This window comes from Numenius arquata, chromosome 7, assembly GCF_964106895.1.
Source record: "Numenius arquata chromosome 7, bNumArq3.hap1.1, whole genome shotgun sequence".
Taxonomy (NCBI): domain Eukaryota; kingdom Metazoa; phylum Chordata; class Aves; order Charadriiformes; family Scolopacidae; genus Numenius; species Numenius arquata.
Window position 1 is genome coordinate 25,255,561 of NC_133582.1, and position 142,842 is coordinate 25,398,402.

A 142,842-nucleotide genomic window follows, 5' to 3' on the forward strand; every position below is an offset into this window, starting at 1 on the left:
TCTCTGGCAGAGCTTGTTGCAGGTGAGGAGTCACCATGCAGCCCGAAACCTGGGAGCACTTACCTGGCACTGGTGTTTAACTGAAGCCATGGTCCAGCAACTCCTCTGTAATTCAGAGTCTCATAGGATTGGTCCAAAACCCCCAAAACCTCAGGATCCTTTCCCTTGGCCTTGGTTTTGCACCAGGCCTCTGCTGAGAGCGAGTTTGGGGAAACTGCCATCCACACTGCTCTGCCTTTCTGAACAAGGGCAGCAGTTTGACAGCGCACTCTTTTGGTTTTGTTTGGTGATACCCATTGCGCAAACTTCCTTTGTCTGTGGCTGCTTGGCAGGCAGTATAATTTATCCTACTTTAATGTGAGGTATTAAGCCTTTTGTGCAAATCTGACTGTTCCCTTTTAGATAGGACCAATGTTTTGTAAGAAGAAAGGCAACAAAGTAAAGGTCATTACATATGTTGTCCTTCCTGCTGTGTTTTAACTAAACACCATCTGCTGAAAGGCTGAATCCTCTTTGGAGGAACATCATTCTCATGTTGTCAACTGAAGCACTTGTGAAAAACATTTTTTTACTTTAAAGCAGAAAGTTGCATTTCGACAGTCTTTAAAGTAGTTTTGAGTAGTTAAAATGACACTTGTTTTGTGAAATACTTTATACTGTCAGTTTTTATTAGAGTTTCTGGTGTAATAGTATAGAATAGAGGAGCAGAGTAATAGTATTTTGAAAATCCAACAGTAAGGATACTAAATAGCTCTGTGAGCATGTGCTGGTCCTTTACATCCAAAATTTCAGAGGTATCCCCTCACTTTGAACACCTAAATTTACATGGCTAATCTTTTTTGCATACATGTCACTTCTGTTTAAGTGTCTAGAACAAGTAACAACAATGGATTGTAAAAGCTGGAGGGAAAAAATGCACGAAAAAAAAGCTGCTTCTTAAAGTGTTGGCATTAACTGCTTGGAAATAATAGAAAAGTATCATGCTGGGTTGTTAGGCTTCATCGATTATTTGTAAACAAATTAAGCACCTGGTGCTGAGGAATCAAAGTATTTTTCTTTTACTGCTGCTTTTAAACACAAAAGAGACCTCTCGATCTAGCTAGCAAAATAATTTCAAGCTTCCACCAGGTGTGTTAGAAGAAAAAACGTATCACTTATGCCACTGCTGCCTGTATACTAATGAGTAACAGGTTATTTCAGTAACATGCATGTTAAATTCATATTCTGTATTTGTTGTTGATGGACTAGAAGTAATAATTTTGAGTTCTTTTGTAAGTGGACTGATACGTTCTTCAGGTCAGTTCTGTCCATTGACTGCCTTAATAGCTGAGCGGAATTGCTAATTTCACAAACTTTTCAGGTTGCCAACAAAATGATCAGCACAAGTAGTCTGTGAGGCAGGCCAGGACCTTTAGGAGAATTGTCTTGCTGATCAGAGAGTACCTGCAGGTTACAGTGAATCTCTTTCTATTAGAAAGGTGCAAAACCTCTTTGAACTCTTGTGCCTCTAAATAAATCCCCCAGCCTCAGCGGGGATGTCTGTGAGAGTAAAGACTGGGTAGAACTGGAGTGCCTGGGGACAAGATGTGATTCACTGTATCACAGTTGGGGTCAGCAAAGTCAAATAAGGAAATGAGAGAGAGTGAGAAATGTCTGATACGCCAGGCATGCTGGCTGCCAACATTAAGCAGAGCAGTCCTGCAGAAGTAGTTAGTAATTTACTTTGCTGGATTTGAGATCCAGTATTTTGTAGCACTGGAAATTTGAGTGTTTAGTGCCTGAAGCAGGATATTTTTTGGAGGAAAGATGAACCTCCTGTACCCACTGAAGACATTCAATGGGACTTTTTTTATAATGACTATAATGAGGCTAAGATTTGACTGCACGTCTTCTAGTTCCAAATTTCTGGGCTAGTTCTTGGCTGCATTTATTCTTGTTTGACCTTCTGAAGCCTAGAGGAGGCAACTGTGGCTTTTTGCCTTTGTCAGCATTAGTAAATACAACATCTCTAAAACTTCTTTAATTCTGGGTAGTTCAACAGAATATTTTAAGTACAAGAAATTAGAAAATCACTCATGCTCCTAAATCACTCTGTCATTAAAAAAAAAAAATCTGTACTTTGAAACCATTTTGGTGCATTTTGTTTAGCTTGAAAGATGACACTAAGAACTTCCTAGTACTTGATACAGTTTGGGGGGGAAAAAGACTAGAAGACAGGTTGCATTCCAGAAGACTGTGGAAACAATTACATAATTGGGTTGTGTTTAATAATCGTTTACAAATAGACATTGTCTCAGTTCCAAAACTTGCTTCAAAATTCTTAGTTTGCAGCATTGTCGTACCTAATAGTAAAATAAGTGGAGCTGAGCTTGATTTTGATTTGGTAATTTATTGTTCTATAATAGATGACATGCCTGTTCCTGAAATGTGAAGCAAGAAGATTTTTGAGGCCTTTGAAAATAAAACTGTAAAGGAGGGTTTTTTAAGAAAAACTGTGTAAATGACCTATATTCACTGTTGACACCTGGGAAAACTTTTTTTTCCTAGTAGTCTTTTATAGTATTTATATTCTGAACTATTCAGTACTATTCTGTTATATGAAAATGACACCTTTATGGTAAAGATCTTTCATATTGCAGTAGGCAATCATTTGCCCTTTCCCACATTTCTTTTTTCAACCGGGAGCCTTTCACTGCTTATTGCTATCTGTAAGCCTTTTGAACAGTGTAACAAATTCAATAGCACATATGAAGCACACTTAAATATTTTCCACACTAGTGTTCTTTGTAGCACACACCAAGGCAGGACAAAAGTAAGACGCGCATGAGAGAATGCATAAGGTGACTGTGTCTAGTGTATTGCTTTTTGAAGATGGTAGATGACCCTCTAAAGGGCGGTCCAAGGTATGAGTGCTTCCACATTATGAGATGAAATTTTGCATTAAAGCTATATATAGATATGTGGATGACTAACTGCCCCTGAGTGAGCTTATCCCCTGGCTTGTGCTAGCTCTGGAGTGGGACAGTTTAGCAAGCTAACTGGCAGAAAAGTTCTTGTGGGACTTGTTTCTGACCCACAGTTTCCTGAACTGTCTCCCTGAAGGGATATCAAGTGAGCAGAACAGCCAACACAAAGGCTGGCATAAAAGGACTGGATTACATCTTGCTATAGCACAGAGTGCTTCCTGTCTGAGAAAGATGAATGGCATGGGGAGTTACCAGTCAAGAGAGCATCAGTTGGAAGTGGAGAGGTTTAAACATGGCTTGTCGAGCTACAGCTTTGCAGCACTGTAAATAGTGAGTTGCAGGGGTATCTGATCAAAGACAGTGGATATGCCAGAAATCCTGTCAGGATTGAAACAGATAGGGTTCCCAGTTTGTGCACCTGCTACTGATGGAACTTGCATACCCACCAAATGGGCAGCACTTATATATAAAACTGGATCCTGTCTCTTAATTAAAAGAGGAGGGTGCATCCCTATCTTATGTCAAAAGCTTGTTTGCTTCTACGTAGAAGAAACATGTTCCCCAGTACTTCTGCTGTTCAAGAGAAAAAGCCAATGGATGTGTAAAACTAAATGCAAAGCAGATTAATCTTTAGACTAACTTTGGTTGAATTGGAAATAGGTTCAACAGGGTCAATCAACTACCACATTAATGTGTTGAATTCAATAATATGCAAAAATTCTTGTGCTGGAAAATTGAAAGCTGATCTCCAAATAACTTATGTATTCAGCATCAGGCAAGAGGAAAAAAATCCAAATTAAACAGTAATACGTTTCTCATCCAGAAAAGTTATTCCATGATGTTTTAGAGTATAAACACTATAAACTGGTTTTTGGAATCCACACACAGTCAAAATACAGGGCTACGTATGCTTGTGTCTGGTCCCAACTCCAAATTTCAGTAAATCACAGATTAAATTGAGGTATGTTTTCTCTGAATTTATTTCCGCTTATTGAATTTATGCTGTCTTTATATTCCCTGTCTTCAACTGGGAATTCTGTGACAGCAAGAAGTGGGTGAAAGTGGGAAGCCTGGGGACAGTGTGCAACTAAGGAGGCATGGACACCTTCCTGGCCCTCTTCAGAAAGCTCAGTCTCATCTGGTATAATTCGGCCTTTGAAGCTGAATCAAAAACATTTTCAAGTACTCACAAGGTGAAACGGATTTTGATTGCCATATCTGGAAAACACTGGGATGAATTTACAGACTTCAGGTGCCAGTGTGAAACGGTGATAGTTTGCTTTTGAGTAGTAGGTCCGTCATGGGAACTCTTAGTCTCTGCTATGCTATGTCATACCAAAAAAAGCTTATGGCATTCCTCCTGGCTGGCTCTGTCTCCCTTCAGGCAGTGATTAAAGCAGTAGCTTTCGAAGATCTTGTAGCAAAGGCCTAGTGCTTGCCTCAGCAAAGGAATTAAGGTCCTGACTTCTAGACTTGGGAGAAATTAGAAGCCTAAATTCTCTCTCTGATTTAAATCTAGGTTGTTCATCTGACAGGAGCCTGGTGGATTTGGGAGTGAAAAATTCTGGCTGGCTTAGCAAGCAGGCTCAGAAATTACACTTCCGCTTACTAGCTTGGCCAAACTCGTTTACAATAGGCTGTTTACTATAGTTCTCAAAAGCCGTACAACAGAAATACTCTGAAAAGTCCCTCTAAGCCCTTTGCAAGTAAAGTTTTTCTTTGTCTTATCATCAGAAAATGCTGCGTAAGAGAATACTTGCACCTGCTGTACCTCCCATAGTTATCCTGAACTCAGCACTGGATTTTGTGTTCCTATTTTTAAAAGCCATCTTGCTAAATAGATGTAGAGAATGTTCCCTTTGGAAGAGTAAGTGAACAGCAGTGCAGCATTAGGGAAGCATGGTGAACTTGGCATGCCTTGTATCAGCTGAGAGAGTGAAAGGAGGAAGATAAGGGAACTGAATAAATTAATATGGTTTTTGTGTGCAGAATACTGACTTGCAAATCTGGCAATGACAGAAAGAAAAACTCTCATTTTAATTCTCTTTCATGTAGTACAAATCACCTGAGGGATAACTGGAATCTTTTCTGAAGAAATTTATCTTATATACCATTTAAGATGGAATAGTTAACCAAAGGAAAATACCCTTGGATTGCAAACATTTGAAATGTGTCTACAAAAATAGACAGCAAAGCAGGGATATTGCAACCAGAATTCTGCATACTGATTGCCAGGTTTTGAGTCTGTTTATAGAAGCTGGCAGCCTTGTGTGAAAAAAGAGCCAAGTAGTTGGTTACAGCTTTTGAGAAAGCAGAAAAAACAAAGAGAAGAAAAAGATATACAGAGCTCCTGTTTGGATATACTAGGTATGATTAGACTGAGGTTTACAGACCCTGGGGCCACATCCTACACTTTGCATGGCTTCTGCTTGGCAGAGTTATGCTCAGAACATAAGGGGAGGGCTGTGAAAGGCTGTCAGTCGTTTGCCCACTGTATCAGTTCTGGAGCCAGCTGGGAATTGCTTCAGGCTACAGTTCAATTTAGTACAGGCTTAGCCCAGCCTGTAGTTAAAGCCCCTGCTGGCTGTCAAAGCAAGAGGACTGTGAATAGTAGCAAAGGCTGTACTGGCTACGTGTAGGAAGATACTACATCTCATAGGAAAATGTCTACAGTAAACCCACCCAACACCTACTTTGCAATATCTGAATAGATCAGCACAAAATATGCACACCATCTGAGCAGCAGGATGAGTATGTTTGGACAGTGAAGGGGGAAAAAATAGTTAAAACTTAGTGGTTCCCCTCTCCCCCTCTGGTCTTTTTTTAATATGTATTCAGAGGAAATACACTGCAGGGCTTGTCTATGCTTAAACTTGCCTGGTTTAATTAAACTGATCATTTAAATTTGTGTTAATACCTGAGTGTGTGCGTGTATCATTTTGTACTTCAATTGACAAGTATTGCCAAATGCATTTGGAGAGTCGAAATTATGATTGCCAGCAACCAGTCTTTCACATTCTTTTACTCAGTGTGTGTGTAAATGTTCTATTTTGGGAAGACGTATTGTGCTGACAGTTCATTTGGGATTATTCATGGCTGTGTAGAGGTTCAGTCTGAAACTGTGGAAGTAGTGGGATATCTTTTTCTGTCTTGATCCTTGAGCCTTTCCTTGGTTTACATGTGGCCTTTGGGATCCAGCCAAAGATACTAGACTGGAATTCCTGGGAGAAGGAATTGCTTGCTTATGTTCACTTGCCTTTCTGTAGTTTGCATGCATATAAAGCAAAGTAATCTAGAATATGTTATTGATTTCTCCTCCAGCATGGGTCTGGTGCAAGATTGCAGATATTGGCTGCTGCTTGGCAAAATGTGGATGATGATGTCAGAACAGGACACACACTCCCATTTATGTATTTTAAAAAATTAAGGAAGGGGCAGCTATATTAAATTAAGTGGATTCTCTCTTAAAAGAGAAAAGCATTAATGAATCTAAATAAATGATGTAAAACTCCTCTAAAAGGATATTAACTTAAAGATATAAAATGACAGAAATGTGTACTATCTCAATGCTAAGGTTTAGGACTGTGAATTCTTAATAGAATAAATGTTTAGACAGAGCAAGAAACTTCTAAGTTGTAATGAATATTATCACTTCAGAACAAATAAAGACAACAGGAAAAAGTATTTAAAACAGCCTTCATCACTTGCGGATCTGTGAAAAGGAGGTACTTGTATATGCAACAATATGTGGGGTTTACCTGTTTGTACTAATGTACATTCATGTACCCAATGTTGACTAAGAAAAGTACATAATACTTTAATTCAAAGTGTCAGATGCGCAGCAGGATGTACTGCATGTAGCAATGTAGTAGGATAGATGAAAGTGAGCAGTAGCAGAAAATTACTGCATCTGGGTACGAGTGATATGAGCAGAATCATTTCAGTGTGTAGATGAGGAACATATCTTCATCTTATCTAGACGAATGGGCTAATTTAGCTGGAGGCTATTATTTGCTTTTGCTTGTTATATACTTAAAGAGCATTTCAGGAGGGAAATTGAGAGGAAAGCAGCTGTGAAAGGTGTCTCTCTACTTTGTTTTCTAAAATGAACGGACCCAAGTTCCAGAGCTAGTCTACCACCACCATCAAAAATTATCACTTTTCTTGTGATTAAAGAAAATCACCAGTAAAGGTATGTTCCGTAGGAGGTGTCAGCATACAGTGGAAGAGACACCATTCACTGCTTCAGAAGGGAGCTCCACATTTTGCTTCCACACGAGGTAACTCTGTACCCAGGCTGTCTCGGTACATGCAGGATTTGGAACAGACCTCAGCCTAGGTCAAGGAATGCAGGAAACAGCTGTTTTGTCTATAAATAAGCCAAGAGGCGCTTCACATATGAGACTTTTTTAACAGATATGCTACAGAAATGAATTGTCACTTTAATTATTGGTGTTTCAAGTTAGAGTATGTGGTAGTAACACGATTCACATTCTAATGTATGAAAGTCACACTGTAGTCAGGTTTCAGCCTTATCATATTGGTATAATGTTGTAGTGAAACCACTTGTGCTGCAAGAGTTAAATCACTCAGCCTTACTGTTTCTAACCCCCAGTGTGCCAGAGGTTTATATCTTGGGTAGAAAACAAAACTCCACCGGATTTAGTCAAAAACATCTCCATGCACCAGTGATTATTTTGTCGTTTCAATCTCTTGCTTAAAAATGCCTAAATCTTTTTTTTATATATATATAATTTAACAAAGACTTTTACTGTGGGGGAAAAAAATGCCTGTTTGATCTCCAGGACTGTTTGGTTGCTGTTTTTTTTTTTGCTTTGGTTTGTTGTTTGTTTTTGAATTTTTGTTTTGGGTTTTTTTTTCCTTTTTCATGTGAATCCACAGGGAAGCAGCAGTAGCAATTCCACTGATCTTGTCAGCTGGCTCAGGCCCTGGTGACAGCTTCTTGGTGACCAGCTAGTTTGGGTTCTGCTCAGCCCTTGGCCACTTGCAGATAGTATTGCCAGGTAACTATGTGCAGTTGTGGTAACAACTAAGTAATGTGAGTATTTGTCATACAGTGGGTTACTGTGGCAGTAAAGGAACAAAAACCACTGGGCATGCAACTAGCACTCAGAAGTTCTATCACCTATTTAATGGACATAAATCAAGCATTTAATTAGCCCTGAAACAAAAAGCTTCCACTTTCCATTACACTCAACACTAATCACTCATCGGTCAGATAGCAGCCCACGCTTGGCTGTACTCATGCTAGTTGGAAAACTAACAGTTTTCCTCATCTCAGAACAAAAGCAGAGGCTCTGAATTTCTACGGTATTTGCTCAACTGTGAATCCAGCTCTGTACCAGTCTTACTGAACATGAGCAAGCTGGGACAAGAAAAGAACCAGCAAAATTACTGATAGAGAGTGTTAGATCCGCCCAGTATGAGAGCAGCCGACACTCCTTTTCCCCTGCAGTGCAGAGTGGTTTCTACAGCCCTGGGATTGCAGCGACTGCTGTCGGGAGAGACACGGGCAGCAGCCAGATCCTAGCACCAGCGACCTTCCTAAAACACTTCTGTTTTCCTTTTAAGGGGCTGGCTTGGGGCCATAGTTTGAGTTTATGTCGTCTCATCTCCTGACTGCCTGGGTTGGAGGGAGGGGAGAAGCTTTTAACCCTGAGCATTTCAGTCTGTTTCCTGAGTGGCAGCTGGGCAATTGGAGACTAAGGAGAGCACAGCTCCCTTTAAAGGAGCCTGTTACCCAGTTTTGGAGATAAGGCACAGCTCCTTTCTTCAAAGGATCTCTGTACCCATTCAGTCTTTCTTTCTCTGTCTTCACTCTGAGGTGTAAATGCTTATCTTCTGAACAAGACTGCAAATCCTGAAAATAAAAGGAAAAATGTTTGAATTATGTTTAATAGCCTTTGGCGTCCTTGTACTTGCTTTGTGGTTTCTGAGATTTGGCATTCACTTGGAGGAAAACTTTGGGACTATAATCCAATTCTTCCTTCTCTGTCTTTAAATAGAATTAAAAAAAAAAAAAAGGAAGAAAGAAAAAAAATCCCCAGTTGATGTTTTTCTCAAATTAAAAACAAACAAAGTAATTTAACTGAACAAAGTTGGCAGTGAGAGTCATGTGGCAACCCTCTGCTGTAAGTAGCCCCTCTTGTTACCCCCAATAATGAAGCAGCAGGCACGTCTGAGTCACATGCAATGCAGGCAGTACTAGTCAGGTATTAGTTGAGTTTTACGCTAATAGCTTTAAAATGTTTCTTTAAGCTTTTCTTCTCAGTTTAAGCAACTAGTTAGTTCTCAGAAAGCAGCTTGCATGCTAGCAGTCCTGTCTTCAGGGTTGTGATTTCTGTTTGTTAACAGAATATTTAGTTTGTTATTTCTCTGACAAAAGAACTTCCACTTCTCTGGTATGACCTCTCTGTGTCAGAGATATTAATGAAACTACTTTTCTGATTACAGTTCTTCTGCTTTGGTTAAAAGGGATTTTCATATAGTACAATAAGGTTTTTTTTAAAATAGTATAATTTCCTTCCAATAAGGAGAGGACAAAATGGGCCAAATTTCTCATAGCACGTTTTGCCATGCAGAGGGGAAATTGCTTAGTTCTCTGCAGCTGGGTCCAGCCAGACTTCTCTCTGGGACAGGTTCCCTGAGCAGACCCTCTGCTGAGGCCAGCAGCTGTTGCCTTTCTTGTTTGTTGGTGAGAGGATATTAAATGTTCTCCCTGCTGGTCCCTGAACAGAACATATGCATAGTCAAACAGTTAGTAACTGAGGATGGTAGCTAAGGGGGTGAAAGGATGCTCTATTGATAAGGGTAATAAGCATCTGCAGGCCCTTAGGGAAACTTGCCAAAACCTTTTTCTAGTAACTGCGGGGATTATCTAGAAATCAATAATAAAGGCGGTAACTAGGGGAAGGAAAAATACATCTTCAAGGGAAGCCAAATTCTGTAAGTGCTCTATGAGAGCAATCGTGGCAGGATTTAGTGTAATTGCAAAGCAAATCAGATTGAGGAAAATTGTTTTAAAAGGCACCCTTAGCTGGCAACAAGGACCATATGTTCTTTCTTATCTCTGCAGAAATATCCTACTTTTTTTAGCATATTAACTTATGTGAATAGCTGTCCCAGTCTTGATTGTAAGCATCCACAAATATATTTGTAACAAAAAGAATAAATTGCCTTGAGTATACTATATCAATCTTTGTGGGTTTAACCTTGTTTCACCTCTACTAGTCTGTAGTGTGTGTCATCTTATTCATTTGTAACCTACAAGAACATTGGGATAAATTTCCTGAAGTCAGTGGAAGTCTTTTATGCCAGAAGTGATTTTTGGTTCATCATCCATTGGTCTGTATTCTTTCTAGCAGATGGTCTGTAGTAATGATGTAATCTCTTCTCATGGCACTTCAAGGTGCTAGTTTGGTTTGTGTGTGTTTTAACAATTCAATTGTTCCAGAAAAGCAGTAATTGCTATTAATACTGAAATCTTATTTTGTCTGTGATGCTGTTTAAAACAGGAATATCGGCTGTTGAACAGACCTCTTCAATTATGTAATTTAACACTGCCTATAAATTGAATCTGGGTAGGACTTCAGAAACATTGATTTCTATTTAATTTCTAGGGGCAGGAACACTGTCTAGGAACACTGGCCTTCAGACTCCCAGATGTTTAGATTCAATACATGAAAAATACAGGAAATACTTCTACCTCCTTTTAAATGTCTGCTTCCATAGAATAAATGGGAGTGTTGGTCCCATAGGTGCTTTGTAAAAGGTCAGACTTTGTGTTGAGGGGGTGGAAGTTAAATGTCTACATGCTGTTAAAAAATCTGTCAATCTCACTTAGAAGACAGGGAATTCTGTTAAGTGTTTTCCTTTTTTTTTTTTTTTTTTTTTTTATTCCTGACTTTGCGCTTAAAGGGTTGTGTGATGCTGGGCAACTCTATATCAAACAGAAAAAATTTAGCAACTAGAAGTTTGAAGACAAACTGCTATCTTATAGCTCTGGAGTCTTCCCAGACCTATGCCTTTAGCACTCTTCTCTCTTTCCTGCCTCTCTCCACTATTTATTTGAAAGGCTATTAAATGAAAGAAATTTCAACCTTCCCTTAGCCTAATGCTTCCCACTTTTCATTTTCCCTGGCTTGCTGTGTCCTATCCTACAATAGTATTCTTATCTCCATTTTAACTTCTCATATGAAGTGCTTTTCTGAAGTCCAGACTGATAAGAAAAGTCATTCTTCTAAATACAGGTAATAAAGTAGATCTAATCTAAGGCAAATGCCTGGTGAGCAGAGAACTGGTCTTTTACAAATCTGTGTTGCATTATATCTCATTTTTCATACTAAACTTTGTGTCTTTGTTTTTACAAAAGTATATGTCTTTCAACTTTGAATGTCATCAAGGCTAGGTTAAGAGATCCACAGTAGACTGTTGTGTTTTCCTTCACTTCTTAAATGTAGATGCGATATTTGCAACTCTCATAGTGTGATACTGCAAATTACTGCTGGATCTGTAACTTCATGTGGCAGTTCTTCTAGAAGTCTGGGATGGAGATTGCCTAGCACTTCCTTTTAAAAGCATTAAGATCTTTGGGTTTTGCTCCTACCTGGGAAAGTGGTAATGTCTGTGTATGTTCCCACTCTGGCTTTTGTCACGCTTCCTGCCACTATTGATATAGATGGTCACGTGGGATTTCAAGGTTTTATCTTAGTTTTGAAACCTGTTTATCATTATTTTCATTGTTTATCTTTGATCTCTACCTAGCTTTTTTCCCCCCACCCTGGTTTTAATTCTGCTTTCCTGAGTTGGTCTATTAAAAGTGTGAATATCTTAGTTCTGTCGTCTTTTTAGTGTATTTTGCAAGATCTAATCCATCTTTCCTGCTGGGACGTCTTTTATTCTCAGGCTTCCTTATCACTTAAAAAGCAACCTAAACTGATCAATTTATGGTCAGTATGTCTTTGTGCCTTCTGAATACCTAGTATTTATTATTTTTAACATGGTTATTTATTCCATTTGATCTGAATACGTTCCTACATTTTTGTTCTCTTCTTGTTGAAGATACAAGCTTGAGATAGGTAGGAATTTTCATTCAAGGTAATTCCAAGCTTTTCACTTGTGACTGTAGAAATTCTTTAGCTTATATTATAAACATTAGGTGCATTGATTTCCTCCTTGATTGCAGAACTGTACGTAATGTATCCTAAATCTATTCAGATTCTTTAATTTCACATTTACGGCCTAAGTTGCACATGGTTCTTTGGAGTCAGGCAGCTGGACAGAAAATCACTAATGCAGTTTTGCAAGCATAGAAGTGTACCTCTCAGTGTTTGATATAGGATACTGCTGGCCTAAAGGATGTATTTTTTTAATATATTAAAAGAAGCCTTAAAAATGCATGTTTGTTTACTAAAAACCATATTGCAATAAGGAGACATGCAGGTATGTTTTGAATCTGAACTTTGACTTTTCCCTAGTAGCAGGAATTTTAATAAAACACTAAAGCATTGATTAAGAGGTATCGTTCCTATTAAGAGGTACTGTTCTTAATTCTTTTTCTTTTTTCCTGGGAGGAATCAGTCACACTGTAGCATTTTTCTGAATTAGAAGGTAAAAACACTGATAAAATCAGTGGATAAAATAAGTTTGGAATCATACATAAGTTCTTATTAAAATGTATTATACTGTGCCTGTAAGGCTTATTTGTAATAGGAATGTTGCTTTTTCTGCATTAATTGCTTAGATTATAAACTCTTCGTTACCATTTTTACACTGTGGAGTTCCTAGCATAGCTTCAGGCTCAGTGGGCATGAGGTACTTCTGCTATGTAGATGCAGTTAATCATGATAATTTCCTTTGTCATATGCAAACCTGTCCCATACAGTAATGATAATTTGGATTAAGATTCCAGAAATATCATTTCATTTGGCATCTTTTCTGGACAGAAGTGAACATGAGCCCAGTCCCACTCAGGAGCAGTCCCACAGAAATACAAGACCCTTTTGGGCTAACTTATTTAAGGAAGCAGAACTTGTTTCTTGGATGATGATCTACTGAAGACCATGGCAAAACACTAATTTTCTTGTCTGCAGAAGTGCTCCTTTCCTTGTGCTGCTAATACTCTTCTAGTCAATGCTGTAGAAATAATAAGACAATTTATACTTCTTTACTTCAGCATTCTCAACTCCTAAAAGGTTTCCTTAGTGTGCTAATCCTGATATCTGTTGTGAGCATTACTGCTGCTATTGCTTTATTTTTTTAATATGGGTAAGCCTATAACACAAACCCTTGGAAGGGATGTGAAAAGAGTGCAAATGTCTTGTTCTGTATTCCCTGAAATGATGTTGAACAGTCTTTGTCAGTATCAAAACTTACACACATCTTTTATTTTTTCAGCTCCCCTGGAAACTGCTTTTTACCACTTATTTTGAGTATGAAGCTGTGTCTGTAAAGTGAGATAGATCAAAAATCAAACTATGAAGACTTCCCTAATTCAAGATAGTACTTGTCAGGTATAATGTAGATATTTTTTCCCTGTTCCTGGCAATGTTTTTGTGACAAATCATGAAAATTCATATATTTGTGGTATATAGGTGTCTTTTCCAGGTGGGTTCACCAAACTTCTGTGGAACCTAAAACATTTGATTTTTTTTACAAGTAGATCTATTTGAGTAGATTTAAATGAATACTCCTCCCAACTATCTCTAACGCCTGCTGCTTTTGTTTCTAATTGTAAAATATTACAAGTGAAAAGTGAGTTAGGTATACATTTGTCATGCTTATAAATGTAGGCAGAATGGAAGCATATGATGTAGTTTCTTCCTGGGTCGGCAAAAGGGCAGCCTTAGAGTCTCTGCTGTTGATTAGAGATTTCACATGATGCCACACAGTTAAAGCTACTTTTTTTTTTTTGCTTGTATTAAGCATAGGCAACTGCGAAGGTGGCAAAAATCAGAGGCTTCTCACCCTGCTCATTGGGAAATTATGAATTGAACCAGCCATCAGCATTGTTAACTTCCGCGGCCAATTACTCAAATTCTCCGTTCCAGAGTACAGACTACAACTACATTCCAGACTACAACTAGTAAATCACTGTTGATTTAAAAAATTGATGTAATCACCAGCAAGGCAAAAAATGATGGGCCAGAAGGACTCCTAGCATCCTTCCTTTTCTTTATAGCTATGTGAAGTTCGATCTTTCACCTAAGCACTCTTTTGAGACAATGCTTTTTCATGTCCCAGTCTCATCTCTTAGTTGGTCTATAGCTAATAAGCAATAGTTTGCCATTTAAGGGTTTGGAGATGAGAGAAAGGTTATTGTAATTGCATAACATTGAACTGGGTATAACATGCTGTCCTTCCCCTGTATGTCGCAACAAGTGTGACTAGACTGAAGACGTAGACTGGAAGTAATGTTGGGTATTTCTTGCACTGGGTTGGAGACTGAAGGTTAAATATCAGTTAAAGCTCTTAAATGGTGATTGCAAAACGGTGATGCAATGCTGTGGTGTTACTCTAGTGACTCTGATTCTGATAATCCTATGACAATGTGTATGGAAATAATAGTAGGACACTTTTTATTTAGGTTAAATTCATTGTGGTTCTGTAGCAGATGTGAAGCTTTCTGAGAACAACTTGCTGTTTAGTGAGTAATAGTTTTGTAGCGTCATTCAGTCTGTATAATGTGGCCAATTCTAGAGACAGATGCTTTCATGAGGCTGTATTTTAATTTGTAACTGGAAGTTACTTATGAAGAAAGTCTTTTACTGACTTGACCAGTAGGAAACCACTGCTGTGGAAAGTATAAATTATGGTTCCATGAGAAACATTGGATTTTATTATTATTATGATGAAAATATTTATTGATACTCTGCTATTTCTGTTTTAATCAAGGACTTGTGCACTTTCTGCTCAAAGAAATCCAAGGAAAAAAAAGGAGTTACTTGAAAATTCAAATGCAAGAAAGGTAAAGGCAAAGTTTTTGCTATTATACTAATTGTAATCAAACTGTGGTTGGTAAATACACTTCATGTTCTTCTGAGAAACAGCAAGCAGGGACGTGCACTGACATGCTGCTTGTGCTACATTTGAAGAGTGTAATTCTGTTCATTTCAAACGCTATTTCTGAGTTTTAGTGGTACAAACTGAAATTTATAAAAGCTCCAAGGTAAATTTGAGGGTGTTTGTTAGTCATGAGGAACAAGACCGTATAAAAAAATACCAACTTAATTCTGTTGGTGCTTCTGTCCTGGATTGAGAGACACAGGACTAACTTTTCTTCTAATGCTGGGGAAAATTGCACTTTTAGAAGACTCTAGTGTCTGAATTTGTGAAAATATTTACTTTATAGCCAGCCAGGCTCTGTGGAATTCAAGGTTTTAGTGTTTTCGAGCCTTGCCAGGTGCAGGGACAAGGAGGAGCAAGGCCTGGGCATTTGACCCAGGCTGGCCAACAGGATTATTTCATACCATGAACGTCACATTCAATATAAATTAGAAAAGTTTGCTGCATAGCGCTCTCTCCCTTGATGGCGGCGGTCCAGACTACTCCTTGCCCCGGTGCCGGAACCCTGAGGCCTTCCCTTCCTCCTGAAGCCATTGCACTCGCAGTGTTCGATATTTGCTGTCCACTGCTGGGAGTGCACAGCTTCCTACTGATAGAATTGGCTGAGTATAATTCCTGTATATCTTATATCAGTATTGGGATTAATACTGGTTCTTTAGTATTATTGTTAATTATTTAGTCTTAGTCTATTAAATCTATTTATATTTCAACCCTTGTGTTTCTTTGTGTTCCCTGATTCCCCCTTCCGGGTGGGGAGGAGTCATCAGGTGAGAGAATAATTGTCCAAACGACAATAGATTGTTATGGGTTCTCTCAAACCATAACAGCTTCTTAATTTTATTTTGTTTTGCTTCTACAGGCCATCTTCATCTGTTACAAAACTCCTAGTGCTTCCCTCATCTTCTCTTCAAAAATGAGTTATTTTTCCTTTTTTGCTTTTATACTTGTCATCTGTTGATGTGGAAAATACTGATTTTTTTCTGGAAATGAGAACAGGATAGAGGAACTAGCAGGCAGAGAAAGGAGAAGGAAAGAAGGAGGACTGTACTTTGAACTCTATTTTATGTGTGGACTAGTTTCAGGAGACCTTTGGCCATGTTCTCTAATGCTTTTTGAGATATATAGGCGTTGTCACTTATGCAGCTGTAGGTAATGTCCAGTCATATGGGAGGCATTTTGAAGATTTGTGTTGCCCAGAGGGGATAATTCACTCCCTGCCTTGTGGACTTTTCTTGTCTATCAGGGTATAATATTTTTTCTTGGTTTTTTCAAGAATTCAGAAGGGATACTCATAGTGCAATGGTTCAGGGATTGTGTTGAGGGTGTGCTGAAATGAGTAAATTTGCTCACATACTTTTGTCTGAGTGAACAGGTGTTAGTGGAAGGTTAGGAAGGCTGAAAAGGTATTTTTAAAAGCATACAGGTGACTGTAGACTACCAGCCTTCTAAATGCTTTAAAAACTCTGCCCCTGACTCTTGTTCCTGATTGAGCTATGGATTTGGTGTATAGATTGTGAATCTGCACACCACTGAAACCATGCAGCTTCCAAATCTGTTTCTCTCTGTATAATAGGAAAAAAAGATTGCTCTTTTTTCTCTGTTACTCTGTGAATGCTTTTTAGAGAAACAGGTTACCACCTAGGGGAATATCTGTAAAATTGAGTGTTTAGAAGTTTTACTTTTGGTAATATTGGAGAGAGTAAACTGGAAAACAAATCCAAGTTAGTTGCCCACTCCAAAGATCCCCTCAGACCCACAGGTGAAGCACTTCAAGGTTCACAGTGTCCAACCTGAAAAAAGGATAGAAGGATCCAGAACAAGTATGAGAGATTTGTTTTGCAGACCGGAAGAGACAAAGAGGCCTAGCAGAAAAGGGTTGTGGAACTGGAAGCTGAACTGAAAAGATGCAAACATGAGACACCTCCAGACCAAGAGAATGAAGGGGTCTGCTTTCCTAAGGTAAGTCTTTTGCCTTTCAGCTGTAGAAGGTTGTGCCTTTTCTTTTAAATTTCTTGGGCTTGTTGCCAGTGTACATTAGAATGTCTTTCATGACAGGGAATTCTACACAGAAATGGCTATATTTGGTTCATATGGAGTCATTCCCTCTGTATGGAGTTACGTCTTGCTCCTGCCTGTGACAACTGCATCTTTTTCTAATTATTTTTGAGACAAGGTGAAGGCCTAAGAATTTATGGTATTGGTACTATGGATTATTTCTGTGTAAATTTGGTTTACTTTTTAATGGATACTGTCCGAGAATTAAATACAGCTCTTTGTCAACGTTTTCACTTCTTGATGACAGTGGTAACAAGAATCATAGTTCATTATTTGTTTGATTTGCTGATGAAGCTGATTATGTGGATTAATACCACCAGGCTCGTGTCATGCTGTAAAACCCATCTTAATAAAACATTTTTCAAGGAATAGGTGAAATGCAAAGTAGTTGTTCCTTCATGGAATGATTGTGTGCTTTTACACTGTTAAGAAAATATCTTATCCATAAGACCAAGTAATTCTTTCTGCCCAGTTGGTGCCAGCTTTGTTTGAACTTCTCAAAAAGAGAAAAATAAGTAGATAATGCTCAAGAAATTTTTTTTTCTTATTTTGCACAATCGTCGTCTTTCCACATTCTTGTCCTTGAGCCTTTTGCCAGAAGTGGGACCTCCTGCTCACTCTTTGCTGTCACTGCTATCAACAGATTGCCACCTGCTGGGTGCCCTCCAGAGTGTCCTTGGTCTGTACTTGGAGACTTTACCTCCATCCCCATTAGCAGGTGTAGAAAACTGGAGAGGGGAACTTTCAGTGCAGCAACCTGATGCTTGATCTGCATGTGTTTCAAAGGTTTTACTTTTGACTAGCTCTTCAGTCCTTGGGACCAGCCTCCCAGAAGTGGCTGGGATGCATCTTTTGGTTGATTTGATCCAAAAATAATCCAATTTGCATTTTTTTGAGATTACTCGGTGATATGAACCACAGTGCAAGATGCATGCACAATTAGAAGATTTGCATCAAGTGCACTCTGCATCCAAACTGAGATGATGATGTAGAAGGACCTTTTGATTTGTTTCACTTCTTTTATACACTCCACAAACTTGAAGATTGGTGTAGTTTTCCTGAAGCATGCCTGCTGTCCATCATTCAGCGGATGGACTGCAAGTATGGAACAGGCTCTGGCAGGAGAGCCTGTGCTGCCAGCATGTTCCAGGCCTGTCTTGTGAAGACTGCCCCGGGCTCTGAAGGCAGCCTGTCTTCCAGCCCAGTGAGACTCTGCTAACGCTGCCCAGAAGATCTAATACGGACAATCCTGCCTGTGAATATGTGAGTTCTTGCCTCACTGCCTGTCCTGGGCAGAAGCTAGATTTCTGGAAAACAATGAAAATCACCCTGTCTGTCCCCCAGAATGTCCTAGTTAGTACTTCTGCATGTGTGAGACCTTTTGGCCCAGTGATTTCTTTGAGTATGGGGAATGTAGATGTTTATTATTTGCACTCTATGGATGGAGAAGCCAGAAAGCCACTGTCCTGCCACCCACCAGTGGGTCAGAAAGAGAAGACTGAATCCTGTTTTCCTGCTTAATAGATTCTGTGAGTGAGTCATTTGTGTATTCACTACTCTAAGGTTTGCATACTAGTCCCCTGCTCGTTATACAGGAAGTTCTTAACTCTTTTACATGTCTTTTCTTTTCCCCATAGCTGTTAGATGCACTCTCAAGAAGGAAAGAACAAAAGAAGAGAACATTTAAAATCCTAAAACACTTTTAATGTCTGGCAGTTAGACAATATTAATTATACATGTATCTGTGTATTTAGAAACTCAATAAAACTCTTTATTTCTCAGTGATCCAGAAGAACAGCCTGTTCTGTAAAAGGTGTTTTCTAACTATAGACAGATATCAATTCCTTTATTGACTGAATCGATTCCTTCCTTGGATAATGCATCTACTATCCTGCACCTCCTGATTAGGTGACTGACATATAACTTTACATCTTTGATAGAGGGGATGAAGAAAACTGTTTTGTTCACAGCGCTGTCAGTGTACAGCAGCTGCACGTTTGTGCTTTGAAACAACTGGTTGTTCTCATCATCCTAAAAGTTCCCTGATATCTGTTCAATTAAATATCACACCACTTCATATTCTGTTTTTTCCATGGGCCAAATATATTATGAGAATAAAGGCAGTCGTTTGGATATTGGATATTCACCAGTGTTATTTTTGTCTCTGACCACATATTTAATTTGTTCAAAAGCTGATGAGCTTTATGTTTTTGTGGTGACCCACACACTAGAACGAACTCCAGGCTCTCCTTGCCTAGGAAGTGTTTGCCAGAACTGATAATGCCATTAAGCGGCTGGGAGGAATTCAAGTGCAGGTGAACTCTAGTCTTTATGTTGCTGTTGCTCCTTAAGGAAATGGTTTGCGCAAGTGTAAAGTCAGTCTTGGATTTTTAAATATAGGCTTACAACTTTTTATTTTAAAGGAATTCAGAGGTTTGAAGATGCTTTTAATTCATCACAGTAGGAAGATCCAGCATCATAGTCTTAAAATGATACAGGAAATGAGTATACCTCTTGGCCAGAGTATTACCCTGCAGCACTGGGGAACAGGGAAGTTGGGAAGGAATCCTAATGGAGAGACAGTACGAGAGCTAGTGAGCTACAGTCTCCAGTGGCCGGCAGTTGAGAGATGTAGAGGACCCTGGGCATGAAACATTCCTGTGTAACTGGAGAAAGATAGGTCTCTCTTGTATTGTGCACAGCTGGAAAAGAGGGGAAGCACTCAGCCTTATGGCATGATGCATGCTGTGTCTGCCAACAGCTTCCTCCTTCAGAATTTAATTAGCATTGGACTTGGACACATCCTGGAATGGGGAAATGTATACATGATTTCATGAATATTAATGGACTTGCTAAAGAAGAGTTCTACATGATGACAAGATAATGCACAGCTTTAATATAGCTAATTTCTAGAGCTGGCCAGGATTCTGGTGTCTTCCTTGTGGAAAATGCCCAGCCGTAACATTTATTTTCACTGTTTAAAATGACTCCTGAGGGAGATGTGGGTAAAATCCTGGTCCCTGTTTCACTGAAAGCACCCCTTTCTCTTACTAGGACCCATCCTTTCACCTCAATTTTATCAAATAAGTGCTCAGACTCTTGAGGCTGAGCAGAGAACATTTAAGCTGTTGTTCAAAACTAACACGGAGCACATGGTGTCTTTTCCCTCTATCCAGGGCAGCTTATTAATTAAAATGAAGGACTCAAGAGCCTGTCTAGAAGGAACTCAGAATGGAGAGGCAGAGCAGACCCAGAGGACCAACATGAAGCACAGCAAGCTGTTTTTTGCAGTGGGAGAGTTAAAGTCCAAGCTCGAAAGGACGAAGAAAGGGGAAAAGGAAAAATTTTGATTCTGGAAAATGAGAAGGTGCTGATCAGGAAATGTGGATGTGTTGATGTATGTATGCCAGTGTAGAGCAGTTTTCTTTTCAAGTTCCTATGCTTACTGTGAAGTGTTTTAACTTTTGAAATATGTGAAAGAAAGGTGGCTTGTTGCTTGTTTCCTATACTAGGAGAGGTGAAAAAAGAAGAGGGGCCAGGTTTTGCACCACTGAAGTTGCCGGGGACACGGGGTTTCCATTAATGTCCATTGGTAATGAACAGAGAAAGAAACAGATTTTTAGCTTTGTACAGTGAAAAATAACTAATGTGATCTTTTGCTGTTTCTGTTACGAAGAAGCATACACCCTCAATGTGAACTTTGTATTTGATACAGTGTAAAGAGAAACACTATGTTGTTGTTGGTAATGAAGGTGTATTTTTCCTGGCAAAGCTCTGCGGGAAGCAGTTAAGGCATCTTAACACTTCCATGCTCTCCAGGGCTGTGAGTTTGCAGGTCACAGTGCTGCTCTGTGACTAAGGGGAGTGGGGATACACTTTTTTCCTCTAGCAAGTAAAATCCGGAGAACTGAATTCTTATAGTTCCTATAAAGTCAGAGGTAGGGGTCTTACTGGGAATAAGAGTGCTTGGAAATGTGCTGCTGAGTGCTTTTCTGCTATGTATCCCTCCTTTATCAAGCTGGGATCTGGGCCTGATCAGCAGTTAGTCGCTGAACCTGCCCCATTGCAAAATGGATGACTTAATCTGGAGAGTTGAAGTGTTCCAACTAGTCACCTTCACTTTCATAACTTGCAGAGCTCTCCAGTGCTACAGGTTGTGCTCTAGGGAAACGTATCCCTGAAACAGCTATGCTAACCTTTAGCAAATCCCTTGAAATCTGTGGTGCTGTCCCAGACGTTAAAGAAGTTTCTTCACCTTAGGTTTCCCATAGCAAAGTCTTAGGTAAAAAAAAAAATCCCCAAAATTAGTTTATTTGAGTAGTACAGCAGTAAGAACAACTTGAGCTGGGGGCCTCTGGGGAAGGACCCAGTACAGAGAAATTCCTGGGCAATTATACCCTTACAATCTATGCACCTGCCCTTCACACACCTTGCACATGCCCCTTGGTCCAATGGTAATTTCTGGTCTGGGGTTGTCTTGTTCCTCATGGATTCCTTCTTGGACTGCAGCTGGGCCTTCTTATCTTGATGGGTGTAAGCTTCTGCTGACCGTTGTAGCTTATCTCCTGGTTTGGAAAGGTTCAGGGCCTTCCTTTATGTGACTAAGAAGTTCAAAATAAGTTCAACTTATCTAGTTGAAAATTTGCAGCTTGCAACTTTAACTACTAATTTGAAGCAAGTAAGTTTGCTTCAGCAACTTCAGCTACTAATGCCAGACAAGTTCTGTATTAGCAGTATACCAGTACAGCCTAACGCTAAGTGATTAATTCTAAGTGATAAAATTTATTTAAACTGAACAACTAATATTCCATATTCTTTTTCACCAGACATACAGTGCAAAGCACGAGTTGCTGTAGTATATTTGTACCGGGTTTCCTGATTCGAAGTGCAGTGAGATACGGCCTAAAATGAACCATTGTTATAACAATGACAAAAGACGCTGGGGTAAAAAACACGTTACTTCCTTTGGAAAGAAAAGAGTCCTATTTTTAATTATTTTTTCCTTTATCTTTCTATTTCATTCTGCCAGTGTTTATAGTACAAAGTACAATACTTCTTGTTATGATTACTCTTTGTGTGACTGGGACATAAAGTAGACATTCTGCAGCAAAATGTCTGGGATACGGAGTCCAAAAGAGCAGCAGGAAGTTCTAAAAAAACCCCACACATCGCCCTCCCATACTCCAGAAAAACCACCCAAACAAAACACAGAAGCAAAAAAAAAAAAACCCTAAAAGACTGTCATAGTTCCCATGTGGAAAATTATTATATATTTTGGAATGTAAGTTGCATATATATTCTGTTAGAATTCTTTTTTTTAAAAGGGGTACTTTCTTCTTAGAAAATCAGATTTGCTCCAGAATTAATGGTCTTGATTTCAATTTTGAAAAGGCATAAAAGAAAGTCTGCCACTGGCAATGTTTTTTGCTTTTTTTGGTGGTGAGTGTTTGGCAGGGGTTCTGTTTTAGTTCTGCTCTCCTGTCCAGCGAGTGAACCTAAACAGACTTCTGTGACTGTGGAGCATCCTAGTGTTCAGGGAGGCTTTCACGTACACCTTAAGCTGGTATTACTGGTGAAGAAGGTTGGTTTTTCCCTCTTTACCATTATTCTAATTTCTCCCTTGAAATGGCACAAGCAGCACGTCTGGCAAGGGAACAAACCAGAAAACTAAACTGAGTGAAAATTTGTAGAAATTTGGAAGGCTTAAACCGATTTGAGGAGTAGGGGCAGATTAAAAAAAGCTCTCATTATCTGTCCATTTTCTCTTCCCCACCTTTGTGTGGAGTGAGGGTTCGTTTTTTGGGGCGTTATTTTCTCTTTCTCTCTAAATTTTAAAGGGTTTTGACCAGTGTTAGAGGAGAGATTGGACTGCTTTCTTGCACCTCAAAAAATCACTTCATCCAAGGTGTTGCGGCAGGATGATGTGAAAAGTTTGCAGTCCTACTGTAGATGTTGCAGAAACAGAAATATTATCTGTTCAGCCTCTTCTGCGAGCACTAAGGCTGGATCTAGATGAGGGATTCCAGGGGTGTGCTGGCATAGGACAGTGTACCCTATGTGGTTACTGGAAAAATTGCATTTCATACTATCAAAAAAAAAAAAAAAGGTATTACCAAATATCCAAATATGACTTTAACGGACGTTAAAAAGATGGTTTTGCCTGCAGTTATGTGAGCAGCAGGACTGTATTTTGGCCCATTCTTCCCAGCTGGTCTATCTATAAGGGAAAAGTCTAATGAACACCGAAGGTGGGATTTTCAAAATGACTGTAAAAAAAAAAAAAAATCTGTGTGAGGCTTATATCAGAAGTCTGGGGAAAATGATATTTGGATCCTTCAGTGTATTTGAGAAGTGGTTTTTCTACAGTACACAAAAAGTAAGAAACTCACAAACTCGCACTTTAGATGTCCTTGTGTGTTATGGCTGAGAAAAATCAACAGCTCTTCTTGTTTGCTTCCCTCACCTTTAATAGCAGTCATCTGATCTTCCCTCCCCTTGTGCACAACAAAATGGCTGGAAAGGGCTTTTGTTGTGGTATGGAGAGTTTTGCTGAGATTATTTCTACTATGTTAGCAAGTTGAATAGGCTTACTGGGTCTCAGAAGGACTTTTTGATCTGGACTTTACGAGCCTTGGACCTTGTTCAATAGTAGGAGGCAAGGAGAGAGGAAAGGGACTGCTCCCTTTGACCTGAAGCAAACTTCTAATTAATTTCAAACTGTTCTGTGAAACCATAGGTTGGTCAAGAAAAAACGAAGTCACAAGCACTTTATCAAGTATGTCATGCTGCCTCAGCCCTTGGTTCTCATTTGTGGCAAGTGAATGGCATCCACAGACATGTATGCACAAATAACAAATAATTTATCAACTTATTTCCATTATTTTACAGGATGCCTGCCTGAAGGAAATAGCAGAGCTGAAAGACTGTGCTGAATGGGTAATATATGAAAGGCATGCTTGTGGTGGCGAGTTAGGTTGGAATACAACTCACAGCAGAAAAGGGGAACATATTATCACCATCTCTACGAAGGTAGATGAAAAATTCTGCTGTGTTGTTTTTTTGGATTGTTTTGCAGTCCCTTTTGAGACACCATGAGGAATCTCGCCTGCAAGTTAATTGCCGTGAAGACAGACTTTGGTCTTTTTTCCTAATACTTGGCCCTTCTAGAATTTCTTCTCCCTGAGGAATTCAAAGCTTTTTGCAGGTATCATAGGAGTTTTCTGTGTCAACACACAGGCCTTGTGAGAATGGTGTGGAAAGTGCTCTACAGGCTGCATGCTGGAAGGCCCTTGGGGTACCTGCGCGTTCCCCACTGGGTTTTCTGCCCCTTCAGCCACCAGCCATAGAAGGGGATGGAAATTCCTTTGGGATGTGGCAACTCTGTCTTGGAGAGAAGAGGTATGCAGGGATTCATTTCACAGAAACATCTTCCAGGGTGGATTTTCTTTTCATTTAGTGTTAAATTGAGCTCAGGTAAACAGTGCTGAGCTCAGCTGTGTGGCCTAAAATGGAGCTTGGCCTGCATTTTAGAGTTGCTGGCTCTGCATTAGGGTGAGAAGAGCAGACTTTGGTATTGTACTGTCTGTGAGGTGTCTAAAAGAGAACTAGCTGTTGAATAAAACAGAGCAACTTTTTCCTAGTTACTCTTTGTACAAAGTTGAATATTACCCAGTATATTTACTGCCTTGCCAATGCTAAATGTGTCAATGACTGTGGGTATTCTCCATCTAATCCCATTTGGAAATAATGATGTCTACAGCCAATGCAAAGTTGCATAATTGCACAATATGCCTGTGCTTTGTAAGTAACTTCAGAAATATAACAAGCTCAGGGGATAGTGTTTTCTTTAATGTGTTAGTGTATCAGCACCTCTATTTTGATAGATAAGAACAGAAAACAGTTTGCTTCTGAAGAAGGTGGAAGAGCTACAGAACACCCCTGAGAAAGTCTCCTTCGTGTAGCTTGGCCTCAGCTGTTTGTGGAAATGCCGCAAAGTTACCAACTTCCCAGTACAGGCCAGTGGATGTTGGGTCAGGTATGCGAACTGTAGAGGCAACATCGTTGTTTTTCAGAAGCATGTACAAGCACTGAAATAGCTTCATTCTTCCCCAGACTCAAAACCGATGGCATGTGGTTGGTGATTATTGGCTTCTGAAAGGAGCAGTGCAACTTTTCTGCTTCTGTTTTAAACTGTTTATTTTATGCATGCGCTTACATTACACAGTTGAGGCATGGGTGTACACAATAGCTCTAGCTATTATGATCAATTAGAAAATTCTAGATACTTCTTTCAGAAGCTGCTTAGCCCCATGACTGAAGTTGCATGACTGGTTTGAAGCTGAAGGCTATTTCTGTGCAATTTCAGTGGGAAAGGGAAGAAAAGGAGCTGTGTGAATAGGAGGGCCTGCGTGCTATGACGGTAACATGCTAGTTCTCAGGGTTAGAAACAAGCCGAAGCAGGCAAACAGGTACCCAACCAGCTACGCAAGGAGAGGTAAACTCAGCCTCAGCTTGCTAGGCCTGAATTAAATCAGCGTTACCAGAAGATTAGGAGAAGGAAGGTTTCATCCAGGAATAAACTATGAATCTAGTTAAGCGAGCGATATGGGAAATTCTCACTGAGGAAATTAAATGGACAGGTTTGCAGGAAATATGTTTTTCTAGTCTTCAAAGTGGGCAACTCTGCATTTTTATTTTCGGGTTTTTGTTTTAAGTCTTAATTGCTTAATATCTCAGCTCTGACATTCATGTGCTTCAGGTCTGATCGCCTTAGGCAGTATCACAGTTTTTCAATATCATAAACTTTATGAACTCATTGATAGGCGTTTCTTAAAAATGAATATTTTGCAGTGGTGTGATAAGCAGGCCCTTTGTCAGTCAGACTAGACTTAGCACTTTGTGCTGAGACTCTGCTGTGAAATTTTTTTAGTTGCTTTTTTTTTTTATTAGAAAACTCTGAATTCAAAACCCCAAATTGGTTGTTATCAAGGAACGTGTGAACTCCCACCTAGCTGTTTATGTGACCCCTTCAGTATTAGACCTGAGAGCTCATTGCTTGACCACTGTGATGGTGACCTTGGCAATTCTAGCACCTTCAGGGATAAAGGTGTGTTACTGGACTGACCTCCCCACAGCAGAACTTAATTGGAATGAAACAAACACATTAACAGTTGTAAGAGCTGATTTTTGTTTCCTTTTACTACTTATTACAACTGTAATTTGTGTATCTTTTATCCACTTTAGAAAATGTAGGATGGCATGAAATATGCATTAAAAAGTATAACAAATTAACAGAAGCCCTTCACGAGAACCATGTACATCTGGCAGTGTGGAAGGCTATGTTTGAAAGCAGAGCGATGATCTGAATAATGCAGTAACAGGATGGTTTGTAACAACTCACTGTGGTGGCAACTAGAATTTCCTAGCTGTGTTGGTAGTGTGGTTACTTATTATTAATCAGTAACCTGCTTACTCTTACTAACCTTCTTATTGTTAACCTGCCTAACTATTGTTAGTAATCAGCTTATCATTAGTAGGCCCTAGCTATTACTAGCAAGTTTTGAGCTGTGCAAATGCAAATACACTTGTTTTCAGTCCTGTTAACAACTGGCTGCCATGGTACCATTTGTGTTCATGACATTAAACATGGTCTCATTTACAGTATTAGTTATCAGAAAAGAACCATATTTTGTGCTCATAGACATCTGTCTTCACTGTACTACAGCCACTTAAGCATGTGAGGGATTTTCTCATGTGGCTAATCCTGGGATGCAGCTCTGTGTGAGACACTGATCATAACTGGCCAGCACTAAAAGGCTGAAGTCCTGCTTGTCCCTGTCGTCCCCTAACCTCACCCTCTCCTTTTGGCTGGGCTATTTTGGTGAGTTAATTTGGCTCAATGAAAGGGTCTGAAAAACAGGGAGGAAAAGAAAAGATAGGGGAGGACAAAGCTTGTGCTCTTTGGGTACAACCAAGCTGTTTTATACGCTCAGCTGTCTATGAAAGGATTTACTCTGTGAGCAAACATGACGTATTTCCCCTGAAGTATGCAGAAATGCCCAGGGGATTTATTTCTGTGTGTTTGTGCACACTTAGCACAGTTGAAGCCTCTTAATGCTGTTATTCCTTAATACAAAACTAATACCTAAATTACTACATCAGGTCCTACAGGTTTCTTTCTATCTGTGCAGTTTGCCTTAACCATATGATCCCTGATTTCTCTGATTCTTCACCTGACTGCTAGGGTTTTTTAGGATACAGTAGAGACGGGAATTTTTCTGATACTACTTCAAGTCTTAGTTCTGATCTGGCATTCCTCAAATACCTGAAATTCCTATTGAAGAAAGAAGCAATTTTGAGTTTTTCTGGAGTATGCGAGGGCTTTTTTTTTTTTTTTTCCCCTAAAGCCAAGTAATTATCAAAATATTATACAACCTGAGATGTAAGTCTGAAATTCCACTGAAGGGTGAGGAGGACAGACATCAAACCGTTTCTAATTTTATCTTCATGTTAACAATTGTAATTAATAATTGTAATGATGCAGCTGCCATATCTTGTAATAGTGGACTAGTTAGTATTCCTGGACAAATGTATTCTGCATACAAAACTGGTGTTTGACTTAAATTTGTGGGCAACTGTATAGACATACTTTTAGAAATAATTTTTAATATATGTTTTGGTCTTTAGAGTGCCTATTATCTGCTAAGCTCAGGCAAATATTTTGCTTTTTGCCATTCCAGAAGCCTGAGGATTCTAAATGAGGCTACAATTATGTAATTTCAAAATAGTGATGACTTTAAACATTTTCTTCAAAAAGTTGAGTTCTTTTGTTATTCTCTTCATTTGGAGCAGCTGTAGAAGGTAACAATGTAATAATTTTTTCCTCAAAGGAAAAGAGAACGTAACCTCCAGTTCGATGTCATGGTAATTATGTACATGAGAAGATGGTTTCCAGAGTATCCACAGTACCGTATTTACAAAGAACGCTTGAGAAATGCAGGTCAATTTGGAGGGCAACCCAAAAGATAGAAACACACCCCCTAAAGAGGGGGGGGTGTCTGGCCAAAGCTCAAGATGTTGTTTAACAGTCCACAGTAGCGACTCTTCTTGCTCCCACAGCCTCCCTTGGAGTCCAGCTGGGCATTGTGCTTTTGGAGCCTTTTTTTCAAAGTTGGACACTTTGTTTTTAGAAGTGTTCAGGTGGCACTTCTATGCTGCTTTCAAATTTGTTAGTGACTTCCCTCAGAACAACGCCACAACCTTGCATTGCACCCAGAAAAAGCACAATATCCAAAACTTCTGGCTTCTTACTTCAAAACATAAATACATATAATTCTATAGATAAATATACAGAGAGAGTGAGTTAGAAATAGATCTAAATAGGCTTTATGTACAGCCTGTCAATATTAACATTTTAGGACTGTATTCAGTGCAAGTTGGAAGAGTCTGGGTGCTGAACAGTCACACTGAGCCCTGCACCTGGCTGTAACTTGAAGTAATTTTTACTTCTTTGTGGGCCCTGTACTTCTATTTGGTTTACTTGGCAGTGATATTCCTTTTCCTGTGGAATTTGCTACTGCTAAAAATATATCACTTCTGATGTCTCTAAACTTCAGTGAATGCAGATGGCTTATTACAGCGTAGGTCCTACGACCTTGGGACCATTTTCAGCCTGGGCTCACCAGATATTAGAGCCTTTCCATAGCAACTGCACTGCCTGCGAGCACAAAACTTCCAGAATCTGTATCCCTTTCCTGGGATGTGTATCCCCTACAAATTATACATACTTGCAAGCCAGTGCCTTGCAGCTGAGCAATAATGCTTGACCCTTCAGGCTGCCTGTAACATCAGCCTTCTCCAGCATGGTGGATATGGCTACAGCTTATCTCAGTGGGAACCTGTGGCAGATGTGAGCAGTGGGGGAAGTTCAGTACAGGATTTCCAACCAAGGCCATCGCTCACATTCAGTACCATGAGAATGGGATCTGTAGTGTTTTTGGACTTAGCTTATTTCCAGGAGGACTGGAAGAACAGTACTCGTATCTGGCACATCCTTCAATTCCATCACCTTTTTTATGATCACATTTTGTGGTTCAATATCTGTTGCTCAACAAGTCATCTGGGTCTCTCTCCTTACAGCTTCAGGTGATGAATTCCCATGAAAGAAAAGTTACTCTTGCACTTCTAAATTCCTATTTAATTCTATACTCTACATGCAAAGTTACCCTCTTCTTCCCATGCAGTATTTTTAATCCTTTTTTTTTTTTTTTGGATACACCTTTCTCATTTTCTTTGCAAATTTTTGAACATGTTTCTACTTTTGTGCTTTGGCCATTAATTAAAATATTAAAGACAGAATATTCAATAATCTGTGAGAAACTTTTCTATTCATCTCCCTCCTGCTATGGTAGCTTCCCTGAAAGCATAACTAATCATCATTTCTCCTTTAATGAGCTTCATAACTTAAATTGCTTCTATTATATCATCTTTTGTGAATCAAATGACTTTTTTTTCCTCCATGTTAATTGCATCAAAATGTTTTGAGTTCTGACAAAGTACTACATATTCTATTCTCCATTCCTATGGTACCACTCCGCGTCTTGGTATTTTACTGAAACCTTTCACCCGGATTTGGATTTTCATGTTGAGGTTACTGGGGTTTTTCTTTAAATATAGTAATTTTCATTTCAGTGCTATCATCCTATTAGTTTCTTCCTATTTTGTCTACATTTTAAATCATTCTCCTGAACAAAAAAAAAAAAAAAAAAAGTCAAATAATGACTTGTTTTTTAGGACAGCCTATTATTCATCTCACGACAGCGTGATGTACGGGCCTCGTTCTTTGAAGAATGTTTCACTGCTGTACTTTGCTTCATGAGACTTAATTCATCCCGACCTGTCTCTCCCCATTTTTGTTCTGTCATCTGTAATTTTTCTTGTCTGTTTCTTTCCTTTTTAATTCCTTGTTGGAATGCTTATCCCTTTCTTGTTTGTAATGCAATTTCTGAACCGTTTTTTTTTTGACTTAAATGACATGATTTTTCCACTTTGAAAATCTGTGCTGCTCAAAGTGATTTCCATAACTGGTTTGTTTAATATCTCAAAGTTCAATCTCTCATATCTTTTCCAAATTAAAGAATCCTAGTATACATTGTCATAAGAAAACCAAACTACCTTCTTGTCATATGAAAGCCATTCTTTATCATTCTTGTTGCCTTCTTCCAGTTACATAATAAATCCCTTTTAAGATGTGAGGACCAGGACTGCAGGCAGTATTCAAGATAGCATTGCTTTTTTTTTTCAGTGTATAGTATTGTATAGACTAGGAATATTTTTTACCCTCACATGCATTTATTTGCACTTATTAAAACTGAACTATATCTGTTCTTCTATCATATTCATAAGATCCTTCAGCATGTTCTTTGCAGTCGGTTTCATTTTTTCACAGCATTGAATAACTGTGCCCTCAGCAAACTCTTTGGAATGGATACTACAGATCCCTTCTGAGTATGCTCAACAGCTTTAATCTCATTGAATGCCTGTGAATGATAACTGAATTAAACTCTTAAAATTTACCTTTTCTTTCCTGAACTTTTAATTGCTTAGTAATTCATTAAGACCTTTCTTTTCCTACAATATGGCTGGTTTCTTTGAGATCCTTTGGTAGCAAATTGTGTCAAATGCTTTCTGGAAACCCAGGTAAACCATATCAATTGGATCCCCTTAGTCCACATGATTCTGCTTGACTTGTTCAAAAATGCTAAAAAAGTTGAGGCATAACCTCCAAAAGCTGTACTAACTCTTCCTTGTTATATATTTATTTCTGTTCTTAGTAAGGTTAATCCTCAATGTAAGTTATACACAGGTCCCCAATGCCTTCTTCTAAAACCTTTAAAAAAAGAAAGCATTGTTTTTGCTACTTTCTTCCAGTTCAAAGGAGTTTTAGTAATATTTCTAGTTTCTTTCTTAATAGTTCCTCAATTATATATTTATGTTCTTTTAAAACACTTAGTTGAGCGCTGTCAGATCTTAAAAGTGGATTTGAATTTTTTTCTGATTTGAAACATCTTCCCAACCTTGAGTTTGTATTGTGGGGTTGTCAGGTACTACTGGAGATTGTAAACTGATTTCCCTTGTGAAGTAATGCTTAAGACTTTCATGTATGATATACGTACAATGGATATTTTATTGAAATAAAAAAATAAGTTTCAAATTCATATTAGTTATGCTCACACTTCAAAAATAAATAATGATTCAAAAAGTAATAATGATAAAAAAAATCTTCCAAATGCTATTACACACTTTCTCAAAGTCAGGAGGAAGAAATAACAACAGATTTAGTTAGTGCTCTTGCATGCAGCATGGACAAAAACAATAAAAAATAAAAATCCCTAATAATGGTCAGTCGTACCCCACTTGTCTGTCACTGTTAAAAAAATCCCCATGAAAGTTTAAGTGGCTGTTCCCAGTGTATTCTAGGCATTTTCTCCTCTATAGGGACAACCTTCAGTGACTGCAATACTGTTACTACTTCAGCTGGACAAGGTAGTTGAGTTGATAATAACAGCTAGTTTCCTCCAAAAGTAGTAATCTTTTCTGGCCCTGGCACTCATCTGACCCATCACTGAGCCAATTCAGCTCACCTAAGAGTGCAGAAGACAAACCCCATGGGAAGAGGAGGGAGGAACTGAACAGATTGATTTGGCCATATTGTCTACTGGCACAAGTTGTCTTCCTAACAGCTGCTCTGCTGGAAACAATCAGAGGTCTCGCACAACAAACCCTGGTCTACTCACTGCCATCCTAGAAGATACTGCAGGAAGAGACCCCAGAGGTACTGAAATGTTTGGGACTGGGAGGCACTGATAATGGCAAATTACTACTCCAAAATCTCAGCTGGCTTTGGTCGCACGCAGAAAGAGCTAGACATGTTAAGACCTCAGTACTTACCAACACAGCATGCAAGACATTGTTATTAAACAGTGGTCGCAGTTCATTTTATGAACAGAGGTGCACTAATGTCACAGAAGACTAGAATAAAGAAGATTAATATAATTAAATTATTTTCTTGGTGGAAATTAGTAAATTAGTCGTTCTTTCTGGAAAATAGATAAGATTTCTGTGCTGGAAAAACCGTTAAGCTAAGAGCTTTACATTCACAGAATTTTGCATTAGAAGCAAAAAGCCAATTTTTTCTATGGTGTGCATTTCACTGCCAGCAATGAAATAGGTTCCTGAGGCCCAGGCCATCCTGTCTGCCTTCCTTTCAGTCAGCTTCTTCATCACTAGGTTTCTCTTCTGAATCATCATTTTCATATTCCTCATCCTCATATCCAAAGGCACCCTCAGCTTCAGGGTCAGACCGACCCTCTTCACGCTCATGGGACTGGTCAGACCGAGAGCTGGGTCTTGACTGATCATCATTCTCCTCTTCATCCTCCTCCTGGGAACGGCCAAGTGACAGGCCTGCCTTTGCTTCCTCATCCTCTTCACGGCACTGGTCTGAGGTGGGGCTTGTCCCAGCTTCTCCTGCATGGCAAGGCTGATGAACATGAGGGCTGGCTCTTGCCTCTTCATCGTCCTCCAGCTCGCTGGACTGGCCATCCCAGGTGGAGGCTTGGACACCTTTTCTCTTCTCTCCCTCTTCCTCGTCACAGGACTGCTCAGATGGAGAACTACTGTCAGTTGCTTCCTCAAAGGATTCCCTTTCTTTCACTTTATCCTTGCTGACTCTGAAAAGACAATTTGCATGTGTGATTTTATTTTCAGGTAAGATGCTTTCCAGTGAATTTTAAACTACCTTCAGGTAATCTAGGACAAATCCCGGTAGACTTGGCTGGGGTAGAACTGGTGAAGAAAAAAGGAAGGGGGGGGACATAGAGTCACCTTTTATGCTAGAAAGTAATGCAACAGTATTGCTTATATATTTCACTTTTTAAAATTCTACTTCCTTTTATATAACAACACCTAATGGATATTGAACCGTATTTTTTATGAGGTTTATTTTAAAAATTCAGTAAAGGTAATGCAGGATGAAGTGACTTACAAGCAACCTGTCAATTTTTTTGGTGAAAGGAACAAATAAAACATGTTTTTCTTCATTTTTCTTTGAAGTGCATTAGATAACATCTCTGGTGCTCTCCTCTGTTTTATGAAATAATATTTAATTCAGGGAAAAACAATTAAAAAATACATACGCTAACATTAGTAAAGCTAACTATGTAGTCATTTACCTGCGAAATACTGCAAACAATTAAAAAAAACCCAACAAAACAAACAAAAAACCCCCACAAACCCACACATCAAAAATTACTTTCTAGTTACTAGGTAAGCAGTGGCAAAGAAAAAAAAGCCTTCAGTAATCCCAGCAATCCCTACCTTTCTCTGGCATCAGTGGAGTTAGTAAAATCTTCAGGACTGAAGTATTGTAGCAACTTAGTTGTTTGTCCTTTCTTTGAAACAAACTCTGGGCATATCCCCAGCGCTCTCAGTCTGTTAGAATAATGCTTTTCTGCAGCTATTCTGGCATTTTTCTGTAGGAAACCCACAATGGTTATGTGTTACCTAAATGCCTTAAATGCCTGTCTTTTATAACTTTTGTTTATATTAATACTGTTTAATTGCATCTGACGAGTTGAATGATTATTCACTGTAGGTAAGAATGGCAAAACAATACTTCAAACTTTTACACCAGATTTTCCTTTTCTGTACTAGTTTAAATACAGTTTGCTCGCTGGCTAATGAAGAGCTATATTTTCTGTATATAGCTATTGAAGGAGGAGTGGGAAGATGTGGACATGTAAAAAATCAAATGTAGTCTTCCTAGGGCTTCTTCCTTATCCACTCTCCTCCTCTTCTGTCTTCCCTCTCTGGGAGCTGCTGCCCTAAAACAGTATAGTATTGATTAACCTTCTCACAGCGCTAGTTAACAAACTACATAGATGTGTATCTCTGCCTCTGAAACCGAGGTCATAAATTCTGTTCCTCCAGGTAGTATCTGAGTGAGAAGGACTTGTCCTCCAATCTATACAGATGCTCCTGCCCCGCAGCAATGGCAGACCAGGAAACCCATGCAGACAGAAGGGACAAGGGAACCAGTGATCTATGACTTGCTGCCTCTCTGGGTTTGGAAACAGGTCAGGGACCCCACTACCAGCACATGGTTGTACTGAAATGGAGAAAAAAAATGCATCTGAGCATTAAAGTATATACCAAGAATATTCAATTTTTCTTATCACTTCTTTCCCAATTTAGACCTTTCACATTTTTGCTGTAAATTTTTGTTGCGTTTAGTGTTATGTTATAAATGAATTGGGCAACACGTTTAGAACAGCCATCTCAGTTCCCTATGCAAGCAAGCCATGAATGCTTAGTCACAAAAATTAGTAATATTTGTATGGAGACAGGGCAATATTTGAAGATTTTTTTCAAATATCTTCTATGTTTGAAATGTTTGACTACAAATGCCTCATGTAGTATTTGAAGGTAAGATTAGGAAGTAATACAGAAGACAGACAACCTGAGTGACTCTTTCAAAAAGCAGTGGCCTTTGATTTACTCTTTCTTCCATTTCTTGCAACTCTTGCAAATATTCTTGCATTCTCTGCTTCTCATAATTCCTAAGGGAAACCGATTACAAGAGAAATTACTATTAATTTATAATACAAGAAGTAATTTTCTACAATAGCTGAAAGTTAAATCGCTCATAACAAACTAAATATTGTCCTACTTAAAGATACATAAGAGGTAAATTACTTCATGGTGGTTACAGGTTCTGAGGTATATTGTCTCATTTTCACAGCAATTGCTTGCCTGTAAGTACTGAACAAAACTGTCTCTGAAGTAGTCACTTTGGATAAGCAGAGGTGCTGGCTAGTGAGGTTAAACTCAGGCTGAGTTTGGATTCTTAGGGTTTTTTTGGGTGCTTAAGGTTTTTTTTTAAATTTGGACACTTAGGATTTTTAAATGTTGATTTCATACAGATACTCCAGTTGTTCTAAGCAAAATTAAACAGAATATACCATAGGAGATTAATATCATTAAATAAAAGTCAGTACTTCAAGGTACAGTTTGATGCTAGGAATCTTGCTACTTTACCAGTCTATCTCACAAGAAGGGTGGCCACATTCTGGATCACAGTACACTTTTTTCCTAGTTGGTTTGTCGAGGGCCCAGTCAGTATAGCAGGATGATGAAACTGTTGATTCGTCAACTGAAATATCTCAGATCATGGCAAGCACTAGATAATCCAGGTGGCATGGGCTGTAATCCTCGGTGTGTGACACAGACACCTCTTTACGATGTTGCCTCTCTACTGGGCCAGCTCTGGCATTACTTAGACAGTTAAGGGCGAGTATGAGAGCTGGGGGGCATTTTACACTTCTGTCTCCTCCTGCCATCCCTGAATTTCTGCAGTACGGCTGTGCTTTAAGGCAAGTTATTCACCAATTTTGAGGGAGTGAACTTCATTGTTGCTACTTGCTTGCTCTCTCAGGTGGCTTTCTACAAACCTAATTATCTGTTAGAAGAGCACTTACATTAATATACCTTATTACTCAGCCTATGCTGAAATAAGCATTATCAAGTTAAGCACTTGTACCAGACTTAATGTATCAGCACTAGGGAAGTAATCTTGCTTTGTAATAGCATAATTTTATGTACAATATTTAATACTCTAAAACTCTCATAAAGCATGAGTGTTTTACAGTACTCCTGAAATCTGATTAAGCTAAATACTGTAATGTGAAGTTTGCTGTTGAATGAACTCAAATAAAATCTGTAAACACACCTACTGTCTCTCTTTAATTCTCCACCTTGTTACTGTAACTCAAATTGTTTTCTGCTTCTGTCCTAGAGTCAACGCCCACGGACACTTACATTATAAAGCTCCTGTTATTAACAGTATCTGCTGGTCAGTCTTGCAAAAGCTTGAGCTTGAGCTCTGACTCTAACTAATTAGTTAGAAGGGACTGCCGCCTTTGACCTGCGTCTCTACCACTGTGTCTCTGCCCTCCAGGACCCTGGGTAAGCCCTGCTCCTCCTAGACCACTGCTTCCTGTGTGTGCTTTGGCTTCAGCTGTTTTTGGGGAGGTAGTAGGTTGGCACAGATGTGTGCTGGATAGTCACTGACTGCCCACGCGGCCGAGAAAAACGCTTGTTGTGATGTTTCTCCCAGCATTTCCCGGCTTACATTGCTGAACCACTGCACTTCATGCTTTCAGCATACAAGAATGCACATGCTTCAGTTTCTGCTGTGTTTTCTCTTTCTGCTGCAACACCAGTCGGGAATAATCATTATGAAGTTTGCTGGTGGAACAATGTGCAGTATTGTCTAGCTGGTGGTGCTGCACTACTGCAGCAAATTTGCTTATTACAGCCCAGAGCTTAAAGTCTATTATTAATAAATCCACAGTTTTCTATTTTAGCTATAAAGGAAGAAGAGACCCATGTAAAGCAAAAAAAGAATGAGGAAACCTTATTTGTTACTGTTCAACTCTGCCATAAAGACAGTCCTAGCCTCCACCCTCATTTCAGAAGGATCTCTATCCTGGACCATATTCTAAACGCCTTAAAGTTTAGTATGGTAACTTAGAAGTTGCTTGTCCAAGCTATGAATCCTATAATCAGATGTGTCTCATGACCATTCATCCTTGTATTGTTTTGCCCTACTACTGTCAGTTACTGGCAATTTGCCTGGTTACTGGGAATTAGGATTTATAGGTGCTGCCCAAGAATCCTGCCTATGCATGAGGCAATGGGGGCAAAGCAGTCAGTACCTCTCACAGTCTCCACGTAACTGCACCTTAAGTGGAGGATACTGCTGCAGCGCCATCATGCCAAGACAGGTTATAAACCACACTAAAGACTCATTCAAAAAGGACTAATTTTTTTTTTTTCCCCTAGGATTAAAAAGAACAAGAAGCAGAAATGGTTAAATTGGCCACAAACACAAGGTCAAGCAGCAATTCTGGAGTTAGATCAACATTAGAGCTGGAGCCATCTGGACTGCAAGCTTACAGAATGCTGAGAAGGCCCTGATGTTTTTCCCTGTGTACAACTTTTCTCAGTGGTATAGAAACAGTCTTTGATTTTTTTATCTCTGCTAAAGCTAACTTTGGATCCCATTCCTCCTAAGCCCCAGCAGCTTCCTGGTTAGTTGCTAACTTAAAATTCCTTCTCTAATTTTCCCTCTTAAGAGGGGACCTGCCGGGACAAGGAAGTGAACTGTGGAATGTTGCTACTGTGGGAGACAGCCAGCACCAAAGTTGTACCAACACCTATCGATCCAGCAGTGCAAGGATATTCTGGAACTACACTGTTCCTTTTGATTTTTTTTAAACTTTTCCCCTTTAGCTGATATGCAAATTGAGAAAACATAGGAGTCTCCTGTGAGCTAATCTGTAGTACTATAAGGTGGATCATATAGATGGAAATCATTAGAACAGGCAACAATTTCCCAGTTGAAATACTAAATTTGGCCACTTTTTTTACTAGCTGTTTGTACAGTGTATACTTTATAAAATGTGTAATTATGTAAACCTAGACTATGCTATTTTTTACATTGTATGTTTAACATACAACGTAGAATAAGAGGTTCAGGATTCGGGGGAATGCAGCAAAATACCTGAATGTTTTTAATTTGGATTTAGAGATCTGAGCTAGGCTCTGATGTGGGTCATTGGCCTCAGCCCGAGTTGTTACAATTTTCTGGAGTTTTTTTGTTCTTTGTTTCTGCATTGTTCTGTTCCTTTTTTGTTGCTCTTCCAGCTTTCTCTTTTCCTCAAGTGAATTCCTGGGTGGAAAAATAAACTAAGGCTGAATTCATTTTAAATCAAGAGCAAGACTTTAAAGGAAGCTTTGGCAAAGGAGATTCAAGAGAGAAAAACAGGGTGAAAACAGGGTTGGCATAAGAAGACACAAGGTATGCGACATTTTAAGGGGTTCAGGCATATCCTGGGAAGCAGCAGTCGTTTGTCCCTTTCTTATGGACATTCTGAGAAAAATGCATTACTGTTTCTTTAACTATTATAAATACTAATTCAGTCCTATATTTAAATATTTTAAGTTTTATATTATAATTAAGCCCTTATATTAATATATTAAGTCCTATATTCACTGCATGGAAGAATTAACTACATATGTAGAAATACAAAGAAGTCTACTCTTAAAGTATATATCAAATGTAGAGCACTGCTAAAGCAGTCACCTTATGGCTTGTAACCGTCGTCTTGTGGATTCTGTGATTTTTGGCGATTTAGATTCTCCAAATCCTGAGAGATGTGAATTTGCCCTTGAATGTCTCATTTGAGGTTTACGTCTTGGAGAGGTATATGGCCAACGTGTTTCTTTCAACTTTTCTTCATCCTCTTGAATGTCCCTCAAAATCTTCCCCTTGTTTGAGGGAATACGTGGAGTGCGAAGATCGAAAGGTTCACAGACTGTAAGGTGTTTCACTTGTTTTTGTTGCAGGAGCTGTTTCTGAAATTTCTGGTGTAGTAGCTCAAAATCTGGTACATTTGACTTGATCTTGGGTTTATGTTCTGTTTGCTTTGGTTCAACGCATTTGTGTTTCTTCTTTTTATTGGTATCTTTTAAAGCCAGTCTGCTGTTGGGTAGAGACGAATTACGTAGCAAGTCTTCAGCTCTCATTCTGATCCTGATTTCTCTGTAGAGCTCTTCCTCCTTTAGCTTGTCAGTAACAGCTGGACTATAAACACATTTAGGAACTGGTTTTGCTTTGAACTGTTTTTTTTTCTTTTCGGGTGTGGAAAGGTCTCGTAATTGCATTTTCCTAATTTCATTCCTTTGCTTCTCTCGTTCAATGAATTTAAATGGCTTCTGAGAAGCCAAGAGCTTGAGTCTGCTTCTCTCTTTCACAGACCTCCTGCGTTCCTCGTTTCGTTGCACGATTTCATGGTAGAGAGGAAGGAAGACGGCAGCAGGCACTGGATTGGCTCGGAATTTTTTCTGACACTCCGCTTCTTCCTCTAGTTGCTTCTTCAATAAGTTATTTTCCAATTCAATCTGTGACTTTGATTTGAGATTCTGTTCTTTTTTTCTAGCTTCTCTAATAGTCATCTGGAAAGGCTTGGGCACAGTAACTTTTGGTGACCATGCTTTCTGTTTCTTCTGTATTGTTCTGAAGGCTGGTGACCTTGGTAAGCAGCTGTGTTTGGTGCGGGAGATGTAGTCTTCCACACTGAACCCATCCCACATTTTTTCAATCTGTTCCTTAGCAAATGCAGATGATCCAGTTTTACTACCATTTTCTTCAAATGCTAATTCTCTGTCAGACCCATCGGATATACTTGAGCCTGAGGGATCACTTAAGTCAGAGTCTGAAAAGGATTTGTGCAAATTTAGAGGCTGATATGAGCTCTTCTCCCAAGTTGGCCTTGAAAAAAAGGAAAAAAAGGTTGTTTTGTGGCCAGCCCAACATTGATGTGAAGCCAGTAACTTCCACTTTAAGGTATCATGATTAGAAAAAAAAAAAAATGAACAGCACTGGTGGGGAAGAAGTGAAGGGGGAACAGAAGGGAAAAGAGAAGCACATTAGGCACTCACACCAGATCATAGTTTTAAGTAAGTGCTGACTGTGAACAAGTCAGCACTTCTTAAGGAAAGGCACCATGCTTTACTAAACGTTTTGCGCAGTCTCTGCTGCACACACACTTGTAAATCTCACAGTCTGTTAGCAAGGTGAATAAGCATTTTTATTATTAAAACTAACTTTTCTGTGATTATCCCCTTACAGGGAATGGAGAGAGTAACACTTCCCAACCCCAGAATAAAAAAACCCTGCTGTTTTACAAATGTTTGCAAAGCATATGACAATCTTCAGACAAAAGGTACCACCAAGCTTACCTACAACACATGTTAGAAGCAGCATTTTTCTTCTCCAAGTGGTGTACTCCTTTTAAATACAGTTTATTCCGATACATACTTTCTAATTTTGCCATGGTCTCCAAGTGGGCATTCTTCAACTCTTCTAGCTTCAAGTAATATTCTTCATTTGAATTGCACATTTTGGAAAAGTCTATCCAATCATCAGAGTCTCCATTTAGAGAAAGGGTCTGCTCTCTGTCAGGATTTGAATCCAAATCCAAACCATCCTAGAAGAGATGTTTGTCAAATTTTCTGACTGTTAGAAGAAAGGGGAATGAGGTTCTTAATTACTGCTTTATCCTAATTAAGTCTAATGAATGATGCAGTAACACCAAGTAGAGATACCTGTATACTAACGTCAATGCAGTTACACGGAGTAATCTTATTGCATAATAATTTACATGGAGTAATCTTATTGCATAATAATTTATATCCTGAAGGGTCCTATTTAAAGCATGTAGAATTCCTAAGCCTGTCCCTGTAATAAATATATTTATACCAGGAAATATGATCAAAAGGACTTATTGAAAGAAAAAAGTTTAACTATTTTGTAAAGAAGTGTCATTTTTCCTTCATTAGTACACAGCTCTGAAAAAGCCTTCATTTAAAAACAAACAAAACTACAACAGAACCTTCTCTGCCTCCTAATTCCATCAGCATTCCAAAAATAAGTCCTTAGATATCTTGTGCATAACTGTTTATTCCCGTTTCCGTAGCTGACCGTGGAACGACAGGGATTCTGCACAGTTTATAGTCCCCAGAGCGTTTGGCAGCTGCCTGCAGCTTAAGCACCTTCTTTAAACGTTTTTAAAGCTTAGAGAAGTTACTAAAGCCCGGTTAGTTTGCATTACAAAGGCTTCCGTACGTTATTTTAAAACACCACGTTTTAAATAGTTACAGGACTAGTTTCTGTATCCAAAACTGCAGACGGTGTCTGTGCGCGCCGGTGCCGCAGGTCGCTGCCAAGAGGTGCAAAAAAGTGCGGGGAAAACCACACAAAACCGCGCTGTTTCGGCTGCCGGCGCAGGCGGGTTTGCGGGGGGAGGGACGGCTTCAGCTGAGCCCATCGCACCCCGCAACGGCGCTTCCCGCACCCCCCTCCCCGTCCCCGCTCTCCCCCCGCGGTACCTGCGCGGCGGCGGGCGGCGGTCCCCGCTCGTAGAGCGCGGCGGGCGCCCGGGTGCGCGGGTCCAGCGGGGTGCGGAGGCAGGAGGCGGCCAGCCGCGCAGCACGGTGCGCAGCCGCCATGGCCACCGCCCCCGCGCCGGCACACGCGGCAGCCGGGCGCTCAGCTCCGCTGCGGGCTCCCGCTCCGCCTCCGCGGCCGGGGGCGGCCCCTTGAGCGGAAGAGGAGGGTCCTCTGCGTGCGGGCCCTACCCGGTCCGGGGTAAACCAGGATCGGCAGGAACGTCCTTCCACCTCTGCAGAGGCACGGGTGGTTGCCGGACCTATTCATTGCAGTGAGTTACAAACATCCTCGTGTAGAGAAACAGAGGAAAAGACCAGATCGCGCACAGCAGTTGTAAGTCTTGGCAGGAAGCGGAAGTTTGTGACGATGGGGAAGGAAAGCTTTAACCAAAGTTAATACCTGAAGAGATCACTGCTGGATGTAATCCTGTGGGGTAAGGCATAATTTGTAATTTTAAAGTCAATAAATAACTCATGCAGAGCATTAATGCCTAAATCGATTGTCTGGCTTACTTACTTATTCTTAGTAGTTGAATTATTCTGAATGTCATTCTACTTAGCTGCAATAGGAAGGAATTCCAACACTAGCTGGTCAACAAGGTGGTGGAAGTTTACTCAAAAGCTACAGCTCTGTCCAATCGTATATAGAAATGCACGTTAGGAGAGTCATGAAAGAAATACTCTCCCGTAAACGTAAGAGAGGAATCTGGTCATCTCAGTATTGCAATAAGGAAGATGAAAGGGTTAATTCAACATTTCAGGCTAAGAATTAGAAGTTGAAAAATGTTTATTTTAAACTCTTAAATGTAACATTAAGAACAAACTAACTCTGAACTGAATGAATCCTGGTGCAGCTGGGATTTTCCTGGTGGCTGAGAACCCCTGCATTACAGCTCACCCTAACAGTGACTCCAAGTAATGCACTGAGATGCAGTGACATGAACAAGGAGTACACATTACCTTCAGGTATTAATAGATTTTAATGTGCATTCCACTAGTTGCTTCAGAAAAGTATAATTTGCATTATTATAAAATAGTATACTTTGACTTCTTGGCCAGTCATGGGAAAAACAACTAATTGGGAGGGGTGGGAGGCACGTGTGTGGTTTTACTTAAGCTATCCAGAGTTTCATTCCTGGGGTTTTTCCTGAACAGAACAGGGACTTCACCACCACCACGACAGAAGTGACAAAAAGAACAGCTACAACTGGCTCAGAGAGATGCACTGTTATCCAAACCAAATTTTAAATAAATCCCTATTAGTATAGATATACCTAGTTGTAGTAGCATCATCCCTGCCTTTCTAGAACTAGGTTTAGTTTTGACACTTGCACAAAAAACTCCATGTAAAGATTGCCCTTTGCAACCCTCTGGATCATGCAATGGCTTCAGGAGACAAGCCACCAAGGAATGCATCCTAAGTGCTATCGCTGCAAAGCCAGCCCCTCCTCTCGAGCCACTCATGTTCAAGGGTAACAATACCACTCCGTTAGGGGCAACTCTGAGAGAAGCAGCATGTTACCAGAGCGCAAACTCAAGGCTGTTGTTAGAACGTACCAGAAGAGCTAATTATTTGCTGTTAAACTTTTCCGAACTAGGTAAGAGCACGTAACACAAAAAAGCAAGTGTAACAAAAAGTTTGTCTTATTTCTAGCAAAATTATAAAGCAAAGACTCAGGTACACTACTGCATGTTTACTGATGAACAGCATTTCCTTGTTGAAACCAGAAATTTTATTAAATTAATGTGACAGAAGTACATAAGCCTTTGTGGACTTTAAGACAATGCACACAGGCGCTTTTGGTGAGGAAATCACATTCCAGACTACGGGGAAGGAGCTTTAGGGCACAGTCCCAACTTCCTTTATTCAGCTCACCGGGTGTTCACCTGCAAAGAAGAGTTCACACAATTAGGCACAGGAAGGTCACAGGATACGTAACTGTTACTTTTTAGTCTCTTTCTTAATTTACTTTAAGGTACAGTGTTTATAATGCATTTTCTTTTGTCCCATTGCAGTTATTAAAAGGCCAAACGGTCTAATCAGCATGTAAACCGAGACTACTACAGAGTCATTCTATTTTTAAGCACAGCGAGTTAGATGACAATAACTACCCTGGTGCTTGTGAAAAAAAGATTAAAAATAAACCATGATGTAAACGCTACTCACCACATCATCAATCTTAAGAATACTGCGCACTGTTTCTGTTGCAAGAGTCAATGCGCTCAAAGACACGAGCAGCGGCTGGACAACCAACTCCTCCAAGATGTTGGAAATGCCGCCCTGGGAGAACAAGCGGCTTTTACTTCGTGCCCGTCAGACTACGGTTAGGTTTAGCAAGGCTCCTTTTGGTAGAATCCTGAGGACAGCCAACTCTAATTTAGACTATCAAAGGCCTTGTGTTCTTCCCTCCTCAACAGGAATATTATGGTATGCATCTTCCCCCCCCAAGCACTTGACACATCCAGTCAAAATTAGGCAAGAGAAAAGATAAACATAGTTACAGCAGCTTAAACACGGGGGACAATTTGAAAGAAGCTAGTCCACCGGGCTACTTGTAACATACGGGCACCTTCCACTGCAGGTAACACTGATCAGTTTTTCCAAACAGTTCTATTTCTGTAACTGAAATAATGTTTTTAAAGAGACACATGAAGCTTCTTGTCCTGGGGGTAAGGCATTTAACTACCTGGTGTTACCAATTATTCAGGATAAGCTTTTAAGGCCTTGGAGAACAAGTGTAATTTACCTCAACACTAATTTTAGGGAGAACACTGTTGAGACACAAACTTGCTCTCTCCTTAGTTTAGCCCCAATGCTCAGCATTTTCTGTTTAGTGCCCAAGTATTTTGTATTTATGCTACGCATACAGAATTCCTTGTTACCTTTCTGAAGTTAATGCCAGCTGTTTTCTCTCCTTGAGCATGTCTGTTTCTCAGCTCCGTTACTGTTGAAATAGGATTGAGACCTGCGTTTTCAGCCAGTGTAGAGGGTATGACTTCCAGTGCGTCTCCGTACGCACGGACGCAGTACGAGTCCATACCCCTCAAAGTGCGAGCGTACTCGTTCAAGCGCAGTGCCAACTCTATCTCTGGTGCTCCACCTCCTGCAATTAAAGCTCTGAGGACAGAAATTAAAAATAAAAACTCATTTCACATAAGTGCATAAATTATTAGCTTCCTGTATTATTAATGTAATAAATTATTCTAACAAAACCGAGACGTTACCTTTTCTTAACTAAGCATCTTACGACACACAGAGCATCGTGAATCGAACGCTCAGCTTCTTCTAGAACAAGTTTGTTGGATCCACGTACCACGATGGTTACAGTTTTTCCGGGGTTTGTGCAGCCTGTGATCTAAAACATAAAACCAAATACTAAGACTGAAAAAAAGGGTTCTGAACAAAAAGAGTCTTCAGTTGGTATCTGCAAGTTCTATAATAGTACTGACATCTGGCTAAGCAAGACCACTCCACTTCCCAAGCTGATGCCTACTTGGAGACTTGAAGCAGGTACTTAAATGTAATAACTTCAGTAGTAAAAAACATTAAAGTCAGCAGTTGTTATTAAAATAACTGGCAGATGTTACATAGGTATTAACATTTTGTCACTCACTCACCTTTATTAGTTTCCCAGAACCGTTCAAGTTGACCTCCTCTGCCAGCTCAGCAGACCCAAGCATGTCAGGAGTAAACTGGTCAATGTGAGCAACAGGCTTAGTTCCAATTGTCTGAAAAAATAATGGGGGGAAAAAAAAATAAAAAAAGAAACAAACTAGAACCTGAACTGCAGAGTAAGCAAGTATACTGCACAACATTCCTCTGCATATTACAGCAAAATGCAGTTAGGACCACAGCTTTTACGTCTGTCCCAAAATCTTTCTAGAAATGTGACTGCTCAACAGAACAGGAATGGTTTTTTGGGAAACGTCTGCTCTTATAGTCAGAACATGAAACTTGTGAAAGTGTCATAATAAACTGGCACTGGCTGGGTACTTAGTTTTGGGGTAGACTTTAAACACCGCTGCTACTTTAACAGCCACTGATGTAACTCACTTTACCTTACAAATAAACTCAATGTCATCTCTTTCAATGTCTTTAACCACCATGATCTTCATTTTGTTCAGAAAATGGAGGGCTAGGTCACTAAGAGCATCCCTAGAAACAAGAGGGAAGTCGTCAGTCCACAGCGCCACTGCAGTAACCGGTCACACTAGCCACTTGCATGCTCTTACCAGCAGTGCTGAAATTCTTCAGGCTAGAAGTTACAGATGTTATTAAACTCCAAATATAGACAAGACCAGTGCTTTCTAAAGGTACGGTCGCTGTTACAGCCACTCTGACACTCTGCCAAATGTGACTGTTAGTATCTGGCTTCAATTTTCTAGGTATTCCAAACAATTCCAATTGTTCCCCCAAACACACCGGAAGCGAGTAAATCGGTACTAACATACCGCAGAATCGACTTCTGAATCAGCAGCACATTGCATCCAGCCTTCTTAATTTGCTTAACTAAATTTAGAATATAGGCTCTCTCTTCACGCAGTACTCTGTCCATTTGAGCATAATCAGAAACAACTATTTGGTTGTCCATCTATTTAAAAAAGAAAAAAAAAAAGAAGTATTATGAACAACTGCTGACTTAAAAAAGCAAGTATCAAGATGTTTTAACTTAGGAGGCCGTGATTCAAAGCAAACAAGCGTGGTAGAAAAATAGGTCTTATTAGAGGTTGTTTAAATGATGAAAAATACAGGACTTCTGAACTATTTTCTTTCTTATATGAACTGTAAGTTATGAGCCACGAGTAGCTAAGCATTACCAAGCAGATCTTCATTATAGCTGTGGAACAGACCTGACAGCACATCTTAAAAAAACATGTTATCATTACATGTGCATCTCCCAAGTACCACAGAAAAAGGTTTTGCTCGAGTAATAGTTTAACTTACATCTGTCTTTGGAGCAGACAAGCAGAACTGAATGAGGCCAATTTTGGCTTTTTCCACTCTGGTTACGCCGGTATTTGCCACCTTCTGAGTCAGAACTAGTCCTTCAACCAGTTCACAGTCATCAATTGTGCCTCTGGAAACAAAAACAATCCATGATCCGGCACTCTGGGAAGCTGCTTTGCCAGAGACAAAATTTGTCTAGTTACAAATTGTTTCTTACCCCAACTTCTTAACAATTTTAATATCTCTGAGGTCCACACTACTAGCTGTAGTTGGGTCAATCACCTTCATCACTGCGTCCACACTCATTGGAGAAAGTAAACTAGAATACTGACACACAACCTACGGGATTTAATAGTAAAGACAAAAAACGGTGAGAGATTTAACACTGATAAACAGTAATCTCAAAATAATATTGTCACTGCATTCTACTGTTTTGGTTTCTGAATTTAGAAACAAAGCTCTTTTCCCTCCCTGTCTGCCAGCCCCATGTCTTAACACGGCATCTTCTTAACGGCTACTCCATTTAAAGGAAAGAGCAGCTACGCTGGTGGGAAAACCCATGCTTAGCGACTTACAGAAGACGCTTGAATTTCTCTTTCTTACAGACTCTTAAAATGAGAGCTTCCCAGATAATTCCGCTGGAAGGAAAACTAGCCCACTTCTGCAGATTTCCATGCTGTTTTAGGGAAGTTCTGCCACATGAACAAGAGCTGCCTACACAAACTGTTGGCAAAAGCTCTCAGTATCCCACCTGATTTTTGTTGCTGTTTTCAGTTGAAGCTTGTTTTTACACTTACAGTCAAGATCTAGGATCACTAAGTATTTCAGACTGAAATTCACTTTGAGGGCTTCCACTTGATCTGAATCAGCCATGGCTTTCTGAAGAGTCAGACTAAGAGGAGGCAGCCAGTGTCCAAAAACCAACTAGATTTGTGATGTGCAGGGTATTCTTCCTAAGTGAACAGTAGCACGGACTGGGAAAAGCTGAAAGGCTCAACCAAGTCCAGGGGTACGGAAAGTGTCAGTCGCACCTTTGAATTCAGCGAAGTAGTTGCACTGTTCAGCAAGGTCTCTCTGTCACTCAGTTCAACCGGCTGTGCCATGTTGGTCAATACTTCAATACCTTTCTCCAAAGCTTTCTGGAATGACTCTGAAATGATGGTGGGGTGAATTCCTGTGGAAAGTATAAGAAGGTTGTTAGACAGTCATGTTTTCAGAACATATTTTGGTTTGCTTTTTCCTCACCCTCTTTTCCCGTTTTAAGATTAGAGAAACTCTCCTAACAGAATAAATCAAAGTAATTTTAGAAAAACGTGTTTTTCCCAAGTACACGATCTCCCTTATTACTTTCCACTGTTAAAGGTAAGGAAAAAAGCTATCATGTTCCTAACGGTTTGCCCTCACAGGCAAGTACAGCACATTTCCCTGCAGCGTCTGACATCCCAGAAACATCTCAAAGTTTCATTTACCCATGGCATTCTCAAGAGCTGCTGCTGTTCAGGTAATACCTCTGAGGAGCCTGACAGTGATTTTATTTCAGATTTTCAAAGACTGGTTTCCCACAGTTGTGTATGAAGTTCCATAGTTTCTCTGCAGTGTGTGATATACCCCTTTATCTTTTCAAAGCAGGCAGCTTATGGGCAAACACTAGACAGGTATCTTCTCCCTACCTCTTACGGTAGAGGATGCCAGGGGAGCTGCTGGTCCAGCGGTACCACCAGCGCTGGGAGAGGAGTACACACAGGCAAAACGGTGTGTATCAAGATGAGGCAAGTGTAAGTAAATCGCTAGTAAGTCCAGATCTGAGACAGAAAAGAACTCTAAAGTCCAGTCACGGAATTGTCAGAGTTGGAAGGGACCTCTAGATACCATCTAATCCAACTCCCCTGCTAAAGCAGGATTGTCTAGAGCACATTACTCAAGACTGCATCAAGGTGGGTCTTGAAGATCTCCAGAGAAGGGGACTCCACAACCCCCCCGGGCAGCCTGTTCCAGTGCTCTGTCACCCTCACCATAAAGAAGTTTCTCCTCATATTTGAATGGAACTTCCTATGTTCCAGTTTGTGCTTGTTGCCCCTCATCCTATCACTGGAAACCACTGAAAAGAGTCCAGCTCCATCATCCTTCAACCTACCCTTTAGGCACTTGTAAACATAGATAAGGTCTCCCCTCAGCCTTCTCTTCTCCAGGCTAAAGAGCCCCAGCAATTTGAGCCTTTCCTCCTAAGGGAGATGCTCCAATCCCTTAATCATCTTAGTTGCCCTACGCTGGACTCTCTCCTGTAGTTCCCTGTCTCTCTTGAACTGGGGAGCACAGAACTGGACACAGTATTCCAGTTGTGGCCTCACCAGTGCAGAGTAGAGGGGGAGAATGGCCTCCCTCCACCTACTGGCCACACTCTTCCCTATGCAGCCCAGGATCCCATTGGCTCTCTTGGCGACAAGGGCACATTGCTGGCTCATGGGAAGTTTGCTATCCACCAGGACTCCCAGATCCTTCTCCTCAGTAGTGCTTTCCAGAAGATCCATCCCTAATCTACATTGGTGCCTGGGGTTCTTGCTCTAATTCCAGTGCACACAGAAGCCTCAGCATTAGCTGGCTGCACAGCTAAAAATGCTCCTGAACTGCACAGAAGCAGACTACAAGAGAATGCCTGGAGCTAACCTACTTTAACCACTGCCTTCCGTAATTAGTGTCTTTTCCTGACCAAACTTTCTGCAACTCCCTACATTGTAAGTGACAGGAGGTGATAAACTTGCTGGGTACAAAACACAATCCCTGTAGAACCAATGGTCCCAAATTTCATTTACACCTTCTTACGCTACCCCTCCGTCCACGAGAGAAGTACAAGATTAATCAAAGTGAGCTTATAGAAGGCAACGTTCACCACATCATCTAGGCGCTATTTGCTGTATCAACAGTAATGCATTCCATTAAAAACAGAAAGATAAATACATTTTTAATCAGGAGCGGGACATGAATGAAACCTGAATATGAAGACTCCAGTTACCTTTCATGTTTCAAATGGAACCAGCTACTTTAAGCTTCATTACACACCTGCAAGCGGATAGAGGATTTAATTATGTCCAGTCATGTTTTTACATTAAATATACATATATTTACCTTTTTGAAGAAGTCTGGAACAGGCATCCAGAAGAGCTCCAGCAATGACCACAACAGATGTAGTGCCATCACCAGCTTCAATATCTTGTGCTTTTGACAGCTCTACCAACTAAACAACGGATTATGGCAAGTTTATATACAATGCTACTTAATTGCAAAAGCTGACAATTATCAAAAAAGAGGTATTCAAGAATGAAGCACTACTGACACCAACCTTAGCATCAGGACTAATCATGCCTTTTCTAATTTGGAGTTGGTACCCTTTGCACCTTGTTTGTACACCTATTTGGAGAACTACTGCAAAACAGATCCCTTACAGAAACAAAGAAGCTTTTCTCCCAAGCTTAAACCTGATGTCACTTATCTAAGAGCTCTACCTTCTCCTCTCCTGCAGAAGGGTCCTGAGAAGCTCATTCCCATCTTGAACCACAACCAAATCCAAGAGATCTACATTTAACATCTCAAAAGACCAGGCTACTGTACCCTTGGACCACCTGACCATAATGCAATTAATTCTCTTCTTTCACTCTTCTGTCCTAGCAGTTTAGGACAGCAACGCCTTTTCTCTCTTAGATGAGAGACAAAAAAAACTTTGGGCTAAATACTTCTATGTCTTAAAACATGTGCAGAAGGATTACGCAAAAGGAATACTGGATAAGAAATACAGACTTGGAACTCTTCAGCACATCTTACAATCAAAACAAGTATTTCTAAAGCACGCTGCACAAAATGTCTTGCTCTATCACTAGTGGGTAATGCTCCTCAAAACTGCATGAAATCTTACTATCTTTTTTTTGTGCCAGAAATTAAGCTCTCACACGTATTATTGTCCGAGCAATGGAAAAAAAACAACTCACCATTTTGGCTGCAGGGTGCAGAACCTGCATTTGTTTCAGAATCGTAGCACCATCATTAGTGATTGTCACATCTCCTTTCGCATCCTGAATCTGAGGAGGAGAAACGTAGTTCTGATCAGTAACTACAAATCTTTCATTTAATTTCATACTCAATGTAAAATACTTTTCCTGACAACATTGTTTCTCAAACTGAGACGTGCATTTAGTTCACAGTTCCCCTTAAATAAATGAAACTCGGAAAAAGAATTTCAAGGCAAAAAGCAGCATGCTGTATAAAACACCTTAACTTCACAGCACCTTTGGGAAGCTTAACATTTTAAAAATTTAAGTGCAGGATTTACCATTTTATCCATTCCCTTTGGTCCAAGGCTTGTTCTAATCGCATCGGCAACAGCTAGGAAGAAGACAAGACAAATCCGTTTGCAAGCCAATCTAGCGAACTGCAAGCGTTTACTTCCAATCGCTCTAAACGTTTCTTCCGAAGAGAAAGCCTCTCCCGGCGTTAAGCAGCCCCCCCGTTATTCTGCCAGCACTAAAACATCCTTAGCGGCAGAATAATAGAAAACGTCGCGCTATCCAGACTGGAAACCATAGCTGGACTGATTTCCACAGCTCTTTAAGCAATTAACATCCCATCACTCGATCACGGCCATTTTAAAACCAGGTAACAACGTGAATACACGTTACAGGCCAAGTAACTCGCTCAAGGCTCCTGTCAACCCCCAAATGCAGCTTCCCCCAACCCGCACCGGCCCCATTCCCGCCCGCGTCCCGCCACCACACACCGCAACGCAACGCGGCACCGAGCGGCCCGGGGACAGGGGGGAGCGGCGGCCGCCTCCCCTCATCACCACGGCTCCTACCCCCCTCACCTTTGCCGGCGGAGATGTTGCTGAAACGGATCTGCGAGGGCTTGTCCCGGTCCTGGTAGGTACCCTTGGCCCGGTTCCCCGCCCCGCCGTGGGCTTTGACCCCCGCGTTCTCCGACATGACCGCCGATGGAGACGGATGGTCCCCACGATAACGGCCTCCACCGCCAGAACCTTCCAGAGCCCGCCGCCGCCGCCGGGGGCCTTCTGCCCGTCGCGTCGCGCACGGATGAGGAAGGGTTGCCCGCGGCGCGCCTGCGCAGCGCTAAACCGAGAAAGGTCTCGCCGGCCTGCCGGCGAACGGCACGGACAACTAAAGGAACCCGCCGCGAGGGGTCCTCGGGGAGGTTTGGGCCGCCCCGGGAGCCCGGCCCCGCCGCTAGGGGGCGCGAGGGCGCGGCCGGGGCGAAGCGTGAGAGAGGGAAGGGGCGCGCGCGGTCGCTGTGGTGACACCGCGGGGGAGGGGGGGCAAGGCCGCCTCCTCCTTCTAAGTAGGATCTGAGCACCTGGTCTTTTTCTTGCTTCGCAGAACCTGTCAGCAAAAAGGATTTTAAGCAGCAGGTTTTATTGTAAGTGAAGTTAGATTTGAATTGTAGGAAAAGAACTGAAAAAACGTATGGTGGTTTTTTTTTTTTTGGTAACACCCTGATCTTCCCATGTGTCTGAGGGACTCTCATTTCAGCTTGTGTCACCATTGTGAAAAGGTAGGCTTTGTTACAAATTAAAATAATGCCGGAGTTGAAAGGCCTAATAGGATGATCTTGCCTCAACTCCTGCCTTGGTGTGAGAAGGTTCTGTACACTTATGGGTTGGTTGGTTTTTTTTTTTGATTTTTGAATAGCTATTTAAGTTATTTTTTTCACCTCAAACAGAACACAAGCAGTACGGTTCAGGTGCAAAGCCCATACCTGAATCCACAATGTGAGTTAGTTTTGTACGGTGTTCAGAAGAGTTCTGACTAAAAGACAAATGCCCAAGTAATACCTCAACCATGTAATTTTTATGGCACATCTCTTCCTGACTGGATGTGAAAAGTCAGGATTTATAATACGGCAGTGCCAGGGAGGTGCTGCCGTCTAAAGACAGTTACACAAGGAATGCGTCCCTGTGCTAGGGAGGTGCTGCTGTGATACAGGACGTGGGAAGGAACAGGCAAAGGATGTGAGCTCTTAAGCTCATTTTTCCATTTCCAAGTATCTGGATCTACATCAGGAGCTCATTGCAAGTGAAACATATCCTCATGGTGAGCAATTTTCTAGTGCCAGCAACAGATTTGTATGGTGATACGTAAAAATCAAGCATTGGGACAGTTTTGTTGTCAGGAAAAAAAAATAGAGAAAAAAACCCCCTCCATAGTCACATGATTTCATCATCTCTTGACCATTTTTAACAGTTGCTTTGGATTTTTTTTTTGCACTGGATTTATGCACCATTGAAAAATAAGTAACTGCCCTGTGGCTGCTGGAGGCTGTCTACAGAGAGGGGGTTTTGAAGGTGAATAGTCTTTGCCTTTCTGTATTCAATTTTTAACAGGCAGAGAAGAAAACAGTTTAAGTATAAAGGTAGAGATAAATCCAGATCACAAACAGAGGAAAGGTCTACTAGTAAGAGTCCTGACGTGGATTTATATCGCCTTCAAAATCATCAGAAGCATATCCTAAATGACTGAGATCATGGGGGTCTCTGACCTTGATCTTAAAGTATATGAAGCGGTGATTGCAACAGTACTAAATCCTGGACATTGAAGACTAATGCAATGTTAAAGCTGGAATCAGTAGAGAGCCAAGCTTTTAAAGGAGCTATTGAGATGTGTTTACGTTGCTGTAGCTGGCCACCTCCTTGTCATCTCGTGTCAGGGATCATTTAGAGTTTGTTACGGTATCACAGGAGGTTCTTGATTTCTCCCAGATGTATATAATGAGTGGTATCACTACATTTAAAGGAATTGTGTAAATCCAGACACTGGCCGATGTTGCTTCTCTGGTGCTGAAATGGGCTTTGGGTTTGGTGACCCCATAGGGTGGAAAAAGGACCTGGTTTTCTGGCAGGAAAAGATAAATAGATTGTGTGCTATTATCATCAGTGAGCATGTGCTGCTCAATGTTGCACTAGGTTAAAACTGCCAGTTTTTTTCAGGATTTTTAAGGAAATAAAGGTTAGAACTGATGCTGTCAGAGCCACCTTGTTACACATAGCTCCGTGTTTGGCAAAAACAGCCCCTGTAAGTGTTGAGAATACTTCGGGGTTGGAGTTTGTTCCATTGCTAGATGGAGAGCCTGGATTTTAATTTGGTATGCTGAGCTAAGTTTAGGGCTGCTGTGGTTAGTGGCTACTTTCTTACTAATAATTTTGGTCTGGCAGGGTTGCTTTTCTAGAGCTGTGTTTCAGGGCAGAGCTAGGATTAATGGTTTTGTAAGTGTTTGTGTGATCACGTTTGCTCTGGATTTAAAAGTTGTCTGGCTAATTTAAAGGTTGTTGTCATCTGCTGTTGTCTTCATCTGCCTCGTTCTGTGTCCAACAGAAACTCCTTGGCTGGAGTTTGGTTTGATCTTAGGTCATTGCAGGTTTTAAGGTGTCACTGGGTGGAGACTGTCCCAGATTGTGCATCATGTTTTATTAGTTGTGTCTGCTATCTGTAATGTAGATGAGCAGATACGTAGGGCTATCAAGCTGTTGAGTTTTGTTTAGGACAATGGGTACCTCTCCAGTGTTCGGCTTCGTTCCATGTGAAATAAAGATTATTTTTTTCTTTTTACTAGTGTGTATTTAGGGGCAGCATTATGGTTAGGCTTCCTCCTGCAATGTCCCATTGACCTGCGTGTCGGTTGCTAACGTTGATCCAGGCAGAGGTTGTGGAGAGACATTTCTTAGGTATTCATGAGTCAGTGTTGCTTGTGGGAGAGTTATCTGAGATGGCTTAACATCAATCAGACTTGCTGATGAAGTTCAACTTCATGTCAGGATGAAGGCTGAGGTATGAGACAACAGATCCAAAGGACCAAATTTGTTTTTAGGTCATGTTTAGAGCCAGCACTCACAGAAGCCTTCCAGACTTGTTTTAGAGCTAGGTTTAGACTTGCAGTTGCCTGCACATTGTATTGTTTTTCTTACCCTCTTATCATCATTTCTGGCTGTTCTGACGTTTTCCAGCATTTCCAAGGAGCAGTGAGACGATAACAAATCATACAGAAAACACCCACATGCATCATCCAGGGGTTGTAATATTTTTTTTAGCTTCGTTTCTTGAAAAAATGAGATTTGTGCACTTAGTACTCTGTCCTTCAAATAGGACTTGGACCTATAGCCAATTTTGACTAAACGTGGTAGAAACTCTGCGTTTTCTGGCTTTGTATAAATAGCCAGCTGCACAGAGAAGAGAGATGTTTCAGTTAAAGGCACATGGAGGTGTGCTGATTTTGGCTGGGATAGAGTGCCAAAACAGCACACGAGGGCAGAGCTCAGTCCTTCTGGGATGTTCATCAGTGGGACAATGTTTCTGTGGCTTTCAAAGTTTTATTTTACTCAGGCAGAGGCAATGAAACCGCTATCAACATGAAACTTTTTTGGTTGTCAGCTGTTGTACGAGGTGCTTGTGATTCTGGGCAGATCATGTCACTCCTCTGTCTCTCAGGTTTTTTTCTCCAACTATTTCTAGTCTACTGCAGTTGGATGATAAACTTTTTTACTTGCTGTTTGTGCAGCATCTTGCCAAATGGAGTCCCAATATAAAGTGGACCTTGGTAGTTCTAGTGTAATATGAACAGCATGAACAGCAACAGCAAAATACCATCAGTGGACACCTAATCACGTGATTAGGACAAAATCAGGTTTCTGGGAATATTTGTATCTCTGGCTTTTTTACAAGGGGAAAAATGCCAGGGATGTGCATCTTTACTACTTACTGCACTTATATCACACTGGATATGAACGTTAGTTTCATATAGGGTCTTTTTTTCCTGGAGATAACTTGCTGAGTATTCTCAAGGCAGTAGTGATGACAGCATAACGAATGATTGCCAAAGAGAGAGTGACATCATTTCACCTAATGGCCTTAGATAAGTACCATTACTTAATCATACTCTGATAAGTGCGAGTAGCTTCTAAACATTTAATAAATGTAATACTTGTGCCTTCCCAGTGCAAAGTATTTTGCACAGCAAGTAGATTTTAGTTTTTCAAAGCAGAAGAAAGTCTCTACCTAGTGCTGAGTGTGTGATTTTAGCTTTTTTTCCTTCTATATGGAGTTTCATCCCAGAGGTTATCGCTGTTGGTGTCTGAGGGCTGTGCCCTGGTTAGAGCCCTGCAGGAGCTGCCAGCCCTGTGCCCACCTGCATGGCAGGGACAGCTGCCATCACTGCTTCCACCTTCCAGAGGAGACAGTGAACGAGGGATCCTGGTTTTTTATGGATTTTTCTTGGGATTCTTTTACTTGATTTCTTGTGATTTGCTTTGCTTCTCTCCTGCTGTGGGTATATCCAATGGACTATGTATAGCGAAGGCTTTTGTCCCTTTTCTCACACTCCCACCATTTCTTCATAGTATTTTCTGAGGTTTTTTCTCCCTTATGTTCCTTTAAAAAAAAATAATCTAAGAACCATGGTAAACAGTTGAAAAGGCTGCTTGCCCATTAAAGAAGGTTGTAAAAATGAGGATATGTACTGTTGTAGTATGTCGGGAAATGCACAAATTGCCATACAAATATTACCTTCTTACATGTACCAGTAGGTAATGTTATCCAGCACTGAAGTGGTAGCAGCACAAAATACAGCGCTGCAATGTGGTTTGGAAGAGAAGAAAAATACCCTGTTTACGGCGATTTTATTCTGGTAAAACACTAGGGTAAACATTGCTAATCCTGTAAAGAATTTGCTATAAGGGTTTCCTAGGGATTCAAACCTTTTTTTTTTTTTGAAGACTGTACTTTAAAGGTAGCTACATTGTCAAAGTACTCTTAAAAACGTGTTGCAGCATGGGAAATGCCAGCTTGCAGTTGTGGGTTGGTCAACTTTAGCAGTGAAAATGGAGATGATTTATTTCGTGCTTTCTTGGCAGCCCCAGACTCTTCAGAGGGGCTATAGCTGGGGCATGCAAAAACCTATGTTTTGCATAGGGGCAGATCAATTCTAAGTATCAGTGGCCCAGAGCACTGATCGGCTCATCGTAGCTGAGTAACCAGATGCTGCAGAAACACTGCATCTGGCCAGACATACTGCGTAGGTGCTGAGGAACGGCTCAGTGCATGGTCTGTTTGTCTGCCCAGGGCTATACGAGTTGCCACTGTGCCCTGGATCGACATAATCCATAAGCATCGGTTGAATCATCAGTGTTTTTTGAAGCAGATAAGAGTTGCTTAGAAGATCCCCATCCAATTATTGTAGTATTCCACAGGAATATTATATGCAAAATGAAATGAAGATAATGTAAACATACTTAACTGTTACTGGTCTTCGTCTGTGCTGAATCAAAAACCCCAATCAATTCTTCCTTTTTTTTTTTTTCCTGTAAGTGCAATTAATGTGATCTGATCTCTGTTTCCAAAATCTACAATATTTTTAAAAAATCTTATTGCACTTGTAGACTGATTTACCAGTTTTGGTTTTCCCAGCAAGTAATTCTCTCCTTGCTTTTAAGAAAAAGTTTACATTTTTCCTTATCAGTGTTGAGTTGGCAGAGAATTCCTGGTCATAAGGCTACAAAAAGAATTAGGGACAGATAAGCTGCTGAATAGCAGCCTGTGGGACTGGAACTGCTGCTGCTGTTAATTCTTAACACTTCTGCTTTCCTTTCCTTCAAATGTGAATAGGTGAGGATACACTGACACACACAGGCGAGCACATGGGTAGTGTAAGTTAGTGAGCTTGGTCGGCAGGGTGCAGGCTGAAGTTCTTTGGTGAAAGAATGAGTGGAAAGTACCTGGGGAGCTGATTCCACCCTCTCCCTCTAGATGACAGCAGAACACCAGCCTTGCTGTAAGGGATTGTTTCCTGAGTATATTTCAAAATAACATTGTTATTTGTTGTCCTGCTGAATTACTTTTTAAAGAGGTTGGAATTACTATTGTAATATATTACCCTGCTTCAGAACAAACTCTGCATACTTAGGACAGCTGATAAAAAGAAAAAAGCACCAGGAGTTTAAATATGTTCTTTTATGAATATCTGTTTCCGCAAACACTAAACATGTTCGCACTTGTGATAAATATCTCTGTATTTCCCAGGTAAAGTGCGAATCAGATGCTTCGTGACAAGTAAGATCCTGAACCCTCAGAGGCATCCTTGTTTCTAACACCACATGAAAGCATTTTTCTGGAGACCACTGCAGAGGAGTATGTCTGTGCCAGTGCAGCACTTGCCGACTGAGTGGGGTGGTTTGATTTTTGCATCCTTCCACGAAGAGGCTGATAAAGCCAGTGGTATGATATGAGCTCCTGCCTTGGGCTGCATCGTCTCCCAGCAGGCCCGTTAAATGTCCCTCACTCACATCTGGCCAGGGACAAATCTCAAAAGCAGGCTTCCCTTCTGTCACCGAAGTGGATCAGGATAAAGAGCCTCGTCCTGCTGCTCTGGGCACCCACCCACTTCTGCTGCCCAGGACAGGCCTCTCAGTGGCTGCTTCTCTAAATGGCATTTGTTGCACCAAAGTGGTCCCTCTCTGTTCCCTCACAGCCAGTGAGGCCTTTGCCTGTGTGGGTTCTGGCCCTTCAAGGGCTGCTTTTTTTTTTTGATGTGTGGAGGCCTTTTCAGGGATCCGCTCCTTCTCCCAGAGTGTTTTTGCTGGAAGACTCCATGAGACTTAGCGACTGATTTTCAAATGCTGAGTTAGAGACGGAGCAGCGTGCACTTCTGCCATGACACCCAGGGGATGCACCCACATGCATCGTTGTCTGTTTTGGACTTCCTTTACTTCAAGTTGGTCCTGTAGGAAGAAGAGAAACGTTGACAAGTGAATGGAGAAGGTTCTTAGGAATGCAGATAACAATTTCTGTCAGGAAGAAAAGCCAGAAAAAAAATTTACACAAGCTCTTCAAAAAACATATTTAAATGCTCTCTGCACTTCCCCCAAGGGATCTTCCTCTCACAGCGAAACAGGACAAGTTGAACTGTGAAACAGTAAGTGGATTATTAGTTTAGTGCTTTGGGTTTTTTTAATGGATTGGCTTTTATTAGCTTTTAAAATTGTTTCAGAGATGTATGGGTATCCCAGTCACACTGCCAAAGGTTTATGTCTTTGGAGGTGGAGGTACAAACAGGATTTGCTGTTGGGTGCAAACAGGAAGAGAGGGAGGAACAACCAGGCGGAGCAGAGCTGGGCGACTTTCTAACATGGCTTTACACGTGGGAGGGAGAGTTTCCGTTTGGCTCCCTGGTTGCTCTCCTCACTGCCCCAGTCCTGAGCAGCGTTGTGAGAACTGGCTCCACTGCTTGTGTCGATCCACAGTAATAAAAATACAGGAAACATCCAAACCAGTTATTAGTTGTGTTTACAAGAATGACAGACAGCTCTGGGTTTTGAGGTTGAGGAATGGGGTTATCGTTAGTTTTTTTCTGCAGTTATACTTGGATTGTGTAGAAGCCGGAAAATAGGCTTCAAGGTAACTTTACCCTATTGATTAAAATATTGTTTGCTTTTTAGGGTTAACTTTCTAAATCAGTAGGTGCAGCTACAATAAAAAATCTAAAGGCGAAAATGTGATGATTCAGTTTTTCTAGAAGTATACATTGGTTTTAAGAATTAACAATAGGCAGTGCTTTCAAATAAAAGTTTTCTACTTGAATACTTTGAAAATATTATGACTTACTCAAAGGAAAGTTACCCTTTTGAATAACTGTCATTCAACCTGGTTTTGGGTTGCAGCAGCTATTTACAAGACACCTGAGTTCTGGGTGGGAACACAGGAGAGGACTTTTTTATCCAAGCTGGAATGTTTGAAGTACAGCAGAATAAAGCTATTAGCTTTTGTAACTTGAAAGTTATTTCAGAGTCTACATATAATATATCCAAGGAAGAGTGGTTGTAGGTTAGCACAAATATCAGGAAAAAGTGAAGTAAGAGAAGTACTGATTCAAATAGAGGAAAAAAAGACAACAGAGTGAAGTTGGTTATTACTGAAATAAACTCTGGTGAAACTATAAAGTAGTAGTGGGGAAAAAACCCTGAACTTCTGCACCTGAAGCACTGATACTTACCATAGGTGTCAATAAATAACAATCCCATATTTTGAATCCTGCTGGTAAATCTCTTACATCGCACTTGTGAAAGGGTAGAGCGTGATCGGGCAAGAGAGAGGCACCACCCCCGGCTGGGGCATCTGTGCTTCAGGTCAGTTCATCAGCCCAGGTGAACCTGGGCTGTTGAGGGTTGTTGGAGCAAGTGTGAGACTTGGGAGTGAGACTTATTTGTTTGGCTCCCAGGAAGGGTACTTTTAAAGAATGGGAAGTTCTGACATTGCCTTGGCTTGAAGGCAACATGTGAGACCTGTGGAAAGTCAGGAGAGGCTGGGTGAGAATTGGCTGGAGAAATCAGTTGTGATAAACCTGCATCTCGCAGTGGGGAAAGGTTTCAGAGACTGAGGTTGGCATGAGGTGGTGCTTCCAGGTAGTGTCAGGTTGGAGTGTCCCCTGGTCACTGACCATGGGGAAGTCAAATCCTCTTACTGGCAGATCTTCTGCTGAGCTTTGTAGCTTTCTAGTTAGGTGTTGCATCGATTATGACTTAGAATGTTGCAGAGGGTAGTTAGACATATTCTCTCAAAATCTCATTTTAAGTAACGTCCTGTTGTTTTTGTCTAACTCATAGTTAAGCCGGAACAATCTTTATTTTCAGATGCAGTATCTTTTTTTTGTCCTCCTTCTCTAGAGCTAATCTTTAAGACTGTATAATTTTCTATTCACAAATCTCTTATTTTTGTTTCTGGTAATTCCAAAGATCCCAGTCAAGGTCTCTTAGAGCTATGTTGTACAAACACAAGGGAGTATATGATCTCTGCCCCAGTCTGGAATAATATGAATCAAAGACTGAAGGTTCCTTCTCACTTCAAATGAAGTTAAAGTATCATCTGTGCCTGTTCACAAGACATTCCAGAATATGCAGGGAAAAAAACAGGCTGGGAAAAAAAAAAAAAAAAAAAAAGAAAAATCTAAGTCCAAACAAAGAAAGGTCTAAACTGCCAGAATGTGAAAATAAAAGAGATTTTCACAGTGAAAGGTGATGCCATCCTAGCTTTTTCATTTGCAGTTCGCCTCTATTGTGAGTTTTGAGTCATGGGGCTCAGCCAAGCTCCAGACAGGCACGGCAGGAATTTGCAACGTCGACTGACGGTGTCACTGCCACTGGTGTAGGGGAAAGGACAAACTTGCATGAAAGGACTGCAAGTCAGTAGTGGTGAGGATGGCAAGGGCCACCTTATGGACATACAGAAAAGCTCTTATGACATCCGATAATACAGATTTACCATAATAAAAACATTACTATATGCTGAAAGTTTGTTCCAAAACAATGAAATGTTTGAGTTCATTTCTGAGGCTAAATGTTGTAGATGGTAAAGGCAACACAAAGATCTAGATCTTTAACAAAGAACCAGAACTCAACTCTGTAGCTTTTATTTCCATTAATACTGGAAGCATTAAAAAAAAAAACTGAACAGAACAGAGACTCTTTTACACTGTATAGCACCTTTCACTTTCTGAGATCTGGGGGGATTTTACATATTGTACTATACAGCTACAGCAGTATACACCAGCAGAAACACGCAGCTACCAGAACATAAACCTATGGGTCTCTGAATAGGTAGTATTTGATTGGGACAAATGCTTCCCCTTACACAAACATCTCTTTGAATTTTAATGGCAAGCTAAAACCTGCTGAAGAACTGGGATTCTCAGCATCTCTTACTATTTTTGTAGCAGAAATTAGTACTCAAAAGTACATTTGAAAGATGTTGGCGTAACTCTGCTGCTAGTGGATGGGATTTCAGTTTTTCAGATCTCAGCAACATACTCATTAAACTGTTTCATTACTTGGCTCTTTGCCTCTGCATGAGGTAATTAGTCAGCCTGCTAAATCTGTAGGTGGGACTGAGCAATCATCTCTGCTTAAAACCAGTTGTGAAGTAAATGCTAATGCTGTCTCCCCTTCTGTGTGTTACTGCTGTACTGCAAGCTCCTCCCTGCCTGTAAATTGGTATTGTGGGAGCACTCGGGAGCCTCAGTTGTGGAAAACACCATACAAAGTCAGAACAAAACAATTATTCCTGCCCTAAGGATCCTTCACTGTCCATTTTTACAATTAATCTTCATGTTTCTTTTTCCTGAAGTTGGGCTGAGCAGTTGCAGTGACCGGAGTTATTTAATGGAGTTAGATCTGCACAGTACCTTGCTACTGAGCTCAAGGAGGCCTTTCTCTCACACCTTCCAGTAGTACTCTCTTTTTGGATAATACCTTTATGTGGACATTAGAAGAAACTGGAAACCCAGCTTCACTTATGCGAATAAAAGCAGAGTCTATCTTGCTTAGCTAGATGAATCTTGGCTCTCAGCAGACTGTATCCGTGAGAGATGCTAGAGGCAGACAGCTGGCCAGGCAGCCTCTCACTGTGTGAAATGGATGCTGGTGTATTTGTAGGTGATTATAAAAACAACTTTTCAAGGTTAGTGTCCAGGTTTGCTGCTGCTTAGCACATGAACAAGAGTCCAAAGGCTTTTTTTCTGTTTGACTACCTCCATTATTAGTTTTTATGAAGCCCGATGTTTCATAGTTTTGCTGAAGGACATTTTGGGAGTCTCATGAAAACGTACCAAGGTGATAGAGACAGTGAGCTTTGAATGTGTAGAACGATCGCCTAGACCTAATTAGTGGTTTGTAGTTTTAACGGATAATCAAATGCTGGGTTCTTATAAGAGACTAAGTGTGTACCATATTGCTCACTCTGAGGCTTTTTACATGCCTTACACAGACATACAGACAAAATGATAGTGGAAATGAGAAAGAGTCCGCTTGCTGCAGACAGAGCAGCAAAGACAGACTTGTAGCTGGGCTTTGTTTTAAATCTGGTGCACGAATTACCTAGAATTCCCTGTCTCGCTGACTGGCTTGACCCCGCTTTGTTGGAAGCAGTCACGCAAATGTGGTAAGTGGTGTATGGTAACAGATTGTACAGAGTGTGCTGCCTTGCTGTGGAATAAATATTGTCCAAGACAAACTGTCTGTCCTCATTGCCCTGGGCATGAAGCACCAGCTCATAGGTACGAACAACTGAATTTGGGGCACACCAGTGTATCTGTGCAGAGCTGTCTGTAACTTCAGACACCTCTCTGAGCCTTGGTGGATCTGGAACCTCATCTTCCCTCGACATGCCAGGACATAAACATTGGGATGCACTCTGCAGTTCCCTGCACGGCTTCTGAAGGTGCCTGCAAGGGTTGTAGTCACAGGTGGTGTATGCCAGTTGCACTGGGGTTTCCGTCGACTGTTGATCGTAATCGTAGTCATCTACATATTGTATCGGTGGTCTGGCGGATGCAGGCTCTGACCGCGCATTGGTCCTTGTGGAGTTCAGCTGTGGTAGGCTGGTTTGTGGTGTACCTTCCCCAGCATGAGTGGCCAAGGAGCGGATAAAATGGTGAGTGGCAGTGGAGTTCCGGGTGGCTTTAGTAGAATAACCACTAGTGGGCTGGTTCAGTGGGCCTTCCTGGGGAAACGTCGCATCAGTTGTTCTGAGCTCTCCCTTTAGCTGATCTGTGTCAGTTTGACTCGTGGAGCCATAATCTGAGGACTGACTGTAGAGCTCTTGGAGAAAACCCAGGGAGGTGGAGACGGTTACAGATGTGAAGGAAGGGGGATTGCTCATGGATTCGGAAACTGCCTCCTCCTCGTGGGAGGAACTGTTGGCCTTTGTCAGCATCAGGTCAGTGGGGTTGGCTGCCGTCGTGCTCATTACATTCCTCTGAATTAGGGAGCTGGTGTAAGTGTCTTTGATTAGCGGAGCAGAGGCTGTTGTTGTTACTACAGTAGTGGCATTGTAACTGGTAAGGCTGAAAGCATCATGTTTGGGAGAGGCAGTGTTTGAATCAGGCAGAGTAACGTTTCTCTCAGACTGGCATTTATCGTAGAGCTCCAGCAGTGAAAAAGAAGTTGAGGGTCTGCCCCAATCTTCCTGGGATGTATTGCAAAAAGTCTCCCAAGCCCTGCAGAGAGGACAAATTAGAATAGAAAAGACCCACAAGAACATTACAGGTTCCTGTAAGGCTGCTTGGATTGGAATTGGCAACATGCTGTCCAAACCCAGCCTTTATGTTAAAGACGTGAAACCTAGACCAAAGCTATGTTGTCTTAGCAATAGTCCTGTGCTCGGCAGATGGCTTGCCACAGCACTGAGAGCTTAGCTGACTGGGGTTTTTTTGGTTTTTTTTTAAGGTGCAGGAACATCTTTTGCCTGAGAGGAAGCACCCTTTGATACAAGGACCGTGAACCTTCGCAAGAGTGTCAGGGTTCAAGGCAACTTGTCATAAAGGGTCAGACTTGACATAAAGGGTCACACGAAGTGGGGAACACATGCAGAGAGATGTAACAAGGTGCCCAAGATCCTTAAGCCAGCTGGTTTGGGCAGCTGGAGCTGTGCTGACACAGGATGTGCTTTTAAGTAACTAAGCTCCAGTTCTTTACTCAGACATTGCATGTTTTTGTAAAGAATGCAACTGCTAAACCCATCCTGATGAGAAACAACCTAATTTTAATCTACTTCCCTGCTCTCTTCCGATGACAAATCTTCTTGGTGGCCTTTCAAAAGGAGGAGAGATCATACATATGCAAAATACTTCTTTTAACTACAGCCTGTTGTAATTAGTCTGTAAAACTGTAGGAGGGCATGAAAACAATAGGTGACAAATGGTGCTATTTGCAAGGGATTTTGTTGACTGTCTGTGCTGATGTAGGCTTTGGGAATGCAAGGGCAAGGAGGAAGTAATTTGCTAAAGTTCTTGCAAGGTCTTCCAGTTCCTTCTCCCAGTGCCAGCCCATCAAGGCCACCAAGACAGCCCATTTTTTATCTCCAGCTAATAGAGAAAGATGAACAGAAACAGGGAGGAAATAAGCTATTCTCACCTTAAAGTACAATCCACAGCTATTAACACTTTATACTGTTCTACATGTGCCCATCACATTTGTCCACATTCAAATATAATTCAGCCATGCTTTGTCCCTTAAGGGGACTTTATTTTGCATTTCTACCTCTTGTGGAAGGGAAGAACGAAGAGCACACAAGGGATTTGAATAACTTAGATGGTAGTGAATGTTTGGTCCCCAAATAACTTACACATTTAAGTTGTGTCTGAAGAGCATTAGTTTATCTCAAACTCACTTACTTTTGCAGCACAACTTTCTTGGGCTTGGAGAGCAGCCAGGAGAGCTGGCAGTCGCATAACAGAGGATTTCCGTACAAGTTGATGATGATTCTGTCCGATGAATTGATATTCCAAGGATTAAAGGAACTCAGGTTACAGCTACAAGATGACAAATGCAATAATTAGCAAACACCGAGCTACCTTCCAAGGACTGGAGTGTGTCTAGTATCCAAGTGCGTGTAAAACACAAAGCAATATTCCCAGTTCCCTTGGAAGTAGCCAGTTACCAACACCACCATTCTGCAGTTTAAAGTCCAGGCTAATACCTGCCCATGTCTATAATTTGCACAGTGTAGCTGCTGTGTGTTAAAGCACAACGAAAGCATTGTAAGGAGATAATACCTTTAGAGATGGCAACTGGAAGGGAAAGGAGCTAGCATTTGGCAAGGGACTATTGTGAAAGATGATCTCTCTGCCACTGTGCATTCAGCTACACTCAGGTCTGCTTGTAATGGCTTGACTTTCTCCATGCTAATCATCCTCTTCATGTTAATTGCCTCTTTCACAGTATAGACTCTCACCTACTGAAGTCAAATGACTAATACAGGAAGACCCGGCTTGCCTTTGCTGTTAAGCTGTCCTAGCTGCAGAAATAGTGTGATAATGTGACCTCCCTGCAGTCTGAGTGCTCAGACGCTCTCTTTTGTCTATGACTTTAATGGCTACTCCTTTGTTTTTTAAGTTTGGGTCGTGATTTTTAGCACTTTGAACTGGTATTCCTGCAGGTATGGTAAAGTGCTGTATAAATTCAGTGTGGCAATCTAGTGGGAGATGGAATCCATTGGGGTTTTTTGCTAAAATAGGTTTATTTTCCTGAAACTGGTTTCTACAGCACAGCCAGTGTTCTAGTGTTTGTTTTCTGATCGGTATAATCTAGGCCTCTATTATAGAAATCTTTTCCTTTAGGCACTGTTCTGTGTGCAGCTCACCTACTCTTATTTTGATAAATAACTTTCAGATTTTTGTTTCCCTTAGTATTTCAATGGATGTGTGACATACCAAGAAAATCAGACTGAGGTGTTACCCCTTGAATAAGGACTAAACCATTGTTTTTAGTAATACTGAACAAGGAACTATATTAATCTCACACTAGAAGTGGGAGGGACAGGATTTTTGACTGCAGATTTTAGGAAACTGTCAGCATTCACCCTTTGTAGAGCAAAGAATCTTCAGTGACCTGCTTCTCCTCTGGTGAGAGGTTGCCATTGTAGATGTTGGAAGCATGGTCTGTATCGTAAGTGGGCTTCAGTGGATCTATGCTAATCTAATGGGAACACGATGGATGCGATCTCAAGCAACCACTGTGCTATGAGTCTCATGCCACCTCTTTGGGCTGTATCAGCTCTTCTGCTCTATCAGGTCTACATCACAGGCTTTACATGGCATACCTGAGTATAAGACAGCATGTTTCTCCATGGCACACAATCCCATACCTCCTTCCTAAATACTTGATATCAAGCAAACTCGGCATAAAAATCGGCTCCCAGGCACCACGGTGCTGTGAGACAAAGGCAACCTCATGTGAGGAAGGACAAAAAAGAAGACAACTCACTTCTCAAACGAGAGATGGTTCAGATGAGGAGCACTGTCAAACACCTCTGTCCTCACGAAACCCAGTGAGCGGGAGTCTTGACAGTTCAGTTCTTGGAGGCCAGGCATGGACTTGAAGAAGTCAGTATCGAGGCTTCTTAACCGTGACATCTTTGTTAGGTAAAGTGATCTGAGGTTGGGCAAGTCTCTGGTCCACTCTGGTTGAACTGAAGCAGAAAAAAGATTTATACCTGTTGCCTAGATAGAACATTCCTGTGGATTTCTGCCTAGAAAAAGTTTTGAATTCATAGAGATATAAAAACATCTCTGTGGTCATCTGCAGCTATTCTCTTTGGGAAAGGAATAGAATAAGCATCAATACACCAGTGTATAAACACCCATGCAATCACATTTTTATAATATTACCTGCAAGTCATGCTGTCGTAGGACAGAGGAAAAGAAGGGAAGATAGAAGGACAATAAAGCTGATAAGAGATATGGAATAGCTTTCGTGTTCAGTGAGATTAAATGAACAAGGATTTCTCTGCTCAGAGAAGTGGTGGGTAGGGGGAGATTAGAGATGTTTACAAAGTCCTAACTGGTGTGAGAAAGGCAAATAACTTACTTCTCCTAGCACAGGAAAAAGAACTGAGAGGCATGAATCTGAAAGAATAGGTCTTATAAAAAGGTGCCTTTCCATGCCACGACTGAATCATGTAACTCTCTAGCACAAGAGGGATTAGGCAAATTCATGGAGGAAACTTGGTGGTGTATCTGTTAAATGTGAGTTGAGGTGAAACCTCTAGCTTGAGGAGTCCCTAAGGTCCCGGCCCTGCCCCCGGCTGAGAGCAGCTGGGCAAGGCATCTAACATGTGTCCGCCCCAGCACCTCAGTTATAAACTGAGGCCGGCAAGGGAGGCAGACAAAAGAAGAAAGTCATGCTGTAAATTGCTCAGGGCAGGGATTGTCTCCCTGTGCGGAAGTATTTGGCTGGTTGTGGTTGACACAAAAAGCCTCTCTCTGTGCAACTTCAATACAGTGGTATAAAGCAGAGTGTAACTCGCGATAGACAAAGAAAGATTTCAGCAGCGTGTCTGGAAAGAGAAACAAACTTCTTCCTGCATGTCCCAGAGCTAATCTCAGGGCTGACAGTGGAATTAGGATAGAGGTGTGGGACGACAGTGGGACAAACAGTCCTGTTTAGTGGTGTCTGCTCCCTGCCCTTCCTTTGGGAGGCTGGTCTGTGTGAGGGTTTTCCCCCCCAGCAGTTGCATCACAGCTGGAGAGTGCCGTGCACGCTTGGACCATCTATTTGCAGCTTTCAGCATGAGTTGTTCCCCCTCCACCACCCCCTCCACCCTGGGCTCCGCTAGGATGGAAGCCATCGTCCCACCAAGGCTTCTGCTCCCCCTGGCCTGACCAAGCCCCATGTTTACAGTGGGAAATCCAGAAACTTACTTTTCTCAAGAAAAGTGCCGCTCAGATCAAGTATTTTGATAGTGTTTCCGGGCCTGTTTGTGGCCTCACTGGGAGATGCACTGATGGCAAAAGCAGACTTGCTAATTCCTCTGCTGTCATCCTGCCCGAGCAGTGTTGCAGAGATGTTCAGGAACTGTAGCTGAGGATAACAGGAAAAAGCCAGCGACTGGATTTCAATCAGTGGATTTCCAGCCAGGGACAGCCACCTCAAGTTAGGCAGGGCAGAGCTGTGGCATGATGGCACAGACGACAGTTTATTAAAACTTAAGTCCAGAGAGATGAGACTGCTGAGGGCTTCGGATCCCCACCTGACTGCCTGGAGATGGTTCTGCCTCAGTGAGAGGATGCGCAGCCGCGGGAGGTTTGCTATCTCCGTGCCGTTCACCTCTTCTAAGAGGTTGTTGCTGAGATCCAAGGTCTCCAGGGTTTCTGGAAGGCAGACAGGGAAGGCCGTCAGGCTGCTGTTAGTCAGCTGCAGGGTGATCCAGGTCCTGTTCTTCTGATCCTCACAGGACATGCTGGTGAGATTAACGTTCTCCCAAGAGTCTTCCTGAGCCAGCTGGAAAAAGGTGGTGACATCCCTGGATGCTGCAGACTCTGCTTTGCTCACTGGGCCCGATGCCGTGCTCCCCACCAGAAGAGTGAGGATGAGCAAACGTGAAAACATCCTTCTCCTAAGTGGCTTGCAATTAACCTGCAAGATCGGTTTAATTTTTGTTTCAGGGAGGGGAAAACAAAACATCAGTATTAAGAGCTAAATTAAATCTCTCCAGGCAGCTACAAGCTATTTAAAGGTGAAACATTTTTAAGTCCTTTCCTATTGCATCCAGACAGCGGAAGTGATAATTAATGTCTTTTCTGTAATTAAGCCTAGATAAACATGAACCCTTGGGGACAGAAGCATCATGCAATCTCAGTTTTTCATACTGAAAGCAACCAAGTTGTATCATGTCCAGTTCCCACGCCGGTACGCTCGGTACCAGTCTGGCACCCAGAACAGCAGCAGCGTAGGAGGTGGGCTTCCCAGTCTCTCTGCTTGGCTGCCTCTGCGTACGAGCTACGAGGGAGGGCCAGTGCTACTCCAGGATACAAATACCAGTTGGTACTATACTGGTATACCAGTTGGTACTATTCAAGCTGCAGGAGAGCTGCACTTCGGGACTCGCCCTACTCCTCTGCTCCTGACCCACTGGCAGTGCCTTGGAGCCTGTCTGCCAGGCAGTGGCGGGGCTGGGGCCCAGCTGCAGGTGAGCGCTGCAGACATGCTACATGCTCCAACTCCTGGGGAAAGGATGTGCTGAAAAAATGCAGCTTCTGAACCACATTTCAGTGAAAGTGGTCAGATATGGAGAGTGCTCCTGGATCACAGCCCGAAAGGCCTTGGTGCCAAAAAGCATGTTACTCAGTGTTACGGTTCCCTCTGTGCTCCCTCCTCATCCCACCCCAGCTTTGTCTTTGTCATTAAAACAAAAGAAGAAAAAATAAAAAAAAGTCCTAAATGACTTGTCCAAGGCTGCGCAGGTAATCTGTGTCAGAGGAGGGAATTAACCACAGCCCAAAACTAGTACTTTTATTACTGAGATGTCTTTTGTGCTGCCAGGCATCATAATGTTCATTCCTCATCCAAAAATATATTACAGTGTAGGGGGGTGACTGAAGCCCCATGTAGTATGAAGTGTCGCAGACTTATTCCAAACCTTAATAGCTACTTGCTGTTCCCTGAATGGTGCCAGGTCTTGCCCAGACCGTCATCTGTTGTTGCTATCCCATGTTTAAAGTAGGGACCAGCAAAGTAGTATAATTTCGTTGCCTGCGTCCTTTTTCTCATCTGGAACTAGGCAAGAGCTGAGCAGCCTCAGGGCTTCCTGGTCACTGGAGCTGCTGGATTCCCAGCACATGGCAGGGAGAGGATGGGAGGAATGGGACTGCTAGATCCTGATCTTAGATATAATCTTAGTCGCTGGCTCTAAACCGCATCCGCTTGCACGTACCTGTCCAGAAGTCCTGATGCCTCGTGCCTCCCCTCTGTGTGACTCCGATCGCCTAGCCTTGATTTTATACACTTCGGTGACTCAGCCGAGAGCATGAAATGCCTCTTTTCTGTTCCCAGCTTTCCCTGCTCGCGGCTCTGCCCACAAACGCAGGCGAGGTTTGTTCCAGGCTTGCTCCCCCGCATCCAGCTTTCCCCGGCCTGGAGAGGGGGTGGCTCCAGGCAGCTTTCCCGCTCCCTTGGCCCTGGCAGGAGGTGGGTGGGAGGGCTCTTATTTCCCAACACTCAGGCAAGGCTGCTCCCTCTGTCTTTGTCTAAGCAGAGGGGGGTAAAGGGAAAAGATCAGTGTCTCTAGTCCCAATTCTCATGTCTTCCTCTGACAGAGGGGGAAGGGAGAGGAATTATTGTGTTTCTTTGCTGACAGGTCAGGATGATGTAAAGCTAAAGCTCTGTCCGCTGACACAGGCTTCGGTCGCTCTCTAGGTGCCAATAAAAGGCTTCAAGTGTTTATATGTCTTTCTAAGACTCTTGCACTCGGGAGTAAGTCCTGGAAATGTTCACACAGGACAAATGACTTTTCTAAGGAGGCCCTTGGGAAATGTCAAAAGCAAAACTCTCACCTGCCGCTCCCACAGAGAGGAATTCTCTTGGCTGATGGAGAAGGTCTGTGGCATTTCACACTGCGCGTGACGGACTTGGGAGGCCTCTCTCAGTCCTGCCGTGCGTGGGTTGTGTTCTCTGTTCAGCATCTGCTGTACTGTGTAGCTTGGGAGAATTCCCTTCCTGCTCCTTCTCTCATCCTTTGCTGGATAAGTAAGACTGACAATGTAAAACATCTCCCACCAAGGGACCTGCCCTGAGCTGGGTTTCTCAGCATTCTCGCCATTCAAATAATAATTAGGCTGGTCAAGGGCTGAGAATAAAGCCAGGACCTGGAAAGGGATGAATTGATAGAGATTGCTCCAAAGTAAAAGCAAAAGGGGGGTTGTTCAGTTGCTACTATAAGACAATTGATTAAAATTTCCAGGGACAACAGTAGTCAGTGCTTTTCATTTGTCAGGACAACAAAACAGTTCCATGACATGAAGGCAACACAGACCTGTATGCTTTGGTGCCAAAGTGCAGATAAAGGTCTTGCCTTCCCAAAAACCTTGAGTCTGCATGTACACAAGCCTTATCTATTGACCATGTCGTTCATTATCTGCGTGGGGAGAGAGCCTTGAAAAACACCAGAACATCCACAGAACAAGATACCGTCTTTTAGGAGGACTCTCGGGAGCCATTGCGGTTCCCTTGGAGGATGGGCGAGATGTACGGGTTGTTCCCGTGTGGAATGGCTCTAAGGCAAGACAAATAGTTTCCTAAATGAGAGGCTAATCCCACAGATTAACCCTGGTGGAGCAGCTCACAGGCCTGCGTTTAGGGCAGCTTGCAGGCCGGGCACGTGCGCACTTACAGGTACCTTCAGAGATCTGTGGTTCAAAGGGCAAATTGAAGCAAGTTAAAAAAATCTGAAGAATTTGGTATAATAGGAGGGAAGTCCAGCCTCTGCCAGGCCGGTGGAAAGCTTGCCTTGCCTCTGGCTTTGCAGACCTGCTGCCTGCAAAGCTTCTCTTTGAGAAACTGGGAAGCAGGGAGGTGCCCTCACTTTGCCTTGGTCTATTAAGTACCTTCGCTGTTTGTTGCCGTTAGCTCAGTATTTACAAACAGTGCATTTTCATTGGTTATTTTATTGTTTTTAATCTCTTTAAAAACTAATCCATGAAACCTGGTGAGCCAAATGCTGCCTTACCCGTATGTCCAACCTTACTGACTTCATATTGGAGGCTGAGACAAGCAGCCTTGTAAGCCTGGAAAAGCAGCCCAGCAAGCGGAGCACTCATTTCAGTGAGGGTGAAATCCAGGTGGAGTCTTTGCCCGGATGCGCTTGATTTCTGAGTGTTGCAGAGAACCTCTTACAAAGAAGGAGAGAACCCTTGGAAAATTAGCTTTTTCTGTTCTTATTTTTCACCTTTGTTTCTGTTTTTTTGATGCCTAGTTTTTGAGGCAGGCATTGTATTTTCCCAGTTCTTCGCCTAGCTGCAAACTCTAATCATCTAGAATAGTCCTGCTGTGGCACTGCGTCTCAAACAGCTGCCCAGGTATCGGTGAAGGTTTCCCAGGGCAGACAGCAGCCATCTCTCACCAGTTTCTTTGAAATCATCTGGTAGCAGAAGGCAGAGATTTCCCCTTTGTGAGTCACTTTGGCCTTTTCTCATGTTGCTGTGTTTCTTCAGATTATTATTCTCCTTTTTTCTACTTTTCTAAGAGTTTCAGTGGCAACCTGCAGGAATGTTTAGTAAAGGCAGGCATTTTTGTCAGCCTTTTTGCATGGATGATACACAAAGAGCTGAACCAGACGCCCCCTCCCCGGGGCCGATTCAGTGCTGGACAAAACCCCTTTGCTTGCAGGAATGCTCGGGATGAGTCCTGCATTCCTTAGTGACACCAAGATAAGCAGAGCTTGGGGAGAGCAGGAGAAGGCGAGGATGGTACCAGGCTGTAAAGTTTAAGAGATGAATGTTTCTCACTGGCCGTGATCCAAGTGATGGTTAAGAATGAAACTATCCTGAAAAAATCTGGAGAATGGCTTTTAAGGCCAACAAAAGAAAAGAAGTATTTTGCAGGTCAGTCCACAGAGCAAGCATAAGCAAGACCTACAGAGAACAGGGGGAGAATGTAAGAACAGGATTATTTAGCCTGAGGTTTCAGAAAACTAGGGGGGGGGGAGTGTTGTCCACTGCAGTAACACATGCTGAAGGCAGTGGTGAAATCCCCTATGGAATTTGTTGAGAGTAAGAACAGACAGCAGCCAGCTGACATGGGTAGCATTTTACCCTGACCTGACTTTGGTTTAATTAAGCACAATGGACAGAATAGGGTTGCAGCTGAGCCGAGGTATTAATTTCCTAAAAGTTTTTGTTTTCATCTAAACAACATTCCTGTCCAGGATTTTGTCTCTGCGTTGCGAAATTTCAGGGCAGACGCCCCAGTCCTGCTTTCACTCTCTGTGTAAAACATCTTGCACACCTGGCACCGTGCAATTAATAACTCAGTTACTATAGACCACTGAGCCTATGGTCTTTAACCCTATGTATAAATCAGGTGGTACAAACAAGCAAAAGCCAAGTCTAGACAAGTTACTGCGTGACTAAGGGAGGGTGTGGTACCACCCTGTCTGTGTTAAGGGGGATGTCTGGAGTCTGGCTGGGACACGCTTGGATAAAACCAGAGTTCTTTCCTAAGTTTTCCTTACCTGTCATGGAAAAGCTGTGCAAGGTGAGTGGAGCAAGGAGGAAGATAGCTGATGATCTAAAGAAACATGGAGAGAGGACAGCAGCAGGGGATCATTCCCTTAAAGCTAAAATTACAAAGGATGAGACTTACAGCCTGCCACGATGAGCTGACAGAACTCCTCCTCACAGAGCAGCAGGAAGCCTTTGCTTGTGACACATGGAGTGAGATTGAGGGAGGGGCAGGAAATAAAACGGAAATATTTGATCATTTCTCTGAAATCCACGCCCAGACAGCTTGGACTGCAAAGAGGTGTGTTTGCTTAGCAGCAAAACGCACCACACGCTCTGCTAATGAGAACTAGATCCAAAGTTCTCATATCTCTGCATTCACGTGTTCAGATCATTTAGGTGACAGGTGGCAACTACAGGGCTTCCATGCAACAGTCGTGTGACAAGCTCTGCTCCGAGAGTGGCAAGCACGGGGCTGTACTTCCCGACAAACAATTTACGGGAGCCTGTCATTGCCAAACGAGGGGCTCTAACACAGGCACAGTCACAACCCTGACTGCAGCTCAGGAGCCAAAGTGGAGGCCAAGTCTGGAAAAGTGCTGCCTGTGGAAGAAGTGCTGGCACTAGGATGTGCATTCAGTTCTCCCACGGCACCCTTGGGCAGGTTTTATATGTTGCAAGTGTTTGGACTTGGACTATCTGTTATAGGTGGTTCTCACACTCTGAGGAAAATACTTGGCCTGTGTCAAGCAAGTGAGAATTGGGCAAGTCCTCTACTGAAGGAAAACTGTAAAAAGTGCTGAGGAGGGGGAAGTACAGAGGGCTGGGAAGCAGGCTATATCGGCTCTTTCTTTTGCAAAATGTAAAGCGATAATTTGTTTAAACTGGCACAAATTGGGAATGATTCCACTGCAGCCTACTGACAGACACTGGAAAAAAGCAGAGGACATGACAGAAAAATCAGGGCTATCCGGACAGTTAGGAATTATGCAGTGATTTCTGCAGTGATATAACAACACCTATCCATTGTATTTCTTTAGATACGTGAAACCAGTTTTGGTTTGTCCAGCAGTTTCACGAATCCTCCTTGCTTGAGTCTCTCCTTGCTTTACTGATCCCTATGCATTGCAGGGCAGAACCACATCTCTTACAACTGAGTGGATGTGTGTGGCTCCCCCCCCGCAGGCAGAGCTGGCTGCTACAGATCTGGTTCCTCAGGCGCAGTTTCACCGAATCATCTCTTTGTATTCTGCGTTACATACACAAGGAAGATCATTTCTACAAGCGTTTCAGCTCCTTACTCAATTTACGAAAAAGTTTAGTTTAGATTTAGGTGTCACAGTGAAACAGAGTAACAGGGACAGAAAATACAAAGGCCTACGCTCAAAGGCCTTTTTAACAAGCAAATACTTTTAAATAGTATGTAAAGCATTTTTTTCAAGCTGGAAATTAACAAAGCTCCACAAAAGATCAACGTTTTGAATCCAGTTTTGCCAAGATTAATGGTTTGTTTTAGGCATCTGGTAGCTCTTCTGGCTTTAAGGGGACTATTTAAGTGGATGAAGGTAGACACGGGTGCTACATTTTTGAACAACTGTGTAATCACTACTTGGGTTGTGATAGCTCAGTCTGCAAGACTTTGGAACACTAATGGAATGTGTTCTGTTCCCAGTTCAAGTGTTAGTCAAGTAATGTAGCTTTAAAATATGTATTTATTCAGCTTTAGTTCTGTTAAATGCTGGCTTTTTTAACAATGGCCACTTAAACAGTGTGAGTTGCATGGTTGTAACCGAAGAAAATTTGCTGTACAGTATCCTCAAGTTACTTGTTTTGGATGCTCAAACAGATTGTTGCAATTAAAAATACTAGTTTCAAAAATGCCCAGTGGCTAAACACTGTTTATTTAAAAACTGCTAGCTCTACAAAAGGAAAACAAAGACAACTTAATTTTCCTAGTGTTGATGATGGAGTTACCATACTGCATCCAGTGACCTTGGCTTCAGTGTTTAACAAAAACTGTAAATAGTCCAGTCATATTACATGATGGATTGACATGTACAAGATTTATTAGTCAGCAAGTAACAGAGATATTTTTGCTTCATCTCTGGTCTTCTTAGCTTTAAGGAGAAGCAGGTAGAGGGCAGAGTTTCCTTCACCTCATTCCTGACCTCCAGTCAATTTATGGAACAGGTCTTCGTCCAGTGTTTCATTCTGGTCTTTGGAGCGGGTAGACAAGAAGATGTAGCCCCCAATGTACTCATGGATGATTTTGCAGTCTGCGCTTAGACACGTGAAAGCAATAGATACATTCTGATCAAACTCGACTGCAACCTAAAGAAAATACATATGGCAAAATCAGGAATCAGAGATAAGCTGCATCTGGGAAAAAAGAGCAAGTGTGAGAGCACAGCTGGATCACAAATACTGTGATAAAGCAGTACCTGTCTCTGCTAACCAAGATTTCTGGGTTTGCTGGATGTGGAGAGTGTTTGGTGGCTCGTTTCTTAATTTTCTGCTATGGCAGGGCCCTCTTGTGGTCAAAATCTTGTTGCTTGTTTAGACATGCTTTTAACTAGATTGGTTTTCTCATGGCTTATAAAGTGAGCACTGAGAAGAGCAGGAATGGCGCTCCTGACACTTTGCACACTTCACCAGTAGTGTTTAATAATGTTCATTGTTATGTCCTGACCTTAAATCTGTTTTTGGGGGTCAGGTTTTGATTTCCAGCTACTGTCAGTTCTAAAACCCAGTAAACTGAGGTTAATTGCCATCTGTGGATTCTGCCTTTTTTGCTAGGGATTTAAAGCAAACCCAGCAGCTTTACCCTGCATTACAGGCACTGGCACAGAGAGTGCTGCAGGAGAGTATTAGGGATTGTATCTGATCTCTCCTGGCTCCTGCAGATGGATGCAGAAAACTGTATCAGCAGGAACAGTTTCCAGGCTGCTTGAATTTACACCAGGTCACACTAGTTCCACCCCAGAAATCTACAGTTTACAGAGATGGCTTCAAGCTTTCAAACCCAAACTCTCCAGTGAACTGCTGGACAACAGCCTGCCCCACTGAGCAGCCTTCATCACAGTCCGGACCCGAGCACCCCTCTATGCAGCACACTGCAGAGCTGCTTTCTCAGGACTGCACACTGACACAGAGGAGCTCACAGCATGGACTTGCAATCTCCGTTTGGGATTTGACAGACAAACTGGGTTCCTGTATCCTCAGTCTGTAACAGACTGAATCACCACAATTTAGAGGATGATGCGTGAGCTAGACTATACAGAGAGTTAAAATGAGATTTTTACAGGCAGAGCAGTAAACATAACAGGTTGGAATTTACCTTTGATTCTCTGTACTTCAGCTCATCAAAATGGAGGGCAATTTATAAAGAATAAGCTTGGTAGGAGCCTTTTAAACTGGAGATCTTTTGTTTCTGAAATTTGACTACAGACTCCATTAAGAAAAATTACAGACAGCTTATTTAATAACATGTCACAACACATCCAAAATCTTTTCACTCTGAGGTTTGAAAAGATTTTCTGAAAGCATCCTCCAGTGTCTGAAATGCAATGACTGAATGCAGAGAGCTGCTCCAGTTTTACCTGGCGTATTTCCCAGTTCACATTCCACTGCTTCATGTTGGAGAACCTCCATGTTGTGATAGGATCTCCTGTAGCTATATCTATTCGTATCAGCCTGTTATAGGACACCCCAAGCACATCATCCTTTTTGCTTCCTTTAAACCTGAAAAAGACCCAAGACCTTTGAGCAGATGTGGTTTGCAATGATTTCTGTCTAAAGAAAATTTCACCTGCCCTCTTCTGAAAGTGCAAAAATGTGGGAAAAGTCCCAACAGCCTGGGATTAAGGAGAGCTTGGACCCTTCTTTAGAACAGTATTTGTCATAAAGCAAAAATGTAGGCTGATGAACAATGGTATAAGATGTAAAATAATTGGGCAGGTAGATCTGGCTGAAATCTTCTCAATTCATTGTTTTCTGCTAAAAAATACTGTTCTGCCAAGTGGATGAATTTAGTTATATTTTTACTGGAAAAGTGTCAACAGTAATTTTCCTTGCTTCATCTCACTAATGTTGAAACATATTCTTCTAGTTACATTCACCTAAATTATATAAACATATCAAAACACATTTAATATTTTATATTATATATCACCATTTACTTATTGAAACAATTAGCAATATATACATGTTTCTGAGGATAAATCACATTACAAAATATGAAGACATTTTAACATTTCAACTTTCTTCTGATTAGAGATGAAAAACAAGTACAAAAGTATCAGAATTTTTGGGCGACAGAAATTTCTGAGTTGGGAATAGCTAGGAAAAGATTACTCTGGTAAAGAAACTACTTTCCTCTACCTTCATGCTGAAAGCTGGAAGAAATCTCCTCTGACTGCTGATAATATTTTCAATATTTTTTATCCTGCCTTTTAACCATCTCTCCTTAGATGAAGCTGGCCCTTAGGGAAAGAATGTGTCCTGGACCACAATTTGTGCCCTACTTAACACCCCCACTGAGATACTGCCTATCAGTTTGTGGAAATTCACAAGATGTTTTGTTCATGCTACAAAATGCAGTTTAGCTGTTGGGTCTGTTTGTTTGTTTAGCTGAATCAGTTCTGACAGATAGGGCAAAATATCTATATGTAGTAAATTAAATAGTGACAGGGAACATTCCTGGGCACTGAGCTCATGTTCTATTAATTGCCAGAAGGGTCCCAGGCAGAATTCTGGCTGCAATCAAGCAGCGCTCTCTCAAAGGGCTCCCAGGTACCGCTCAGGAGCTGGAACATCCAAGGACCAAGATGATCTGGTAGTTCACATGAGGCTACTGGGTTTGGGGAAGTTGGAAAGTTTAATAGTGTGAATGTGGGCTGTTCTATGCCAGCTGGCCTGTGTGCCAGAGAACGGTTCCCAACTGGTTCAATTTATAGCCCACAAGATTCCTAAGTAGCCCTGGAAGAGGTGTTAAGCACAGATTAAGGAGAGCGCCTCCTAAGTACGGCTGTGTCAGTACTTTTCAGTTTTTGGTACTTTGTCAAGAGAAAAGAATGCAGGTCAGAACCCTGCCATATTCAAGGTAAGTGTCCAGGGAAGCTGCTGTCAACACAACAGGACCTTTCTTGTGCTGACTGCTTTTCCAGATTCACCTAAAAAAGGGGTCATTTGCTGTTTTCTTAATGAAATACCAAAGAAATTAGCATTTTATCATATTCCAATGAGCAAGAGTTGGAGCGAACAAATGTACTGCAAACCTGAGAACCCAACAAGACATGCATTTTTTTACATTTTAGTGAGTTTATGTCAGCAAGGGTTTAATCCTAGTGATATGTTACTACAGGTCAAACCTGACAGGTCTGTATGAAGGCAGACATAATGGAGGATCTCACTCCAGGAATGGAGCTACTGAGTGCTACTGCTATAGAAAAAAACAGCAGTATGGAAGTTACTAGAATTGAAAAAGGTCTGTGGGGGAAAAATTAGAGAACGTTTCCAGAACAGGGAGAAAAAGAGCTTCCTGCAAATCACTGCCCGTGAACATGTTATGGCAGCTTGACATCGCTGTAACAGTGGGATTACCTTACAATGTAGTAGGATAAGCCAAACTCGGGGAGGGACTGCCATGCTTGAATAAAACGCAGCTTGGCCTCCACTAGGGTCATCTGGGATACATTTTGGTGGGCTTCCAGAATACGAGCAGCCAACTAGGAAACACAGGAAAAGAAAGATTTCAGTTGACTGGAGAACAAAAATCCCCTTGCTTTCACTAAATCAAACATCATTAGCTCTGATGCCATGTTCAGACACTCATTGGTCACCATTCATGCAGATGTATTGTGGAGAACACTTGGAGACAGCTGCTGAGCTACAAGGGCAGAACAGTGCAGGAAGGTCTCTGTGTCTGGGTTTGTGCTGCACTGGGTCTAACTCCAGCACGCTGCTCTGGAGACTGTGTCCTGAGGATGGGTAGGCTGAACTCTTTCACAGCAAAAGCAGTGGACAAGGAATTAGGTGGAGAGGAAGAAGAGGCACCTAGGCCAAGAGGGCAGGAAGACACTTATTTAAGATGCAGACAGTAACTTCCTGACCTTAAAAACCTTCCTTTCTTACTCTGAAGAGACTTTCAGGGACAGCATTATCAGGAGGCGAACATGATGAGCGACTTAGGAAGAGGTGTGGATGTAGGAGGAATACTTGGAAGAAGTGCTGAGAGATCTGTCCATGTGTTTAGTTTAAAGAAAAGGCCTTGCTAAATATCAAAAGGACAAATGAGTATTTCAAGATTATTCTACTGTATGATTTCCAAATGCTGCTTCAATCCAGCCTTCGATCCATCCAAGAAATCACTGGAACCACCCATCCCCAACCATCAAGCCATGCTCAGGATACCTGCTTGGGCTTGTATTTTTTGGTATAACGTAGTGAGACGAAGCATTCTGGTTTCATATCTATGCTTTCTGTATCAGAGACAGCCTGGGGAGACATGGTCCAGTTCTTCATCTTTAGAAAAGAAAGGATCTTGTGGACCTCAGGATGGTAAGAGCTATCAGCCATTGTTTTGCCTTTTGAGGCTAAAACACAAGCAGCCATCCACCGAGCATATTGATTCTCCTGCAACAAAGACAATTGTTTGATATTTTTAGACAAACCATTTAAGAAGATGGCTACTGCTTACGCATCTTTCACTGTGTGATAAAACCACTCTAGAGTTACTCCGTTTAGTTTGTGCAGACGTATAGTTACCGTAGTCCTGTTGTTCTTCCCTGATAGAGCTAGTTCCATCTCCAGTTCCACCTAACTTACTGCCTTTGCAGAATAGTTAGGTTTTAAATTTTCAGAGAAATCCAGTACTTTGGAATAGATTCTCTTGGAAATTTGATTGCATGACTACCTTCCACTTAATGAACACTTTTACACATTATGGATTGATACATTTCAATACAAATGAAATAAATCTAAGTTGAAACCAAATCTAAGATCCTTATCGCACTACCCTTGTCTAAATGGGGAGAGTTCTAATTAACAAAAAAAAAAAAAAAAAAAAGAACAAAACCCAAACCCCAGCCCTCTGGAAACACTGAAGCAAAATATTGTAATTTCTTTTTACTTTTTTGACAGTATGTTCTTTTTTTTTTTTCCAGCAGCTTTACTTGGAAAATGATGATAAACATAGAACTACTGTCCTTTGTCCCCTCAACCATAAAGTATTTATTAGACCACCACATCATTCTTAAATTTTACTAAACTTGCAGATAATAAACTTTCTGCAGCATCCTTATTTTTCTATACAAATTCTAGAACAGGATAACGGGTCTTCTAGGCAATCTGCCAATAAATCTGGAATACAAACTTTCCCTTGTCTTATTACTCACGTTTTCACATCTTAAATATACTTCATTCATGCCATCAGCGACAGGAATTAGTAACTTGATTCCAAACTTCTTTGTTGCAACATTTACATCTGGTACAACTTCACACCCTGGATTACAGAGAATCAGGAAGAAATTGATTTATTTATTTACTACATCACTAAGTCTTGATTAATTCTAAAGAACAGTACTTAATGGTTGTTTCTCTTTAAGATCAAGGGCCAAGGCTTCCAAAGCTTAGGCCGAATGAAAGGTTTCTGTTGTAGTTCACTGCCTGGTCTGGCTTGCCAGGGTCATGAATGCTCTGAGTTCAAAGAGCATGTTAGTCAACGTGGAAGAGAAAGGATCCAAGTATTCTCAAAACCTCAGCCTGATCTTAGGAAATGCTCAACATTTAAAATGGAGAGGAGCTGATGATATAGGCACTTTTGGAAATTTTAACCTATTTTCAGAAGCAACTTATGCTGACAATGGGATGTGGGCGACATCTACAACAGAGTTGGCCAGTTCAGGGATCCCAGAGAACTCTGGGGACCTGGTATTTCATGTTGATGGTGCTACTACAGGCCTTCTGGATTCAGCTGGAGTCGAGGATGCCGAAAGTTCCCCTTTGTGTCAAGGGACACCAAGGCTGTGGGCTACTTGGTGAGGTTCCAGCCACCATGGCTGGTTTTACCATGCATTTATGTGACCTACTGAGGATATGCAGATTGGTATGCAGAGCCATTTGTTCACAGGGGTCAATCTTCTATTTCAAAGGTTTCTTCTAGGATGAATCCTGGGCGTCACTGGTTCCCTGATGCTGAACAAATGATGTCCCTGCAGGAGTAGATGTAGATGGAGGCTATATATGGTGCTGGTATTTGCTGTGTGTATGCTCAGGGTTTGTCCTCCAGAAGTACCTAAAGCTGGTTGTAGCTGTCGAAATCCCCATGCATGAACAAAAAATGTCCAGAGAAGGTCTTGGAGCTGTTGCTGCACAGCAGTATCAAGGTGCAACCTATGGTATTCTTGTCTGCTGCATCATCCAGAATCCTCTACGACCATTATGCGTTTGCCAAGGGCAGAGGAGAGTACTACCATTTAACACAGAGTAAAAATCTTTGGAAATAAAAGTGTCACACTGATCACAATCTCTACCTGACTCATCTTTAAGTGAATTCAGCAGTACATGGCATTTTACAAGCTGGGTCCAGATAATCTTGGTTTGGGCTAAGCTATTGAATCCTTTTTGTTTAGGCTCCTTCTGCAGATGCGGGCTGCCTGCTTAGGAGCCTCAATAACTGAAAAAGTTCCAGGACTAAATGCTACTGTGCTTGCCTTCCGGAGTCTTGCAGCGATTTCTTGATTTATTCAGTTCACAAATGCAATAGAAAGAAAGGAAAAGAAAATTCCTACCTTTTAGGTTTAGTTTTTCAATAGGTTCTCCCTGTGCGGATTCCTTGTTTTTAAAATAAGATACTGAAGTGTCTTTAAAGACAAACCAATATGGCTTGATAGCTTTGAGTGACAGCTTCCTGGGCCTAAAAGAAAAAAAGAAATCACATTTGTTTATATTGAAATGTACAAATTGGTAAGTCACCCACGAATATTACTGCGAATCTCAAATTGCTTTGAGGTCATACATGTGGCTTCAGTTGGGTTACTCATGCTTGTGTCAATGAGGGAGGTGGCAAACGCCTGGAACCAACACCGCACCCAAGTTATCCCAGGTATGGATGTGGTTTTTACCCCAGATTCCAGCTGAATCCCATCTATGATTTCTCTTGTTTGGTTTTTTTTTTTCTCTCTTCTATGTGGTTTTTCTTATTTTTCTTTTTTTTCTTCCATTCTTAATCAAAGCCATTTCCTTCTAACAGACTAATTCTGTTTCTCACATGCACTCAGTAATGCTAACATAACCACTAGCTTGTTCACATGCACTAGAATTAGCTTCAGTTTTTCATAGCTCATTATCTAGGTTTGCCCCCATAAAACTAACCTGTATTCATTAAATTGTAAAGGACTAGAGACCATATTTTTCGCTTTGTCTGTATAGTATCTAACACAACAAAATTCTGTTCCTTCACTAAGTTTATAGAGGTTCTGTAGCACACCAAGGTAAAGTGTAAAGTAAGTAATCCATTGTTAGAGGCGAGTAACTGACAGAACTTAAAAGGCTTAAATTCCCTTTCATCTTAAGCCACCTTAGTAATTTGAATGTCAAATAAAATTCCTAATTGGAAATTAATAATTAACAATTCTTAACAACAGTTAAAAATTTTCAGGTGCAGTTTTCAGTTCACTGACTACAAATATTATCTGTCAACAGAACAAATCTGATAAGTATTTCTGCAAATGAAATCTTTATCTTTCTAAAACACAAAAGACTGTTTTGTGATAAAAGGCATTATATAGACTTGAGGTCACTGCAGTCATTTAAATAACCCATAAATCAAGATATTATATTGGGATCACAGAAACTCATTTTGGCACTAGGAAAAAAAACAGGCTCCATGTTTGGTTAGAAAGGGGTAATTTGTTTATTTCTTTTCTTTAAAAAAAAATAAATGCCCAGGGTTGCTTTCAGAAATTCTTCTCATGGAGAGCTGTAAGTTTTTTCTAGTTTTTCATTGGCAAAAAGCAGTAAAAAGTGATTGAAAACAAAATTGTAGACTCTTTTGTTTAGAGATGATGATTGATGAGCGCTAGAAAGTATAAAGCCTTGTCTTTTAATAAGCATAAGTGCAGTTACCCCAGCAGCCCAAGAGCTCAAAAAATTTGCTGAGAATCTTGCTCAGAAGCAGGAAGAAAAAGATTTGAAGAGAATGATATTAGGCTAGTTAGACCTATCTGATGTATTGTTAATTTATAACCATAGGATCTACTGTTAGATTAAAATGAAAAACTCAAAACATCTCTTTTATGGTTAAGCTTTTTGTTTTGTATGTTTTATTATTAGTTTTAATAACTCACCTAACTAGCCTGAGATTATCAGCAAGTTTCGGGATGTCTGTGATGTCCTCCTATCAGGAATAATTAGGAATAATTTTAGTACAAAACACTTTGTAATCATCTGTTGACTCTTAAAAAATGAGGAACCAGGCAGCCTCATCAGAGTCAATGCATTTGACACAGTGAAAGCAATTCTGGGATCCAAAAGGACATACCAAAATGTTACTTGTGTTTCCACCTTCCAACGTCACTTCCAGATTAGAAAGTGCAGCTTCTACTTCATCCACTTCTGATTCACAGGTGAAATCTTGTGCCTCTGATGATAATGATAACTTGCTTATATGATACTAAAATAAAGCGTCAATATCAAAGAGTCAATACATCAATTAGCAGCACACAATCACAGCATATTAAAATAGGCCATTTGGTCTTCTGCATCTTGGACAGCTGTGTGAAGTTCTGCAGCATGGAACCGTTGTTTTTTTCACAAGGAAACAGGTATGTCCACTATGATCACCAGTTCGATTACTGGTAACAATTTCCTGTGCTAATTGCCAGTGTTTGTATTCCTTCACTGTGTCATCGTCCCTGTTCTCTGAGGCTGACTCAGTGCTAACATTTGCATCCCTAGTACTGTCAGCTCTAAGTGCCGTCCATACCAGGTAGAAACTTGGCAGCAAGTTTCTGTGGTGTTCTGCAGTTGCAGGCTGTGAATTTTTTTGGCAGCTCTGCTTACAATTAAAAGGAAGAAATTTATTGTTAGTAAACATTTGTGCCTTATTACCTACAGTCAGGGACTAAGCTGCGCTAGGTCATGTTAAATTTCTATGTACTCCGTAACGCCCTTATCTTCACATTGTGATACAGTTTTTTTCTGGTCTGTTGTGAATGTATATGTTTATGTGTTAGAGAAATTTTCAGGAAGAATATGTGAAAGGGTGGTAGCTGGTACGGGAAGCAACACGTCATAGTAATCCCCTTCAGAATAGACTGGTATCAAAGTTACATCCTGGGTATGGTTTGCTTTAGATAATGTTAGTAAATGGTTCTATAATTGTATGTGTCAGGTTGAATAATGGTGAGCTGCTATTGAATTTAGTTGGTTTAGTTGATGGATGCTGCTTATTGTTTCTCACTCAAATAGCAGACCCCCAGTCCAAGTAGAATGGTTGGCCTGGGCTCTCTCCCAGTCTTGTCCTAGCTTGTGCCTGCCTCTTGAGGAAACAGGTTTTGCAACCTGGATCGAGTACGTGCCTGTAGTGCAGCGAAGATCAGCATTTCTTCCTCTGTGCAGTCAATTTCTTCTAACATGATGGCCCAACGGGCTTGTTCATATATTTGGTTTATTCGCACTGCATCGTACTGTAGCAAAAAAGAACAACACTGGTCATTAGTGACCATCAAGATATAGATTCACAATCAGCTGCAGCTGATCTAACATTGGGCTGAAGCCACAAAGGTTGTTTCCTTCCTCCCCCACCTCTGCCCTGCTGTATATTCCCATCCTTGTGTTGTACTAGCTCGTGAGGTTGTGTGTAGTGTCACAGGGGCTTGCTGATCCAGCAGAAAATTAATCAGTAGTCCTGGGCTGAAGCAGAAGCGGTAGTAGGCTTAACCAAAATGTGAAACCACATTATGAGAGTGAAAATAATGTGACATGGCTGATATGAACGTGACATTCAACAGTTTGCTACTGCCAAAAGACAGAAACTCTTACTCCTCACTTCCCCTCTTCTGCTCTTGGCTTTTTCGGTTCTGGCTTGACATGATCTCTGCACTGGCTTGACATTTGTCAGATCCTGCTGTGAACTGCTCTAATTCACTACCCGTTTTTTGGATAGTGATTGTTTCTTGTTACCTACTTGGTTAATAAGTTGAAGTGACTCTCAGAAATATTCAAGCCCCAGAGCTGGTGAAAAATAGGTGATGGGAGTGTGACCTTGGTGTGTTATTAAGTTGGCTGAGGCTGTTTTGGGTTATTTCATCCTATGGCTCCATGGCTGGCTAGGGCAAAGACGGGAAATGTTTGGGCTGCTGAAGTTGAGACACGTACTTGAATTTTAGTGGGGACAGCATTTCACCCAAACCCGTGCCACCTGAACTAGAAAAGTGCCCTTCTGTTTATCTGAGATGCCTTTAATGAAAGAGTTGTACAGAGATTACAGAAACTAACAATGTGAAGGCCAAATCCTCTAAAATTCACATTTGAACTCTTGTTGATTTACATTGGTCAATTATTGTGCTTAAATTTCACTAAATGTATTGCCCAAGCTGTAAAAACACTGGGTTAACACAAGTACCATGACTGACATTTAGTAGAAATAAAGGCAAATGAAAGGCAACTTGAGAAAAACAGTTATTTTTGAAGACATAAGTCTTGTTTTCAAATGGGTCTTAAACACTTTTGCTGAACTTTCCAAAGTTCATTGAGACAAATTTGATTTAAGTGTTTCTGAGGGTTTCAGCCCAGAAACGCTGAATATTCAGTGAAGGGCAGTGGAACATAAATGTATTTTTAAAGTCCATTTTCAAAAATAAGACTCACACCTTTACATCATTTAGGATACTGTTGGTTTAGTTTTCCCCTTAATTTTTCTTGTTAAAAGAGAGGCAGAAAGTAAACCAGTGCCTCTGGAAATCTAGATACTATTTCTAGTGCTCTTCAGATCTCATCTTTATACTTAAGATCTTATTTCATGTGAGAAACGATGATTCAGTGTCCAGAGGGGAAAAGTGCAGCCTTAGCTGAGGGGAAGAAGTAGAATTTGATCCCTGAAGGGCCTGTCACAAATCCTAGCTAAAATTCGGTGTCCTTGTACTATAGCTCCTTGACATGAAAGCAGGCAAACAATGAATAGCAATAAAAACAAAGCTCTTACTTTTGGATTCAAATCAAAGAAAGTGTAATATTTAAAGCGTAAAAGAAGTTGATCGTCCTCCAGAATGCCTTGTTCCATAAGTGATCGAGATGAATCTAGCCAGCTGCGGAAGAAAACAACCCACAGATTCATCTGTAGAGGAAAAACTATCACACCTGCAGAACTCCAATGTAATTGTGAAACAAAAGTGGGAATAAACAGCTCTAATTACTGCAAGTCTGGGGAAAATTCCTATAGCTTGAGGAGGCGGAACCTTCATATGGATTTCCAGCTTTCATTGTGTACACATGGTACCTAAAATCTTCCAGTTGTTACTCCAACACAATTGAAAACATCAGGAGTAGATGCCAGAAACTCAGCAGTAACTAGTTGTGGGATGACCTATGCCAATAAGATTCTTTATTCTTGATCTCCAGAAATGGGAGGTTCATTTAAGCCAGGACAAAAATGTACCTGTATATTTAGAACTCTCGCTTTTCATTTCAGTATTTACTGTTTTATAATTCTAGCTACTTCTGTTCTCCAGTGAAATCCAATGAAAATACCTGTCACTGTTAAATGCTCCACAGATCTAAAAATGACAATCCATATTTTAATGCTAGAGAGACCATCATCTCAAACACTTGCACCGCTAAGCCCCTTAGCGCTCTGTGTTCCTCTGTGGTGTACAATAAGCAATGTTTGTTAGTGCATAATTCAAGAATTCACCTATTTGTAATGCATTAGGGCTTTACTGAATTTATCTACATGTATTTCCACTGCCCATTTAAAGCCTTTAGAGTTTGCTATCCAGACTGTCCTTTAGCTGCGCCCACAGTGCTAAACTGGATTTGCCTTCATCTAACAACAGAATTTGGTCCAGAGACTGCACAATTATGTCATTCGACACTTTAAAACAAAATTGTCTAACCAAAAATGTTGAATAAGGAAAGAAAAAAAGATCAAAAAGAGTAAGTATTTCTGAAACAAAACCTAGATCAAAGCATGTTATTATGTATCAATATAGCCATATATCAGGGGGTTGTTTTCAAATTCTGCTTTACACTTAAGAAGCTGGATTTATGCTACCCTGTTAAGCCAGCTAACAAAGATCTCAAAGGGAGGCATCTTACCCTGCATTGAGTTTGGCTTTGTCAGCTAAAGTCCGAGGCTGGTACATCTCTGCTAGTGTTTCTGGAGAGCAGTTGGGATGACTTAAGGCGAGGATGCTGCAGTTCTGCTCAGTCAAGGGACTGTCGCTGAACCAAGTGATTGTAGAAGAAGCTGGTGTCCCACTGATGGGATCATAAGTGGGTGTCATGGTTTTACTGTATAAGCCTGGACTTCCTGCAAGTTGAGAGAGTAACGTATTATTCCAGGGAAAACTGCCTTCAGACTTAGGCAGTCTACCACTTTCCATCATAAAAGACTAACCCTTTTCTTTCAAGACAGTCTCCTATCCCTGCTGTTTACAGCTGGCCTTGTCCTTTCACAGGTGAAGTGACCTCAGGGACAGAAGTGCTCTTCCTTGTTCTGTGAGATATCTCAGTTGTGTTGGAGATAGGAAACACATACTTTTAAGCCTTTATTTTTCATTTTCCTTGGAGGTTGCCAAAATTGTTGAATATTTTGAGTGGTCTCACATTTTCAAAGAGCAGCAGCACATCCTGTGTGCAGGGCCACAGCCGATCACTTGTTTTCTGGTATAGCCTCTCTCATATCAATGGAAAGGAAAACGTTTACAAAACAACAGAAAAATATTGATATACTGGAGATTTCAGTAACTTCTTGAAGCCATTAATGTCAGCCCGACTGTGTGTCTCTGACCACCATCCTACATTAAACTAGTCTCCCTGCTTTTAATTGTGCAGCAAAGGATTTCTTCCTCGTTTCAGTCAGAACAAAATCATATTGGTTTTTCATTACCTGATAATCCAGAACTCACTGGAGAGTCACACAGGTTTAAAATATCTTCTGTAACTGGTTCTTTGCTGTTCTTATCTTTTTTCTTTTTCTTTTTGAGTACATCTTCTGATTGCTTCAACAAAGAGAGTTCTTCTGACCGTCTAATATCTACAATGGCAATTTGGGAAGTGAAGCAAAATGAAACATTTGAAACTTAGCAACTTACATCCCAAAAAAGCCCATGGTTGGTAATAGCATTTGGGGAAGCTCCATGTTGCAATCTGAATTTTATTTTTAGCAGGTTGAAAGCAGTAGCCGTGGAAAATCCGATAATTCAATAACAAGGCCAAAGACTTTGGGCTGTGAGTTTTGACAGGATTAAAGCCTGCTTTTGTAGCAAGCGTATCTGCATTTTAGAACAGCGGGGAAACACTCTTTCTCCCTAATGGCTCTCAGTCACCTTTGAGCATAATAACCTCAGTGAAATGTCTGACTTATTCATAAGTAAGAGCAGAAGTGGAACCACTGTATTTGAAGTTCATGCCTTCTGTTATTCACTTAAGAATTTTATATTTCACATACAAGACTGCGTCTTGGCTACACACTATTTCCTAATGCACTACGGATTCAGACACACACTGTCAGTTGCAAACCTGACACTTTGTTTCTGAAAAACACTTTTATCCTGGGGTGAGAAAAGACATTTTTAACAATATTCACTCACGAGAAAAGTTACAGGTTCTTGTACTGACTCAATCTGGAAGAAAAAAGTGGGTAGAAATATTTAATTTGGCCAAATGTCAGTTGAACAATTATGGCATCATTTTATCAGAGCCGTTTAATGGAATAAAGCCATATTGTCCCTTTCACAATCCAGTTCTAGAAGATGAAATTGAAAGCTACATTGTGGTCAACATGAGGTGATAAATTCCTTCTGAAAATGAATGTGTTACTGGCCTAAGCTTTGAAGATGTAAATTAAAGAATCCCTAAAACTAAGGGATTCTGAAGGCTGTTTGCAGACTTGGCTTATCCCTGTGGATCACAGGCACACAGGTCTGGTGTGCTCCGAAACCTCATCTCTGCTTGGTGGTGCTCCAGTAGGGGAAAGAGCAGAGACACGGGGCTGGGTGCTGCAACACATTCATGGGCTTGGGTGGTGTAGTTGGGTGTGCCCTGACCTGAAAAGGTTTGGGCATGTAGAAGTTTTGAACGTTTAAAACATGCTCCTTCTGAAGTAAATCCATATACCCAATAGGGTGAGTTGAATATCACCAATGCTAGTGAAAGTAGGCGATAAATCAGTTGACGCCAGTAAAATTGCTATGGTGAAAGCTGATGTAGGAGACTGACAAACTCAAGCTTTTAGTCAATGGCATAGAATAAGCAGGACTGAGTCCCGCTCAAAGAGGGCAAGGATCCCTACAAAACCACCAACAGGACTTTGACTATCCAGTACTCCTTGCAAGTCACGGGACGCATTTCCGACACAGTTTGCATCAGTTATCACAAAGACTGAGAACCATTGACATGCACTGGATGCTGAAAACCAGAAAATCTGTCTTTTGATCTTGGGTCAACTCAATCAAATTTCTCCTTGAGCCAAACAGTTTCATAAGTAAGGACTTTACATCAAAAGAAAGTCACCTAATAAAATGCTCCAACTTAGCCGCCAGAGGGGATTTAGCTTCACTTACTGAGAATTTTGCAGATGTCACTGACAGCTTTGAATACCACAGAAGAGAAGCTGACTTTCAGTCTCACGGTCTTCATGTTTGGCAAGCGAAGCCGCAGCATTTTGTGCTGAGTAGTAAAGAACAGCTTAGCGTCTGCCTGTACCCCACATTTATCCAGTGTCCAGTGGGTTTTCAGAAGCCAACATTTTTTTTGCTCCCACCAAAGAGCATAGTCTGACCAATCTTGTGGTATTTCTAGGAAAATACAAAATGGTTATTAATAAACTATGGAGCAAATAGACTAAAACACTTGGTTTGGAAACAGTGCTCTGCAAGCCGGAGAATTTATTTACATGAAAGTAGCAACTACAGTTCCTGAGACCTAGACACCATTTGCTGAATACTTGTGGCAGTCACTGGGAACTAACTTTGTTTTCCCTTAAGAGTTAAGCTGGCTGTGGCACTGCCTTCATCTTGCAGATACCCATGGGGAAACTGCATCTCCCGAATCTGGTGCTATACGTGGTCCAGTGCTGCTTGGGTTGTGCTGGGATATGGACTAATAGCGAGGGTACCCTCTGTCTGGTTACTCTTGAGCAGTAAGCTATCCTGACCTGAAAGGTGTCAAAACCTTGACTAGATCAGCATGAAAAGCACACGCATAAGGAAAGAGATAAAGCATTGCTGCTCTCAGTTCCATGGGGAATTCCAAGCTTAGATGACTTCCCAGATGCCAATGATGTGTAGTAGCAGGTAAAGTTTCAGTGTGATCTCAGCAAGTTGTTTCAGTCTCCTGCATCATTTCTCATTCCTCCTCACCAGCTCCACCAGGTAGAGGCTATTTTCCTTAGTGTTTCTATAGCACAGTAGAGCCCTGTCCTATTTTGGAGTTTCTTGGTAGAAAATTGTGTCTCAAGACAGTGGCTGACACAAATCACTTAGATACAGATTTACTTTAAATATGATGTAATATAGAAAGCTTTTTGCACTAGTTGAGTACTAGTTATAAAAAAACTGTTAAAAATTAGTCTTCTGACCCACTGAGAACTCCAGCTACCATTAGTTTGCTCGCTGAATTGTGTGCGTTAGTATGCAGAGAAGCTGGTAAAAATGTATCACAGATTTGCTACTTGCTTTAATGCTGGAAAAGGGATTCCTTGATAAAATTACTGTCTCCCAAGTAGAACTTTTCCATCACTAAGGAATTTTGTGTAAAAATGCCCTTCCATTGAATGGCAGCCTTTTGGAAAGAATATTTTGTGCATCTCCCTTTTGTTTCCTTCAAAACCCATGTTTGAAAACAAAACTTTTCACTTGGCAGTAAGAACTCTGAAATTATTAAGTTGCTGATTCTAAATTTCTTGAAGCTATTTTGCTGAAGGGTTTTGTTATAGTTTAGTTTTTCTCTTCTTGTTTGTCTGAAGTTGAACTATATAAAAAAGATTAAAGTTTCAAGGAAGTTTTTTTGACTTTTTTTTTTTGTTGCCACAAATCTTTTATTTCAAGAGCAATGCATAGAAATGCAAAGCTCACAACATTCCCACTTGGCGAGTCTGGTCTAGCAGACAGGTTCCTTTCTGTGACCAAAGACTTCTAGATTTAAGAATCCCAGGAGAAAGCACAATACTTGAAGAATGAATTGCATATGAAAACCCTGGGGCATTGATATAATAATCAAATACCATACTGTCTTGTCTGTATCTATCATTCTTCAGCCCCGGAGTGCAGGTGATTATTTTGGGAGGCCGCTCCATTTGATGGCTTTAAGTTAAAGAAACCTGGATTCTCTTGTCGCTTGTAGCGCTGACTGGCTGTGACTGTACACAGGGTATTTACACCTTTCATCTTCTAACTTTGGCTTGGCCAGACTCTGCTCTTCACTGCTGTTTCCTACTGTATATACACTAAGGATAATGTGGCTCAGATTTTGGCTAGAATACCACTATAGCACGGGAAACAGCAACTTAGAAGTGCCTTTGTAACCACTAATCCTGTCTCTTTGACTGCTGCAGGTGGATAAACAGGATATCAGCTACCTTTATTGCCACCTATAAAGTCTATCTGGAAAAGGAGTTGAATAGTTACCCTGGTCCAACTGTATTTGTCTACCTGGAAGACAAAACCAAAGGAAAGTTTTGTTTGCACTGTGATACTACAGGGGCTTTAGTCACAGACAGGGAGAGGTTCTGGCCACATGAAAACCCTGAGTCTGCAGCACATACATGCTCAGTGTCCCGTTACAAAGAAGTATTATTTTGGGAGTGCCATTTCAAAATGCGCAGGAGCCTCTTTTTGTAGAAGGAAAGCTGCATGTATTATTTTAATAACTCTGTGTAAATTAAACAGGTCTTTACTCACTGATTCGTTCTACTAATTTCAGCATCACTCCTCCAATATGAAGGTCCCCTGTGACCCGTAGTAAAAATTCCTTTTGTACCTCTTCATGCTGATGATCAACTGTCACCAAGAGCTCCCAAGAGTGAGACCCATATTCACTTGAGGAAATCATTTTGGAAAGGTCTTTCTAAGCTCTGCAAAAACAAAACAAACAAGCAAAAAAGATATTTTTCCTCTACACTGTGAAACAAATGCATCTCTTCACGGTCTCAAAATACCTCCACTCTGCCAAGACTTCACAGTGGCCTCGGCTGGAACTTCAGATGTGTTATCTTGTTGCCTCTGAACTAGACTCTGCTCCTGTGATTACTCTCGCAAGATAAGCATGTGGGATTTTTTGGTTTTATTCTCATTTCCATACCCCTCCCCCAACCCAAGTGTCTCCAGCTGGGTAGAGATAGCCCAGTTTTACCCAGGTTTCCCCACTATACAACACTAATCTGCCAGTCTGGACACCGTAAAGCCTGCAGTTGTGGGTGGGATCTGTTTTGGCAATCTGTCCAGTGAACAAAGGAATTTCGTTGGCTTGTACACTTACAGCTGTAATTTTCACTGCAAACGAAAATTTATGCTGTCAGTTCTGCCAGCTTGGTCCCATGGGACCAAAACCAGACACTAGTTTTACTTATTTGAGTAGATGCAAGGGGAGACAAATAACTTTAATGGCTCTCATCCAGCAGTACCCAGGCACATAACCGCCATTCCTGCTGATCGTCTGCTTGCACAGAGATGCAAGCATGTATCCTGTCTCCGCAGGGTGAATCGTCTGCGATCCCACCAGGCTCCTGCCAGGGCGGGTTAAACAGTAAGCGTGCCAAGCCAAACTAGAGAAGATGCTCCAAGTAGAAGCTGTTGTTATCACCAGTAGAGTTCTGCTAATTACTGAAGAAAGAGCTTGTAGGTCTATGGTGGCTAATGCTGCAGGAAGGATTTGGGATCTTTAACCAGTGAGAGAAGATACCAGATTAGCACTCAGTGTCCTTTCAAACTGAACCCTAAGAAACAAGCCTTTGCAGTTGAAGCTTAGGCAGTGAAGTGGATGACTTCTCAGCCACTGGGAACCAAGTCACAGACAGAGGCTCTGTTAAAGGTGCCGTGCACAGACCGCTTCTAACATAAAAAGTAACTAGGATTTGCTTACAGAGAAGGCTATAGGGGATGTAACAATATTAAAAGATTTATGTAGATATTTTTAAAAAGAAGTATTTAGTAAGTTAAAACCCTTAGCCTAAAAATTAAGTCAAAAGCAGAAAAATCAAGAACCGTTGTCACAGGTGAGGAGTGAGAGAAGGAATGACCTTTTCTAGGATGGACTGCAGGACAAGACCAGACTAGCTTAGGTTACACTAATGTAAAATTAAGCTAAAGGTTAAATAAAGCATGTCTGGAAACAGGGTGAAAATTTAAGTTCACCTATTTACCGAATATTGCAGCTTTATAATCATATGACTCAAAGAGGCTAATTTACAGTGAGGAACAAATGCCATTTTAAATTAGGTTCTTGGATGTGCCAGCCTACACCTTTTCAGCAGTTACTAAACCAGCAAGAGTCGATACTTGTCCAGGAAGTTTGTTTGATTTGCCTTGGTAAATAAAGACATTGTGTTGGACACTGGAAAACACCGTGGCTCTCCTGCCTCTGGGATAGAGCTGGGATGTTGAGTTTGTGCTGCTGTGTGCCACACGGCTGGATGGGCTTAGGTTTGCCTTAGACCAGGGGTACCCACTGGAGGGGAAGGGCTGTGCCTTTCCTAAGGCACAGTGGCCAAGAGTCAGCTCCTGAGATGGTGTCCCACGCAGATGAAGCTTGCAGTACCAGGTGTAGAGAACTGTTATCGTTGTACTGTATTCATAGCAAAAATACTAGTCGTGCTTCTTAGCACCAATAACAGCTTTAAACATAAATAGATCTACAATGAGATTTATTTGTTATAATAATAACAAATTATAATAAAAACAATTAATCTACAAGGAGCACAAGAACGATGTGATTTCGTTTCAGGAGCATGGGCGTGAAATCTGGCAGAACTATACTTTTGCCACACTTAGTCCACTATAACCCAGTATTGTTACAGAAAAGCAGTAATCTCACCTGCCCTCTTGTGCCAGCGAAAACATTTGGGAGCTGATCTGGATTTTTTTTTTTCCTATTTAAATTTGGTTTAGCTTCCCAGTGTAATTCTGCATTCAAATGCTTGTGCTGACATGGGTGAAAATGAACAGCCCAAGGGGTGGGTGAAACTTTCTTTCATTCACGCTGGCTTGGAAAACCATGGCCTCAGTGCAGCTAATCCTGGCACTCCATCAGTCCCTAAAGCTGCTCTCTTCCCCACTTCCTCTTTGAACCAGGAGGTTTCAGTTTGATGATAAGAAAACATGAACACTAGTAAATCTATCGGAGAACGCCCTGCAAACAAAGCCTAGTCTCCAAAAAGAGGCAAGCTAAGCAACAAGGCCAACTAACTGCTGTGTATTAGAACCCAAACAAACCCAAACTGCCAGGGCAGGCTGAGCTCCTCGTCTTCAAACCCTCGGGTCAAGACTGGATCTGCTGCGGGAACGTGCCCTGATTCCTGCGCTCCACGGGGGTTGCAGCTGTGTGGCCTGGCACAGGGAGATCAAAAAGGCCAGGAACACGTCTTCAGGCTACTGCTGATTCTCCTCAGTGTTTCTACACAGCATTTGAGCCAACACAGCTATAAAAAAGCAGCAATTACCCTACGGATCGAGCTCTCTGCAAATTTTCGCCCCTAACTCAAAACATTTGTGTGGAAATACAGGAGGATGTCAGTCGTACTAGAGGAGGAAAAGATCCACTTTAAGGTAAAGCCGGGGGGGGTGGAAAAAACAGAGTGTGATGTTTCCCTGGGTATTTCTAAGAGGTGCAGCGCCCTGGCACACACCTTTCGGGCGGTGGCTGCAGGGGGCGAGGTCCAGCGCCGGTCCCAGCGCCGCTCCCCCCGCCCGGCTGAGGGAGCGCCGGGCTGCGGTGGCGGGACCCGGTCACACCGCAGCCATTACAAGCGCTCAGAAATAATAATAATATTACTACTAATAATAAAGAAATTAAAATAATCTGGCTTGCCCGGCGTTCCTCCTCCGGGGGGTCCCCGCGGGCGGGCAGCAGGGCCGGCGGTGCGACCGGGCCGGGGGGACACGGGCTGCTCCCTCCTTCCCTCCCTTCCTCACTCACTTGCGGTCTCCGGTGGCAGCGCCGTCCCTCGCCTCGCCTCGCCTCGCCTCGCCTCCCCGCCCGGCTCCCGCTCCCTTCGCCTCCACCGGGGGATCTGAGAGACGGGTCGGGGAGGAGGGGCCCCGGCCCTGCCGCCGGCAAAGGAGGCCCTTCCCTTCCCTGCCCTTCCCTCCGCCCCGTTCTCCGCCGTTTCTCCGCAGCAGATGTGGCAGAGCTTGGTGACTCGCCACGAGTGTTTGCTCGCGATAGCGGCCACCGCAGACCTGGGGCTGCTCGTGAAAAGCAGCGGCATGAAAAAAGCTCTTTCTGGTGGAGGTGGCTGGGCCAGGAGTGAAGGCTGCCGGGGGAAGTTGATATCTGCCCTCCGGAACAAAGAGCAGCAAAGCCCTGTCTGAAATACTCCGTATCTCCCTTTCAGGAAGTGAGAACTAGTGCAAAGATACGGGAATTATGATTTAAAGTTAAATATTAACTTCAGGGTAAGAAACATCTACAAGTCTACTTTAAGACCGATTAGTGTTTGAAAATGTAGCTGGGTAGATACACGCCCCTCTGTAGTGACCGTGGCTAAAAGATTTTCTCCTTCTGTACTGAAAGCCTTCCTGTCTGAGGTTGGTTGTTGAGTGTGAAACCAATAGAAGCGCTAGCGAAATGCCCGCTGCAGCCACGGTCAGGCTGGCCCTCATTTGCTGGCCCCCTCATGCTGGGGGGCTCTTCCTCATTTGTGGTGAACTGCAGCACCGTCACGCTGAGGCCTTCGAGCCACGTTGCATGTACAAGGGGTTGTTGATTTATGCTGTGGTTGGTGGGAGATTTGAGACTAGTCGGAGAAACTGGGTTCCGTTCTGAGGGTGCAATGCCAAAGAATAGAAAAGTGTATTTGTGATGTAGGGGCGTGTTACTATGCGCAGAATAAAAGTGGGTTGAATTGACTGGAACTGGGCACGTGCTTCTCCAAGGGGTGGATTCCCACAGAAAGCTTTTCTCGTTTTAAACTTTTGACTTGCTTTGTGGTATAGTGACTAGATAAAACACGGGGGGAGATGGGGGGTGGATCACAAACAAACAAAAGAACCAGGAAAGAGAAATATAAAAAACTGAAGAAAAAGTTCTTTCAGATTAAACTCATATCCTGGAAAAAGAGTCCTCAGAGGCTGTAGAGGTATAAAGGATGCATCTTTGACACTCCATGGGCAACAAATAGTTACTTTCATTAGAATAGAGTAGACGTGAAGTTGTTAAACCACAGATAAAATCACAGAATATTTGCTCCCCTTATTGCTATCCCGGAATCAGTCACTGAGCTGCTCTGGCCACGGTCGTCTCTTTGGATTGCTATGCATGCACCAAGGTTGTGTAAGTATCAGACATGCTTTGGGGCAGGGATTGCAGAGCTCATGCCTTCCAGGGCTCTCAGTCACCTAAGGGCACAGATAGGCCTTTAAATGACCCAAACAACCTCACCTGGGACCAATTCAAGGAGCTGTAGTTAAGCTCATGCTAGGTGTTCAGTCCTTGTTTGAATGCTGTTGTGGGTGGGAATGCCCTGGTTGGTGGGAGCACTGAAGGGGTCATCCTTCAGTCCTGGCTCATGCCTCATGTGGAACAGCTCTGCTTTTGCTGCTCTTTGGCAATGTCTTGACTCAATGGCTTTTAGAGCTCCATAGGGAGGTTGGTAAGCTACCTATTAATTATTATTTTTTAAAATACATGTACATATGCAGATGAGCAAATAACTTTTCATGGGGTAATATGAAATTCAGGTCTGAGTTACTTTCAATAGTTGGAAAGCAATTTGAAAAACTTAAAAGGTCGTTCTTGGGCCAGAATTTTCTGGTGTGTGCCCTTCCTGGCTACAGGAGCTTGTTTGAGCCTTACCTGTGTGATTAGGACACAAAGTTAAGAAGCTTTTCCTGGTGCTCCATTCAAGCTAAGCAGAGATGTGATGCAGAGGTCCAGGGAAACTTGTAAGCAGCTGAGTCTGCTGCTGCTAAGCTTAGAAGCAAATCCTTTTTTTTGTTGTTTAAACAAACAAAGCATCTCTCCGGTGGGCAAAACTGCAAGCCCTTGATTAAATTGGACAAAGAAGATGCTCAGGATATAATAGATACAAAAAAAGCTGATTGCTAGGCCAGAATTATTAATAAACTTTGGCTCTCATCTCCAGGGTGGTCTAAGTCTTGACCTCTTCTGAGACCAGGTGTATTATTTTTTTTTTTCCTTCCCCCCAGATGCCTGTGAATAACTAACTTGAGGGAAGAGACTGCGAGGTTTGATGTCAGTCTTGCTCTGCTGTACCAGGAGGACTATGGCATTTGTTCCTTCTGAGCTGCTCTGGGACTGCTGGCGAAAACTCTCTGTTGCCAGATCCCTTTGAGAGGACAATGCACTCACTGTACGCTGGAGGAGCTGGATGAAAAGATCTGGAAAAAAGCCAGATGACAAAGAAGTTTGGGTAAGTTCTCTTGGAATCTAGCATAAACTGTTACGAGGTGTCGATGTCGGGAAATGGGTGGATTTTCAGTTAGTATTTACCATACCTGCAGTATTATAGGCAGTGATGGTTTCCTTCTAAAGGGTTAACTTCTAAAGTTAAGGTGTGTTTTGGAGGCAGTACGCTCATTTTCAGCCATCTCTCGGGGGGCTGAGGAAATCTGGTTTGGAGACCTTTTATTCTCTCATTCTTTGAGATGGTGAGTGGGGAAAACTGTAATTAAGAAATGACTTTTCTCTGCCAGAGTTCCCATGGAAAAGGACATGAAACCTCCATTCAGTTTCTATGCTAAAACCTTCCTCTGGTCAAGAATGAGGCTTACTGGATATGGGTAACATATGACTTCATGCTTGTAGTTAGTCACCTAAGACTCACCATGATCTGTTTAGAGTTTGGTTCCTTTTCCTATAGGGTGTACTAAATGCCTATAGCTAGGAGTCTTTTAGTAAACACGTCTATTTTGAGAGCATAGGAATGTAACATGACAAAAAAATAATAAATGTTCCATTTTTTGTAAAAGATGTGTTTCTTCTTCAATTTTTATAGCTCCTCTGTACTTTTTTTAGACCAATGTTTTAAATTATTGCCAAGTGGGCATGTAAGACTTGCTCTACTGTTTCTTGTGTTTATGGTTGTATTAACAACCACAAGTAAGTGTCTTATGTTTTCTTGGAGGGGGCCTCTGTACATTAACTATGGGGAAAAAAATTTACTCAGCATTAAGCTTCAAGTACTGTTGGGGTTGGGGTCACTTCAGTTCATGGATGCATCTGTTCTCCGAATTTATATTCCTGTCCAACCTGCCTTAGATTCTCTTTACATCCTCCATGTAATAGACGTAATACTTCCTCCTTCTCCATAAGCAGACTTTCCCACTTGGGCTGCGTCAGACTGTGTCAAAAGCAGATCCAGAACAGAACTGTGGGAGGGGTGGGGGACAACATCAGCTTGTTGCAAATGTTGTATTTCCCCCAAAGTATCTTCAGACGCTTACTCACCAGCTTTTCCAAGTAACTACCCATGAGAGTTCCCTGAGTTTGGAGGGCAGTAGGTGAGCTCTGACTGTGGCTCTTTGAGGCCAAAGTTACATAAAGACGTTTGTAAGATACTTGCAGATGTTCCTGCAGCTGTCTGGCATCTTAGAACTTCTAAAGCCTTGAAGGTAAGAAGGTGTTGTCACTGTGCTGAATATCTTGGGTCAGATTCCAGGTGAAGACTCTGATAAAGTTGAGAAGACAATGTCAGTGTCATGTCCCCTTGTCTTGAGGCTGGTCATTGGAAACCTGTTCTTCATGTAACAGCATCAAAACCAAAGGGCAGAGATGTAAAATAGTGATGTCCTCTCTCCCCGTGGAGAATTTGTATTATTTTGTAATGTGATTTCTGAAGTCTGCCTTTGAGACACACTACACAGGCAGATGGCTTTTGTTGTGCTAAATAAAATATTTTTTCATTTGCTCTAGGGGAAGAAGTATGTATCTCTGGTATCCACCTCCCCCCATCCCCCTTACTGACCAAAAAAATAAAAATTGATGCAAACCCTGGAATGATTACCAAGTAATACTGCCAAAGCTGTTGGAAAAGCTGATCTTTCCAGAATGGATCTGTAGGCCTCCATGTTTAGAATCTACTCTGTAATAAATGACCAAGATGAGAGGTAGTAATACTTATCTTTTGGTATCCCTTGGCTATACTACCGGTTGATGAAGCCAGTAGCCATGATCTAGATATCTGAAACTTTGGAAAAATTCAGCTCTGAATCTACATCCTGTAAGCAGCACTCAAGAGGGGGAAAAAAAAATAAATCCTCTCATCTTACTCTTGGTTTAGGAGAGTTCAAGTGTCGATTGCAGATCTGAACTGGGGTCTGAGGTCGGTGTGACTGGGTTTCCCTTGCTGCAGGGCAGACAGCAATGATCCATAATGAGTCAAGTTTGCAGAGCGTTCTCTCCCCTCTGGGCACAGGTGCTTCTGAAGGATTTTGAAAGTTGACCCTCTGTCTCTGGCTGTCTCCTGCTTGAAAAGCAACTCATGATGAAACACGGACATGTCTAGCACAGTCAGAGTTGCTTAACAGGGTTATCAGAAATGATATGAGGAATAGAGAAAGGTGAGTGGGAGGGATCTTGTTACACCAAGCATATAAAGGACAATAGTGCTTGAAATGGACAATGCACATGTTCCCCAGCCAGCTGATTTAATGACTCAGACCTCTGACACATGCTTTCCACTGAAGCAATAAAGCTCTAGAAAGCTTTAGTTGCTTTTTTCTGGCAGAGGCTGAACTCACCCTACTGTTCAGCCTTTTACCTTCCTTCAGTGATTGCAACACAGAGCAAAAAATGGTGGTTTGGACTGTCTTTCAGGCTTTAAAAAAAACAATTAAAAAAATAGTGGCTTGGATGTTAAACTTGCTAGGTGGTGTAAGACTTTCAGAAATTCTTGGTGTTACTTTTCTGTGCTCACATCAAGTCAGGGCTACGAGGAGGTGGTACCAAGTGAATGTTGGCCAATTTTGAAAATTCTGCCCTTAAATATGTCTCTGCATGGTTTTTTAAATGAAATACCTTTTCCTTCTCCACCCTTAAAGTCCAAACATCTGCTGTGGAGTTGTAAAAGTTATGAGTTAAATGTTATTATGCCTGACTGCGTACATAAAAATTACAGGCTACAAAATATGACATTATATAAAATGTTGGCTAGTGGATTTAGTCTGCACTCCTATTGTGTTGTGTTTCTTGTAGGTCTCAAGTTTTCCTGACAGCTTTGTTGCAGATGTGAGAAAAGAAGTAGCAGCTCTCATTCTGCATGTGGGAAATTCGAGGGCTGTAGTGGCTGCAGGTCTGTGCAGAGTTACATGCCTCTCAGAGGATGGAACTAAGGCTAACATCCCAGTGTCAAGTCTGGAGCTTTAGCTAGAAGGCCGTGTATATCATACTTCTTGTACATAAAACTAATACTTGAACATCTTTTGTTTGTAACAGCCTTTGGTAATAGGACTAGTTACTTGCAGCAAAAAGTGGCTCTATGGTACAGAGCTGTGTGTGGGTTTGGTTTACACATGCTGAGCTGCAGTCTGCTGCTTACCAAACAAGTAACTAAGCCTCTGTTTTCCCTCCTGCAAATTTTGATAATAGTGTTACTTTGTTTAACAACTTATTCTGAGATCTCAGGGTGAGCAAATCTATACAGTATTATCCTGTGGTGTGCCGGACTGTATCTATTATTAGGGCACTGTATCATATCTGATGGAGATGTCTTTGTAGTTGTACTCAGCTGTAGGAACAGGTGAAGAAAAAGTCTCCAAGGCAAACACAGGATTTGGTACTATTCCTTCCAAAACTGGAATGTGAAAGACTGGGTTCAAAATAATTCTTTGATTACATGCACTTATAACTGCTTTCCTTAGGATACTATTTCTTAGTTGGAGTGACGTTTTGAAATATTATCTGAAGCTGGGTTGGGGCTATTTGAATGGAAGCTTTTAAAATAAATAGACTCACCTTTGTTTGACCTTTTCAGTTTAAAATTGTTCTTATTGATATTACCTTAAGTCATTCTTCATCCTTTTCAGACACTTTAAATATTATGGCTGTACTTACAAGATCTAAATGAAACTGAATGTTGTATGTCTGTGCAGCTTGGCTAAAGACAGCCTTTTGCCTCAAAGAGACTGGGGCTGCCATAGGGGGACCTCTCAGGGTACAAGTGGCCTTATTCTATTTGCACAAAAAGGATGACGACTGGAGGTTGTGAAGTGGTTCAGTTGTAAATCAGGTGTTTCTGAGGCAGAGGTGGTAGAGGCAGAGCTGTACAGGTGTTCCCCTGCTCCAGTTTGGGAGGTCTTGCAGAGCCCCCAGCTTTGGGTCAGGCTGGTAGGAGCCAAGTGCTGCTGCTTCAGGGCAGGGTTTGGGCATACAGTCCTGGGGCTCACAGAGAACTGGTGGTGGTATCTGTGCTGGCTTCCAAGGAGCTCCTGCCCATTTCCTGGTCTTTGGGCCACAGCCCTGGAGAGAGCAGAGTTGCAACAAGCCTCTGAGGGGGCTGCATAACTGTGCCCTGTTGGCTGGATTAGGTTTGTGGACGTCTATTAGAAGATCTCAAGTGGAGGTATCTTCCTTAGTCCATACCACTTGGTGTGGAATAGAAGTCATCTGCCAATGAAGCAATGCATTAGCAGACTTTTTAAAATGATGCTTCTGCAAAAGTAGGTTGTGCAACTCTCCTGAATGAATAATTTCCGATAGAAGCGGTGCAATGCTGTGCTGCTAAACTTGGTTTTCCCATCCAAATGTGCAACTTTTTTTTTTTTTTTTTTTTAATGCCAGACCCAGCCTTTTAAAAATGGAAGCTCTGAGTAAGACTTTCCTGTTTCTATTTGGGCACCTGAATTGGTGTCAGCATTTCCAAAGGGCTGAGCAGTACCTGGAGTTCCCCGCAAGGGTTGTGACTGACCAGTGAAAGCTGTAGCACAGTTAATGCTCTGAAAAATCATGTTGCAGATTTACATGCCTAAGGGTAGTTGTCTTCCCCACCCCAGTGTCTGACTGGATTACCAATTTTTATGATTTTATTGTTACCCTCATGTTAATTCATGTTTCTTAGAGCTTCACTTCTGAGAGCAAGGCTAGACTGAGAACAGTGAAGAAAACTTGAAAAGATGATTCAAGTGTGCTCCAAATTGAATAGCAAATACTGTATTGCTTATTTAAAAACTAATTTAAGAAAAAAATAATGTCATCAAGGCATGGCTCTTTAAAAACTGGCACAGTTTTTAAGCCTTGAAGTACTGCTTTAAATAGTTCTTTAAAAAGGGAGTAATCTTTGAAGATGACTAAAACAGCAGTTGTCACAGTAGTGGCAACACTTGCATCTCTTTTGTTTTCTGGCCCTGACCCAACGTTGGGCTCCTTGCCTGTGCTTGCACTTGTGGGTGGGCCAGTTAGTTATTATTTTATTCCCAGGACAAAACTCTGATTTCTTTGTAATATCAAGCGAGTGTTGGATCCTTGAGTTTCCACAAACTGAGAGCTGTACTGCGATGCTTAACTGCATTCTTCAAACTTGGCCCTCACATAGTATTGCTTTGCAGTTAAAGCTGAGCACTGATAAAAGATGGTAAATCTAATGGCAAACTACTATCTTGCACTGACACGCGTGTCCACAAGGCTCTTTTAATCATTCATGCCAGCCTGAGTTCAGCTCTCTTTCTGTCTGTCTGTAGCTGAATCACATCCTGTCTGTCACCCATGCAGATCCTTCCGAGCACCTGAAGAAATGTAAGTATTGCATGATGTGGTAAACACAAGTATCAAGGGAGGCCTAAATGTCCCAGCTCAGTCGATGGAAATAATTGATCTTGTAGGCCTGCTCAGCAGCCCAGCTAATCCAGGCATAAACTGGCACTGATTCTCGTTTACTGCTGGTAGGATACAGACTAACTGTGGGTTGGTTGGAGTGATACGTTCACATCCCGAGGTTTTTATTTCTCTCGTCATTGATGACAGTCAGCTGTAATATCTGTTGCTGTAACATCTCCAAAGCAACTTAACAATAATACATGACAACAACAAATAATAGCGGTGGAGAAAAAAAATAATTGTGCAACAAGCCTGAAAAGCTTTTCTGTCTTGTGAGAAACTTCTGAAGCTGGCAAAAATACTGCCTGCCTTGCTGGGCTGTGACCAGTAGATGCCACTGCAGCCTTATTAACAGGGGCCACCACAACACGGCTGTAACTGAGTGTGGCTGGAGCATAGGAAGGGGACATCTAGTGGCCTTCTCAATCATGTTAGCATGTGCCACACCACCTGATGCTCGGGGTGTACAGGATAGACATGGGGTAAAATCACCTAACATCCACATCTGTATGATTAATTCTTAGGGCAAATGACATGCTTCCTACTGAGAACTCTGGAAAGCTTGCTTTTCCTGTCTGAGTTTTCCTGCTTGTCCTTGCCTTATGATAGAAGTGAGATCCATGGTGGTATCTCTGTCCCTGCATCAAGGAGTGCAATTTATATTTCTTTCCAAGTTACTATTGCTTTGGGCCCAGCAAGCACTGAAGGTTTCGGCCACAATAGGTGTGCTTGGCATCATGTTGAGGATTTGATAAACACAAACTATTGCATGTTCATGAAATAGTGTGAGCTAGCTGTATTGGGCTTTTTTTTTAAAGTATAAAGATAATATTTTGGAGAAAAAAAATCTTCCACTGAAATGTTATTTAATAAAAAAAAAGTTATAATAATATTTATGTATTTAATTTTTGAAAGAAAAATAGTGGAAGCCATACAGCTTCTTCTGTAGTTCTACATGTCTATATAAATATATATTTTTAACCCACCTGACTATAAAGTCTGTCTGGACCATTATGTATTGAAGAAGTAGCTCTTAAGCCAAAGTGTAGAACTTGCTGCTCCTACAAAACATATCTCCGTAAGAGGCCATGAATTGCTGGGAAAAGACTCTGCAGTGAGGATACCTGGGATTAGAACCAGTGCAGCTGTACTGTACAGATGGCAGGAGAACTCAAGGATGTGGTGGTGTCTGGTCTACGTCATTCATGCTTTCGTGTGGAATTTATTAAGGGCAAAAGGAGTTGGCTGTTGTACCGATCTCTATTTGGGGTATTACAAGCTTGCAGATGCTAGTCCAGTCAATTTGCTTCAGATGGAAAACGCCTCCTTCCTGTTGCATCTTATCTCTACCAGGCAGGTGTCGGCAGGGGTTTTGTGGCTGCTCTTGGAGGAGCTTTGCTCTGAGCACCTGTCACGTGTTTAGGTAGACCTCAAGGTGCACACCATCAGTGGATTCTCTTTTTCTAGCCTGAGTTCCTCTTAACATGAACTCTTTTTCCTATGTATTTTGGATCAGTTCTGCAAAGCACTTCAACAGATACTTAAGGATATGAGTAGTCCTGTTGAAGGTGTTCCTTTGTGCTTTAGCCTGGTATGAGTTCTTTGCTGGACCTTCATGGATCAAACCATGAGTTACTTTTCCTATGGCTGACACTGGAAAGGTGAGCTATTGTTTTGGCTAAAGAATACAGTTTAAGCAGTGCAGATCCCTCATGATTTGCTACAGATACGCTCATCCTAACAAATATGCTCCCTTTTGAAGCAATTAAGCAAGCCAGTTACCAAGCCTTGAAGGTCTGAAGTCGTGAGCTGCACCTTCTCAAAAATTAAATCCCACCCCAATATTTTGGCTTTATCAAATTAGCTCTGCCCAGTTTCATTATTTTGTTTGTCACTTTGTTTTTTATTTGCCATTTTGAGCCCTTGTGATGCATGCAAGTCATGTTGTCGGTCTTCACTGTGCAGCTGAAAGGATGGGAGATATACCTTGATGAAGTGAAAGGTAAGATTCCCAAGTAACTGCATGAATAGAAGAAAGAAACAATCTTAAAAATACAAAATATCTGAAGAATTGGATCAGAAGCTTGTGGTAGTCTTTCAAGGATTTGATTAAACTGAGTTGGAGTAAGGATCTTTTTTCCTCTAAAAGAAAGCACATGAATGCATTTAACAAAGGAAGAGTGAAAGCAGTTTAAGTGGAGCTTCTTTTTTTTATATAGATGGATCTTGAAAAATCCTTTGTCTCTGTATGTGGGTTTTTCTAAACTGATTACAGTAATGTGGTTGTTCCTGTAATTTAATTATCTCTGCACTCAATGAGAACAAGTTAATTAAAAGTCTCTTCTTTTGTTAGCTGAAACATACTAGTTTTTCCTACACAGAACTTCATGGCTTTTGTTTGCTCCTCTCGTCGTAGGCTGTTTTTGTTCAGTGCAGCTGTGCTTTCTATTGCATAACAACTTAATATAGCTGGCTTTATAGCTCTTCCTTTTTATAGGCTGGACAAAATTACCTCTAGGGATTTGCAAATGTAGGTCAGTAGTGTAAAAACATAAGTCCCACTCCTATATTAAAGTTTGCTCCTAAGCGGCCAATCAGTTTTGCTTCCAGTCCCTTCGGCAGGTTGTATTGCAGACGCTTTGATGTTAGAAGGCTCAATGTGTGTGCAGGGAAATTGTTGGGCATTCAAATACAGTCCCGGTAGCCTCGGTTTAGAAATCATATTTTGTTTATAACCAGAAAGGTTTTTATTTTAGAAAGCTCCTGGGAGATGAGCTTAACCTTGGGCTACGGTAATGTCAAGACTGAACAGGGCTGGGCATCATTTGTATTTAGATTGGCGACAGCCAATCCTTTGGAGGTGCATGACTCAGGAGCTGACACACTTCCTCCTGGGTATGAATGCCACAGCATGTTGGTAGGACGTACTGCACTGCTCCATGAGTCATTAAATCCAAAGCACTGGCTTTTTCCTGGTCATTAAAGATCCCTTGGCTTCCTTAGTAAGAGCGCAGCTTTGCCTGGCTATTCTGACTAACCCCTGACTCCAATAAACTCCCTCCCCATGCATCCCCTCCTTGGCAGTCCAGTTCCATCATTTGCTCTTTGCATTCCTGCTGAATTGCTGCACATCCGTGATGTTGGTATAGAATAGCTGGCCCTTTTAGTACTGGGGAAATCTGTGTATTTTTACAGCTCTGAAACTAGAAGGCTAAATAATCAGATGATGTAAACTGGATAATTTCTTTTGATTGTCAGCGTACATAGGCCAGGGATCTTGTGCATCCTGGGATTTTCTTTTCCCTTCTTAAGAAAAGTCCTTGGAGTGAAATCCACCAACCTGAAACCCAACCATTTCTTGTCTGTTTCAGGAGCAAGGAGGGGTTTCCCCTTCCCCCCCACAGGGCACAGAGGGGCTTTGAGCTTTGCAGATTCCTGAGGAACAGCTCAATCTTGTGAGAGTGGCAAATATGTTTGTCTCCTAGTGTGTCTGTTCCATAGTGACCTCCTCTTTGTGTTCCAGAGTATGACAGGTCATGTCCTGCCATGAGAGGAGTGAAATGCTTGCATTATAGCTGGCAGGCTAGCCATGTGCCAAGGCTGCCGTGACTTGAGGATGTTTTAGCAGCTTTGTGCTAGAATGCTATTTATGCACAACTGCTTTAAACTTGACTAGACATGTTGGCAGTCAATTTATGCTATGAAGCAGCTACCTCTCCTTTCTGACCTACACAGGCCGATGGGGCTTTCCTAGTTTTAGAAATTGCAGATTCTGAACTGATGAGGATGGAAGAGGAAAACACAGAAATGAAAAATGGGCAATCGTCCTCCTGGGACTCTGGACAGCTTTCTAGATGTGCATCTGCTATAACTTGCCATCTGTGAGGATTCATGGTGTCTTTTGGAGATGTCCTTTCCAGCAAGATTCATGTATTAATCATGAAGCTTTTAAAGAAAGTTTCTTACTTATTGTGTGTTATAACCTACCAGCTCTGACCCATGTTTGGTCTGGAATTGTGTTAGGAATATCCAAGTGTGAATGTCTGTCCTTTAGGCAGAAGTAGAGGCTCCATTTCTAGATAAATATTCCATAGTCTTTATAGATACCTTATTTTGATGTTATATTTTTAAGTTACTTTTCCAAGACCCCTAGTTCTGTGTTTATTGACATCTTAGCTTATTGAGTTGATGGCCCACTTTTCTGGTGTATGAGGTAGGGTTCTTGGTCAAGTTTCCAGCCCAGAAATAAATGGGAACTTTTCCAACTTTAGTTTAAAACCTAAAAACTTCGCTGCAAAGGAAGTGCCTACATGGAAAAAGTAAACTGTAGAGCTGTGGCTATCTTAATCCTTCCCTAGAATTTTTCTGGAAATTGAGGTGACTGTCATTTCAGTGTTTGAAATCTTCTAGCATGTCGAAATCACTCTTAATGTGTTTTGAGATGTTATTCGGTAGCCATCCAGTATATACCTGTTTTATCAGAGTATTTAAAGGCTCAGTTACATTTCTAGGATGAGAGGTTAGCCGTTAATAAGTCTTTGACAGCAACAGGAGTCTTGTCTTAACCCACTTACTAATTCAATACCTGGAAAACTCCTCAAAGGTCTCAGATTCAGTATTGCTTTTAAGTGGATACTTGCAATAATATTTGTAGCTCACATACTGATACCATGCTGTGCTTGTTCTGACCTCCCTTTAAGGACCTGATCCAAAACCAATTTTGAAATGAGCAGAAAGTCTTCCATTGATGTTGTGCTTTAGAACAGATCCTAGAAGAAACTGCAGAGGAAGCGATAACATAGTGGTGGGTCATGTGTCTTGTGTCTGCAGTACTGGGGAGCTGATGTCATGTTTATTAGAAGCCAAGATCAGAGTTCACAGGCTCAGGAAATGTCTGCAGAGTTTAGGAATGGTTTGTAACTTCTATCCCAATGACAGGTTTATTTGGCACTTTTTGATAAGTGGCCTGTTTGAAATTTCCTCTCCAAGTAAGTAATTTGTAATTCCCACTTGAAAGGGCTACTGTGGGGGATGGTGATGGGGCCATATTTGAAAACCATTTATGGTTACTAACATCCTGGCATCTGTCATCCAGGAGTCCTGTGCCTTTATTGTTTTGATCTGTCCAAAATGACTTCTTTATATAGAAACTGGAAAACTCTGTGTCCTGAGTGCAGATAAAAATATTTATGGTCCCTTAAAACATATAAATAGAATTGGTGACTAAGCTAAAGGATCATTAGAAATAGTTCCGCTTTTTTCCGCGATTAAATGTGCTTGCTTTATTTTGATCACCTTGTCTCATACAACCTTACAGTGCGGTTTTCACTGTTCCTCGCCAAAATACAGTCATTGTGACACTTAAGATCTGCCAATTCTGAGCCATTGCACTGATTCACAATTCTCTTATCCTGAGCCCAGCTTCTGCTTGCTTAAGCAACAGTGTAGTCATTTTGCAGGTGTTGGAGGTTTCTTCCACTGACTTCTTCTATTAGCTGCTGAAGAAAGTTGGAAAAACTCTTGTAGTGGTGGTGTAGCTGCGGTACTCCAAGGATATCAAGGAAACAAAGTTTATTGGGGGAGGTAATGGCTTTTCTTCAACTAGCTTTTGTAGTCAGAAAGACCAAACAAACTCAGAACCTCAAGGGATCTGACAAAGTGAATCTGAACCCGTAAGTTTGTTTGGTCTTTCTAAATATGTTGGATAATTCTTGTTTACCTTCCTGAATTTCAACAGAATTGTGAAGCTCTGTCAATGGGAAAAGCACATCATTATGTGCTTTTAGGATTATGGTTAGATCCTAGGACTAACTAGAACTATAACAATGCTTGGTTTTGAAGATAATTTGGATTCATGAGCTTTCTTCATGTATGATTGTGCAACTGCCCCCTGATGCATAGAAGGGGTATCACAGAATGGTAGGGGTTGAATGGTTGGAAGGGACCTTCGGAGATCATCTAGTCCAACCTCCCTGCCAAAGCAGGGTTACCCAGAGCAGGCTGGACAGGATCGCATCCAGGTGCCTTTTGAATATCTCCAGAGAAAGAGACTCCACAACCTCTCTGGGCAGCCTGTTCCAGTGCTCTATCATCCTCAAAGTAAAGAAGTTTTCCCTTATGTTGAGGTGGAATTTCCTGTATTCCGGCTTGTGTCCGTTGCCCTTTGTCCTGTTGCGGGACACGACTGAAAAGACACCCCATCCTCTTGACACCAGTCCTTCAGGTGTTGATAAGCATTGATAAGATCTCCTCTCAGTCTTCTCTTCTTGAGGCTAAACAGTCCCAGGTCTCTCAGCCTTTCCTCATAAGAGAGTTGCTCCATTCCCTTGATCATCTTCATAGCCCTCGGCTGGACTCTCTCCAGTAGTCCCTTGTCTTTCTTGAACTGGGGGGCCCAGAACTGGACACAGTACTCCAGATGCAGGCTCACCAGGGCAGAGGGGGTGGATAACTTCCTTTGACCTGTTCGCCACGCTGTTTTTAATGCATCCCAGGATACCATTGGATGCCTTGGCCACAAGGGCACGTTGCTGGCTCATGGTCAACTTGCTGTCCACCAGGACTCCCAGGTTCCCCTCTGCAGAGCTGCTCACCAGCATGAGGAACACTGGAAATCTGCCCGCCAAGAATTAAAATGGAGAATTTCCCTTTGGCTGCTTTTTTCTCTGTTTCCAGAAGCAATCTGGTGTGGTAGACCTAAAATTGGGTTTCAGCTACACTGGTTTTTATTTTGAGAATTGGAGCAGGTATTTAGGGAAGTGTTACCAAAACATAAGCTGTTCAGAATCGGCACTTAAGGACATGGAGGAACCCAGCAAAGCAGCTGTCAACTCCACTGTGTTCAAAGAGGATTAACAGGAGTTAGGTTGTTAGCAGAGCTCCTGGGAGCACCCAGGTCAGGTAAGCGCCTGTATGCCTCTCTTGGAACCTGAATACTCTGAAAAATCTAGTCTTCAGTATGTGTGTAACACTTGTAAATAAATCCCAGACTACTGTGTCCTTTGTGTGCTCTTGAAAGTACCTCAGCTCCTTTTTGTGGTAAGGTCTAGTTGGGCAAGTAATGTCTTCACTGTTCTGATGCTTTCAAAATCTAAATAGATGGAAGAGACCTGATTTGTCTGAAGACGTGGAGGACAAGCAGTAAGGTTGAGAGGAGAACCTGCATTCCATTGCCATGTTGTTGGCCTGTTTGCTGGGGCACAAAGTCACATAGGCTAATCTTGAATCACATTAACACTTATTTCCTGTCATCAGAGGTTTATGCATTGAATATACTCTGACCTCTGCCCTCATCTGAGGTAAACCAGACAATACTATCCAAATAGCACTTTAGCATAGTGTTGATTTTGTTCTATTCTTGGCTTCCAGTTCAGGCCATTTAATGAGGTTTTCATGATGATGTCCCTAGAATCATGGGGAAGGTACTGCAATTCAACGTTACAAGTTGAGTCTAGTTCCTGCCAGCAGAGGACATTGTTGTTCAATAAATTTCTCCAAAAAGCTGTCTGTTGGCATTTGCTGTGGATCTCTAGCCTGATGGTTTATAGAGTTTTGGTGAATTTGTTACACTTACAAAAAGAGCCTGTTTTTGTCAAAAAGTGGAAACTTCTGAGACTTTAGAAAAAAAAATTGCAACTAAACTGTCTCTCAGGTCCTGGAAGCAGAGTGCTTTTTGTCTTCCCAGTTTTCAGCCGGTAAAGCACTGCTTATAGAAGTGCTGCTGATTGGCACCAGTACTGCACAGACTGTGTGTTGGATAAGCAATCAGCAGGAGGAATTGAAATCTAGGGAAACATTATGCATCTATTATTAGTGAAACTGTCACCTGCGCATGAAGGATAAGCAGGCGTCATGGCAGAAGCTGAAACTAAGGAGGGATTTAAAACCGAATTTGTATGTGCCTTGTGTGAGGAATGCCTCTTGATGGCAGCAGTGGACTAATGCTGACACGGAAAGTTCAGGGAGGGGAAAAATTGTGTTCGTTCAGTCGTTCCATGATATCAGGTGTGGAGGTGGGAGCTGGGGAATCAACCTATTAATATAAAGGAATCTTTATTGGGTCAACAAGAGAAATGGGAGTCCCTGCAGACACAGAGCAGCCTGAAGTCATGTACACAACAGGGTAGGTGCTCCGAGGTATTGATGGATCTGGAAAGCAGTCTTTGTTAATGTGTAATTAGCTGTACCCTGAACTGAGAGTGTACATCCAGTCATGTCTTCTGTAGGAGGTAGACTCCGTAATTTAGATGATTCTTGAAGGGCATAAATATTTTGTTTGTCAAAACTAAACAAGCTGACCCCAATAATCCCACCACCGTCTGAGGCAAAAAATAGAGATTTAGAAATTTTTTTGAGAATTCACCTCAATTTTGTTAAATTGTTTGCTAAATAAAAGTAATGTGAAAGCTAAATACTTCATGCTTTTAATGTTCACTATAGTAGAACAATCCTTTAATTCACTGTTAAGTTTTGAAGTTAAGATGGGAGGGAAAGTTTTAAGCTGACTCAGCTGAAATGTTTTTTGACTTCTGAGATTGTTGGGCCAACAGGCAGGATTCAACTCTCTGATGGTGAGCCAAGGAATATACTTTGTCCTGCTTCTCCTTCAGCACTTCTAATGCCTACCATCATCCATTACTTTGTTTCTAATGAGTACTTGAATGAAAATGCCCTGGTGCCACTGCAACCCCCAAACTGCAGCTTCCTGACCCAACCGTGCAAACAGAGCAATCCTGTTCCCTTCCCTTGTGTGTCAGGAAAATTATTCTGCCTCAACACTGCTAAAAAGGATGACAGCAGGACTGGGATGTGTTTGACAGGCTTTGGTCTATCAGCTTCAGTTGCACCATATTTATATTAGCTGAGGATGTGGCTTTGGGTTTTGATTTCAGTTGTTGGTTAAGTCAGGAAACTGAAGTTTCTCAGCTGTGATGCCATTTTTTTTTTTTTTTAATTTGCATGGGATATGCTTTTAAATAAGAAGTATAACTGACTAGATGTTGCTCTTATGATGGATTAGTTCTCTTTTGGGATCTTGTGGCCAGATACCTCCTGAACGCTGCCAAAGCCAATTGTTTGTTTGGTTGGTTTGTTTTTTTTTTCTAAGAAGTAGTAGTTGATGTCTGCAGAATGATGAGTGAATTCCTCAGTGCAGACTGATCTTCCCCTGCCAAGCACGGAGGCAGGCACACCAGGGCTGATCGTCAGTATGGACTGGTAGCACTGGTATCAGGGACACTGACAGTTTGCGGCAATTTAGGGCTTGGCCTCAAAAGTGTATCTAGACCAAGTGTTGGAGATAGGTCTTTAAGCAGAAAAATATGATGGCTAAAAAGAAAAAACCTGAATCTCCTTTCACAGTCTTTAAGCAGAAAAATATGATGGCTAAAAAGAAAAAACCTGAATCTCCTTTCACAGGGGAAAAGAAAATCAAAGGCTTATAAGGAAAGATGTGGTAAGCTTCATTCTTTGCAGCTTCCCTTTCCTACACCCCCTCGCCCCTCCCAAAGTTCAAGAGGTCTGCAAAACCTCAGGTTCCACAAAATATGACCATCCCTAATTATAAGGTTAAAGTATTAGTATTGCATGTAGCAATAGGAAGTGTGAGGAGGAAGCACTACCCCCTTTGCTGAACACCCCATTTTCAATAAAAATAGCAAAGTCAAAGTTTATATTAGGAAATGTGAAAGTCCCATGAGTCTCAGCGTCCTCTGAAGTAATTTCTTCCACTGCTAGGTAGTCAGCTTCCTATTTATTCAGAAACACTGTAACATCTGTGGGAGAAGGAAAGACATGCTAGTACGTGTGGCCTCCTCAGCTGAACCTCGGGGCCTGGCAGTTGGGGAAAAAGTGATGTGTTGCCTAGGACGTTTTTTTCAGGTTTGCTTTTAACATTTGCACAAATGTGGCAATGCCCAAGGAATAAAGAGGGCAGACCAGACTACTTAAACCAAAGAGTTGGCAGCTGTTGTTGAGCTGGTTTTAGGGTGGGAGCCACTGGCTTTGGGACCTCTTGTGTTCTACAGGTAGCAGGGCTGATCTGGCACCCTCTCTCTTGGGTCTCTTAAAGTCAGTAGGTCTCAGCTGATTACGGATGAATTTTAAGAGACCTGAAATGGATGTTATCATTCAGTGATGCTGAAGAATTAAAACTCCTGAGATTGATTTACTTGGTGAACCTTATTATGTTACAGAGACTGGGTCGTGTCCATCCTTGCAGGGTTAAAAAGGGAGGATGCAAGAAGATTTTTAAATCCCAGTGTCCTTGAGCTTTTCTGGCTGAGTGGTTTAATGAGTGTCTGAAGGTAAAGGCTGGCTCTTGCTTCCAGCACTGGTTGAAAGTGGCAAGTTACAGATGAGAAACATGTCTTGTAAGGGTTGATGGTATTGGTATGTTCTCCTTGTTCACTGGAAAGGGATAGGAGGCACGTTGGTACCTGATCAAGCTTAAGAGACTGGTTTATATATGGCCGGTAGATACCTATGCCCTTGACTAAGCAAATACCAACTACGTTACATTTTGGATGTATAAAAACAGCTGCCTGTGTGGGTATGTCAGAGAGGCACGCTGACAAATATTTGTCCCTTCCATACTCCTAAAGCTGAGCCCTTTGCTCCAAGGTAATAGCCCATAATTGAAACATTCATTTAATTATTTTATTTAGTTTTGTCTTGCAGGTCTGTCTAGTCTCTCTCTTTCTGTGCGAGACTCACACATCTGGCCTCTCTGTCCTGTTCTCCCATCGTACTACTGACAGCATGTACATTTTAAGCATCTCAGCTTTCCTCTGAATTCCCCAGCCGCCTCTGCTTCCAACCAATCCACATCTGGCATTTGTTAGTGACAATCTATGGCATCACAGATCCCCAGCTGTCCACCGACGCAGTCCTGTGCTATGGCTGTGTCCTGTTGTGTGACTTGGCTGGTAGGACATACCCCTCTCATGATCTGAGGTGGTGGATCCTGATGCAAAAAGCACCTTCTTGAGTCTTAAACTGATTTTTGAGGTATGAAATAAATCAGCCAACTGGAAGCTTAAAAATAACATTCTCATAAATTAGCTGTAGTAAATTAGAGTTTTTAGAGTCCTCAAAATGGCAAATGGAAAAACTTTGTGGGGCCTAACCTGAGTGATTTGTTTTCAAAAGTGAAGGACAATTAGTAGCTCCCATCAGCTCAATGAAGGTTATGGAGGGCCCAGTGCTGTTGAGAGTCTTTTAAGTACACACATATTTAATCCTGTGAGTAATGCTATGTGATGGTCAAGTAAAAGTTAAGAAGATGTTGCATTTTAATACTGAGCTTCAGTTTTTCAAATGATTGTCTATCTCTGCATTATTTACAAGTGACTTTCCACAGACTTGTGCCATTTGTGCATCAGAGAGTTACCTAATAGCTCACACAGACAAGTAACTCTCTTGCATGTTCTCTAGTGTTGTCAATGTGTGACAGACAGACAGACAAAGATGACTTTGTGCAAATTCAGGGGTCTTCAGTTGAAGATCAGCCCCTTTGTGTGAACTGCTTGGGAAATTGCTTTGGGAAGTGACTTGGAATAGCTTCATCTCTAGTATTGCTAAACCTCAGTCTGCTGAGAACAGCCCCTTCTGATGCGATTGTCTTTTCCTTTTATTTATACAGCAAGGTTAACATATTTGCTCTTGTTCTTTAATACAGAATAACAGAATTATTTTGGTATTAGTGAATATGTGTAGTTAAAAATGGATGTCTGCATATAATGTGGATATGTGTGTATGTATGTGTCAGTTTTTAGATTATTGGAAGCAGCTGTGGGTGGAAGAGAAACAAAGCCATGGGTTTGTGAGCCAAACAATTAACATAGGAGTGGAATACTGTAGTTACATCAGTCTTTCTTTAAAAAGCCAGAATTTCTCCCTTATTCCCAAATGTACATTATTAATTCTCTTGGCATGTAACATAGCAAAATGACTGCGTTTATGAACTTGACTACTTCTTTTAACAAGTTCCAATAACTGCTTCCTAAACCTTGTGTTTTTATATCAATTACATACAGTAAGCATTGAAATCAACCAAAGAGAACTGCTGAGGCCAAGAAGGGTTATTTATGTTAAATGAGGATTGCCAACTGCCAAAAGTAAAATGTGGATATAATTTTATAACACCATTTTATAATTAAAGTCATAAGTGAGGTTTCCTGCTATTGTTTAAAAATGTGTCACGATAAATTTAAATCAAGGATGAAGGCACAGAATGGGCTACTAAAGAACATATCAATACAACAAAGATGGTACGGCGAACATGTCTGTTTTAAAGAAAAAACATGTGCTAACAATTTTAGTGAAATAATTATATTTATTGCATATAGATTCTGTTTTAGGAGCTATAACCACTTAGAAACTGTTTTCATTCATGTCAGATTGAGGTTAATTTGTTGTTACTGTATGTCTATAGATAGATTTTACTGTCAGAGAAATTGAATATGTTGCTTTAATGATAAGGCAGTCTTCTAGCCAGACCAGATTTTTTAAAAGGCCAAGAAATCCAGAAAAAGTTAGTAATTTTGGCTAATATTTATGTGTTCACAGCATTTTGGAGTTAATATTGCATCAATAAAGAAAATAAAACTTTGGCAAGTAAGTACCCACTGACCTTATTCAGGAAAATATTTAAGCACGTGCTTAACTTTAACAATTTCAGTGGGATGTTGACTTTAATAGGAGTTAAGCATATGCCTAAGGACTTCTATAGGGATTCTTTTTCCAGTCGTGGCCTAAACTTGAAGAAGAAATAACTTCAAATTGTCAAAGTTAACAGGGATAACAATAGCTCTTTGTTTGGGTTTACTTGTTGTCTGAATTTATAATTTTGCTACTGTACTGTCAAAGGCATTTACTTCAGAAGATTTTAGGGTTCACCCTTTGCAGCCTAGTGGTAGTTGATAATGCTGCCCTTTTCCCAGAAAGAAGTATTTTAATTCACATGCATTCGTAAGAGTTAATCGCTAGAACATTCCTGACTTTGGTAAGTCATGTTCATGGAATAGGTAAGTAATTTCCAATGTATCATTTCATACATCGCTTTGCTAATATAACCCATGTGTTTCATATCAGCACTGAAAGGACATTAATCAGTACACACCACTTCTGCCAGATGTATTCTGTGCAAAGTCCCTGGTTACATCTCAAATGTCAATATGTGGAAAAAGATGAATAATAAAATGCAATAGATATCATTTGTTACACATGCCATTTGTAGGTTCATTGTAAAATAGATCCTGTAGAAAGAGCTGATGGTAATACAACATTAAAGTTATACAGTTAAGCTCTCAGAGGTAAGAAATGCCAGAGTCAGACATATAGTTGTAATTCTGCTGCCTTGTGCACTATTATCCTATAGACTTTAACTATATGATCACAGGCTATTTCTCCAGTGACACAGTATTTTTTTCCAACCTGGAAAAAGCTTGGAAGCTGCACAACGCAGGAGCCATTGATGTCCCAATGAATTCTACCTCATGCCTAGAAAGTTTCAGCCAAAATGTATGCTTTTTAAGTTATTCATGACTCTTGAAATTAGGGATGCTGGAATGGAAACAAGTGTATAACCCTAGCACAAGAGGTCACTGTAGCCACTGGTCTAATAAATGCTGAAAAATGTTCTCATTAGTGACACTAATTCTAACTTAATTCATTAGTCAGGCAGAATTCTTTAAAGTCTGATTTCCCCTTCCCATCTCTGGGGGAAGAAGTGGTGCAAGGAAGAGATTGTGAGGAAAGGAAAAAAGAAATGGGATGTCAGGACAAGGAGGGGCAAGAGGAGGTGCTGGGACAGATGGGAGGTACTGGGGGCTGGAAGGTATGCCTGTAATAAAGTAAATAATTAACCTAAACCACCCTGACATGTTCTAGAAATCTGTGACAGGTGATTTCACAATCGTCCAAGTAACTGCTACTTAACTTCTTAAAATCTTTTTGGCCTCTCAACTGAATTTCTCTTGTTTTCAAAATTTAGCCATTTACTTTTGTCCTGTCCGTGGAGGAGGAAGAGAACAATTAATTGATTCCCCCACCGAATTTGGTGTCCTGTAAGATGTCTCCTTCTTTTCCCCCTCCCTACTCTCTAAATCTTCTGATTTGCTAAAATTTGTGTTTATTCCTGTTGATTTACTGTTTTCCAAAGGTGTCTAACAGGTGTCTGAACTCTTTTCTGCTGGCTTCTTCAGCTGATCAGTGTAACTTTACATTCTGATTTTGTCATCCAAAGTACTTGGACTCTCTCCTGGCTTGGTATCATCCAGTTGTTTTGGGTGTTTTTTTTTTTTGGTGAGCGTGTTTTTTTTGTTTGTTTGTTTTAAAATAAAAAAAGTCTCTTTCAAAAGCACCTTAATGACTTCTCAATACTATTGTACCATGATAGATATGTAGGATGAAGACCCTGGTGAATATAATCACTCAGTCTCCTGGTGAATGGTTAACAATGACTTGTTGAATGCAATTTTCAACCACTTGCTTTGCTACTTCATAATCATTTCACAAAGACTATGTTTTCTCTTGTTTTCTTAGAGGAGCTGTGTTGTGAGGGCTATACTCAAAGCCTTACTTGCCCCTGTATAATCTTTTTATGTCCTCTAGGCCAGTTATCTTGTAAAGGGTGCAATTTTTATTTGTACTGTTGCATGTATACAAGGTATTTCTTACTGTCTTATTTGTACAGTAGGGGTTATACTCAGGTATATAGACTGCGCTAAATGTTCCCAAACTGAACTCCCAATCAGTTCCCAAACTGTACTGATTTAAAAATCAGTAAAATCATGCTTTCTGGTCTCCTGGAGTTCCATACATATCTTCAGTGAGCACTCTACAGATAACCAGGAATGGTTCAGGGTCCTTCATTTAGCTGTTTAAATGCTCTGAAGTTATCCTGTGTGGCTGATCTGAATATATTTAACTATTCCAAATAATTTTTAACATTTTTTTTTTCCATAGTCTGCAGTGTGTACTTACTCTGTTGCTATTAAGTTCAGCTTTAAGTATCTGATCTCAATTAACCTCCTTTAAAAACTGAAGCAGGAAAGGCCATGTTTAAGCCTTCTAGATGTTATCGATAATCAGGAAAAGCATCACAGATGCCCTCTCCTATTAAGCAGTTTACTATCAATAGCCTGAGAAGGCAAACATGGATATGTCTCGGACCATTTAGAGAAAAAGACTCCGCTACTGTGGGGGGGTTTCTGCTGCCAGAAAGCTCAAATATTTGTGGATTACTCAATGTGAGAGCAGATGACTGAGCTGAAATCACAGCCTCCTGCCTTTAACAGCAGCAGGAAGCATTTTGTTGTGCTACTTCCCTGGGTGCTCTCTAATGACAAAAAAATTGCACGTTTCTGTCTGGTGAAATTCAGTCAGAATCCTTGGTAGCTGGACAGAAATCAGGCTAGACGTAGCTCCTTAACATGGTTTGCATTACGTACTAGCTGCAGATATTGCCTTGAGGAGAGTATGCACGCAGAATATTTTGTCTTAATTGACTCCAGTCTGTCACCAAGAGGTTTCTAATCTTTGTCCTCTAAGTTAATACGTTAAAAAGAAGTAAGGCTTCTCTTTCATGTATCTTTTCTCACATAGATACAGAAGAATTTTGAGAAACAAGTAAAGAAAATATAGATTACAATGTTTAAACTGAAGTAAAAGGGAGTGTAAGATCTGTTCACACTTGGCTAGTGAAGAGGAACTGGAATTTAGTGGAACTCCCGCTTCTGTAACCAAAAGGATAAATGCAGTTGCTGTTAGGAGCTGCAGCAAACTTTTATTTGCACACTTGGCAGTTGTGACTGAGTAGCAGATCTTTAGGAGGTCTGCTGCTAAACTGACCTCTCCAAGCTCTGTTGTGGAAGAGTCTGCATGTGAATTTTTCAGTTCAATTAGAAATAAAACTGACTGTTCTTTCATTGCTTGGAGGTAACTGCCATACGCTGATGCATATTCAGGATTTCAAAATGGACATAAAAACTATTATCAGTCTGCTTATGCTTAGTATCCTTCTAGGATGGAGCACAGGCATAAACTAAAACCTGGCTTGAAATTGGTCAAGCCTTCAACTTCACTCAAAATTCCTGTGTTGACGAGTGGCCAGTGGTATGTCTTGATAGCATTGGTGAGACTCCTTGTCCATTTTATAGCCTCTCAGTAATGTACATGAAGTATTCATGTTCCCAGTCCCCGTTACAGCTAAACACCGGGAAGTCATTAAAGATTCTGTCTTTACATGACTTCCATGAGGTAGGAAGTCTCAGTTGCTTGGAAAATGAGAAAATGGAGCACCGAGAAAGTAGCTTGTGTAGGAGCACTGTGACAGAGCAAAACACCGATCCTAGATTTCAGCAGCTGAATTGTTTTTCTGTAGCATTTAGTCTTTCTAAAAGTGTGAACTTAAAAGCCACTTCAGGAGCATGCCAGAGAATATGTGGCAACTCAGAGTCCCTCTCTCCATCCAGAAATCATATCCTGGATCCAAGTTAGTATCCTGGATCCATTGTTAGTTATGATGAATCAGCATTCTACAACAAAACTCTGTTTAAAAAGAAAAAAAGAAAATCCAGTTCTTATTTGTTACAGGAGATCAATGTTGCTCTGAACAGTACTTGTCTTGCTCTCTGACTGGCCCTTGGAGCTCTGGCTTACAAGGTGGTGAATAACTTCTGATCTCCCTGGGACTGCTCTATGTTCTAATATGGTTGTCGTAGCTTTCCTTAACAGCTTGCACAACTCTCCCATGGGGCTTGTGCATCATGAAATTGGTGGCAAAATTGTTAGGTGATGTGGAGCTAGAATTCACAAAAGAATTCTCAAAAAGCTCTTAAGGAACTTGCCTGGTTTCATGGTTCATTAGAAACTTTAAACTCTTGCCATGCATGTTGAAAGATTTGCTTAAGTCAATGAAGTCTTTTGAGTGAACCTCATCAGGCAAAATTGGTGGTTCCACTGAGAATCCAGAAGAATATTACCAGTTTCAAACAGCTTTTTCTCTGAGATTTCTTTGATTCATTTGGAGTTGACATGGTAGAGCTGTGGAGCAACTTGAGACAAAATACTTAAATGATCTACAAAGCAAAGCCACAGAGTTTTGTGAAGTTATCATTAGAGCTGTGTTGAAAACTAGATGGTTTTTTGAAATGAGAGGGGAAATATGAAACTAAGGTCTGCAAATTTGCCTTACTATGATTGCTACAGTAAGGAGTTTAAACCCTGGAAACTTCACCGACTTCTAAGCTTCATCAGAGAACTCAGACAAGCCATCATTACTGCAGCACCAGTAGCTTCGACCTCCCAGTCGAAGCCCTGTCTGCTGAGCTGGACCCTATGTGAAGAAACATACGATAGGTTAGTCCTCATTTCAGAAGGCTGAACAGGCACAGGAGAGGTTTTCAGGTCAGCTTGAGTGAGCTTTGTTACCCAAACTTTGTTGAAACCCATTCATAATTTTAAGCTGCTTTGAAAATCGTAGCTGCAGGAGTCTGATCACTCTCTCTCACTCTTATCTGTTGGATGTTGGCTGAGAAAATGGGGGATCAAAATGTGCTTTAGCTACAAATGTACATCCTTGGGCATTTGCTTTAGACCCTACCTTCCAAGCTGTGCCTGCAGGACTCTTAACACTGTATTTTCATTCTATTTTAGTCATAGCCTTCTGAACATTTTCCATAGATGCTAATACTGGTACTTCTCTATTATTTCGATTTTACTAAGCTATGTAAGTACCTCAAAAGGCCGTTTCAGTGCCCACGTGGTCGTATTGAGCAGGCTTGCGTAACCAGATGTTCATAGTGAACCCCACTTGAAGATTCCCGAGATGCCTGTGCCATTCTTTTTCCTTGGGAAGAGGCAGTGGTACTGTCCCGGTTTGAAGTAAAACTGAACCAATTTTCTGTTCTGTAACTTTACATCCTAGCTAGGCCTCCTCTAACTCTCTGAAACTAACGGCATATTGTGGAGAAAACTGCTCGTTCTCAGAATAAGACCAACGTTTGTGCTCCATGCCAAGGAATGGTATGCAGGGAGGCCCTTGCTTATACTTATTGCTGTAACAACCAAGGTCAGCCAATTTTCGTTATTTGCCCCCTTAGAGGATCAGAAACGGAAAAAGCATCGAAGGGTCACATCAGTGGGGAGGAGTGGACAGGACAGGTGACCCAAACCTGACCAACTGGGGTATTCCATCCCATGTGCCCCATGCTCAGTATAAAAGCTGAGGGATCAAAGGGTCAACCTCCTTCCTGCGATGGCTGACTTCCAGAGAGGACTCTGTCTGTTCATCTGCCTTTGATCCCGATCCATGTGTTCCTGACTCCAGAGCTGGAATCCAGTTCCCATCTGTCGCTGAGTCCAGTCTGGGACTTCCCCAGTGCCTGCCGGTGACGTGACTGTCATCCTGGGAGCTTGATATGATTTTGTATATATTGTATCTATTTCATTATTTTCTTCTTTATTTTTATTTTAATATTAATTCTTCATTAAAGTAGTTTAGTTCATTCTAAACTTCTGAATCTCCTTATCTCTGTCTCTCCTCTCTCTCTCTTTTGAGTGGGGGAGGGGGGGAAGGGCCATCTGTTGGTCTGGTTTCGGTAAATTCGGCCGAAACCATGACAGGTACCAATTGAGAGCTATCATCAAACCAGAGATAGCTGACCATAGAGGAGTATTGGAATGTGAGGCAACTGAATTACAACACCTATAATACTGGAGTGGCATTTTCAAATGGGTTTACTGCTGGTTTTGGCTTTTTTTTTTTCTTCTCCAGAAGAAAATTACCTTTTCTGTGGACAAAGCCCATCTTTCAGCTTGCTGTACCACAACAGACACATTTGGAGAGCTCTTTCACTCTTGAGGGAGTGATTCTTACCCACAAGGTGGTGGCAGCTTGCTTCAGTTTGTTTCCTTTTCTTCTCGGAATTGTCTGGTGTCACCCCTTTCCTTCAGTGGTGAAACCAAGAAGATCAGCTTGTGGAGGTTCCTGCTGTTTTCTCTCTTTGTAAGGGAAGCCAGGAAAGGAGAAACTACACCACTTACAATCCAGATCCCACAGGATTTACCTCTCATTTGGCCAATTTCTCCCTTGAGTTATTACCCACCACCCAGGGAAATGAATCAAGGCATACCTTGGCTCAGCGTATCTTCCTCTGTGCTCAGAGTACTCTGTTTCCATCATCACTAGACATTGCAGAAGCACAACTTCTAAATATAAAGCCCTTTCCGATATCACTAGAGCAAGGGGAACACAGCCTTAAAATCCATATTAAATGAACCTAATTTCCTCTGAGATCTTAACGTGCTGCACTGATTTCAAGTTAATCAAAACAGATGTTTTCTAAATGCATCAAACAGGATGTAGAAAATTTGGCTATTTAATGCAGATTCAAAGGCAAATTCCTTATAACCACCACGGAAACCATGGCTGTTTGCTAAGTACTGTGAATTGATGCTGTGCTTTTTAAGTGCCACTTGCTGACTTCTGCGCACTGTTGCCTACATACTGCAGACTTATTTAAAGCTTAGTTATACAGAGGCACTAAAGATGGTTGGCCAAACCTTGTTCTTGGGGACATAATTAATATATCCTGCCAATTTCTTAAATAGATGCAGGATCAGATCTAGTTCCTGTGTAGGAGCAAGACACTTTTACATGTATTATATGTTCTATTCTGGAAGCTTTGCTATTAAATTCAGGCATTTTGCACAAAAGAATGATACAAATTGAATTACTGAGAAGTTCATGTCAGCATTTGATATTTATTTTAACTGCAGATCCTTTGAATCTGTATTTGATCAGACCCATTTCTAACCCTTAAAGTCAGTACTATTCAGAACGAAAAACCAGTTGTCTCTTTCCTTCTGATTCATACACAGGGGTAAAAGCAAGTCTTTTTAGTCCATGATATCTGTTTGTATGTATACCTGCCATTGAAGTAGTTGAGTAGTTGAAGTAGTATGTATACCTGCCATTGAGTAGTTGAAACTGAAGTCCAGTTTTTACAGTAATATTTCAGTTGGGGATTATTCAGTCTGAATCCCCGTCCTCTTGAAGTTTCTCCTGTATTTACTAAGGGATCAGGTAGAGAACAGTCTTAAGTAGACAGAGAAACAGTCATGGTACTTCAGCATATCTTACAGCTGGTCTGGGGTTTTGCATTTTTCTTGTTCTCTATTACAGTTTAATGATCCTGACGTGACCTAATTGAGTAGAATTTGATCTCTATCAGCACTTTTAAAAAGAAGCAAGGAAAACTGAGGGAGTTTCAGGAGTTCTGATTTTGAGAGTGGAGACTCCGCAGCCTCTCTGGACAGCCTATTCCAGTGTTTGACCACTCTCACAGTGGAAAAAGTATTTCTCCTATGGTTGGATGAAGGTTCCTGTGTTTCAGTTTGTGCCTGTTGCCTCTTGTCCTGTCACTGGGCACCAGTGAGAAGAGTCTGGGTCCCTCTTCTTCATTCCCTTCCATCAGGTATTTATACTGGGTGATAAGATCACCTTAAATGTTCTCTTCTCTAGGCTAAATGGTCCCGGTTCCTTCCGTCTTCCTTTGTGTGAAAGATGCTTCAGTCCCTTAACCGTCTTTGTGGCACTTCCTTGGGCTTGCAGCAAACCCTTGTTTTTTGCGTACTGGGGAGCCCAGAACTGGGTACATACTCCAGATGTGGCCTCGCCACTGCTGAGTAGAGGGGAAATATTCTTGATGATTCTTTTATGCTGTCTTTCTGCCGTTACAATTAAGGGTTGTTTTTGTCCTAAGTCTGTTCTTGTGTGGCTCTGATATTCTTCACTTTCTGTTCTAAGCTGCATTGCTTTGGGATGCCATTAAAAGCTTAGCATTGCTGAAGTAGGCTTTTTTCCCCCCTTTCTTTCTTTCTTTTTTTTAAACACAGGCCAAATGGTAGGAGTGTTTGGAAGGGCAGACTATGAAAGGTGATACATTTTCCTACTGCTGTATTCCACCGAAAAGTAGCGTGACAGTATCCAACATTTATTAAGATCCGTGTAGAATTTCTTTTAGCTAAGATAAATGGAGAAAACTTCTTATTGGCAATGGAATGAAATATCTGAAATCTGTGTAGGACTTTTGCATTTGATACAAGGGGGATTCGAGTCCCTTTTTACAGGGTACAGATACAAAATAATCAAACATAACTCGTGAGTTTCTTTAAACTAGCTATGAAAATCTCCCCTCCAATGGATTTAACCCTTCTTCAGTGAATAGTTCACAGTGGCAGTTGTAGGTTTTTCTGATATCTCAGAACTGTGTTGTTTGTGTTGTTTTATGCTCCATGTGACTGAGAACTCTTTAAATTCATGACACTGAGACTGTGGTAAGATTGGTGTCTCCGAGCTTTGTCAACGGGTCTGTAGTCCAGAAGCTTGTACAAGAGCCTGGGTCCTGCCTCCCCCCAGGTACACAGGAGCTCCAGTCCTACTGATGTCAGTGGCAGTTCCTCACCTAAATACTCTTGAAGATGTGGACTGAAGTCTCCTAAGATCTGTATGTATTAAGCAGTATGAACTCTGTCCAGCTCTGGTACCAATGGGAAGTGTGGTTCCACAGCATTATGCTGTACGTTGTGCCTACTTGTCAATTTTCTATTCCTGCACTTGCATGTGCTTGAATCATAGAACAGTTGAGGTCAGAAGGGATCTCTGGAGGTCATCTAGTCCAACCTTTAACCTCATCTCTGTAGAGGAAGGAAAATCACTTGTTTAAACTTCCAACGATAACCACTTGCAGTTGTTCAACTATGTATGCCTCTGGGCACCTGTATTTAAATGTTTAATGTGCACACTTGCTGTATCAGTTCCTTAATGGCAAATTAAGGACTAAATGAATGGATTCCAAACCAAACACAAAACAGACCAGACACCATGCAACCAAGCATCTACAGTGCCTGTATAATCCAGACCACATTTATGAATAAATGGATATGTTCTCTTTGGTGATTTTGATAATATGTTGTACTGAGTAGCAAATTCTAATTACAGTTCTTTGATACTCTCTGTTAGTTAGAGGAGAAAAGCAACCTTCCTCTTGCGTTTTTGCATGTCTTGTTCTCTGGTTTGTTCATATCTGAAAGGAGTATCTGTTTTCTTTGTGGAATCATCTATGTTTTGGGAATTTGTGGTTAGGAAAATTGAAATGTATTCAAGGAATGCTCATATATTTGTCTGGGCAGTTAAAAATAAATACAAAGGGGCTTTACTTTCAGACTTCTTAATTATTATTATTTTTAATTCTGTGCAAATGGCTGAGAAGCTGTGAACCTAATGAAAGTTTATACCGTAATGACTGACCAGCAGTCTGGAGGCCAGAAAATTGTTCTCTGTCTTGTGTAGCAGGGAGGCTTATAATTACATTAAAAGCTTAAATTATGCAAAAAATTGTTTTTCAAATATTTAAAAAAAAAAAATGAACCACACTTTCATACAATGTACCTTTGGAATATCTTTTGGAGTATCTTTGGAACTTAGTGCTGCTGATCTGTGGAGAAGTTGAGGTATTAAGGGTCCAAATCAGCTTTAGTATTCGTATGCATAACACGAATAATCAGCATGATTATAACGAAAATTAACAGTGCTTTTTGAAGGGTTGCCATTTGGGCTGCAAAGCTCACAGGCGGAATTGGCACTCATGTTGTCTATCACAGTGTTCTTGCACCTTCTGGTGCGGAATCTGGTGTGGGTGGTTAGGAGTCTGGGTGACTGTCTGAGCTTGGGTCTACTCCAGGGTGGCATTTTTTGTCTCTGTTGGTTTATTTTGTTTGTTTGGTTGGTTTTTTTTTTTTGTTTTTGTTTTTTTTTGTTTTAAATCAGAAGTTAAGATCTGGAGTAAAGCAGTAGGTGGCACTACAGACTCTCTGTTCTTTAGGTAACTTTCCACAGTAATTCTTCTTTGCCAGCTTGCCCTGAACAAGTGTATGTGTTTCCAAAAATAACAAGGTTGTTTCCAAGTTTTCTTGAAATATATGCACGGCTGGTTAGTCATTCATAATCACTTCTTTGCAAACACTGCGGGTATTTCACATAAGAGCAGCACGTCAGAAATGGGAGTTTTGTAGGAATTCCCAATATCGTGAAAGGAGTCCCTGAAACGGTTCTTTCTGGCAGCAGGGGTGGTGGGTTTACCTACGTCAGTGACTGAGCTGCAGCAGTTTCCCTGCTCCCTTCGCTAAGCCCTCTCTGGGGTTACAGATGGTGGGCACTGTTTGCCCAGGTGAAGGGGATGGGTAGAGCCTTGCTGGAAGACTGCTCTTGTTGCCTACAGAGTCCTTGTGCCAGCTGAAGTTGTCTTGCTCCCTTCTGCACAGCCAACCTCCCATATAAGAGAACAGTATAGATGGGAGGAAGGGCTGTTGTGAATCGGTATCCAGTGTCTCGCTGGCTTTTGCTAATACTGCATGTGAAACCAAAATTGAGCCCTTGAGTTCACATGCCATTACTGCCGCCTTGACCTGCATTTCTAGTTTATTTTACTGGAAGTGCAAGATCGAATTATACAACAGGTACTTAAATCAGGACCAGTGTGATGGAGCTGTCTATTGTTGAATGAATTTCCATGGGTTCTTCAAAGTGAATAACCTGGAGGATAGGAAGCTGGATATCATTCTTTAAACTATGTATGAGAGCTTGTTGCCTATCTCACTCCATGGGACTGGCCCGAAGTGCCTCAGCTAGAAGCAATAAAAAGCTCACAAATCAATGAACAGACTTTACTGGTGTTTTGGAGTAATTACCCTCTTTCAGAGACTTGTGAGGATAGGTGGTTACATCTAAGGAAAGCTATACAACCTCAAGTGCCAGGTAACCTGAGTACCTCCTGGTTGTCCATGCTGCCTTTGCCAATGCAAGCCTGTGAGCAAGAGGTCAGTGTCAGTGTGGGGCTGAAGCAGTCAGAGGCGAAGTGATTGGGCCCAAGCGATATGGAAGCTTGTGGCAGAGAACAAACTTGAACCATGGTTGCCACATGTTCTTGCTCTGACTACACCAATGCGTTTGCTCAGGTCCTGCAGACTGGAATAGTTCCCTTCCTGAAAACTTATGTCCAAACATGTCATGGTTTGCATTTGTCGCTACTGAGAACTGTCTGCTGGAGTCTCCCATGTGACAAGTTTATACTAAAGCTTCCTGTGACTTTGAACTTTGTTCTCTCTTGCTCTCTCCCTTCTCCACCAACCTGTCCCATCTGCCTATCGTATCTTGACTCCTGCACCCTGATTCATAAAACCCGTATTATGTCTGTTATTTAGGGAAGTATATAAGCACCTGCTTTCAGCAGGTGATTAAAAGCAGCTGGTAATAAAGGAATCAGTGGGACATGTGCATATGTTTAAAGCTTCAGCAACTGAAGATACTGCCCAGGTATGCTTTCCACATGCTTGTGATAGCTATTTCTTTTCCATTCACAGGGTGCTGGTGTAACAGGGCTCTGAGCTACTTGATACCTAAAGTGAAGCCAGGTATAAATAACAATGTTGATTATTTTAGCTGACTACACTGCTGCAAATGTGATTGCCATTTTTAATTTGATTTCCCTGCCAACCTTTGTTCTTGAAGACAGGGACTGTTTTTCTTTGCTATCCAGGACCCATGGTGTGAAGGAAGAACAATAAATAGAGATGGAAGCAGCACAGGAAAGCTACAACGCAAGACAGAGCAATCTTAGTGATTTTTATTTTTTTTTTCTTCTGCTGAAAAATCAAGCATTTGGTTATGTTTGGTGTGGAGGTAACAAGGATTGTCTGGTCACAGACAAATGCTGGCTTTGCAGAAGAATGTGTCCTACTATGATGTGAATGCTTCCTGGTAGAGAATTGAGATTTAGGTGCAAAAGCAGCCACATACTTACTGAGCAAAAGTCAGTTACCCCCTGGGTGTGTTTTGGAAGGGAACTTAAATTCTTGCAACTGGATTTTGCACATGTGGGTTAAAGTATCTCTCTGAAGGCCACTGTATCATGCAGTGTATATACCATCCCCTCTAGCGTGCTTTCCCTTTCAGGCTATAATGTAAATACAGCTGCTGTCACAGGTCAATACTGCCTGTCAGATCTTTGTTACTGTAAAACTACGGTTGTCCAACATGAGGGTAATGGTCTCTTTCTTTTTCACGTGCTTGTGTGCATGCTCTCTTTCTCTCTCCCTCTCAAAAAGAAAAAAAAAAAAAAAAAAAAAAAAAGAATTTGGGTGGTCTTAAGCCTATATTCATATAATTCTAAAGACCAAGAGTCAGAATAGCTAGGAGGCCCTGGGAATCTTTTTAATCTACAGCTGTGCTGTCACAAAGGCGTTGCCTTCCTTGAACTTACAACTTAAGGGACTTTAAATAGAGGTTTCAGGAACTTCTTGAAATCGTTATTTATTTCTTGACTTTTGTCATGAAAATGCTTGTTTAGCAAAGACAACAGATGCTCTAAAACCACTGCACAGAGATGTGTTGGGCTGATGGCTGCTATGCCTAAAGGTAGCAGATGATGCAGCCTGGGAACATCTTTGATTTATTGAACTGAATTTTGAGAAAGTGTGGAAAAGAAGGTGCAGTGTGATAATGTTGGGTCAGTGAAGTTGTGGCAGGGCAGGCTCTGGACATACGTGGTAATTAGTTTACTTTCTCAATTATCAGCTTGGCTGAGGTTACAGTCTGGGGTCAGTAAAGCCAGGAAAAGAAAATCAATCCTTTCTAATGCTCCCCTTTTAAAAATATACCCTCCTTTCACCAAAGTTTTTGTATATCTCTAAAGGCCAAGCTGAAATTGAAGACTTTTGGAGGCTTTTTTAGAAAGTTTATATGAAAAAGCAATCTATAGTCCATATATAAAAACTACCTAATTGAGAGTTTGTTCAGTGTGTGTATCAAAAAAACCCCCACATTGTAGGGGATTATTCCTAGAAAAAAAACAGCATTGAAAGCCTAGGAAATTGGAGATAATGATGTCCTTAAAAAAAACCCTCTTGACATGATAATATGAGGAGTTGCAGAATCTAAATTATCTTAACTCTACATAGGAGGTTACCCTTTACTATGATTTTTAGAGCTGTTGAGCAGCCTTCGTTCTAAGCAAAGTCAGTGGAAACTGTGCATATTCAGTACTCCTGAAACTTAGGCTCAGAAAGTCTTGTTTGTTCCCCTGTGGTCTCTATTTCTTCCACAGGAGAGATTTTAGTACAGTAGATCAGCAGGGAAACCCTGGGGTTATGATGAGGTTATCTCTTAAACTCTTTGGATTCGTCTCTGTTTGAGGTTAGGAGAGTCAAAGCTTGCCAGCCTATGGGGAAGGTATTTCATCATGCCCCAGGGTAATTCCCAAGAGGGTTTGGTGGTTTCTGACCCAGGACACGGATGCATGGCACAGCAGAATTTAAGGGGACATCAGTTTCTGTGAACAGGTAAGGTGCCTGGATTTTGAAGCAGAGGTGTAAATATCAGAACTCATGTTCATAATCAGATTTTCATAGTGCTTAGCACTCGGCAGTTTTTAGAGGAATGACTGTCAGATGATGTTTAAAAGTCTCCTTCATCCTCTGTGCTGGGCTCTTCTGCAAACCTGACTCTGTGCATACACGGAGGCAGAGCTCAGCACGGCAGTGAGTGGTTTCACAATCCTGTCTTTATTTGCTGTGCAATGAGCAAGGAATTTTCTTTTCATTACTACATCATTCATGACCTGATGTGGTGGCTCCAAGAATCACATAACCTTATCCTGCACTCACGTTAGCATGAATAGTTTAAATCAACATTTCTGTTGGGGAAAATTGTTGTTTGGGAAATGGGGAGCATCCAGTAGGCGTGTCTGTCAGTATGTTTTTCTTGCTGGGTCTCTCCATGGACTCAAATACCTGTCTAAATACAGCTCCCTAACACTAGCTGTGTTGTTTCCTTGGGGTGGGCAGTGAGTTCAGATCACCACAACAAGATACAGTACCAACTTTATGTTGTGCATGTAGATTTCTTCAGCAGGAGAGCTCTTGTCTACATACGCAGTGGTACCACTTTCACAAAAGGTGAGATTTAATTCAAACTAGGATAAAGGCTTGATTTTCAGGGGGAATGAGGTTCCTAAATATACAAGAAGCTGGGCCTTAGTCTCTGTCTCCAACATGGAGCTCCTTACTGCCTTGCTGGCCGCTCTAGGACACCGGGATGTTACAAGGAGTGAGGCTGTGAGAGAAGTAATGTTCATGGTGCCATAGTTTGGAAGAGTGTGGGGTTTTGGGTTTTTGGATTTTTTTTTTTTTTTTTTTTTTTTTTTTTTTTGGTAGAGGAGAAACAGCATTTGCAAGTGTAGTCTTGTGGAGACATCAGGATACAAAAGACATTCTATTTTGGGATATTGAGATGATAAAGATGCTTAGGATGTCTAGTGAAGTGTTGTCAGTGTGTGACACTAGCAACTGCTGTTTGTGAGCTGAGGATAATAAAGATAGCTGTCTTTTGGGTGATTCTGTCTTGGAATTTGACTGATAAAACTGTATCACTACACTTGCATCAGGCAGTAATATTGATAGTGGTAAAATTTGATGCGCAAATATCAACCTTTGCCTGCTAGCAACATGGTAAGGAAAATGGATCATTTTGATCATTTTAAATGCAATTTGTTCAGTTCTTTTCAAGCATATAATCCCGATACAAAGCAAGGATTTTTGTTAGGGCATTTTTCAATTCAAACGGAACAAAAGCGCAGACCACTTGGAGGTTGAATTATCACTTGCAGCTGCACTGATAAAAGAGCAAACACTAAATGCCTCTACAGTTCTGAATGCTTTAGAAGCAACGAAGTTTCTCTAAAGCAGCTGCTTTCTTCACTGTTATCTGGTTTCTCATTCAAAGTGGTATCTCCCTCCTTCCTAGGGCATTGCTACATCTGTCTTATGCACGTAACACAGGCAAGTATCAACAATGGGGAGAAGATCAGTTTAGTAGTCTGGTATCTGTTTCCAGAGAGATGTCATGCTATTATCATTAGGCTACAGCTTCTGGCTCAAGTGTAGTCAAAACAAATCAAATTATCAGTTGTGATTTGTTACACTGTCTAGGGTGTTATGGACTTTCAGTTGCTTCATTCTGAATAGTAAATACAGAATATATCTGTACATAATAAGTATGTTTATCTTCTGGAAGAAGAGACAAATAGCATGGTGAAAATGGGGAACTTCCCTGCTTTCACTGATACTTGGAACATGTACGATAGCTCCAACACGTGCTGTGTTTCTGGGATCCACCTGGAGTCTTGTTATGAAATCCATCAGTTTTTATTTAGTATTGACTTTTTTAAAAATTTTGTTGTGGTCACCAACACAGAGATAATGAACTAAAAAAGCATGTGTGAACTCATCCTCCTGGACTCTCTGGAGCAAATATGTTGATGTTTTCAGAGAGAATCAGAAGAGAGAGGACTCCTCAGCAATCTCAGATGCAGTGTTTTCCCAAAAGAAGCAGTAGGGTCTCAGCTTCTGTTCCACTCCCATTCATTTTCACCTCGCTGCTGACAGTCGCTATCTACAGCCTGGAGGTAAGCCAACACCAGTGCCACTTTGTGAGTCAAGTGTCAGGACATGGCATGGAGCGATAGTGCCTGAAATCTTCCTGGGCCCTTAGAGATAAGAAAGCCAGGTGCTCTTGAGAGCTGAAGTTCAATTCCCATCACCTTCTGTTAGGCCTGGAATCTCAAAAGGGCAAGCGGAGAGGCAGCGTGTGTTGACAAGTCAGAGGAGGGGTTTGCTCTGAACATTGACTTTCTGAGGAGCGGGAGAAGGTTGGCTGTATACACACACTTGCTAGATACTATTCTTACATGTGTAACTGGTTTGAAGAGTCCACTTCTGTGGTATCTGGGCACTGTAACCAATAGTCGTAACAGGTAGTGAGGTCCTGGAGCCAGGGTCCCCGCTGATATAAATCAGTGTGGAATTGGGTAGAGGGAGGCCGACGGGCACCTCGGGCTGTGGCAGATGCCGTAGGGGACAAGCACAAATACAACACCATGGAGGGGTTAATAAGCATTTAGGTCTCTCATTAGCACCAGTCCACATGCACTCCCATACGGCCAAGGCCCTTGTGAAAGCAAGGCCGTGTCCATCATGCTTCCACGTATGTTATATTTTATCAGCTATTGACAAAATGTTTATGTTGAAATCGCCAATATTGTTTTTACAGATAGGCAAACCAAATAGTCACTCCTCTGGTTTATTTGCTGAAAAATCAGACTCGGTTCAACTGAAACTGTTTGCAGTCAACCTTGTCAAACTTGGCAAACAATTTCAGCCAAACTTTCCCACCCTGGAAAAAATGAGTGAAGTGAAAGCTGTCATTTCAGCATTTTCTACATGAAATGTTTAGGCTTTGTTTTGAAATAGGGTTCCAAGATCAGGTTCAATTAAACTTAATAAATACAACTCTTAAAGTAAAGAAGCGCTCTCAAATAGAAAAAACAACTTGCCAGTTGTGAACATAATGAAACATTTCTTTTAGTGTTTTCTCCCAAGTTGATCTTTTGATAAGAGAACAGAGATGTTTTGATTCTTAGAATGACCCTAAACAATTAGAATCAATAACCTGGAGAAATATTCCCTAGATCATTCCCTGATCCAGGCTCTGGTGGATCATGCATGTGTGCTGATGGTAACGGATGAAGTTTTGTGGGGGCTTTGGGCTGAGGAAACAATGTTATCTAGTCCTAACTCTCTCAGTGTCACCGCTTGGTGCAGTAAATCACCCTCGGGACTCCAACTAGTTGTAATGGTAGTGCTGGGACAGTGATGTGGTGGTGCATTTTCTTGATGTCCCTTTTGTTTATGTTTTGCATGAGGGAGTGAGGGTGTCCACAGTGTTTTTATCAGATAATGCCATGAAGCGGGACAAATGGGGGGAAATGGAAGAAAGAAGCATTTGCAGCCCATCACCACAGCAGAAATTTGCCTCAGTGAAAATGAGACCCAAGAGATGCATATAAAAATAACTTAGGATATGTTTAGTTAAAATAAGACTAAATCTCAGCATTTTGGCTAAGTTAAGTGGAAGAATCAGATACTGACTGTACATCTGCAGCCAGGAATATTTTGGACATGGACCTGTTAAATGATCAAATGCGTGTTATGTGTGGAACCTTGTTTAAATCTGAATGTTAATACCACTCAGAAGATTTACAGAAACTGTTTGATTCTTAATACCTCTTCTAAAGATATATCTTTACAATCCAAGTGTGTTTATTGCTCAATAATAAACAGTGTCGACAGGAAACTCATGCAGAGTAAACATGATCCTTATGTTTTACTTCTGCATTTTCATAAGAGGTCAATGCCCTGCTACAGCTTTCTTCTCCAAATTGTTAGTAGTTCAGTCTAGATGTTTCTTCAATGATACGTGTTATCAGAGTAGAACAAGCTTAATTTAATAATTCATTTTTTAGGCCTGTGAAATATTTAACTGTAAGTAAGTTCATAGAAACACCTTATATAAACAGGCATCTTTTTAAATTAGTATTATTTTTATTATTTTTTTTATTCCCGAAATGGCTGGGACTAGTTTAATTCCACTGACACTAGTAATTCTTCTGCCAACTCTTTTCTACTAATATGTTAAACATTATGTTAACTAAAGCTAGATAAGACAAAATTAAATGTTGTCACTATATCTTGTTCATATTTCCCATTCAAAACATTTGTGATGAAAGACAGCCTTCTTACTAGATTAGAAACAACACTTTTTCCTTTTTCATTAAAATTAATGTAAGTCTTGTGGAATTTTGATATTTTAGTTCTGCTTTTTTTTTTCCCCTTTATTGATACTGGATGCAATTGAACAAGGACATTAAAACATTTCAGAAAACAAAAGAAAGTCTAGAAAACTTAAAAAAAAAATTGAGAAAGCTGAAAAAAAAATAAACAGAAAAAACAGTCAGCAACAGTGATGTTAGACGTAATTTGAAACAATAAGAAAAGACAAAAAGGTAACAGTTCTTCAGAAACTGTAAACATTTTATATTATCACTAAATTTTTATAAGAAATGTTGTTTTGTAAATATTTTAAATATGAATTGATTCCACTACAGAACAAAAATTGCTTCAGAAACTCCTGCTTCTATCTAGAAATTCTGTATCCCATAGATTTCCAACACCTTTTAGACAGGACTGGAAAGATCAGTGTAGGGAGACCATCTTACCCTTTTATGTCTTTTTATTTGTTAACAATTTTTAAAAATTTTTTAATTGCAGCATTATAAATTTTGTAGGCTCTGTGAATTCTTGGAACTAAACAAGAGTCAATTCCACCCTGTGTCATGCTGGACTTCTTTGAACCCTGATGAACAATGATATAAGTTGTAGGAACCACTTTATAAGGTCCAGAACTCAGGAACTTTCTGTATTTGTGTTTCATTTTCTTGTATCTCTGACTTTGAGAAACAGAAGATTCCTGACTTTTTAAAAAGATGAGTTAGAGGAATGTGTATCAAACTTTCATCTTTTCAGCTTTACAGAGTTTAAGTTTGTGCAGACTGTCTTAGGTGGACACCAGTAGAGCCAGTTAAAAGACTGTTGAAAGAAGAAAAACCCAAATTAAATATAATCTCAGAACTTTGGCTTACAAAAACACTGTGTAAATTGACATCAGGAAGAGGGTCTTGCCCTGTTCTATTATTTGGTGTTTAAATTATAGCACACTTGTCTCTTAGCCTTGATAGCTATGTCTGCATTTGGGAGGGAGAGCATCTGTAGACAAATTAATGCCACGGAACAGATGTCCGTGGTGTACATGGCTCGAGTGTTTCACTGTGGATGTAGTATGGACCCAAAGACTTAACATCCTTTAATAGCACATCTGGTTTAGATGCATGAGAGAGAATTCAGTTCTTGTGCCCCGAGTTTGCTTTGTGATAGGAACCAAAGCACAGCAAATGAAGATGACTGAAAGATTTGTTTCAGGAGGATACTTGCTGATTAGCATTAAAAATTTAGACCTACCCAAACTAGTTGGAAACAGCGAAGACACTTCCTTTCAGTCATCTCTACAAGTAACCAGGTTCCTTTCAACTGCAGACTGGTGGTTTTAGGGTAAAATTGAAACTACTTAGGTTGAGAATTGATTTTTTTTTTTTTAAATTTTTTTTTTTTCTCTGCTGAGCTTTCTTGAATTTAGAAGGTGATGGTCTGACTTTCCACTGCCAGAGCTGTTGACTGATTGCTGAGGAGCAAGTTGAGCAGAGCAAGATGAAAGAAATGGGAAACAACCAGATGTGAGTTCTGAACCTACCTCTGCTGAACTTGTTCCTTTGCAGAAGCCTATCTGAGCTGCTGTATGGATGAGGTTCTCTATTGCTGTCAAAGTTTTATCACCACCTACTCTCCACTGGCCCTTTAATTTTTCCTCCTAGTTCTCTGGCTGATGTCAGGGGGTGATTCTGAGCAACTTCTCTGGTTCTCACATACCTTTGAAGCAGCAAATCTGTATTTTCTCTATGAACGTAAAGCTGGAGCCTGCTTCTTACAAGCTTTTTCTTCAGCTGATAGGGAGTAACTGTGTAGCAGTGACACATGCCAAAGTGTTTGGCTGCTGCTAGAGGTAAAGCTTGCAGGCAGCTGTCTCCTTGGGGGTGTTGTGAACTGAGTTTGAGAAAACACAAAAATACTGCAGGTATTAAAATCTCATGCTTTCTAAGTGCCATTTGTGATATTTTATTTTTTTTTAAAGTTAACACAGCTGCATGAACTTCAGACTCAGGGATGTGAGTGAATACAAGTGCTCTCCTCCAAAGTGACTGAGCTCGCACTGTCTGTGGTATGGGTATGGCCTCACCATATGAGTTTTTAAAGAGTCAACTGAATTGTACTTAGGGGAGTGTGATAGATATTCTTCCAGACATGAGCCAGTGGGTGGTGAATTCTTACACATTCATTAAATGCTATCTGCTATCGTGTTGCAGTTAAGACCTTTTGTCAGCATGGTTTTTAGTAGCGCTCTCTTTTCCTGTTTTTGAGAAAGGGTTGTGTAGGAATTTTTTGTCCATCTCCTTATTTGCTCACTTGCCAATAAACGGAGCACTAAGTCATCACAGCTCTTAAATGTTACATGTCAGAGTAAATTTTCTACAAATGTGGTATGGAATAGCTGTAACCTGGGGCCTTGCAAGTCTGTTCCCAAGTGAAGGGAGATCCCTGGTAGACGGCCCAGCCAGAGGGAAGGTGTATAGCTCTCAACTCTTGGGATCTGCTACATATTTATGTTTTAATCAGCAACTGCTGTGTGGGCTTAGGAAGGTGGAGAGGCTACAGTTCCTGTAGTCTCTCTGAGTTAATGAAATAAGGATGTATGTTTAGAAATACTTGTTTATTTGTACACTCACATGTAATTGTTAAACTTGGAACATAGGAGGTTCCACTCGAATATGAGGAAGAATTTCTTCACGGTGAGGGTGACAGAGCCCTGGAACAGGCTGCCCAGGGAGGTTGTGGAGTCCCCTTCTTTGGAGTTTTTCAAGACCCTCCTGGATGCAGTCCTGAGTAGCATTCTCTAAGCAATCCTGCCTCAGCAGGGGAGTTGGACTAGATGATCTATATGGTCCTTTCCAACTCTAAAAAAATTCAGTGAAATTCAGTGAAATTCATGGAACAGAGAAGGTCAGAAAAGCCATAGGCAAAACCTTCGTTCAGCAATACCAGCACAGCTCCAGCAACTGCTTTCCCAGCAACTGCCTCTAAAACTGAGTTTAGAAGGGTGTGGTGAGAGGAAAGCTAGTCCTGCTGCTAGTTTAAACTCGGAGAAGCAAGAAGGAAGAGAAAACAGTTTACCTGAGGCCATACAGCTAGGCTGTGGCCTGATGTACACCTGCGACTGCTGTGTTCGCTTTGCCTTGTTCCACCTTTCTTGAATGCCAAGGCTAAGTTCATCTCTCTTCATTGAGACTATGGGTCTGAAGGCATCAGCTGTGTGTCAGTGTTGATAACTTGTCGCCTGGCTCTTTCTGAAGAATGACCAGTTATCCCCGTGTGTCCAGAGAAGCAGGTAGCTCAGTCTAGAAAACCTTGTACTGGGTGATTTCCTGAATCACTGAATCCTAGTGGAAAAAATTCCTCGAGTATTAGTTCTGTCTCCTTTGTCACTGTTTCTCTATGGAAAAATCACAAAGTCTTCCTCTCTGTCTTTTTTTTCTTTTTTTTTTTTTTTTAAATCAGTATTTTTATCTTACAACTCTACATCTTTCCAATTCCCTTCCTGCCCCGTGAGAAACTCTGGGGCTCATGCCTCTGCCTAATCCTGCCTTTCCTAGAGATTGTTAGAGGTAGCATTTCCAGGATCTTGGTTCCTCTTGCTCCATCTGCTAACAGAACAGTGCTTTGCAGAGCCATTATAGGGGGCTTTTTCATCTTAACATCCATTGGGCATTACCCAGGCATCTCCTAGCTTTCTGCATTTAGTCAGAGTGTTTAGCAGAGGTGGTCTTTCCTTTGAAGAAATAAAGAATTCCTTGTTCTGGGTTATGGGTGTGAAATAAGGATATTAAGTGTTGGGCATGGCATTTGCCTACCCCAACAGATTGCTTCCAGTAGGCCGTTGTGGCATTACAGCATCAGCACAACATATATTGTGGCATCGCATGGAAGGAGAGCTTGAGACTGGTCTTAAAGGGATTTGCAAAAGAAAAATAAAGGTGTGTTTAAATTTACTGTGCAGTCAATATTGCCTTTACTTTACAATTATGCACTGAAATCTAAAACAAATAAAGTTATTTAATTGCTTAAGCAATTATTTGCTGATCACCTTTAGCATACTACTGTTCTTTCGCAGTTGAGAGGCTAAATATCATTACCTTTCACCAGTATATATTTTTTTCCCCCACATGAAATGCTAAAAACACTTCTACAAAAGGGCGCCTGGGAGCAGTTAAAGGCATTTATTATTCAGATCTATTTTTAACCAACTAATACCCTCTTAAAAAAAAAAAAAAAAACCAACTCCTCTTAACTTTTTCAAACTGTCCACCTTGAAAGAACTTTATTTTTTACATCGTGTATTAAATTTATTCTGGGAAAAGTTGTGACAGCTTCTCGACAGCCAGCCATGCAATTAGCTTATTTCTTGAGCTATCTAAGGTGGGTGCAGTTTCCACCGTAGTCATCTTCTCAGATAATATGGTTTCTACTTGAGAGTTAACTGGTTCAAATTTACTGTATTTTGCAAGGGATTCGAGATCTGGCATGTTTCTTCTGTTCCGGTCAGTGAGTTTATCAATATGAATGTCTTCTGGCAGAGTTAAATAAGTTGAAGGTGTCCTCACTGAGAATCCATGGATTATTTTCAAAAAAGTGGTGAAGCTGAAAACCCCCTCATCCTCCTGTTTGAGACACGGAGCCTTGTGCTGGAGCTCTGAGTGCTGAGGTCAGTCCTGGCCTTATTAAAGTCAGTGGCAACATTCCCATTGACTTCAGCGGAGCCAGAATTTCACCCTTTATTTTTATAATTCCTTAAGGGGATCTTTGGGGAGGGGGAGCAGGAAAGTATGGCTTTAATGCTAGCGAAAGGAGCCTGGATTCATACAGAGGGCTCAGCAGATGATGGAAGTCTGCCCCACTCAAAATGGTGTCTGAGGTAGGGCATGGAGTCAAGCTACTTGCTGATGGGGCTCTGTGCAGAAGGTTGTCAGAGGGGAATGGCTTAAGGAAGACAGGACAATCAAGGAGGTGGTGCTGGCATATTCAGAACATAAGGTTTTTGATGTAGATTATAGGAAAAAAATAAGGGGTCATCAAACAAAAAATAACAGAAAACCCATAATGGTCTAAAAAGGAACAGAAACTTGGAGTGGATGTTACACTGGATATAGCTCTGTTCATAAAAAGTGATTTTAAAAGTGCAAGGAAAATGTAAAAATAAGTAAGTACAGATGAAACCATAGTACAGAGCTTGCAACTCGGGGCTGCTTGGAGGTGTGCAGATCATGCTGTGGAGCCAGTCTGCTTGATATTTGGAAATATCTGGGCTGAAATTCTCAAAATATGGAATTATATGCAAATCCATTGTGTGGCTTCCTTATCCTTGCCAGGTAATGCAATGTGCCGATCTCAGTATGAAGTCTTTTTATTCCCTGAAATTCAAGACTGGACTATGCAAACATATAAATGGGATTAATGAATGCAGCTCATTACCGGCTCTTGATTGAGACCACACATGATGATAATCAATCACTTTGGAGTGCTAATGGCTTTGGGTGACTGACCCCTAACCTAGTCTTTGATGGCCATCTTGTCAGGGACACTGAGCAGAGAGCTCTGGACAGCGTCCACTGCTCTGTAAAGCAGTCCAAGAAACCCTGGCCATATGCATGCGTTGACTAGACAAATGATGTATGCTCCACAGTACAAATTGCCCCTGCACTGAGCTTTTTCTTCCTGCGGCGATAGAAGACCAACTTGGGGTGTGCCAAGGAGATTTTGATGAGGAGGTCCTGTGAAGAAAGAGATAGGAATTGCGTAAAGGGTGTTAGGATAAAAGTCCAGCTGAATTTCCATCGTTAATAGGGTCTGGCAGAGCTGTTGGTGAATTACTTCAGATGGCAGTTCCTTGGTGTCATACTGAGGAAGGATGGCAAAACTACTGAATGCTGTAGCCCTGTCTCCCCAGTGTGTGTGTCCTGGGGCGGCTCAGTGGTGTGAGCTGTGTGTCGGGAAGTGCTGAGAGATGCCACAGATTTGTCAAGCTTTGCTGAAGAGTCAGCCTTACTGCAGGCATGGTTGGGCAAATAAAATGCAGGCACTGTCTCCATCTTCTGTAGGCTTTTAGGAGAATGGCATACATTTCCATGTTGTCCTGACACTGTATGTCCTACTTCCTGAACATAATTCATTTTTAATTACATCAAGACTGCCAATAAAAAAGCTTCCTGAAAATATCTGTTCTCTTTAGATTTGATAAATCCTAATAACTGGTTTCAATTTGCTGTAATAAAAATTAGCAGATGGGATATCTTTTGCTGTCCCAAACAGTAATCTAAGTAAGATAATTTAGATGGCACCTCATGTGAAGCAGAATAGTGCTAGACTTAGAGAGACAGGAGAAATAACTGTGAAGGAGGGTTTGCAACGGAAGCCTATGGTGGTCCTTCTCCATACACAAGGAGGAGGGTGTAGAGCAGCTACTGCAGGGGATTCAACTCTTGCTTTGCAGCTGAGGTTCCCCGTTTCTCCTACACGTTAAGCCTGATTTCTGTGCTGGTCAATTCTGCAGTAGCTGAGGGTAAGCCAGATTTCCCCTCCTCCCTCCACCCCGGCCCCAAAATATAGAGCCTTTTGTTTGGACTAAAAATTACAAATTCAAGTGGTTCATTTTTGAATAGTGAGATAAATTAAAAACATCTGGTCCTGGAATGGTTGAAAAGAGTCGGGTTCCTAGAGCATTTGTATTCATGGCTGAAGGTAGGTTTATGGAGAGTCCCCTGAATGCAGGTCTGTTGCATTGCAGAAGGTAGGGTGTCTGGAGTAACAGCCAGTGCTTTGTAGCAGTTGCCTGTTCCCTGCTGAGACAGTACTATTGTTTAGTTGCATCGCTTATTTCTGATTATCTGTCCATTTGCCTCTGTTTGTTGCTTTGTCATAAATACTAAGAATCACAGAGCAGATTGGATTGGAGTACCATTGCTCGTGTGTCAACGTAGGGAGACGTGAATCTTACCCTGGGAGTTTTGAGTCAGATGGTGTGATTGCAGGAAAGCCTGTTTCCTACAAAACTCCGGGCTAAACATGAATTTACCTTTTGAAGTATGATACCCCCAGAATTAAATACAACCCTGCTCATCTGATCTCATTTCCTAATGATATCTGATTCGTGTTGACATCAGTCTTTGGGGAGATATTTACCCTGGGTGAGAGCGTGGAGCCCTGAACTTTGGGTCTTTGCAGAATGGAACGCTTACCAGTGAGAAACGGGTCGAAGCCCAGCAGCTGCTCCGGACTCCGAGAGCAACACAAGCAATGAGGGTGTCTACTTTTGGAGAATTAACAGCAGCAGGCCCTGAATCTTGTTCCCACGGCAGATCATTTGTCTCTGCACTTAAAGCATCAATTCTACTGGGACGATGTCACAAAGGTATAGAAATTCAGACTGGTGTGCCCACAAACCCTGTTTTTTTCCCCTAGTGTTGCTCTTCTAATGAACGTACCACCTTTCCTACCTTCCTTAGTTCTCTCCCATCTCTGGATGTTCCTCCAGGACTGTCTCAACTCTGGATCCCATATCCAGGTGCCCTGTGATCGCCAGGAGCTGGATATGTTGGCTTACAGCTTAGAAAAATGGGTTTATGCTGCTAAGAATGCTTATACTTAGCATAGGCTACGAACCTCCGGTCTGGAAGGGTTAGGAGCTAGATTTTGAAATCCTTGCTCGCATTCAATAGTATGAAATAATTTTGGGGGGTGGAGGTTGTGGCTACAATGTAGAGAGAGGCAAGAGCAGGATTGATGGAAGAATTGCTGTCTTGGTATTGGCAATTCTCCCTTTGGTCTCTCCTGTAATATTTTGACATTTTGGATCAGTTTTAGCCCATTAAGAGATGTCTGAAAGGGAACACTGAGGTTGTATGTTCAAGGCAGTTAAGTATTGTGATATCATGATTAGGGCAGAACAGGAACTAGTGTGCCTGCATATAATTATGAAGCAGTATGGAGCGTGCAGTGCAGAAAAGGCTATTCCCAAAACAACTATATTACTTGTATCTCGTGGATTTCATGCCTTTGATATTGCTTTGGCTATCTCTTACTATGGGTTTCCTTCAGCAATAGGGTTGGATGTTCAGTTTTGACAAGTGGCCAGACGTTTTCAGTTCTCTCAGAAAGGTCATTGAAAGTTGGTCTGGCTATCTAACTGGAAATCTCATGACTCTGGGTCTTCTCAGGAGATTTCTTAGTCTTCAGGTTTTCACTTGGCCAGTTGAAAATGTTAACAGCTGCCTTTGTTTCACTACTTCTGGACCTAGACCAGACATAGAAACAGAGGCGTGTGCTGCAAAAGACTGTAATTTTACTGTGTGATCCATAGAGTGAATTTGAGTGAGAAAAGGATCATAGTTTGCCAATTTTATCTCATAATATTGGGCACTTCGCTAAAAATTGCATCCACAAAAGATGCATGGAAGTGAGAAAACTTCAGAATCTATTGAGGAAGAAAAAGTGGCACAGGTTGTTCACAGTCTTCTAGTTCAAAAGAAAAGAATTAAAATATGTGCATAAAGCAAAGAAAAAACCCAAAACCCAAACCCACCTGAGAGTCTTGTCCTAAAATAAAATCGGTTCGCAAGAACCTTTAAGGCAAATTAACAGTAGAATCAGCAGCTTATTGTGACGATGTAAAAAGATTGCTATTTCTACTATGAATTGGTAGCTTTATCAGTTAGGTATTGTGGACTAATCATTCAGTAATGTATTGATTTGAAGAGCAGAAAGGCAAGACACAGGCTGAAAGTAGAGCTTTATGTATGGATATTTTATTTTTTTTTTTTAAATTGTAAGCAGGACAAAAGAGGAAAAAGCTTTAAGTACCATCAATGTCTTGTTTTACACCTGGAATGAGAATTGAAGGTGGGGATTAGAGGGAGACTTCACTGCTCACACCTTAGAATAGCTTCACAAAGACAAGCGGCTAAGATTTTGATTAGGTTCTTTTACTGCCTTGGTTTTCTGCGAAGACCATACATTTTTTTATAGATTTCGTTGAAAAGGGTATAATTGAATCAGGCAAGAATCTCTTTGTGACTGTTGAAACCTGAAAAATATTCCCAGCCCCTTGCTTGGGTGAGAGTTTTCAATGGAAACAAGGTTTTTCAGCAAAACATGCAGATTTAGCTATGGTTAATAGTTTCACATATGTATGTAACTTTTGCCAAATTGTTTTTCTATTAAAAGAAAAAAAAATCACCCAAATCAAGTAGATCTTGAAATCTAACAATTCAATGGGGTTTGCATTTCAAAATTGCCTCTTTAAAG

At 41.3% G+C, this 142,842-nt stretch overlaps 4 protein-coding genes across 6 annotated transcripts; all 4 read right to left on the reverse strand.

The window, feature by feature from the left end:
* Positions 1 to 31,270: 31,270 nt before the first annotated feature.
* Positions 31,271 to 41,290, reverse strand: FAM161A (FAM161 centrosomal protein A). Its single transcript, XM_074150403.1, has 6 exons — positions 41,118 to 41,290; positions 39,969 to 40,216; positions 38,311 to 39,498; positions 34,624 to 34,723; positions 33,483 to 33,637; positions 31,271 to 32,836 (listed from the first exon to the last, which is right to left on the reverse strand). The coding sequence occupies exons 1-6, from the start codon at positions 41,235 to 41,237 to the stop codon at positions 32,371 to 32,373; spliced, it is 2,277 nt and encodes a 758-aa protein (XP_074006504.1). The 5' UTR covers positions 41,238 to 41,290; the 3' UTR covers positions 31,271 to 32,370.
* Positions 41,291 to 41,948: 658 nt separating this feature from the next.
* Positions 41,949 to 51,193, reverse strand: CCT4 (chaperonin containing TCP1 subunit 4). 2 transcript variants are annotated; one of them, XM_074150312.1, is made up of 15 exons: positions 50,978 to 51,166; positions 50,447 to 50,499; positions 50,106 to 50,195; positions 49,249 to 49,357; positions 47,157 to 47,299; positions 46,343 to 46,464; positions 46,123 to 46,255; positions 45,630 to 45,769; positions 45,237 to 45,333; positions 44,796 to 44,906; positions 44,403 to 44,533; positions 44,219 to 44,295; positions 44,061 to 44,122; positions 43,345 to 43,458; positions 42,891 to 43,064 (listed from the first exon to the last, which is right to left on the reverse strand). In XM_074150312.1, the coding sequence occupies exons 1-15, from the start codon at positions 51,093 to 51,095 to the stop codon at positions 43,050 to 43,052; spliced, it is 1,515 nt and encodes a 504-aa protein (XP_074006413.1). In that variant the 5' UTR covers positions 51,096 to 51,166; the 3' UTR covers positions 42,891 to 43,049. The 2 variants fall into 2 exon arrangements, with proteins under 2 accessions (XP_074006411.1, XP_074006413.1); XM_074150310.1 differs by having other exon boundaries at positions 41,949 to 43,064; positions 44,061 to 44,295; positions 50,978 to 51,193.
* A 9,348-nt stretch (positions 51,194 to 60,541) lies between these two features.
* LRRN4 (leucine rich repeat neuronal 4) lies at positions 60,542 to 69,516 on the reverse strand. Its single transcript, XM_074150759.1, has 5 exons — positions 69,372 to 69,516; positions 67,360 to 68,074; positions 65,924 to 66,128; positions 64,333 to 64,470; positions 60,542 to 63,156 (listed from the first exon to the last, which is right to left on the reverse strand). The coding sequence occupies exons 2-5, from the start codon at positions 68,045 to 68,047 to the stop codon at positions 61,818 to 61,820; spliced, it is 2,370 nt and encodes a 789-aa protein (XP_074006860.1). The 5' UTR covers positions 68,048 to 68,074; positions 69,372 to 69,516; the 3' UTR covers positions 60,542 to 61,817.
* A 5,018-nt stretch (positions 69,517 to 74,534) lies between these two features.
* On the reverse strand, positions 74,535 to 95,103 carry FERMT1 (FERM domain containing kindlin 1). 2 transcript variants are annotated; one of them, XM_074150373.1, is made up of 15 exons: positions 95,008 to 95,062; positions 91,855 to 91,948; positions 89,439 to 89,672; positions 87,764 to 87,910; positions 86,971 to 87,184; positions 85,859 to 85,961; positions 84,234 to 84,341; positions 83,195 to 83,326; positions 83,001 to 83,050; positions 81,444 to 81,568; positions 80,049 to 80,155; positions 79,066 to 79,287; positions 78,256 to 78,380; positions 76,254 to 76,395; positions 74,535 to 74,985 (listed from the first exon to the last, which is right to left on the reverse strand). In XM_074150373.1, the coding sequence occupies exons 3-15, from the start codon at positions 89,536 to 89,538 to the stop codon at positions 74,812 to 74,814; spliced, it is 1,749 nt and encodes a 582-aa protein (XP_074006474.1). In that variant the 5' UTR covers positions 89,539 to 89,672; positions 91,855 to 91,948; positions 95,008 to 95,062; the 3' UTR covers positions 74,535 to 74,811. The 2 variants fall into 2 exon arrangements, with proteins under 2 accessions (XP_074006474.1, XP_074006473.1); XM_074150372.1 differs by having other exon boundaries at positions 74,693 to 74,985; positions 91,776 to 91,948; positions 95,008 to 95,103.
* Between the last annotated feature and the right edge of the window lie 47,739 nt (positions 95,104 to 142,842).

Bases quoted from the DNA above. Each gene is read 5' to 3' on its own strand.
- FAM161A (XM_074150403.1), bottom strand. From the start codon at position 41,237: ATGGCGGCTGCGCACCGTGCTGCGCGGCTGGCCGCCTCCTGCCTCCGC. The intron at 40,217-41,117 runs GTACCGCGGGGG...CATCTCTTCTAG, and splicing joins CGCCGCCCGCCGCCGCGCAG to GATGGTTTGGATTTGGATTC. The intron at 34,724-38,310 runs GTGACTGCTTTA...GGTTTCCCTTAG, and splicing joins CGACGGTTACAAGCCATAAG to GAATTATGAGAAGCAGAGAA.
- FERMT1 (XM_074150372.1), bottom strand. From the start codon at position 91,926: ATGATTTCCTCAAGTGAATATGGGTCTCACTCTTGGGAGCTCTTGGTG. The intron at 83,051-83,194 runs GTATGTCCTTTT...TATTCCTGATAG, and splicing joins GAAACACAAGTAACATTTTG to GAGGACATCACAGACATCCC. The intron at 79,288-80,048 runs GTGAGTAATAAG...TCTTTGTTGCAG, and splicing joins TATATTTAAGATGTGAAAAC to GAGAATCAATATGCTCGGTG.
- LRRN4 (XM_074150759.1), bottom strand. From the start codon at position 68,047: ATGTTTTCACGTTTGCTCATCCTCACTCTTCTGGTGGGGAGCACGGCA. The intron at 64,471-65,923 runs GTGAGTTGTCTT...GTCATCTTGTAG, and splicing joins AACCATCTCTCGTTTGAGAA to CTGTAACCTGAGTTCCTTTA. The intron at 63,157-64,332 runs GTAAGTGAGTTT...TCCTCTCTGCAG, and splicing joins AAGAAAGTTGTGCTGCAAAA to GGCTTGGGAGACTTTTTGCA.
- CCT4 (XM_074150310.1), bottom strand. From the start codon at position 51,095: ATGTCGGAGAACGCGGGGGTCAAAGCCCACGGCGGGGCGGGGAACCGG. The intron at 50,500-50,977 runs GTGAGGGGGGTA...TCTTCTTCCTAG, and splicing joins CAACATCTCCGCCGGCAAAG to CTGTTGCCGATGCGATTAGA. The intron at 45,770-46,122 runs GTAAGTTAAACT...TTTTTTAAATAG, and splicing joins TGTCTGCTCCAAAGACAGAT to ATGGACAACCAAATAGTTGT.